Raw genomic sequence first — 101,008 nt, 5'->3', positions numbered from 1 at the left:
ATTCAGTTCCCCAATCATTTCGACCCAACGCAATCCCGTACCCAACACACGATATTCGTTCATTCTCTCGTTGTTCAGCGTACGTCCTAAAGAGTAGATACGTTAATTCCGAAGTGAGCCCGAAGTGTCCTAGTTAGTAGTAATAGCCACTTTTACATTTTCACTGTCACTCACGCTCACATGCTTATGTTCCGATGCACTGTTTCAGATTCAAGAATTTGCCCAACTAAATACGACCCTTCTGCGAACGATGGACAGCGCAGCGGCCTCATACATATGCATTCACAAGCCTTTTGTTACCATCAAGTCCTACCTTCGGAGAACTGCTCAGCCCACCACCACCACCACGAATCCTTCTGCGCGATACGATCTGTTCTGGGTATTGTGTTATCGAAATGCGTACCCCTTTTCTGCTTCAGAATATTGTTCCACCCGGGGGGCACCCGGTACGACCGTGTGTAGGATCACACTTTCAACCCTGGCACCGTCCCACCACCACCAGCACCGTCAATAAGCCGCCCTAAAGGTCGTGGAAAGCGGCTCGGGGCAGGTCATCAAGTTGAAAGCACCGCCGTAAACCGGACCACCGGAGCTCTAGGAAAAGTATCCCTCGACAGTAAATCCCTCTTACATTCTAATGCACTTCCATCCATCAGTGGGCTGCGTTGGCCCGGCGCTCCTTCCCTTTCCCCGAGCGTGTCTGACACTTTCGCATTATCACCGGTCTTTTATTTCTCTCCCGGGGTCCGCCCCGATCTAAATGGCAGCTTTTTATTTCCGGACCCTTCCCGATGTCCCGGTGTCGCGGTGTGTGTGTGTTGTGGGGAGAGTTGGGCGATCCGCCGAAATGCACCGGCTAATGTTGCTGCGGGGAAAAGTGCGCACACGCTGACAACGTTGCAGGCGATGCCATCTCCGCAGCTACGTCCCGTCAGTCACGTCAGGCCGTCCGTAAGCACTCCGGAAAATCACTCCTTTTACGGTGCATTTCCGCGTCTAATGTGCCGCAGCGGTTGCGAGCGGAGCGATCAACTGTGGAGCGTGTGGTGAACGTCTTCTCGTCGCCGATGTTCTAGTGTTCCGTGCTCGGTGCAATTCTCCGTCCATTTACGATGCAAGCGATGAAATAAAATCTACACATCAAAGACCGGATGCGCTGCGGCTGGGTATATCGAAATCACGTTCCACTTGAGGTCCCGTAAGCTGGCCGTCCAACGGGTATATTATGAATATTTGAGAGCATTTAATAATGCAACGCAAAACATAGTATCACGTCAACCAGTGTGGATTGAGCCGACGGCGCTGCCTAGCATTTGCCTTCTGCTCCCAACACACACGGAGCCAGCCGCAAGCTGTGGCCGGAGCCCCAACCCGCCGAGTGTATCTATTTCTGTAACTCCTTAATGACCTACAAAACCGGTCGGTCGGTAGGCTGTCAGACGACGGCGAGAACGACGACGACGACGGTGACGTGTTCCACTTTTCACTGCGCTGATGGCGGTGATATTCATGTTTTCCATTCATTAGAATTGCACCCCGCGGAGTGCGGTGCCTGAAGAGGTTCTGTGCCTCGACGGCGGTGCCCATCAAGGCCTCGGTTGCTTTGAAGGCTCTCAGATGGTGCCGCCTTTCGCCCATGGCATCGCCGTTGATGATGCTGCTGCTGATGATGCTCGGCTTTTCACCGCAAGCGATGCGAATCCAGCGATCTAGCAAGCGAGGAGTAAGCAGAGACACCGCCTGCTAACCCAATCCGGTACCTGAACGTGCCAAAATTAATGCAAAATTCTACGCCGATTCGTTGATTTTAATTTTAATGCCAAATAAATATTTATTACCGCGTCCGCCAAATTCGCTGCGACATTCGCCAAAGCTCTACTCTTCCTTGCCCTTGTGAATGAAAGTTTGGCCAACACCAACTTTTCCCCCCTGAAACCTTCGCTGGGAAGAGTTTGTCTAGTCGCCTTCCGGTGATACCGGTTCAGCCCCAGCCAGCCCAACGGTTAACTTCCGTTTCGCGAGTGACGCCCCACTTCCCGGGTGTCGTCCGAAATTTGCTTGCGCTCCCTGCGGACGATACTTGTTTGTGCCGGTCGGTGTGTGTGTGTTTTTCTTTCTGGCTTCTTTTATTTGTTCTTCCTTGCCGACTTCCGGCCGACGGTGGTCCCTGCAGCAGCAGCAGCACAATACAAATGACGGGAACCGGTCCGGGAGAAAAATGGGATGCACTCGGGAAACTGCACCGCGCCACGGAAGCGCCGAAAGTCCGCGTAGCTCATCCGCCACGGAAAACCGGAAGTGGATCACCGAAGCGTGCCGCACAATCCTAGGGAGGGAGCTGTGGCCGGGGAGGGGCGGTGGAATTGTTTGACTTTTGATGTAAGACCCCATAAAAGCCCGTCCCTGGCGCGGAGCCGGGCCCCATTGGTGGTGACTTCGAGTGTTCGCTCGCTCGTCGGTCGTTTCGTCCGTGTTTCGGTTGCAGTCGCTGTCCGGCCATTGTAGTGGCTCGGGCCCGAAAGAAAGGGCCAAGTTTGCTGCACTTCGGCACCATAAATTACTGTGTACGCTGACTGTGTACGAACCGGGGGCCACCATAAACAATGGGAAATATAAATGATCCCATTTGAACCATTCACCGTGAAATCTGGTTTCGTGCAAGCAAATATTTACCGAAATTGACTCGAATTGCGCTTTAAGACTTCTTTAACGCTCCCGTCTGTTAGTGAACTTCAAATCAGGATTTATTAACTAAAATCTGGTGATAAGAGTGACATTTGTTGTAACCAGCAGCGCTGTCTTAGGTGTCCGTTAATGAACAGTTGCTTAATTTTTTTATTTTAAATTCAAGTTAATGTGAAAGGTACAGTTTGAGCTAACGTCTGTCGCAAGAGATTCGTTTAGTCAGTGCATACATAAACGAACAAAGGCGGATTTAAACACCGCTTACATCAATAAAACACAAGGATGATGTATTAAATGAGAAGGTTCAAATACTCATCAAATTTGCACGGTTTCATTCTAATGAAGCGCTTTGCTGTATTGATGGCTGCACATCTGTTATGCGTCGCGAAATCTCGGGTCACTCTCCGAGCATCGCCTGAAGAAATAATTTGAACAATGGAGGCGCCTGGTTCTTCGTTCCGACGCTCTGTTGAAGCGTGCCGTCTGGTGAAGATATTATTGTTACATTTCCTCACAGCAACCTATGAATGCGAGGCCGTCAGAAGTGCGACAGTCGACTGCTCTCCTTCTCTCTCTCACACACACTCGAACATCGCTATTTCGTGTCTCGGGGCTGTTGTATTTGTTTTTGAGACATTCGAGACGAAACTAATCTCTTACTGCCGCGCGACGTATCCCTTTGATGCTCGGTTTTCAGTTCTTTCAAAAGGATGCTTACGCACCTGTGTGTGTGTTCGACAGTTTGCATCACATTTTCATCATTTCTCTCAAGCCATAGAAGCAGCAAGGACACGACCCAAAGCCCGGTGTGTGCAGAGACCTTCGTCGACCATCGTTTATGCTTGCCCATAAATGCTGCATAACAAGTGCCTCTTCGCTCCGGATCCTTCAAACGGGTTATATGTTTCGTGGACCATTAAGTTTGAGACCGACGAAAATGTAATCGCATCGCAACGTCTAATCTGGTCTAACATTTTGTGATTTTCCCATTATCATAAACGAATGGGCTGGGCAACTAAAAAGGATCTAATTTCGTGGCACAAATTCCTCGGTCGTTTCGTCTTGTCCGCTGTTCTCGCTGCTCCCACCTGTAATGTAATATTTTTAAAATCTTCAAAGCATCAATCTTCAAAGAAGCTGGCCGCCTGTGGGAAAGAGACTTTCGTTCCACTCCGCAACGCGCAAGGAAAAGCTCTCTCCAGCTTTCTTTATGAATGTGAAAGTGCACGCTGCGCACGCTGGGCAAAATTAATGTTCCACTGTCGCACTGCTACTCAACGCATTACTCAACCCATAATCCTGTTCCAGGAGGTGTATTGGGACACGTTTTGATGCGATTAGAAACCGCTCAATTGGTACGGCTGCTGGGCGAACACACACACACAGATTGGCCTTCCAAATTGCTTCAGCCACCTTTTGTTTAGCTTAGAGGACCTGTGGCAAACCACAACTTGTCGGTATATACTATTGATTTACAGCCCGTTTATGGGGCTGCTCCGGTCAGGCCGGGTTGCGCGATAAGTTCCTCCGCCGATGGTTATCACCATTTTGAGGTGCGAGCTTGCTCGGCCCTTCGGTGTGTTACATCGCTGAATAACAGCAGATTAGGGAGTCCAAAAGGCCCACTGCTGCCTGCTGGGCGAAGTGAACTCTCCGTTGGTCACATACACTTTTCAACCGCCCGCCCAGCTGGGCCATCCCCGGATGATCAAGATAAAACGGTAACAATTTATCGCCAGCAGGAATCGATTTACGTCGGTCGATATTTCATTTACTGCAGGATTCCGGCCGAGCTAACAGCAGTCCGAGGAACAGAGGTGGCGTCTCAGGTGGCGCAGGTATTCCGGTCCGGCAAGAGCAAGAGCTAAGCGGGGATTTTCCTATCGATTGACCGAGGTAATCGGCACCACTCAAGATGGAGCGTATGCTAAGTTGGCCTCACAAAAGTTGCCCCCTTTTTCCGGGGGTTGTAAAGTCCTTCAGCCCGACCCGACAGCTTTCGATCGCAACCGCACTGGCAGATGCCCGAAACGACGTCAATGTTGCGCACCGGATTGGTTCACAATTGAAAATCGTTCCAAAACTCCACTCAACTGTTCGTTCATTCCCATCCATAATGAAGTGCCCGAAAGCCGGCGGCCACCGTTAATGAGATTTATTCCGAGGCGGCCCCTCAGTTTGTTTGTTTGTGTGATTCACTATCGGGCCGCCTTTTTCCACCACAACTTTTTCGCATTCCATCTTCGCGCACATTTTAACCGTGAGCGGTGCGGCATCACGAGTTCGCATCATTAACTGGCCCGGTCGGCCCGGCTATTTTGTGTTCAATATTTAAGTTCAGCCAATTAAGCAGTCCGAAAAATGGGACCCTCCACGCCCGACCGACGAATCGCCACTCGAATCGAAAACCTCAATTACTCGCCGGAAGTTGTTGTCCCGACCGCAAACAAGGCACGACGGCAAAAAAAAAACGGAACGAAATTATTACACACAAATTACGCTATTAATTTGCGAGGGCTTTATGTGGCCAAAGGGGCGGCTCTCGATGGAGGATAATTAAAATAAAAATCAATCTTGCCACAGAACACGCCGCACTCGCAGCGATTGACATGTTCGAGTGAATATTTTATTCCAAAAATGAGGTTCCGCAGTTCGCCTGCGGTGCGAATAATTAACCACCAGGACCGAGCGTTCGGCAATCGATTAATCGGAGTTCGAACGAGCCGGACGAGGTACTTTGCGGTATTGGTATGCAAATGGCATGTCACGCACTTAAGGCGCATTTTTTTCCAATGCAGCAAAGCATAAACCATAAGCCGATTGTAGGCGCATGCATTATGCTAATCCGATTCGGATGCAAATGGGACCGTTTCTAAAACAACACACGCCATTTCCGGTTCGCTCGCAAACTTTTTAAAAAATCGTAAATCGTGCCTTTCGCCTTCTTGACTTTCGCAAATCAATTACACACACTCGTCGTCGTCTGCGTCGCCCGCGTCCCGGCTTGCCCTGCAATTATGAGAGTCGTGCTAATTGCACATTTATTGTCTTAATTGCGCCCGCCAGCGCCGGTGGGTGGGCCCGGCGTCGCAAGATAAATGCGATTTATTGCAATACAATGGGTAAACATTTGTCAACGACGATGACGGCGACGACGGCGACGGTGGAGACGACGGGGTGCCGGGCGTGCCGGGCGTGTCACGGAAGCACGACTACAAATCTTGCCCGTGGCACACACTCCGATTCGCGCCACAGTTGGTGATGATGAATGCCACACTTTTTTGTTCGCCCTGATGAAGCAGTGTAATGAACGGAAGGCTGGGACCTCAAAAACGGAACGGAAAATGGAGGCAAAAATCGTCAACCACCGCGGCCGCGGCGGATGCAATGCGGTTCCGGTGCAAGGCGGGTGTGGGTCCTTTGCAAATTCCACCCAAAAAAAAGCGCCCGAACAGCGGGGCGCCTTGCGCTAGGTCGACGGCACTAAGAAGGATGTCGAGTGCGCTCTCTGTCCCTCGCTGCCTGCGAGATCCTTGCGCTCATGCTCATAAATATTTATTATCTGATTATAATCTGCTTATTTCTCCCGACCACATCAACGTCCGTCCTCGGGGTCGGTAAGTACTCTGCAACTGGCAGCCACCGGAAAGCGCCCCCCCCCCCCGGTAGTGCCCTCCGTTCCGCAGGAGCCACGGGACGCGCAGCGCAAAAATGGCGCGCACCCACGGAGCCTGTTGTTAGTTACCGGCTTGTACAGTCACGGGATTGTTGGCCCACGGGAAGTTGTGTGGGAGCCGCAGGACGAGCGGGCATGTAAAACGTAATGAACCGTAAAGTTGTATCCGCCGCCGGAGCCGCGAGGTTTGCACGAATTCAAACGATGTGCTCGGAATAGCGATAGTGCATCGTTAATGAAGAAGCAGGAAGACGGCATAATAGCTTTCGGTACTGCTTTACGATAAATTAAAAATTAATGAAACTTGCCAGGCGGTTCCACGGCATGACAGTTACTTCCGGATGCAGTTTCAACCATAATTGTGTAGTAAAATGATGAGATTTTTTTAATAGTCGTAAGCTGTAAACAGACAGGACCAGGTCCAAGCAAAGACCACAATTTATTGCATGCATCGGTAATGTTTTGTTCAGTTTTTGTAACCATTGAAAGCAACGGGAATTGAATTGAATTGAATTGTTTCGCAATTGAAACTTTTCAATTTTTGAAACGATTTTCTACTCCAAACAAACTTGCCGCTGCAGGTTCTTATAGTATATAAAGCTTTTAAAAATTCTTTCTCATTTCACAAAAGTTTGCATGTCTGTTGGAGCATGTTTTCCATATTAAAGAACCAAGTTTTAGCAGGAAAAATGTATTAATATCTGCGACTTTAATATTAAACATCATAACATATTTGTGCGTTTCCCAACATATTTATGAATTTTTACTCTATAATTCCGACAGCAAATGATGTGAATTTTATCTAAATAAATAGCAAATAACTACACCAGGGCTCTTTAACACATAGAATAATTATTTAATTTCAGACCAAAATGATAATGACAGCATTTTTATGGAGTCAAATTGTTCCAGCTTAAAAGACGGCATCTTCTCCCACAACAAGATGAATGTAAGATTTACGCTTGTGGGTCCTTTATGGGGCTAACCATCATAAGAACGGCGAAGAAGATTATTACCTACCATGGCCCAGTCCGGACGTAATTTTGCTCACCTTCACAGCGGCGTTCGCCCAAGACAGTGGCGTCAAGGAAACCCCCCAAACAACGCGGAAAACCGGAAATTAATTATCCATCTAAAACGGAGCCCCCTTTAGCCTTGCTGACTTGCTCGAAGGACGGCCCACCGGTATGGCAAGAGCTGGCGTGAGATTAATGGTCTCTGGTCTCCGTGGGTCACCGTGACATGCACGGATCCTTTTGCGGTTGGGGCCGGTTGGTGGCGTAAAAAAATGGCACGTTCGCACCACTACGCCTCCGAACGTCTGCCCCGAGAACAGCGGCGCGCGAGAAGTCGGCCGAAGTCCTTTGCACTGATTAACGCAAATTAGTTTAATCCAACCGAAGCGGCAAGGGACGTCAATTTTCGTCACATAAATTACGACATTTACGCAAACGCGCAGCGCGTCGACTGGCCAGGTGCCAGGTGCGCCGCGGATCGACGGTGCGAACCACGGTCAGGATAATCCAATCAATCATCTTTTCCATCACGTTTGCAAACATTAATGAAGTGCGGTTCGCGCGCCATCCTCCGCGTCCGCGAGCAACAAGATGAAACGCTTCAATTAATAAGACTTTCTACATCGAAAGCGAAACAACATCAATACTGTTGTTTCTCAATGCTGCTGCTTTCGATCGTACTGTTTGGTTTTCGTTCGGTTTATGCTGGGAAAACTCCATTAAGTTTGAGGATTCGTAAATTGAAACTTTAAATTCATTCACCTATTGTTGTCGTGTGGACCATTACGGCTGAAGTTGCCCATATGGCGAGAATAGCCGTTTTTCCCAATTAATGCACGATAATGTCCCCGTGAGCTACGCTGCTACGTGCTGTTTATGTCCTGACGAAAAACTTCCAGTCGGAGGGCATGAATACAAACGGCGAATCCTTGATTCTGGCAAATTGCGAAACTTTCCGCATACAATTATACGGACGAAATCTCGGGCGGTTCGGTTTTTTTGGCGCGCGCATCAGTCGACATTAAGCCATAGCAAAAATCTATTGGGTCTTCCGGAAAAATCGGACTCCTTTAGAAAGCTACAGTTATTGGCGTAGTATTTTCATAAAAATGTCCTTAAGGACTTGACTTGTTACAACCGAAACGACAATAAAATAAAAAATAGTTAAACAAGATAACTTTGTTGATAAGGCATCCTTAATCTGACTATTAAATGGGACATTAAATTGGAATTGTAGGTCTTTTTGGGTTAAAACTAAAATTAAAGTAATTAAATCGAAAATAAGACTTAGAAGTAGAGTCATTGTGACTTCATGCGCGAGAACTTATCGCCATACCCAACGTACGCCAACTCATTTGTGAGCTTTATTTGCCTTTCTAGTTTTTTTCTTCTTTTTTCCGTTTGTTCTGCTTTTCCAAATGAACAAACAAATCCGCTTCCTATGGCCAACGGGCCCGGGGTCTGAAGTGGAGCTCACCTTAAGAAAACCGTATGCCTTCTGCTCCCAAGTCTATTAAAAGGATATGGAATAGGAAACAAAAACATTGTCATCCGCTGCCCCCGGAACCGTCGTGTGGGTCAGATACGGAAAAAGAAACGTCGGTCTCTGGAAATGGGAGCGCGCCCGGAAGGACGAAAAAAGGCTCCCGAGAAACTCCCGCGCGCGCCCAAGGATCACATAATTATTTGCAAGTACCCCCAAATCTTTCGGCACGAGCGCGACAACACACCCGAGAAACGCGCGACGGCGACGACAGATTCAGAGTAAACAAAGTTTTTAATTAAATTTCAAGCAAAACTTTTGCTCCGCGAGGACATCCGCCCACGGGGTCGGCGATCCGAAGGAAAAAAGCGAACGAAACGAGATCATTCCTCGCTCAAAACCAGGCAGAAATACTGGTGTCCTTTTTTTCCCCACTCGCAGCGATTCCGGGTATTTCTTTCGCCGTGGCACTCCTTTGGCACAAATCTCACGACTACCCCCCCGGGGGCTGCCAAAAGCCGTCGCGACCTTCTAATGGCGACGCTCTCACACGGGCTGTGCTATCACACGGTCCCAGGCCGCAATCCGAGGGTAATTAAATTTATGGAAAAATAAAATGTTAATGCTCATTTTCATTCACTTAAACGCTGACCACAAAAACGCCCTGACCGCTGACAGTATCTTCGAAAGTTTTCCGCACTTTTCCCGACCACGACGACGACGACGCGTAGGGTTCGGGACCTGGATTGGTTTGCCTGGGTTCCATTTTTATTGCTCCAAGCTGTGGAAAGTTTTACACAACTGCGAGAATGGTCCCCGGTTTTTACAGGACGGGCGCATTAGTGGCCGAGTCGGAACACGGAACGAGGCGCCGAAGCGTGTTCACCGATGTGACCACCACCAGAAGCCCGACCTCCCCCCTAGCTGCTGCTGCTGCTTGCTCGCTCGTGCTCTGAAGCTTAGCCGGCCCATTTACTGGCCCGCAAAAAGTGTAACTTTTGATGCCATTCAAAAATCCAGTTGGTTGGCGGCTTCGGCAGATACCGGGGAATGGGCGCAAAGGAGCCGGCTGCAGCCGGTGCCAGCCAGGTTTGGGCGGTGCCACTCGGGCTAAGCTCCTGGCCGTTTGTTGCAAGAAGTTCCACTGGGAAGTGAGAGCTAATGAAACTGCAGTTTTCACGACTTTGTAGTTAAAACTCAGTTTTGTAGATTCTGAGCTTTCGTCCGTTTTTGAGGCGTTTTCGTGGCGGGTGGCGGGTAATTGTCTTCACGTTATCACGAAAATAACTATCAACTAAATCGCTAATCACGCTAAATCGCATGCGTTCTAATAACCTCAGACCGTTCAATGTTCGCATCTTGGAGTGTTCCAAACAGGCAAATAGGTAACAGAAGTTCATAGGTTTTAAATCATATAAACTTTGTCTCAACAAGTCTTGGTTACGGTGTTGGCTGCTTGGCCAGTAGCTAAACCTTGTTTAAAGCGAAGTTTGCCTAGGACATTCCAACAAATTTCAAAAAAGAAAAGGCAACTATCGCGGGTTTGTGACAGACTCCATTGACCGTAGCGTTCTAGCCAGCTTCGTGCCGTGTATGATGTCAACCTATGATTCTTTCGGAGCAGTAGGGACTTTCCGAGAATACTTTCTGGAGTGACATCGACTTAGCGGCCGATTTAACAAGAAAAAAAAACACCAAATCTTTGCATTTTAAGTTGGCAAAACCAACCTCCATTTGGATTGTCAAGTTCTTTAGCCAAATGGCAGCATTTTACACACCAAAATGAGTTTACCTTCAAGTAAACCCAATTTTATTTTTTGTTACTGTTACGAATCATGCAACATTGTTGTTGATGAACTGTTTCAAACTCTACTTCTTCAACATTAAACCATAAGAAGCCAGAAAGAACAGAACAATCGGGGGCGCCACCAGAGACCAGCAGCCACTTCGGGAAGGCAATTTTGCAAAAATGCCCACTCCATCTACAGAAACCCGGTGTCCGGTTCCGCAAAGTGGCCGCTCGAGACGGGGGACGACAACGAAGCCATTTAGCGCCGCCGGACGGGAGCAGAAAATTAAGCCATCACCTAGAGTTTTCCGGTGATCCCGGGGCTTTTCTTTCGCCCTGTTTTCGTTTTTCGCTGTAACCTTGTGTGGCCGGCGACGGGTTCCTTTTTCTCCGCTTTCTGCTTAGCTCATCTCCGGACCATTTCTCATTCGAGTCACCTTTTCGCCGGTGGTCGCCACGCACGCCGATGGTTCTCGCCGCCACGCGCCAGCCGGCTGACCTGAAAATGGCCACTCCACCGGTCGCCGAGAGGATGATGATGATTATTATTATTGCGATAATCGGCGCCCGGAAGAGGGAAACTTTGTCGCAACCAACCGGTGACAGCCTTCGGTTGGTGGCCATGCATTTTGTCTGCATCCTGAACCGTGTGAAGACGCTGGAAGACGGTGGTGATTTGAATAAATACTGCATTACCGGAGTGTGACCGCAACGTCCCCCCCTCAGGGCGCCCTTTCGGTGTCGTTTCTCATTCGTGCCTTGGCGCTGCAAGGCGAAACCCCGAGGTGGAAAATCCCCTGAACCGATGAGTCAATTACCGTCGTGTCGGAGCGTTTGCCATTACCGGATCCGGCCGGTGGCCGGATTATCGTTCCCCCCCCCGGGGGGGGTTTTACATTCGTTTGTCGTCGTCCTAGCGCTTCGCTTCCGGTGCAGCAAACGTTGAGAAAATGGCGAAAATTGATAACGGTAAACAACGTCCCTCGATTCCGGGAACGTTCCGAAGATGCCGGGGTGTGACAGGAGCACTTTATTTTCGCCACCGCTGACGACGGAATGCGCGTTATGGCCACGGGTTGCCCAGCGCCCGAATGCAGATAGATGACCAACGGTCCGCAACCATGTCCGGCCGGGAGGTGGCCCATAAATTTTGCCCTTTTGCAGTCCTTACGAAAACACGGAAACACTGTCCGGCTTCCAGGTCACGTTCTGGATCCTGGGACACCGGGTGAGGGAAAGGACACGCCACACCGGACAGTTACTTATACCACACGCCGTCGAGGGCGGAAGTAAGTCAGCGCAAAGGGACGCCGCACTGCCACGATCTGGTTGGTGGGTTTTTCGAGGCACACATATCATCGGGACCGCCGAACCATAATCGGGTGTGATTTTCTTGCCCTTACTTCCTGACTTTCTGCTTCGAATCGCACTGGAACCGATCCTCTATTCTGTGGGAGGTCTTTCCGCTACAAGAACTCCATCGAAGTCCAATGCAAGAAACCACCGTTCGAAGGAGTGACTCCAGCTCCGAACTAAACAAGTCTTTACTATTCCTTCGGTTTATTTCTCTAGGTCCTTTAAAGGCTAGACTTGTGTACATTGTTTTCTTAGGCCAACATATGTTTGGGATTCTTATAGCATTGGGCATCCTTATGTTGTTTTGCCAATATGATTCGCTATCATCGACTATGATGGTGTAATTATTTTCGTAATTCCGACTTACACCTCCTCGCTGCTAATGAAATGCTAATTGGTGTTTCCATTATTTAAATGGGATTTAAAATGTGCCAAAATCCAAGTTCCCGTTAACCAACATTTTGGGGCGGATCTATTACCATCCTGGCCCCGGTTTCCTTGGTGATAGCGTTTAGCACGAACCGTACCTTAATTAAACGACTGCCGACCGGCCTCCCGCCAGCGGTTCTAAGCATCGTCCCTCGATGAACCGCCGACAACGCAAGGTGTGAGACCGAGGAGGAGGAAAAAAACCGGAACGAACGCCCTACATAAATATCTCACTGGCAAAAACAAGGCACCCTGAAAGGCCGCCGAAATTAGGCCGCAATGGAGACACATATTTCACTTCCTCGTTTTTATGTTCCGCCAGCGTGCTGGCAACCCCCGCGGATTGGCGGTCTCCCCGGCGGAGGGTTTGACTTTTGGCTAATTAATTAATCTGTTGGTGGGGCACATTCTCTGTGGCCACCAGCCGGTGGTGGCCCCGTTTGAAGTGCGCGTTTTTGTCACGGGATAGAATGGCAGGATTGGGGGCTCGCAATTTTGCATACGCGAGCGCAACAAAGCGAACTGTGGGTTGTGTTTTGCACGGGAAGTTCAATAAATAATTTTCTGTGGGAGTATGTGTGTGTCGATTCGATTCGATTAGAATGCGAAACAATAAATCACGTGTTGTGAAAGTAGCAAAAACAATCAAATAAATGCTGACCCCGAACCTGTTGCTGGCCTTACTCACGGACATGGATCGCTTATCGATGGGCTCGCAATCTGTTGGAACCCGAACCGTATCGAACCGCTTGTACTGCGTGGGAACACTTGTACAACGAGACCACCCGGGGGAGCCGGGAAAGTAGTAATCTGTGGCCGGCGCTGGCGAAACAAATGTCTTCACCCCATAAATCATGTACCATATACTGGCCCTCGCCGCCGACAGTCGGTAACGGTTTCGAGGGTGCCGGCCGGCAACAAAGAATGTCTCGTAAACAGGAGCGCGCTCTAAAAGCCCGGAGCGCCCGGAATTTCCCGCCCACGAACCGGAGCCAGCGGAGGGTTAGAAGTAGGTCCGAAAAAGCCTTCGGTGCCTTTGGTTCAGCAGTAAGCATAGCGGCATTCCCGCGCGTAATCATAAATTATCATGCAACAACACCTTTTCTCGACAAATGGAATTTGTTGCAAATTAATGGGTTGGCCCATTTGGCCTGCCGTGCCGCGGCCCGCAGTTCTATTGTTTGTCGATCGCTGCCCTTCCGTTCTCGGAACGGATCTGGCGTCGCTGGCCGGGAAGGAAATCCTCGGGCGCTTGGTGCTGAGGTTTGTGTCATCTAAACCGCACACCAGTAAATAAGTGTCAATTCGTTCTCATCAGCCCATTGTAGTTCCTCCGACCGTTCCGTAAACACCGCACACAGAACCGGAAATCCTTTCGCCGGCAACGCTCCCGATTGTCCCGGATTGCGATTGTTCGGACAGCATAAACACAGCCCCGCTGAAACGCGTCGGTGCCGTTCCACACCGGACCGCACCTCTCCGGACCGGAAGGCGGGTGCGTTGTGGTGAAATTTATCTCAAACACCGGACCAGGACACTTCGTCGCGGCGGCCATCACTGCTGGTGACGGCCGCATGGCCCTGACAAACGACATGCTCATAAATCAACTTTGGGTCCCTCAGTGGCACATACCATCAACATGTTTGTCATGAACTTTGGCTTTCCGAACCCGCCCCACCCCGGCACAGCCGTGGTGTCCCGTGCCACGCCGAGGGCCGAGAGATGCATTTCCGCTCTCCCTCGGTGACCATATGTAGAAGCTATATGGGACGGAATGGCCCATAAATTGGTTTTTCCGTGCACTCGCTGCTAACCGGTACCGGGAGCTGAACACCCGGAACCGGACAGCTGCAGTCATGCGATAACGCAAATAAGCCAGCCACGGTCGGGACGGTTGAATGACCCGAAACCGTAAAACCGAACACGGAGCACCGAAGCCACCGAAAATGGTGAGAAGGATTTGTGGCGTACGGAGCCGCACTGTGATCGATGGACAGCTTTATGAGCCGCAGGTGGATTCACCGGCGACACTGCCAACAGTCACCACGATGCCAAGGATGCCTCCCGGGTTTGGGGCGCAGGTCAGTAATTAACAAATGGCCCTCAGGAAGCTTCCCTCCACTTTTGGCCGGGTCTGTCTGTTATGTTTGAAATATTATTCCAAAAATTTATGATCTACAAATATTACTCCAAGTAAACGGACGCACTATGGACGACGAAGCTCGTTGCTGCTCAGTATCGATGTACGACATCATGCATTATGTTTTCATAAACTTTATCATCACTTCTAACGTTTTTCTGGCCCGTTCAGTGCAAATCTTCAAAAAGTCCTTTCAAAGTCCGTTGACACATGAATTAACCCATTCAAAATTCAAGCGTCAACGAATACCGCTCCCTTCGGAAACGTTTCTTATGCGAGGCGCTGCACTGTCGTAGTGTTCAGCACCGACTGTTGTAGGGTTCTAGGTTAGGGTATTTTCAAAACGACCGCGTGCGTGTGACCGTTTTGAAGGGAGTGTGATTGGTGAACATTTGGATTCCGAGCGAAACATACTGATCGGCAACTATTAAATGGAACACAATAAAAATACAAATATTACACGCGATAAATGGGTTTGCTTACTCTGCTTTAAATCGGTTTAATTATTTGTACACTTGTAAATACATTGGTTAAACGCAGAACCTTTCCACAGTGGCTCAAACAAGTGGCTCAGAGGTAAATACACAGCTAAACAGTTCGTTTGTTCACATGCCGGGCACGTTCAGCTCTCGGGAACGGGCCACCGGCGGCTAATCCTTTTTACAGTGGTAACAGGAGCAGTTCGTGGCCGACTTGAAGGTTAGGTTTCGAAGCCCGTTCACGCACCTCAGCGTCACCCGGACGTCCTCCGTTTCCATGATGTTGCAGCACTGGCCAACACTGGTGACCGGCTGCGGCGGTTTGTGTCCAACGATCGCGAACGGAGCCGAGGGTACGGCAAACGACTCACAGAAGCCTCGGCACGCGTTGGTGGTGATCGAAAACTCAATACAGTCCGGTATGCTTATCTTTCGCGTGTGGCCTGCATTCGGGACGAAACAAACGTACGCATTGGGGCCCGTCGAAACGATAAACCGAATCCGGCCCGCCCTGGGCCGGAGGCTACTCACCAACTTTATGGCAACCCGGTTTCTGCCAGGTCTCCCGACCCTTTACCACCATAGCGGAACAACACACCGCCACTATCATCAGTCGAGTCCATGACATCTTTTCACTCTGCTCCGACTCGAATCGGCTGTGCGAACGGTGCGGTGAACGTTACTTAGCCCCTGTGACTTCGTTCCGCTTCGAATTTCAACCACGTTTGGGAATTGTCTTTAAAACCTTCTATTTATCATCATCACCACAACGCCTCAACGGTTGGTTGAGAGAAGGACGCTCGTTGTGAACTGAACTTTCTTGGTACTGACTCTTGTTGAGGTCCTAGCGCAACGTTTTATACGCGGCTCGATTGTACTCCCAAACTCACAGGACATGCGCACGATCCTCGTTGCGTGGGACGTAAATCGGAAAATGAAGGTTCCTTGGTTCTTCAGCGACATCCGGCGTCGTCACTATAAACCTAACGGCGTAGGGGCCCTCTTAAGTGGCCCTCAGTAGAGGAGGGCATCTGCTTAGATACTAAACAATTCGTTACGAAAAATATGCAATAAACAAGTATCCGTTATCCGATCCGATCCGATGTATATACGTTTGAAATGAAGAATACAGGCCAATTTCAAAGGTTAATACAATAGAGACTTCTTTGGCTGAAAAATGTAATTCATTTCCGAAGACTTTTCAACGAGACCGATTTATTATTTATCGACCGTAACGCTGATTTCATTTCGGCCAGCCGAATGCTGAACCAATTGGGAACAACGAAATGGCGACGGATACTAGGCGAATCCCCGGGAGGCACCAAGGCAGCACAAATTAAACGATATCAGCGAGTGACGACAAAGTCTGGGTTTTGTGTTTTCGTAAACGAACCCTTAGCTTAGCCAGAGAATTTGTAGAGGAATCCTTCAGGGTATAAAGCTGAGGACTGGGGTGTGTGCGCGTGGGGTTTCTCAAATCAATGGCGTCTTTCCAACGGCCCCATTTGTTGCTCTCGTGTAATGGTCCGGCAAGAGGCCCACAGCAAAAAAAACTGCATCCATTCCGGACGGACAAAACATTTCAATAATTCTCAAATACTCCTCTTTCACATGACTGCAAATCCGATTAGGTCATTTGCATTTTTCTTCCACTTGACGCCGGACAGGAGCCTGCCGATTAGAAATCAGCTGGCTCAAGTGCGGCCACCGCTGACTGCGGGTGTGTTTCTGTAATCCCCATCTTCGGTCCGGCTTCGAATGCTCGAACGAAGGAGGCAACCGATTCGAATGGCCAGCGGGCATTCGCCCACACGAGTGGTCACTTCTCGCAACGAGTCCGGATTTCATGCGTCCGGACCGTTGCGCATGTCCGAGACAGCCCAGGCCAAACTCGGCCACTAGGATTCGGGTGTATAAAACGGCAGGATTTCGTCCGCTGATGCATCATCCACCCGACAGAGCGACGATCGGAGTGATGCCGCGTAGGGTTTTCGTTTCGTTCGCCAACCAAACAAGTCTGTAACAAGTGTCGGGGACAACGATCTCCAGTGTGGTCCGTTTTGGTTTCTGGTATACTTTTTACGCCAGAGCCAAGCCGGGAACGATGAGTAGTACGGCGAATGGTCGGCTGCTGGTATCGGTCTTCTGCGTGATCCTGTCGCTCGGAGGATCGACCGCCGAAACCCGTAGGGAGATGACCGATCGTTCGAATCAAGTGTATCTCGGTTGCCACAAGCGCCTGTTCACGTACCGCGTATCGCAAACGGATAGTAAGGGCCGCGAGTGTTGGGATCATGTTTCGGTATTGTCCTGCTGGGGTCGGTGTGATTCGAACGAAATCTCCGACTGGCGCTTCCCGTACAAACGGTCACACCATCCCGTTTGCGTGCACGGGGGACGCACGAAAGCGGTGGCCATGCTGAGGCACTGTCACCCGGACGCGGACCCTGAGGCGCGGCAGTACGAATACATGGAACCGAAGTCGTGCAACTGTCAGGTAAGCGGTGCGGGGTGGTAAGACCGAGCGGTTGATCCTGCAGTACCCTACGTTTGCAGACCTGCTCGAGCACGGATACCAGCTGCGAGGGACCGAAGCAGCTGAACACGGAAGCGGTGACTAAAATCTTTCAAATCGAAGACGAGGACACGGAGCCGGAGTACACATAATGGGGAGGATCAACCCTTGCCGGACCTGTCGACCCTACGGTAGCCATTCAACGTGATGAAAGTTGTTCCGGAATGTCCTGGAGAGTGTTAACGTGTGCGCTAAGAACGCAAGTGGTCGGTCGATAACAAGTACAATAGGATTGAAAACAAACTAGAGAAGGAATAAAGGTTATATTTATTTTTTGTGCCAATACCAGACTATTTCACCAAACAATACAGTAGAGTACTGGTCTCAGTTGTTTCGGGTGTGACTTGCAAAGTGCTATTACTGATCATGTAAGCAAACCCAAACAGACCGGCCATATCGAGACTTTCGTTTATCGGATTAGATTTATTCATATACACTCAATGCTAAACGCTTACCTATTCGTCGTCACGTAAATCAAACCGTACATATTGTAATTACAAATCATAAACAAATAATCGTTCAGCCTGTTGTATGAAGTGATGGAAAGGAAAGCTGGCTTGGGCCTCGTCGACACGGCATTAAAATGTTCACACAGATCGATGATTGGCGGGTGGCTTCTTCTACGATTTCTTTTCCGGCTTGCCGTTTACAAACCGATGCGTTCGTGTCCACTACAGACCTGCGGTTCATCGAAGGACATCGTTCGGCAGCGTCAGAGAACTTGAAAAATCGTGCAGATCTGCGTGGCAAAAAAGGTTTTCTGAATCTAAACGGAGGGGTGTTGGCCCTCTGTCGTCGGTGAGCAATGGATGACGGTTGCATCGCAACAAACACGCGCTAGAGAGAACACGGTTAGTTGCTGGCCCCAAAGGGGGGGGGCGCCCGCTGGGAGTTTGAACTTGTGAATCTCTTACGAGAGCTTAATCTGCATAATCTTAGCCGATACGTTACTGTGTTTTTGTCTATAAATTATAAACCCTGCTCTCCTCTCTGGCCACTGCTCTCGTTCTGGCTTGCTCGGTGGTCTTGCACACGCTCCCTGTTACTGTTGATGCATGCTTTTGTTGTATGTGACGCGATCAAGCGGTCGCAAAATCTTTTGGTCCATCCGTTCGGTAGGGGGGGTTTGAAATTCCGCCATCCGAACTCTGGGTGGCTACGAGTTGAATAAGGGTAGGTGTTTTGTTGACAAAAGGGGATTACATTCTACCAGACCGTGCCCCATCCGGCCACTCTTCGTGCATTCCCGGGTACATTCTCTCTGGCCACCCGGCCAAGGTAGCTGAGGTTGAGGATCATCTTCTTCGGGGAACGGCACACAGCAGTGAGTGTGGCCGGCTGGCTGAGGCTGCACTTTTAATCGTGGTCACCGTTGCGGTGACGAGACCGCGATCGCGACATGGAGCGCGACTGGGAGCGCGATACCGAGCGCTTCGGCGTGCGCGAGCGGCTTCTCGATGGGCTTCTGGTCACCGCGCGGCGTGGCGATTTGCTAGCGCCACGGCTGAGCGAGCGATGGTTCTGGGCGCCCGCACGCTTTGGTGTCGTCTTGGTGCGCGACCCACGTTCGCGGGAACGGCTGCGGGAACGGCTGTAGCTGCGCGAGCGCGTCTTTAGCTCACGCGAGCGAGAGCGCGGGCTACGGCTGCGAGATCTGGGAGCCAAGTGGTGACGGCGAGGATGACGACGACGACGAAACGTGGGTTGTGATGAAGTAAAGGTAAAGTGCACCATGGAACGAAACAAAATAGAATTAGCAAAGGATCGCGGTGTCGAACGAAACCAAAACAAAGTAAACAAAATCTAGGTAAACGATGGCACTCGAAGGAGCGTATTATTCACAGTCAAGTTAATCATTCATCAAAAACGTTCATCTCTTTGGGACGGACCACGCCACGGAATGTGACAAAGAATTGGTAGAAGAAAAAATCGCACTCCACGTCACACAACCACAGGCCCGAGACTTTCTCGCCAGGCCAAGCCGCCATACATCATCATGACCTTCATCATCATCCGGTAGCCTCTCAACCGCCGAGCGGTTCGGGCCTGCAACAAAGGCCACCATACAGTCAGCTGAAAAGGAAGTGTTGTTCCGTTAACAATGCTCACGATCAGTGATCCCAAACGCGTCGCGCGTACCCTCTATCGGGCTTCCGAACGAATAGAAAACACGCGAACGCAGCAGTAAAGCGCAGTGGGTCTTTGGTTAAAGTGTGTGTCAAACGAAAAACAGGTACATTTGCACGAAAAGTTCGTGATCCTTTTGCTTTCTCCGGGCCGGCAACTGGGCCGCTGCCGCAACAATGGAAACGAATAAGATGGTGAAAATGCTAAATAGTTTGTACTAACCAAAACACTCACAGATCAAGTCGGCCGTGATTCTCTTGCAGAACTAAGGATGCTCTAGAAGCGCTAGAAGTTGCCTACTGAAGGTGGTGTGGTGGTAGGTGAAGAAGCGAATTCTCGCCCCGAAGCGCACCGTGATGCGCGCGCTTCGAGAGCCCGACCACCACCACGATGACGGGCGCGCGACGACGTTGGCGACGGCGACGTGCGCAGAAGAAGGGGACGAGGGCACGTCGAGGGCTTTCTCTAGGCGCACCACAGAAGCACACGCCGTCAGTGGCGCTCGTTGCACGATGAACAACAACAACAACGGCGCTGAAGACTAACGTTTGGCCGTGCGTGCGTGCGTGAATGTATTTTCTGTGTGTTTGTCTGTGTGAAGGAGACCCGTGGCCATCGCCACGTTTACGAAGACACAAATGACGGAGGAAGGCACGAACGTTGCCGCGTCTCGCTGAGGACACTCGCTCTGTAGGGGGGACGCGCGCTTCTTCGGTACCTGCGGGTACCGGTGTCGGCAGCAAAACCGGCGTCGGATCAGGTCAACTTCTTGCTCTCTTCTCTTTCCTCCCGTTTCCGCTCAAACCGTGATGCCCGTGCACCGTGAGACCCATAACAAGATGGATTCACAGCAGCAGCCAGCGGTCGACAAGAAAAATCGAACGTTTCAAAGGCAGCAGCCACCGTCGGGTCGCAGCACACTCGATCCGATGCCTACTTAGCCTCGGGCTCTAGCAACCACCGCCACCGCCGATACCAATGCTCGTCGATGCTGAACGGCCTTCGGTGTCTGCGTTGTAGCACCGTCGTACGTACCGGCGGCGCTATCGACACTACTGTTGAAAGGTGAAGCGGTAATATAGAAGGGTGTCGGATTCGTTTGAGCCAAAAATCGATAATCGGTTCGAAAACGCCGTCGCGCAATGGATGGGGACAGGCTCGCAGGACGGCAGGCCGGAGGAACGCAGCAACTGCCGCTGAAACCCCGCCGGATGTACCTGATCGTGTAGCGTACGAATGATGGAGAATGATAGATGGATGGATGCTACAAGTCTTACCTTTTGCGGCCACGGCGGCGCGAGCAGTCGCGGGCGAAATGGCCCCGTCCGCCACACTCGTAGCACCGGTCATCCGATTGGAACCGGCCGCCACCACCGCCGCCTCCTTTACCTCCACCGCGGGGCGGTCCGCCACGGCCGCCACCACCACCGCCGCGTCCTCCGCGACCCGTCGACAGCTCGACCCGCGCTCGGCGTCCGGAAATCGTCCGCCCATCCAGTCCGCGCACCGCGTCCTCGGCATCGCGCGCATCCTCGAACTCAACGAACGCGAACCCGGGCGGATTGCGGGCGACCCATACGTTCCGCAGCGGCCCGTAGTATCCGAACGCCTCCTCGATATCCTGCTTGCTGGCGTTGTTACCTAACTCACCGACGTAAACCTTGGCGTCGTGCGGGTAGCGAGACATCTTGGACTGTGTGTGTGTGTTCCGGCGACGAGCAGTTCAAAAGTATAGTAGAGAAATTCACGTAAACGGCTGTGTTTACTAAACAACTAAGTTAATATCACGAAATCCGCGAAGGCACCGCCGACCAGAAAGGCTACTCACCATACTTTGCTGAGCCAAGCGAAAAAATGTAACACAACACACGCGTCCTGGACGCCAAGGTACGCTTGCTGCTGTACGGTGGTTACATAAAGTGATCGAAAACATCGATCAATTACCGTTCTTTCGTGTTTCTTGCGTTTTTTTGCGTCGTCCAGCCACCGGTCCGGTGGCGGTTGTTTATTTGTTTGTCGAGTGCCCTTCGTGCGGTCCGGCGGTCACTTTTGGCGGCGGCGGCCGGAATGTGTATCCCGCGGTGAGCAAAAGTGTCATTTGGAAAGTGTGCCTGTCTGTGTATGTGTGTGTCCGGCCCGGCGAATTCGGGATCCATCGAATTCCTGGTCTCGCCGCTGCGTGCTTTTAAACTGCTTAACGATCCATTGTGTGCGGCATTTTAAAAATTTCAAAAAGTAACATCCAAGCAACACGCGATAAGCGATCGGTGCACTGTTGTCGATCGTCGATCTCTAAGAGGTGTTGATGTTAAAATATCTTTGTTTCCGTTTTAACCTACCTTAGCTCTGTGTGGCCAGAATCTTATTTCAGCCGTGCCGTGAATACAATCCGTACCAAAGAATCCGCTTCCGTCTACGCGATCATGCGTTCCGTGCTTATCGGGCCGTTATCATGTGCGCTGCACGATGTGAGATAATTGGTTTTGCGTTGACCCACCCTCAAGCAATGAACGGACACGGCGGAAGTGCTAAAAATTGAGCCGAAAGCGGGTCCGGTCCACAGCTTCCCGTCGCGGTCGGCGCTAAGTGCGCGGTGTCGGCTAAGTAGATTGTGGAGCCCCCTCTATCAAGTAGAGCAGAAGACAAACAAGTGAACGGGGCTTCGTTTAAGCCTCGCCTAAACCCGGCGCGAATAACCAAACAGCAGCGGGAAGCGCATCTACATCAGTAAATAGGCAAACAAAAATGTCCTACAACGCAGATGAGTGTTCCGATAGTGGCCCCGATGCACACCGGGGGGCGTCCGACGGTGGTGGCGGTGGTGGCGGCGACGGCACGCCGGAGATAAATTGTGCGACGCCAACATCGCCGGGCGTGACCCGGCAAGACGCGATCGTCGGGGGCGGCTCCATCGAGGGAGAGATGGATGGCGCCGGATTCGAGGGCGAACCCGACGAGGGTGGTCAGCTGGTGGCGGCCGGGTACGAGCCATGCGATCCGCTAATTATCTTGAATCTATTCCAATCCCTGTCCGCCACCACCAACTCGCTGGAGTTGCAAATGAAAATCAATCTTCATGTAAGTTCCCGTTCCCGTTCACCATCCAATTGCCCTCTTCTGGGGGCCCGTAGGACAGGGCCCTAGGACACTGGTCACTTGCAGCGGACAAACCGGTAGACAGCGAATGAATGAGCTCGATTGTCGGTCGCCGATTGAATTACTCTACCGCCACGCAAACTTCATTAACTTCAGATCAGATTCTCCGCCACGGACCGGCGAGAGAGTCGATTGTCTGGGCTCGATATGATTTTCCAGCCTTCGGCTGGCTATTCGGTTACCGGCACGAAACCCTGATGTAACCGTAATTCGATTCGATTGGCGCGTCCTCCACGCGCGACGGAACGTTTCGTGGTTTGTTATTGCACGCAAACCACAGCAAGTTGTATAAACACCGGACCGCGAGCCGTGTCCTTGCGAATAGGATGAGTTTAAAAGCCATTTGCGGGCGGTCTGTCCGGCGTGGTGACTCTCTTAAGCCGTGGCACATGAAAACGATTGGCCCAAAATGCCAGACCATCACACCAAAGTTCGTTTTAATAAATTCCTAACGAAACCATTAACCTGGAGCACAAATTAATGACAGTCGAGCGCCGGCGAAGCTGCCGGTTGATGGCACCCAGCGGAATTCGCTTGGGTCCTCCGTTTTTCTCCTGGATTCGTGCTGTAAAATTACACAACATCCCAAGGACACGAAAGCGATCTACCGAACCGGGTGGTAATGGGGCGCGTAATCGAACCGCTCGCAAGTGGGGGACCCTCGAGCTCCGAGCTCCGGTGCTGATATAATGTCCACTACCCAAATGGCTAATCTATTGCCGAATGGCCACATCGCTTACGCCTTACACGGAGAGCCGTTTGATTTCGCTGAATTAAAACACACTGTGCCCTTTAAATATCCGCCAACTTGGTGCAGTCAATCTAATGACACTAATGTCTTCGCCGTCCTCTCTCTCTCTCTCCTTCTCTGTGCACAGCTACGGGCCCTCACGAGATCGGCGTACGTATTTCTCGTGCCAATACTGCATTCCAGCGAGGAAGGCCTCATTCAAGTCATTAACGATAACGTGCTCGAGAAGGAGATTCGCTTTTCGGTAAGTATCGGTCGCTTATCGTGGGGGCGACGGTGGTTCCTGCTTCCCGCTAAATGGCGAACAAATCGCGAGCTACCCACCCGAGTCGGGGCCAGACGACGCGCGAGAACTCTTCCGTCGCGGCCGCGATACACAGCGCACAAGACGACGCCGCCGCCGCCGCCGGTGCGATCCGTCTCGGTGTCGCTGAGATTGACGTCGCAATTTACGTCACACCCGCGACAGCTTAGTAGCGTCGTAAGACCCGCTCTCCGCCCGCGCCAAGCCTTGACCGCCCGCGATCGTTATCGCTCTTCCCGGTCCCTTGTGCGCCCCGGTGCGCGTACGCGGCCCTCCGTTTAAGTCGCTTGCAAGGCCCGTAGTACGGCGACTGACTGGATGTTACTGTCATCGGAGAGACGAGCCGAGTGTTTCGTTTTAGGTTGGCCATTTTTTTGCTGAGTAGATGATTTGGGTCGAGCGAGCGAAGCAAGATTGATCGGTGACGCTTCGTACTTGCGCCACGCTGTCGGAAGCGGCGGCATATCCGGCGAGCAAGCACGTTTTGAGAAAAGCCATCTGCCGATGAACATCAACCGGACCGGGCGCCTTTCTAATTATGATACCGCTCGTCCGCTGTTAATTTAATATGCCGCATTTGGGTGCGCAACTTTACCGACCGACCCCGACGTCGTTCCAGTAGATTAAACGCCCATTTTGGTTGTTTAAGAGATCAATAATGTTATCACGATAACAGCCACCGGGTAAATATTTATTGATTCCATTATCTGAATTGTTGGCGTAGGAAGCAAAAAAAAACAATCGACTTGGTTATTGATTGCCGGGCGTGCGTTTAACGTTTACTCGATTGGTGCCGGGTAATTGTTGGGCGACGTTGGACGCCCAAACAAACGCACTTCTTCCTTCCAAGCCGACAGGGTGGCCGACCCTTTTTTGGCATTAAGGCGGACACACCGTATTAGTGTAATAATGCTGGCAAGGGTGGAGCAATTTGTCGAGCCCCCCGGATCGGTACTGGTCGGCCAACGCCTTACTGCAATTACTTTTTCAATCAATTCCCATTTGCTCGAATGGATTTTCCTCATTCGCCACGACGCCTCGGAACGGCCGCGCCCGAATGTGTATGGCCAGCATGTGCGAGGCGTTTAGCGTAATGTACGGCCATTTGTTTGGGGGGCGGCGGTTGTATGCTCTCGGTTTCCGGCTCCGTCCATTACGGTCCGGTCCGGTAAGGTAAGAGTTTGCTCCAGTCCCGTGCTCGATCTTTGCGCAACAGGACCTCCCGACGCGGACGAGCGCGAGCGCCGCTACTAAATAGCGTCGGCATAAATACGTTAAGCTTAGCATCCATTAATCAGCAGGCAAGCCATAAGGCCCGTGTGTTTCTCCATCACATTTGCCCGCTACGACCATCGGATTGAGTGAAACGTATTCAAATCGACTCCGCCAACGGCGACATAGTTTTATTATCCTTCATCATCACGGGCCGGGGAAGATTTCCCACCGGTGCCCTAACCTGACCCGGCACGCCTGACTTAATTACTGAATTCGTTGGCTTTTATTCGTGCCATTACACATTCCAAGACACCCGGGCCGGGCCCTGTTTGCGGAAGTTTTTCAATGCTCACGACTGCAACGACACACCATGGGGTGGAACACACTAATGCTTCGCTTTGCACCGGGGAATCGTTCCTCTAATCACTCCCGCGTGATGGGCGAACGTCGTTCCCGAGAAAACCAATCAAAACCAAGAAGCAACCAACGACTGCGGTGGCAGCGGCAGTAAGCATCTAATCTCGTAATCCTTCTCCGTAGCGCACGCCGGGCCAACACCGGGGCTTGTTTCCAATTCCATAAATTACGTGCCGCGACCGAGCTGGGAGCTGGAATTCCACTGGGATGCGCCAATTTGAAGAATCCCGGTCCGACCTGGGAACTGGCTGGAAACTTTTGAACCTCGTCTCGTCTCGCATGTGCGCCGAAATGTGTGGCCAGTAACTATCAGCAACAGCAGCACCGGAGTTCGTCCGGGACCATCTCAAGGCCACGTGGTCTATCTGTGAAAGGCGGGAAAACAAAGCGGGGAAAGCATCGTAGCCTTGGTCCTTTGCTCATCGTTCGTCGAAGAGAAGGCCGGGAAGCAGCAGCAGAAGAAGCATAAAGGACGTGCCTCTGGGCTTTGGCAAATGCTGAGTTGCCATCCGGTGACGTTGGGCATGTTTCAGTCAGGAAATTCGGTCGAATCGAATGCTTAGCCTTAATGTTGGGAGCGATGCGCTAAGCTCTGTGACATCGAACGGGGACCACTATTTTCTATTACTTCTATCGGCACGATGGAATCGATTGATTGATCTTTGGCCCGGTGAAGCAAAAACCCAAATAAAACGCTCCCCTAATCCGTCCCCGTAGTATCCGGCCCCGGATGATGGGCCCATAAATTTCGCACCCAAACACGTCACGCGCCCCCCCCCCGGGCACTTCCGGCGGGTGGTGCGCCAATGTTAGTCATTTCATCTTCGCTCTCCCCCACCGAAGGTCTTTCTTGGCGAGAAAAACCCATAAACAACCCTGTGGCTGGCCCGGGGGCGCGGAAAAACACGGAGGCCAAGCAAAATTTCATGATAAAGCGGTAAACATTTTCCACGCTGCCCCGTAGCCTTTCTTTTGCCACTGCCGGCTGCCAGCCTGTCTGCCTGTCTGTGTGTGTTTTAATATCCCGATAACCCAAAGTGTCTGGTTTTTTGCCTCCTGGTTCCTTCTTTTCAAGGCAACGCTCCTTGTTTTGCTTCCGAACCAACCGGCCGCACCACCGGGGTTGGGGAAGTGTCCCCGATACATGCCCTTCAGTACGTAACCCTTCGAAGGCAAGACGGCGACGCATCCGTGCGGCTCTGCACGTTCTCTGTTGATGACGGAGCGCGACCTTCCCGATCGCGGTTGATATCGCTGGATGAATAGCATTCCTTCCGCCGCCAATTGACGTCACTCGAGGGGGGACTCGAAGGGATTGAAACACACGGTGCACGCTCGGCTGTCCACGTCATCCCCGTTCCCGGGGCGGGGGTTCCGGGGTTAAGGAATGACGCCTTTTTTTGTGTTGTCCCCCCCTCAGGAAGCGCGACTTTTTGAGGCCTACCACCCGATGGCCTCCGCGTGTCCAGGTGTTTTTTGGAGAGCCTCGGGACTCTCTTATCAAAATGAACAATCATCATCCGCCACTAAGCGGTCAACGGCGATGGTTCGGCCACCGGTCGAAGATAATTTGAACGGTGAAGGTTGGTTTCGGGTTTTTTTTTCGTCTTCTTCGACCGCCTCGGGGTTGCACTTGCCCCTTACGCTTCCGTCATTAGACTGTGGAGGTTTTGTTTTTATTGTTTCTTGTCGTTACTTCAAATTACCTGCCTTGAGGACCGGATTGAGCCACTTTTTTGCGGGCCCACCGTTTGGCCACCCCGTTGTTATCTTCTTACCGAATGATTCAGGGGTATCTTAGGGTGCTCTCTGTTTTTATCTCATTTGGGATGGTTGTTCGAAGCCAAAATCTTTACAACCACTCTGGGTTGATTCACTCTTTCCGACAACAAAGGGGGATGCGAGAATTGTTAGATCGTGGTTAACGAGAAGACCGGAGCCATAAGTTTATAAATTGCGTACCTACGGTGATACAGATGTAATTGGGTGAGTCTTTGGATTCGCTGGGGCGATGCTGTTATCTCACGTTTGAAGCAAACATCATAAGATCATCACTGGCGGACTGGTAATTGGTGACTCATTTGAGACCGCAACACCACCGATGACGGGGGTTTTGCTTGTGCCACAAAGGCCCCTGGAATCCTTCAACTACTAAGAAGCCTAGAGCAACCGTTACCCAACTCCGGTGCTGTGCCGCCGTCGGTGGGGATTTTAATTCGTAAGGCCGCTTGTTTAGATCACAATTAAGATACGGCCGCGGAAGCACATCAATTACTCAGCCAAGGCATCCAAAGCGGGAGCTTAAAAGGAACAGGACATTTTAACTGTGCCGCCGTTACGTCACGTCCTGTTCGTTTTTGTTACGACCACTCCGATCGAAAGGATCCTCTCAGCCCCGGTGATGGTGGGCTTGTCCCTGGTCAACAGTGGCACAGAAGGCGGCCCATCTCCTGGGTGTGATAGAAAAATGTATATTCTTTGAGTGATGGATAGCATCATCATCTGCTGATTGAGTGCAATCAGCCCGTTGGTTGTCGCACCAGGACTCAATTGGCGAACGATGTTTGTTCTTCGTCCCGTGGCCGGACAATGGCACGCTGAGCTGACTGTAGGCTCGGGTTTGAACTATCGATTGGGCAGTGGTGGGCTCGAGCAGTGGAGTGGAGCCTTGATTTGCCAGCAGGCAAAAATGTAACATTTCTACGTAACTTGCTTGAGCGCCGTTTTCGGTCTCCTTTTGCATACTGCACCGTATGTTGTGATTTAAAAAATTGCCCCCATCGCCGACGCTCTAATGCCATTATAATCGCTCCGGCCAGTTGAGCATAACGCGCGCACGTCACTGGACCGAGATAAACGCTAGATTTGACGTGATTCGGGCCATCAAATTCAGGCAAAAACCGGGGAACCGGTGTGTAATACGATAATATTTCCAAAAGCTGTCAGTTTTGGTTTTTCTAGCCCGCCCTCCCGCCGTTCGAGATTGCGTCAGCGTCCGCGCCGACCCCAATGCCACCCGTGCCATGCCGCCCTTGCGGCCCATTTGCCACGGGATGTGAATGAAAAGATTTTTTCTGGCGAATGGCGCCCATACGGAAGTATGAACGAAGCAATAAAAATGAACCTCTTGGTGAGGTCCACCATCCAGCCACCGGCCGAATGGCCCCGTAAGCTACTGTTGTTGTTGTTGTTGTTGTTGGGCGTCTTGACTGAAGGGTGTGCTGCTGTCAAAAATGTTGCCGAGGGGAGGGTTGCATACGGACAACATATCGGGCTTCGCTTGGGTAGATCATATTTTTACACATATTTTTGTGCGCCGTTTTTGCTCGTTATTCTCGATCGATAACATTATTGCTGGCCGGTCAAAAAAAGGCGGCAAAACGCGTTGCCATGTACCGACTGGCATTAATATGAGGTCCCAATCACCTAGTTCAGTAAATATATTCTCATTGCATGAGGGCAACATATGCTTTCGAGTTTTATCCTCAACAACATACTGGTGTGTTTAAAAAGTTCGTAGCCTCGATAACACAGGGCGTTGCTAGGAGTCCAATTTGTTGTTATGTTGATACACTCTTCATATGAACGTATGTGAAGTTTCATTTCAATCGGTTACCTAATTCTTTTTTTGCAAGGCATTTAGTATCGACATGTCACAGTATTTTTTACAACGGAAAAAATCAAATCAAGTATTGTGCAGTGATTTTATTTTTATTTTTAGAAGATTTAGAAGCAAAGGAAAATTATGAACGAATGTTGAAAATGTAGAAGGACTCTTCACCTTTAATTAGGGGGTTAAAAGGGTGGTTCCTGAGCTTAAACGTGGTCATAGTAGACTTCAAGACGATCCATGTCAAAAACTTAAAAAACGGACACAACACCTGAAATCGTAGAAAAAATACAGGATATCGTATTGGAAAATCGTCGAATCACTGAAAGAGATTTAGTATAAAACCTAGCCATCTCATTGAGCAGTATAACCCTACTTCCACACTTGCAGCAAGTTGGGACAGCTTTTTGCTGTCACACTAGCAATTTCTAGACGTCCGTGCGTCCACACTTGCAGCACTTGCGAATATTTTGACTGAAGTTTTGGGTTTCTGAAAGCTTTTTGCAAAGTGAGTGCCGCATTCGCTAAAAATGAAACAATGCACCCGTTCACAGTGGCAAAAATCCATGAATTAAAGTTCGAATTGTTGGAGTATCCACCCTATTCACCAAATTTGGCCCTTCCATCTGTTTTCAAAGCCAAAACAAATCATGCCTGTAAAGCATTTGTCATCAAATGATGACGTCATAACAGCTGCGGAAGCCAATTTTGAAGCTCTTCCAGTTTTTCACTTCAGGAATGGAATTTATAAATTGGAGTCTCCTTGGAATAAGTGTATTGATGTTCAGGAAAGCCATACTGAATAATAATAAGTGTATTTCAAACAGTTAAAAATGATTTTACTTGTCGAGGCTACGAACTAATTGAACAGCCTAGTATATTGTTGAACCTAAAATAAATCCTCCTCTTACTACGCTGACCGTTGGGGCCTTCTCTGTCGTCCGTTCAATTGATTTCCCGCAGTACCGATCAATTGATTCAACCGAGGCCGAACCGAATAATTGCCGGTAGGGTAATGAAATAAGTGCCTCATGCTAACTCCATTCCGGTGCGCTTGTTGATGTAGTGCCACCACCCTCATTGAGCATATTGATTGTTTCGTTGTTTCGGAACTTCGAAACTGAGTTTAAACTCGCTCTACTAGCATACGCTTAATGAAGTAGAATTTCCAATAACCCTAACAAACCCGAAGACTGTTCTTCAAACCAGTGTATTCAGTGTTCAGATCAGTGTATTAAAGCGAAAGTTTGGTAAATCAATTACGTGGTGGCCAACCAAAGCACGGTGACAGAGTAGCACCAACCGAACGACCGACCGACCGGTGGTGGTTTCCCACCGCCGCTGGGCGGGTTTCGTGGGCGTGTTTTTCCCGAGAACCCGCGCAAACCGCTGGAAAATGGCTATTGCATCGTATGCTTTGGCTATGGGGGCCCCGTTGCAACTGGTGGGTTGCTGCCGGGTGGGTATATTTCATGCCCTCTGTCCGTTTGTCCGCGCTGCGCCCCGTTGCAATCACCATTCGCATTGTAAGGGTGGCCCCGGTGTTGTGCAATTGGAGGGCCCACTGTGGGTTACAATGTCGGTGGCGGACGATGTTTGTGTGGCCGTAATGTGATTACGACACGGGCACGGGCCCGGGGCCTGTGTCCGCTGTTTTACTTTCATTCATCGATCGGATGCAGTGCATTGCGTGATAAAGTGACCGGTTGAGTGATGGGCTGATCATATGTTTACAGGCCGCCCCATGATGAGGCCCCCTTTTAATGGCGGTGGTTTGGATCGCGCACTAACGTGGTGCATCGTTACAAATCGAAGCCGGAAGCGGTGCGCTCGAAAATGCCCCTCTACCGCGGAGATGCCATTATTCGAGTTTGGCGAAACTTTCCACTTAGTTTCCGCGCTGGATTCTGAGCTGTACCTGATCGTGGGCTACCCGTCCTAGAAAGTTCTCTACGAAACCCGTACATCCTGGCCGCGGAGGATTATTCATTCGAAGGACTTCCACTTCAACGTTCGCTTTCGATGCCCGGTGCCGTGGTGTGGACTTTTAGACAATTTATCATGCCACTGCCAGTGGGTAGAAAAATGTTGCCCCACTCACGGGCCCCGCTTTCCCATGAGTGCTACGTCAAACGCATTTCCACACTTTTCCGCATGCCGCAAACAAATGGTTTCCGAACTGAACGCGAATGTTGGTCCGTTGCCAGAGTTGCCCGGCACAGCAACACTAGTTCCCGTTCGCTCAGAACTTGCTGCTGCCGGGTGTGCTGATAAATAGCGTGCAACGGTGTTTGACTTTAGTGGCCCTTGATTCCACCGAACCGCCGGATGTTGTTTGAGTTTAATTTTTGCACTGTAAATGCTTCGAAACCCTTTTTCCCAATGAATTCAATTCAATCATAAGCCCTTTCGTGGGCTTAGTCATCGTCTGCCTCAACTCGGCCAAGAACCGTGAAACCCCAAGCATCATTTTCATGACTTGTAAGGCATCCAGCAGAATGGTTGAGCTCGACTAGCCTAGTACCTTCCTGCAATCGACATAAATCAAGCTGGTGCCGGGTCAGGAAGCATGTCACAGCGCGAACTTCCACCCCATCCGGCTCACTATTGAGATATTGCGACCGCGGTACTCTATCGGTTGCTTTGGCTACGTGGCAAAAATTGTAAGCCGCTGTCCTACGTGTGACCTAACGCACCAGGCCTCAAGTGGCTTGCCTTTAAAAACGTAGAGCGATCGGGACCAGCCACACCGGACCGAGAAGTAACAACGACGCGTCCAACCTACCAAACTGGTGACGAGTCCTTTCGAGTCTTCGTTTCGTCGGCGAATTAGGCGTGTTCTCTGGCATCTCGATACTACACGGCGCTGCCTTAGGTAGTTCCATCCCCGGCAAGCTCTGCTGACGCCGGTCTCGTATGTGTCGAGTCCCAAATCCGATGTGGCCAGACTAGGACCATTTCGGACGTGGACGTGAACTGCATTCGTTAAGCTCGGCCCAGCTGGAGGATGTCGCCACCGCACAAGCAATCTGCCAAAAATACATGCTACACGAGCCAAGCTCCGCTTGCCATCGGTGGATTCCCCAGGATTGACGACCGTAAACTAGACGATCGAACGACGTGATAGGAACGAAATTTGGGGGGCCCTCCCGTGTGCGTTATGCGTGGGACATTTATGGGAAACAGAAGGTGCCAGTCCTAGCGCTGTTCCGAAGAAAAATAAAACCGGTATTATACCCTCATTATCCCGTCCCAGTCTTTTCGGGATGCGACCACTCGTCAGGGCCTCATCTCTCTCTCACTACGTGTTTTACTTCCCTCGATCTCGATGTCGGCCAGCCAGCTGTTTATCGTCAAGTGACGAAGGTCGTCGGGACAACGGGCCGATGAGATGATGGAGTGCTGACCGTAGACAACAAGCACAACAGCCCTAATCCGGCATTTGCGTAAGTTTTCAATTTATGCGAGGATTACCATACATTAGCAAACGGAGCAAAATTGACCGGACGGAGCGAGTCCTTCCATTATCTCGCTTTTATGCTCTAAGCCATTGCCGGGCAGGTGGGATTAGCGTACCACCGACGCGGCAGTGTCGTCAAATGTGTCGCTGTGTGACACGGCGGATGACGCCAAAGCTATGGTGACTTCATTTTTTATTCTGCGGAAGCGATTTTCCATTGAAGCAAAATTTTCCCTAAAAGCTGTGGCACCGAAACCGAAATATTCATAATAACGGTTGCCACATAAAGGTGAGTTCAATCTTTTCTCCATTAAAATTAGGTACGGTTTACTGGTTAGGATATTCACCAAAAAAAGAGGCCAATTTTAGAACGCAAGCCGAGCATTTTATTATTGCAACTTGCATAAATTGAACTATCTGACAGACCGTACCACCCAAAACATGGGTCATAACAGAGTCGCTTTAAAATAAATCATCTCCAACGGAACCGAGTCGAATCTCGAATGTCAGAACACGTACAGGAACATGACAAAAACCGGTCGGTACAAGTATTGCCCAATTGCGAGTCACTCCGTCACCGGACCGTGCACGGTTAAACTGTTCCACTTCGAAAGATGATGATCCATGTCATACCGAGCGCCACTTGGAGCGGCTCCGGGTTATGGCATATTTCATTTGACTGGCTCATCGAGGCTGACCGGCGAGGACGTGGCGGAACCGAGAGCACTTCTCCACCGGCACTGGGAGAGATCAACATCAATCAAAACCGGTCTCCTCGGGCGTCCTGCCACGGTGCGTTGGTGCGTGCCGGGAGTAAATCACGCGGAAAACTGAAACACCACCGGCACCGGCACCGATGCGAGTTCCGGTCAAGTGGTTCCGGTTTTCGGCGGGGCAAAGGAGTAAAGCGCCAGGAAGGCAGGATCTCAAACAGGGGCCTCTCGTACACGCACACGTATCAGATTCGTTGTCCGCTGTGGCCCCGAAACAATGCGCCCGGTTCCGGATATGTGATTGGCACCGTTGATTACGGTCGTTGCTATTCAAGGCCTTCTCGGGGGCGCCCCGGCGTCAGGATGTGCGGTAGCTATGGCGGAAGCGCCACCGACCGACGACAGCATAATTATTATTCGTTTTCATGTGGCCGGGCCGGGCCAGTGAATGTGGAATGAATATGCAATTTTATGCGTTTATTTATCTATTCTCCTCTCTCTCTTTCTCGCTCTTTTTCAATTTACAGATAAATTCATCACATTTCCGCAGCGGCTCCCATCACAACGGCTACCCGTTCGTGATCGACGATCTGAATAAGGACTTCTCCGAGGTGATCGAAATGGTAAGAGCATTCAACGGTGGTGGAGCTCTCTCTCTCTCTCTCACCTGAACCGGGCGTGACCGTTTTTATCCAGCGTCATTCGGTTTATGCACCGAAAATAAATTTATTTACCACGATTTAAAGAAATACGATGGCGCGAAAAATCCGACCGACCAATGTCAGGGACACGCCGACTCTCTCTCTCTCTTTCTCTCGTGTGAGTAGGTTTCAAGGTCCCGGTGCCGGAGCTCGGTTTGGCAAAGTGCCAGATTACGCGACGACGATGAGCAAATACATCTCCTTAAGAGGAGACACCGAAAGGAGCGGCAAACCGCAAGAAAGCGGATGGAGGACGAGGCGGACTCCGCTGGCGACGGGACTGTAAATTGTAACAATTTCGTCGGAAACGCTGTCCCGGGTGGTGCCGTCTTGCCAGACATTGCCCGAATGGAGACGCTTGGTGGGTCGTGCGACCGAAGTGTGGATTATCCCTTGGCCCGGGAGTGAGTGTGTGCGTCGCCAATTGGGCCGTTTCGCTCGTGAAAATATGGCCGTCGCATGTCGCAGTAAAAATCGCGCAGAAATAGGCACTTTGCCGACACTCAAACGTTGCGTTGCCAGAGCGCCGCCGAAGGTGCCATAAAAAAAGGCCGAGCGTACGATGATGATGTTCCGAATCCGGCGGGCGGAGGGAGCATAAACAGGGGCCTCGCCTGGGGAACCCATTACCGGTTGCACCGGCGTTGCGATGCAGCCGTAAATTGCGGAGATTGATTTGGGTGCGCCCCGTGTTGTGTGTTTACTGCCTCCGACCGAGCGATGGCGGCTATTTTTGGTCCATTAACCCATTCGCGCAGGACGGCGTGATAAGTTAGTGCGACCGGCGACGTGTCCCGAGTGTCACTTGCAGTATCGATGGGGCTCAACAACCGAAAATCAAAACTCAAAACCAGACAACCGGGATTCCGTGCCCACCTTTTATTGGATCGCCCGGCACACGAGCGACAAGATTATTACACCGCATCCGGTGTGGGCCAATATCCGGCAGCGGCTCAAGCCTGCGTCACTTGACAACACAGGACACTTCCGCTGTCCACATCTAGTTGGTGTAATGGGATCTGCTGCGGAGGACGTTCGTGTGGAAACCAATCATCGACCACTGGATCGAAGACACACCCGAGCCGACGTGTGGTTCAAGCGTCCTTCGTTGAGTAAATTGTGTGAAACATAATATTTATTACCCGTTGGCCCGGCTTGTCGTCCTGTCAGCCTGTGTGAAGTGCGCTCAGAAGTCGAGCCTTTCGGTGCTGCGAGTCGCAAGCAATCCCGAGCTCCGATCCGTGTCTACACCGCGCGTGTGTGTGTGTGTGGTGATGGACACGTGCCGAAGCAGGCCAGCCCAATCCTTTATCTGTGGCCCAGACTGGACCACGGGGCGGCGACCCGACGCGAGGAACCTCCGGAGAAATTTAATCGCAAATTGGATCCCACATTAACGCAACCGCCATGAAATGAGATTCCGGTCGGCGGCCGGGTACAGGGATTATTTCTTCTGGCGCTTTGTGCGTCGTTTTTCCACGTCACCAGCTAGCCAGCCAGGCGAGCAGCAGTAGGAGCAGGAGCAGGAGCCGGAGCAGGATGTCTGGAGCCACGGGCCCGCCGGGAAATTATGGGCTTATGCGACGGGGATAGTATTTAGGCGGGATAAATTTAATAAGCTTCCCGATTCCAACCTGGCCACGGCGTGTGCCGTGCCGGCCGAATGCCCACCACGGTGGCCATTGTCTCTGTCTAAAGGAGATTATTGATTTTACGCATTTTTTTACTCCCCTGTCCGGCTTGGATTTAAGGTTTCGAAGAAAGGAAAACCCCTCGAGGGATGGCCTCGCAAAACTTTTTTCGCCAATGCCCAGCGGACTCCGGGCCGGTCCGGGTGTTGGAAAAATTACTTTCGAGTGTCGAACGCACCCTCAGGCGGTCCACCAAACCCGCTGTCCGCAGATGGTGAGATTTTTTGCCGGATTTTTTTCCTTCTGCGACCGGTCACTTTCAATCTCTTCCGGCGTCGGCGGCATCACTATGCAATGATTATGTGCCCCGATCTGGCGCCCGGCTTCCGCGAAGGACGTGAATGCTCTGGCGTGTACGCGGCTGGTGAAAATTATTAATAATCGTCAAAGTTAAGGCTGCTGACGGCGGCTGAAATAAAACAAAGTTTCCCGTGTGTCCTCTGCCCGTGTGTGTGTGTCGTTCGAGATTGGATCTCGAATTTCGGGGAACTCGCGCCCGGATTCACTTCGGATGATTTATCACCCGGCGGCCGATTATGCCGGTGGTTTGCCGGTGCTTTAATCCTCGGAGAGTGTTGCTTTGAATAAATTATGTTCCGACGAGCCGGTGAAAAAGTTCGCAAGGGCGCAAGCTGCTGGGAACCGTTTCGTAATAAATCGTCCCGTCACCCGTCCTTAATGGTCCGGAAGCCGTGAATAATCGCATGCAAGGCCACCATTTGGCTCCGGTTTCCGGTTGAAATTAACCGCATGGCGCATTCGGGCGCCATCAAATCGCTTTAGAAAGATTTTCCGCCAGCAGGACCCCCGATGCATCTATTTAGCCGGGTGCAACTGCGCCTGGCTTTTATCCAATTGCAATTTTAATTGCTTAAACAACACTCACCACCACACCACGAATGCCACTGGCCCCCCCGGCTGCTTTCTGTTCCGTTTTGCTGTCGTGTCCCGCACGCGAAGATTTATGGCATCCGGTTGTGCCCGACACGCGACTAAGGGCATCCGTGCGGAAGAGTTCAGGTGTTGCATCGTTCAGCCCGCCCCCCCGGGCGGAAAAGGTAGTACACCGGAAGTGACCGGCTTGGGCAGCAGACGGGGCTGTTGCACCTTCAGCAGCGAACCTTCGCGCGCATAATCGCACTATCATCGCCGTCATCATCATCATCATCAGGCAGTCAGTCAGGCACTGGCCTCTTCTCCATCATATTACCCCAGTGAAGAGGTCCGTGAGTCCTTGCGAACGAGTCATCTTAAGCACAGGCGCGCACCGGGCAAGGACTCTTTTGGTCGTGAAGCAGTCGCGGCTTTGATGCTGCTTTGGTGTAATTTTGTGCCCTCGAAACCGGAGGTTGTTAAGGGGAAAAGTAGGTCAACCGAAACGCGGGTTTTTAACCTCTTGTGTCCGCTAATGTGCCCTGTATTGTGCGAAAGTGCCACGGAAACGGTGACGGCCACGATTTCATCATTCCGGCTCCTGTTGCGTTGCCAACCGAGCGGGCTGGGGACCGCATTGCGGCCCCAAAACATGACGCAATGCTGCGCGATCCCGCGTCGCTGCAGCATTCAAAGCGTCACGTTTGACTCACGCCGTGGTCCCGATAATTTTAAACCCGTTTCAATCGGTTAATTGTTAACCTGTTGCCAACCGATCGTGTTAACCGTTCATTAAATCGAGCCACATATTCTAGTTGGTCTGATGCAACACAGAGCCTAGCGAGGCTCTGCTTCCACCTAGGAGGTGGGTTTCACTGGGTGCCGAATTCGCTGGCCACCGTCCTTCTGGGTCGGTGGGTTTCCAACCTCCCTTATCTTATCTTATCCCGCGCGCGCGCGGGCGATTTTGCGCTCAAAACTTTTGCGCGCTTCTTTAAAAGATAGCGACTTCTTCGGTTACGACGACACCGACGCGCCACAGTCGATAATCAATCGCTTTTGGGATCGCGATTATTTTCTGTCCCAAGTGCCCAAAATGAACCACTTCAAAACTATGTGTTTTGGATGAAATCGAAATCTTCTGCTGTGTCGCCGAAAAGGCTGCTCGGAAAAATCGATAACAATGATAGCACCGTAAGCGCGAGAAGAACCCACTTGAGGGCATTATGCTGTCCAAAGTGAAGCAGCATAATGAATACCGGGGCCAAGTAGTAATGGGAGGGCCTGATTCGATTAAGTGCCGTATTTCCCTTTTACGTTCACTTCGCTTGCTGCGCGCCACCAGACACTAGAACATCGTGTAACGATGCGTTACGCTTCGTTACCCAGCCCAGCCCGGTCAGCTAGAAATGGGCAGAAATTAATTTTAAATTAAATATCCACTGCCCCAGCGGGCCAGCGACCATTAGCTGTGCCGTTTCGCGTCCGAACTTTATCATTAAAAGTGAGCCAAATTGTATCGTCTTGGGATGGCGCAGCGCAGCGTCTCGCAAAGAGCTAATTAATTTTGCTGTTTTTATTTCGCCTTTGGCTTGGATAAGCAAATTTTATGTGACTATTGCGCCGTGGCAGATCGTCGCAAGATATGACATCGGGGGCCAAGCTGAGCGGCTCAATAAACCCGCCAGCATAATTTATTGTCTCGCAAAGGCATTATCTTCTTCCGCGCTTCTTCGACGCGCGTTCCCTTGCATGAGGCCTCTTGAGTCACTGCGAGCCACGCGTTGTTGCCGGCAGGTGACGTTTCGTGCTGGAAATTAACACCCCACGAAAGGGGGTCGTGTGTGTCGTCGTACCCTTCACAGCGTGGTCAGTTAGGTCTTGTGAGAGTTTGACGTCATTGAGCGGATTTTCGGTGGGGGGACAATCGCGTCACTTGGGCTTGGGTCACGCTTACTCGCTGCTACACCGTTGTTTTCTCTTCGACCACAGGTCGTCGGCACCAAGCACAACACGCTGATCTACGACATCCTCGGGCCGAAGGTCAGCAAGCTGCAGTCGCAGACCTCGACGGCATCCGCATCGTCGACGTCATCGTTGAACGACCTGAACTTTGCCGGCTGCCAGCAGATGGCGCAACAGCAGAACGGAGCAACAGGAACCGCACAACAGCAGCAGCAGATAGCGCTGTTCGTGTGCATTGCCGGTGACAGCACGTCCAGGTCGCGCAATCAGTTCTACATCGACGATACGTTCCGGTACGTGTAAGCAGGAAGTCACACCCTGGAGTTGGCACCGTCTTATGTTTCTTCCACCTCCTTTGTAGGTACGTCCTGGGACACCTGGTAACGGCGTTCGAGCTGTACGAGGAGAAGCGCGTGCGAGACCAGTGCCAAAACCTCCTGCAAGTCGCCCGCAGGTTGCTGGGCAAGATCGGTAAGTGAGGTGCTAACGATCGCACCCCGCGCAGTACGCGGTCGTCGGTGCTGGCTATCGTTTGATCTCTTCGGTCAAGTATTCGGCCCAAGAGCCTCAAGAACGTAAGGAAATAATCGATTAAGAAAACAAGGCCAGCGTACTCCAACCATTCGCCGCCTTCCCAGTGATTATCGAATGCTGGAGAGGTCCGTTCTCTTCCCCGGTCTTACTTTCGTTTTCCGTGATAACATCGAGACACACATTATCTTGAAATTGTCTGGCCAATGGCAAAGTCCTAGCACCAGCGCCGGAGCCACTCTCTCTCTGTTTTATCTTGTGCTCCTTCATCTCGATGTTAGATAATTGATTCGGTATCATTGCCCATCGGGCCATCGTCGTCGGCGAGTGGTCCCACGCTGATTCTGAAACACATGTAGTTCTTAGTCGATAGCGATATGTACTCGGATGTTCCGGCAAGGCCAGACACGTGCCAGAGCGCGAGTGCGTCCCTTTAGATTCGTATCGTTCGTTAGCGGCTCTTGAGTGCAACATTGTCCGAAAAGCTAAAGTAAGGCCTGGCAATCGGTAATAATCCTGCGGGGTAATCCGTATTATAAACGGTTGGCGCGTTTTTCGATGCGGATGCCATAAATCTGAAACTCAATTCAAACTATAAAACAACACATGAAATAGCCCTTTCGTTGTGGGTACTCTTTGACGCAGGGTTGTGAATTTTTCAAGCTTGAACTCGGGCAACCTATATCCGGCTTATTTCTTCTCTTTTTAAACATAAGGAGAAGGACAATTTCTCCTTTTTGCGCGATATCGTGTATCTTGTGTTTCTTCCAAACATCCTGAGCGCTGCGTTTTGCTCGGTTTTTAAGTTATCCTTTCGCTTAGCACAGGAGCGGAGCTTCGGATCAATAGTTAAACGTTCGACGAAGCGTTTGAGGTATGTAGTTTAGGGTCGACTGAGGGACTCTGTACTCTTTCGCAATGTCTCAGACAGGCATAAAGGGATTTCGTACACTTATTAGGATATTTAGTTTTTTGTCACGCTACACAAGCTTTGAGGTTTCCTTATCGGTGATTTTTTATGAAATTATTTCACCAAACCTAAGAACTTAAAGAGAAATTACTAGGTTTTACTGTGTCCGTTCTTTAATGTTTAAATCTCTCATCTCAAACTAAAAATAATCTCATCTTAGCCTTTAGGACACCCAATCCATCGCCTCAATCGTGACTCAACCGTGCTCGTTTGTCCAGTTCTCGTCGCGACTTTTATTTTTAGTCCTTGTTGATTCTTTAGATAATCTGTTCCACTTGTGACCGGTGGATTCTGAGTGACGCATTGCGGTCGTTAGAAAACTTCACCAGTCATTCATCGTTCTAATCAGGCTTTAAATTGCTTGACCACGATTCTAACGGGATAACATTCAAAAGGATGTCCGCTAGCCGCTACTTACTCATCGGCTCGGTATCGAAATAGACTTGTCGCCAGTCGCTGGTCTATAACCGTCGGACGTAATTACGTCTCAACAGAAAACGCGTTTTAGGTCAACAATTATCACCAACTTGTGACAACTTTCGTAATCCTCCGTTCAGCCACAAATAAGCCAAACCAGAAAACAGGAACCTTCGCTCATTAATGCAAAGCAAACTGTCCCCAAACTGTCGTCGGCGTCAATTTGCTGACACCTCAACCTGGTTCAGGGGCAAAAGTTTTGCCCCAGCCGAGAAACCCGATCGGACGGATCGGAAATTGAATTCCCAGCTGAAAACGTCACCACTAATGAGGTTCCGTCGAAGCCGGGCACTTCCTCCGAAGCAATTACGGGGCACGACGACGACGCTCTTTCCGCGTGAAATATGCTCGTCGCAGGATCGTGTTTACGTGAGACGAGACCGGCCGTCCGTCCGCTCCGTGGCCGACTGCTTCGGGAACGTGCCTAATGTGCGCGGTGGGCAATCGTGTGCCGTCATTTAGTGTACTCGTTAGGGGACTCGCCCGCGGATCTCTGTGCACGGTTCTCCGGATCGAGCCTCCGGGAACTGAAACTCCTCGAGGGGCCCGGTGGGGGATGTTTGGCACTTCGTTCTCCACAATTACTTCCGCCTCAGATGGCCGACCGACTTTGACAAGGGCCAGCAGCAGAATCACGTTCGTTATCAGCCTAATACCATTTATTGCGTCACGAGTGGACGGGGGGGGGCGCAGGCGGATAACCACGCGGACAATGGCTCAAAACATGCTCTTCCCTACCAGCGCTCCCCTTCGCCTCCGGTTGGCGGTCGGTGGTTATCTAATCAAACCCTAACCCCCCCTGAAGTCTGGCGGCCGCACCCGCAATTAAAGGGGGAACTAATGGCGGGGAGACACAATGCTCCACCGGCGCATTGATATGCGTGTTGTTCCCGTTCCTCTATTGTGATTGTGCGTGTTTGTGTATGTGTTTTTGGCCCCGATGCCGGGAAACGATTCATTTGCATACGCGAACTAATTCAATTCGATTTAATTAACAATCGGAACCGCCGCCTATCGGAGCCACGTGGCGGCGCCCCCCTTGTATCTCCGGCTAAGGGTTTGGCCTGCCCTACTTCTGGAAAGTGTCAGACCGCGGCTCTAACGGCGTCGTATGTTCCCAAGTTATCACGGAACGCCGGAAGGGTTGGTTCGGAAGCTCTCGGCCAGTGCTGGCTTGAAGTTTGCAATGGCAATTTAAAAGTAATTCCAACAAACTATTAACTGGTTCCTACGCATACATGAATGTAACCACCACAAAGACATACGCAAACGGTGCTCAAATACTAACACTACTAACCACTACGACCAGCGAACCAAATCACTTCAAACTCCGCCACGCTGTGGCCCGGAACGGGAACATTATTTTGATGGATCATAAAATTAAGCGCCTGAATGGGCCCCGGTGGGGGGGCGGTTGATGCAGAACCAGCCCCCATCCTTCCTCCTACTCCTCAACAAACAACAATGGAGCTCCGTATCGTCGTGCCACCTGTCACGGGCGCACGCGGCAGTAGTGCGCGCCGAATGAGTTATGGTCGAGGTCATTGTTGGAACCCTCCGGTAATGACTCCTGCCAAACCGCGCCCGTCGCTTTATCAGGTAGCACACGGGGAGCTGTTAAATGGGTTCTTGGTTGACAACCGGAGTAGATTTTCGCGGCTGTCGCCCTCACAAGACTGTCCCGCGGTCCCCAACTCGAAATTGATAACTCATTAATGTCGGAAGTTGGCGATTCGTGCGTAAGTCGGTGGCGTGTTTCGGACAGTAACCCGAATTCGAGCGCACATTTTGCAGTGACAAATGTTCAATAGAAACATTGTTTTTAGAGTCCTTTAGTGCGACTCGTTTTCGGCATGGTTTTGACCGGGTTAACTTAACTTAATAAATGTTATAGTACGGGCATTGGTAGCTCACTGAAATACTATATTATTCGCTCATAAAAGGTAAATAAGTAGCTAGTAATTGTAAACTCCTAGTTGAGTTATTATAACTTTCATTTATTGACTAACTATTAAGTTTTATTTGTTGATGTCACGTTGATGTATGGCAAAAGTGAAAAAGTGTTGTACGTATTCTTTGTCCCAAGAAAAAGCGCCAGACGTATCGCGGGTGCTTTTCGTGCCTTCAAGTACTCCTTTCCGCTCAATGGATGGCCAATTTAAAAGTAAAATTCGTATTCCGACAGCCGAAAGACAGCATCAGACAGATGGGTCCTGCCGCCGTTCGACCGAATTGGGGGATATTCGTGTGGCTGCCCCTTCATAAGGTCTCTTTCGTTCTCGAATATCGGCATACGAGCGAACGAGTCGCAAGGTTCATATCAGCTTCCGGCTTTTTACGGGCTGCTACCACACATGGTGCCCTGTTTCATGCATTTAAATGATGCTGCACGCTCCCGAACCTCACGGCACGGGCGCTACGGTTTCCATCGCAAGGCGTACGCAGAGAACGACCCCATCTGGCGGGTGCAATGAATGTTGAGTAATGAGATTGCATAAACGAAGACTGAAAATCGAATCGTCTATTCTCTGCGCCCTCAACAATGTTTCCACCCAAAGTTGCGGCGGGATTGTTAAATCAGCTTAGCAGAAGCTTAGCTTTAAAGTATTGTGAGTTGTTGTTGTTGTTGCTGAGGACCAATAAACTTTGAAGGGAACTTCAACGTAGCCTCATTCGATACGTTCCGATTGATTAGAAAATGAGTGAGCCCCAAAACGACGAACGACTCGAAAAATAAATGTTGCTACCATAACCGCTAAAGATTCTCCATTAGCGAGTTTTGAGTCGCGTCGAACTGCTCGAAAAGCCAATACCGAACCGTACGGGCGGATGTACGCAAACAAGACGCAGTTTTCCGGATGACGCCATCGAAAAGCGGTCCTGGCGCTGGCTTTCCGGGTATATCGATGGCAAGGTTCCGGTGGCATTCGGCACAACATAAATGGGAAAACTTTTCAACCCATTGAACCGATGCGCTAGTTGATGTTATCTTTGCTGACAATACAAACATTCCCTAGAATATCCTATTCGTAGCGGCGCTCCGAGTTGGAACTATCCGCCTCCGGAGCGTTTTCCAGTCGAACCAATGCGCCTGTGGTATGGAAAACTTTCATTCGCTAGATCGAAAACGCCCGCAGCCCATCGCCCATCGTATAACGGAATCGGACAGACGCAAAGCAGCCAGCGACCGAATGCGGATTGGGCCGGTGGTGGTGGCGTGCGAATGGTTTTGATCTTGCTCCTTTCTGTTCCGTGATTCCCGTTTTTCTCCTTCGCCTGTGTGCGTTTTCCGAGTCAGCAAACACGCGCCCGGAAGCGCCCGGTATGGGAAGCGCCCATAGGAAAGAAATTAATTTTCCCGCGATCCTCTTAGCGGGGCGCGTGGCTTGTTGTGGAAGTTTATTTCACCTTTCGTTCTGGCCTTCGCCACCGGAAAACACACGGTCCCCGCGGTGCAAGTGTCGCAACCGAGTCGTGAGCGGTCGGTTGTTGAAGGCTGTTAAAGCAAATGAAGGATTTTTTGCACTTCATTCGTCGCAAATGGCAATAGGCCATGGAAGGAGAGAGAAAGAGTCCATTTGCCAGTCAGCATCCGAAGCGCCACTGTTAGAGGGGTCATAGAGGGTTGCGCGCGGTTTGGCACTATAAATCAACTTCCGGGTAACGAATGCAACGCAACTCGACAGGAGAAAGTTTTGGGACTTGTTGACCTCGACTTGCCATGACCCATGATGTTTTGAAATGCAACTATTTTGGATAGTTGCCTGGGGTTCGGTCCGGATCCTGAGCTGTGGTCGGGTTTAGACCGAGAATCTGTTACGGTGCACCATCAGAAATCCGACTGCGGCTGACTTTTGCGGATTGCGGATTAGCATTTTCGCCAGGGGAAAGCGAACATCCTGCTTTCACTTCCAGTGCTTCTCGAACGTAACTTTTTACGGCGTAAAAGGCCACAAGGGAAATCGAACGAATCATTTTGTTAGCGAATAAATGTGGTCCCTGAATAATGCAAACCGTTTAATGTCGATAGCGGAATAAATAACTGTTAGATCATTCGCCAGTGCCGGGCCGGGCCCAAGCTGTTCCCAAAATGTGCTGCCGAGCGCGGGGCGTGCCGCGAAAGGATGTCGTCTAATTGCAGAGACATGGCCACGCAGAGCTCATAAAGTCGATTGAGTCAGCAAATTCCAACCCGCCATCGTGGCGTGTGTGTGGCGTCTTACACAGCAGAGCGACCCCACCATGCCATGACCATTACGACGCCGCCGCGGCCACTGTACTGTGCGTCGACGGCAAAATCCTTCAGCACTCGAGCTCCGAGCTTTCGATCGGATTCGGAGCACAGCATGTGCCGGCTTTTTTGTGGATTCATTTAATGACCCGTTTCACTCGGACCCCTCAGAGTGGTGCGTCCTGTTGGGGTTTTAATTTTCTTCCTTTTCCCCCTCACTTCAGCCGGCTGCGGATCGGATTGCTCTGCTGCCCGGTGGCGCTGTCGATAGTTTTTGAGGCGCCGAATTCGCTCGAACGTGAGGCTCGACGCGGCGTCGGACACAAAATCCGGTTACCCGGACCGGCGGCCAAAAACAACGTTCACTCATGTGGCGCAGGCCAACTATTCAAAGCAGCGCCCGGCGGCTCGTCCGGCAGCGATAAATTGTGATTTATGTTTACGATCATTCGTGGCAATAATAATAAATTGTGCTTCATTTTCATTCCCGTTTGTGGGGGACGAAGGGCGATGTCATCCGCCGGCCATCAACCGACGGGCCGACAAATTGTTTCAAACGCCACCACCCCATGGGGTGCACATTACTGGGAGCACTGATTTTTGTGCGAAGGGCTTCTCCGAACGGGCATGAGATGCTCCGAATTGTTAACTGCGCTCAGCTCGCAACCAGCAGAGAGCATGGCACAGAGTTTATGGTACAGTCGCCGTCGAGAGGGCCTGATTTATGCGCTATGCACTGTCCGTTGCACCGATGACAATGCAGTGCGCCGAGGCATCGACCGTTAAACAGATTGTTTGCACAGATTTTTTTATCTGCTTTTTTTGGGTTGTTTTCTCGAAAAAATGTGCGAGGTAACACGGTGTCAGTTGGAAGATTGACACCCCGCGGGAAAAAAAACCCACCAAACCTACTTCTCCGAGGGACCAGGGCCGCCGTGGTTTATGTCTTGAGACGCGTAAGCAAATAAACGTTACCGATCCCAATTGGCACCTTCGAAGGTGGCCACGCAGCCGAAATCGGGCCGATTGTGAGTTGAGCAAATGTTTTATTAGCTGCCGATCCGGGGGTTCGGCGGTTTTACGGTGTTTGAGGGGTGGTTTTGTGTAGCTCGGCCCTTGCGGTGCGGGGCCTCTTTCGTCAATAGCCGAGAGATGCCAGGAAGGCAATAGAGTAAATGAAGCGGAAGACGCATAGGAAACGAAATGGGGCATTAAAAGGTCTCGGAATGATAATCGTTCTTGTTTACTACACAGTTTTGTGTCCGAATATGAGTTTAGTTTAAGTTAACACACAGAAGCTTACGAAGAACACGAGTGAGGAACGAAACACATGTGCGAAGAGACGTTGCTAGCAAAGTTAGTCTCATTTCTGTATCTTTTATAATCCTGATTTATTTATTTACATTACGACACTGATTAAAGAACATATTAAAGTCTACAAAAATGACGAAAAATTGTTATACGTACGACATAGAGCTAGATAACGGGTCATTATATACGGTGAACGACGACCGCGCATCAATTCTGATTTCCAGCTCAGGTCGTCGTCTTAAACATCGGGAAATACAGTGAGTTGCAAGAAGAAAAACCGTCAGCCTTCAGCCTTTCCGCATAGCTTTTACTTTTTTTACATTTTCAATAGTCTCGTCTTTTTTGCATTTGAATAACATTTAATTAGAGAGCATCAACTCACTGAAGACAACTAACTACAACTAACGATTCCCTTAAAAACTGTTCCCAAAGATGTAACCCTTACCAGCCTTCGTGTACTAAGTGTTTACTAGTACAAGCTTATTTTAAAAGGTAATTTTTTTACTAAAATATGATTCCATCTAATAAATCCAGTTTTTATCGCAACTGAATGTTTGAATGTAAAAAACATTTCCGTAATTAAAGTTAAACTTCTGACGAACTTGCGTCCCCTCCGAAACCGACCACGGTCCGCAGTAAACAATCCTGCCGCCCCGAGATCCCGGTTTGAGATCATTAAACAACTTTGTGCCACTTACCACACTCCCGGGCAGTTCTGTCCCGGGCAGTGATGTTTTTCGCTGTCCGGAATGGGCGCTCCGGGAGAAAAAGGTCAGTCAACAGTGTGGCCTAACGACTTGGGGCCCGGCTGCTGTTACTGCTGGATGGGTATCTTGAATGCACTATTGTTTTAAAATGCATCCGCCGGGACACACCGGGCTGTCGTTGCTGTCGTTACGCCATCGCGGTGCAACATTATGCTTGCCGGTTGCAGCCCCGTTACAGTGCCTAAGCAGCATCAAACACATGCCGCGGCCCGTGCTCATAATCAGGATAATAACTATGGCAACCCGAACGGGGTGGACACGCTGCACTGAAGGGACACACACAATGGAGCGCGGATCCGAACTTTTGTACTCCGTTTTATGATCTGCTATCTTTCCGCCCGGGTGGGAAGACTGCCCTTAAGCTCGGTCTCCGCATCCCTGAAGGGGCGCGTCATACACCCACTTTACCGGGGGTGTGCCTTCCTCTTATATTACAGTACGATGTTTATATTTCATCATCGGCGGTGGGCGCCTCTCTGGCAGGCAGGCAGTCGGCAGTCGGTACAATGTCGCATAACACGCTGCAACAATGGAGCGTTTTCAGTGGCGGCCAGAGCTGGCCGAGGATCAACATAAATCTCACCGAGCCGGAGCCAGAGCACCGATTCGGGAGGTACATTGTAGGAAGTGTAGGCAACATAAAAGCAGCTGCATCGGTTCTATAAAGAATAGAGCTCCCACCTGAGCTCCGAGCTGCCCGGGAACTAGTGGGAAAAAGGGATCTTAAACGATCGGCTGACCGACCACCATAAGCCAGGTGCCGCCACGTTGCGGTGGCCATCTCGTGTCTTGGACCATCGCTTTTATGTGAGCCGTAACTTGGTCCACTGGTCCTGGTTCACCTCTGCCTCGGTCCCGGCTGGTCAGAAGACGATGGAAAAATTCCAATTAAGATGCGACCTGAGCGATTGTTGCAATAGTTTTCCCCTCGTTTTTTCGCGTTTATCTCTTACAAGAAGTAGGAGTTTTTGTACACCGGCACCGGTGGCCAACGTTGCGGTTGCATGGCGTAGGCTACGGAGTAAATCAGATTTTCGTAATAACGCTCCCGCAATCATGCTTTCGACCGGACGACCAGGAGAAGATTGGATTGCAAATTGAAATTCGGTCCATTATTGGTTTAAAAATGTCACTTGAAGCTAAGCTTTATTCGAAAGCATGATGGGTATTTAATATTATATTATTATTGTCGCATATTTTTCCCTAAGTAGTGCAAAGTTCTCGCCACGTGGACTTTCGGGGTATTAATCAAACACTTTCCTTCGGTGCCCGAACGGTGAGGCCATTTACTAATTTCTTCCGTATGTTCTCATTTTCTCACCCTCACCAGGCGATCTGGGCCAGCTCCTGCGGGGCGTCATGACCGAGGCGAAGGAACTGGCGGCCGCTGAGCGGTGCTCTCTATTTCTGCTCGACAAGCACACCGGCGAACTGGTATCGAAAGTCTTCGATGGTAATGAGGTAGGTGTTTTGCCATCCTGTGGGCTGCTGAATGGTGCCAGGCTGCATGCCTCGGAAATGTTGATGCACGTGATGTGGAAAGCGCTTGTGCCTTGCCGTCAATTAATGGCCTCTTTGTGTAGTAAAACGAAACATGTGAATGTGCGGTATAAATATGGCTTCTGATTGAGAATGTTTTGCAGTCTGCAGCCTCTCTGCATTGATTGAACCATATTACCAACAAGATGAAGCATTGCTTAAAATTGTTTCTTCACGTGCTTTAAAAGCAGAATATTACATTCCCAAAACTGCTTTAATGTCTTGCATCTACGAAGCAGATATAAGGGTAGAGTTTTCAGCCAAACAGCGAAATTGTGCGCCGCATTCAACTTCCTCCACTCATTTCATTTCCGTTTGTCTAAGGCTTTAACGTTGCCGTGCCGTGTGCTGCCGTCAGCATCCGACGGTTGAACGAACTCGGGAGGCTCAGTAGAAAATAGGGCGAAATAGGCACCCAGGATTCGAGGTTTTGCCGAGGCTGCAGAATTTTATGCCTCGCCGGTCGGTGTACGATGAACGATGGGGTACGAAATAAATCCCTATATATTGCACCGACCGACCGACCGACGGACCGGTTCGCTGGCATTCAGGTGAAACTTTGACAATCAAGGCATTTCGCTCGTTCGCTCGCTCGTCTCTCGAATGTTTTTGGCCACCGCAGTAGTAAGGACCGGGAACCAGTTTGATCGATACACGGCAAATTGGCCCAAGCAGTGCGTCACACATCAAGGGCGCGCCCCCCGACCGTGTTCGGTACTAAAAGCTTCTCTTCTTTCCCGCATTCCGGGACAGGCTTCGAAGGAGATACGGATCGAAAGCGGCAAAGGGATCGCTGGGTACGTCGCACAAACCGGCAAGCTGCTGAACATCCGCAACGCGTACCAACATCCACTGTTCTACAAGGGAGTGGACGAGTCGACGGGCTTCAAAACGAGGTAAGTCTTTGCCCCGTTTGTGATCCGTTTCCGGCAGCAAGTCGCGGTGACGCAATTCGGAATGATCGATAGTGGCTTAAGCATCCATCCACGCGCCCAATTAATCGGTCTTCAACGCGAGTTTTGTGTATTTGGAAGCTAAAATATGGGATCGATGGGATCATCAATTTTTCATCAAACTTTCTCACAATTAATCACTTTGAATTAATTTCTATTGCTTCGTTCGAGTCCACTACGCGGGCGGATGAAATGGTGCGTTACATTTGGGCTCCCGCAATCTAACCCACCCTCGCCCCTGGGGCTCGAGTTATCAATCATCGGTGCCGAAAAGTTTTGCAATTAGCACCCACATGTCGTTGCTGTTGTTGACGGCGGCACTGTTCGGTGGAATGGTCGGGTTCGCAACGATGCGGCTCGACAAAGTTGTTGATGTGAGTTCTCGCGATTCACGGTTCAGGGTTTTAATACTTTGCTCCATTGGTTTTTTTTTTTTCAGGAACATTCTCTGCTTTCCGATCTGCGACGAGGAGGGCGTCATCGGTGTGGCGCAGCTCTGCAACAAGGCAAGTACCGAAACGATTTATAATTCATCTTATGCTTTAACATGGCACTCGAAAGCCTGCCATTCGTGAAGTCAATCACCAGGCGTCTCCATCGGCCGAAGTAAAAAGGCGAGCGAAAAGTGAAATTCAATCCGAATATCTCGTTTAAACCGTTGGCCAAAGGTCGCGGTATCAGTCAGCAATCGGAAGCAATCAATAGGCAAATCGCACTGCTTAAGCTAGGATGACGAAATTGCTGACAAGCTCACTTAAACAGCTGAGAGAGTGCTGAGACGGCCAACAGGAGCTGTCTGCCCAAGGATCTACCGACGATTGGATGATGATTGATTGAATTAATCTCATTCCATCAGCAACCGGTGCCCAGTGCCTTGCTAGGCCACCTTCTCTCTCGGGCCGGCTCTCGGGCGGGATTAAGGGTCGTGTGCTGCGACCTTCGGTTCTGCACTCTTTTCGGAATCCGAATCACTTCGAAAGTGTCATCGAACTCGCGCTAATGTTTTCGGTAGAATCGAACGGTTTGTGTAAAAGGTATGCAACCTCTCCGTTAGAATCTCCGTCAAAAGAAATCAGCATAGAGTATATCAATCGATTAAAACGTAAGACTTGCCTGGTGATGGGCGACCCAAACTAGGGACGACAGGACTGCGCGTATCGGTCATCGCGATAATTGAAACGGTTAGCATTTAGTCAGTCGACCTAATTCAATTTGAGAAGGGTTAGGAGGCTCTGCGGATGGAAATTTGTCAGAGTTCTGCCACGGTCTGCGAATGCGGCGGCTCGCATACGGGGAACCTTCATGTTTGGTCGAAAGGTTTACGATGTTTGCGCTTCTTCTTTTCGCTGACCGTCAATTTCAGTTTGGGGTTTTGTTTGGTCGCGGCACGCACAGCGATGAACGATCCGTGCTGCGGCGTGCCTGCCCTAAAATCAAGTTGGGAAATGAGATTTTTATGGTCGTATGATGTCGCACTGCCAAGCCAACTACCGAAGCGGAATCACTGGCACCGCACGAAAGCTCATAAAGCACTGCCTAAGCCGAAGTTGCGTCCGACAACCATTGGCACGTTCGGTTTGAGTAGCTGCGGAAAGAACATTCACTAAATGGCACACTGGCTGCAAAGGCGCAAATTCTAGTGAACATTTGTGAAGACAAGTCCTAGGTCCTTGTCGCTAGGGGCCCCGATATCCCCCGAAAGCCAACCCATGGGAGCGCAAAAGTTTATCGATAATGTCGCTCTATATTTTTGTGGTGTACTAAGCTTGGTGCGGCCCGATTGGATTGGCCATTTGTTATTATTTTGAAGATGTTCGGCAAAACGACTACCCCCGGTAGTCGGTGAACGTGGAACAGGTTGCTGTCGATATTCGGGAACCGGCAAAGTCTACCGAGGCAAGACGCAAAACTTTGCCAATTTATTCAAATATTACTCGAAGCATGACGAAAAGCCGTCTTTTGGCCAACACAACAGCTACGTGTCTAAAGCTGAATGATTCGCTGAGACACTACTATTCTTAAAATAAATAACTTTCTCCATCCGCTCCTGGTGGCGAGTCCTCCGAGCCGTAAAAGGGACGCCAAACCTTCTTCGGGTGGCCTCCGATGGTGTTGTGTTGAGTGAAAACACAGTACTTTAAAGTTTTCCCTGCCACGAATGAAAGTTTCACCGGTGGTGAGGTTCTTCCTCGAGCTGCGCCGCGCTAGTGGAATGCATCGAGCTCCTTGTGGCCAACACAAAGCTCGGCTCAGTGTCGAATAAGGTGGTTTCTTTGAGAACAAAAAGTGTGTTTTGTTCGACAACTTTCCGTTTACCCGGATGGGTTACCCTTGTGCAGTTGAAGAAACAATTTGTGAAACTCTTAGTGTATTCTTAGTGACACTTGTAAAAAGTCTTTAGCGTCAAGTTTACGAGCCTGCAGCAATTTTCTTGACCGTATTGATCGTGTGCAGCGTAGTTCCCTCATGCAAAAAAACTTTAGAGCTCTTTTAAAATGCAAAAAAAGTCCACAAAGTTGGCCGGGACGCCTCGTCATGGTTTCAGTTCATTGTATGAGAAATTAACATATTATCTAGGCAATAGATGCCTTTAGTTTTGATATCTCTGTCGTAAATATCGTTTTGTTTCGAAAAATCAATAAAATCGGGTTTAAACCTTTTTTAGCATATTTAAAAACGATTAGGAGCAATTGTTCTAAATTTCAAAATATAGCGAATACGAGTTGATTAGTATTTCGGCTGGTTAGCAGTTCGGCATTATCATAGTGAGCGATGACTGCTCGTAACTTCCCCGCTATCGACAGATCGATCAAGTGCTCTTGGCTGTGTCATATGTCAATATGTGCCATGAAAACTGAATTCATCAAGTTAGCATTCGATCCTTTTAATAGTGCAAAATAATTTAAAACTCGAAGCGGACCCAAAACATCAGAAATTTACCGCAGGAAGTTCCACTTTGTTCTTGTGGCATTTATAGATCAATCGCTATCCCATTGCAAGGACATCTAGGACCGAGTGTTCATTAAAATAGGTCAAAACAAATAGAACTCGTCGATATGGAAAGGCGGGGTACATATTGTGGTCCCTGCGTCCTTCAAGTGCACCATCATTACAACCATAATCACTCTCCTCCGGCCACCTCCAGCTGCATCCTACATCGCCCGGATGCCATACATGTGGTGGAATTATTAAACCACAAATGAATGTCCGATGCTCTGCCTCGAGGGCCCGACCCCTGTACTTTGGCACTTTAATTACCTTTCTGTGATGGGTCTACTAAAACTGGAGATCCTATTTATGGTGATAACGACATTATTACCCCTCCCATATGGTAGATAATATATTTCGGTCAATCCTCATCGGGAACCACACCCGGCACCGAGTCCCGTATTTCGAATGCCGATTTGGTTTGAGTCTGCCAATTATTAACTCTCATCCTCGGAGTCGGAGCCCGGAGCCTAGTTCCATTATCTCCATTGTGTTCAGTTCGGTCGATTGTCAAACAGCACTCTCCAGCCCGATTCAGAGATTGGCCCAGATGACACATGTTCCCGTGTTGCGAATGTTCATTGTGCCCTCTAAGAGGATATTGTCGACCCTTTTAAAATGTAAACCCATCGCAAAGAAGGCGCAAACCCCTTCGTCATCCGTCGACCATCATTTCCCGTCCCCCGTCCCGAGTATGGATTTCAATACCGAGTTTTTCGCATTTCCGTGGGGCACACAGCTGCAGCAGCAGGCGGTGCACGATGATGACGAGTTCGACGACGACCGAATCTGTACCGTGTACAGCGGAAGCACCGATAAAAACGCAACAGCGACCAGGAACAAAAACGGAAAGTGCACGAAAGCAATCACAGTTGCAGATTGGTAGAATGTATTCTCTCGGCGTCGTTGTCGTGCAAGCCCGGCATGGCCCGGTCCGGGCAATCCCGAGAGTGCCTGCACTGCGTTACAACAGCGTCCGCCGGGCGCGTGCATTCCACCGCATCTTTCGATCCCTGTCCGGAACCCATCACGTTCGCTGCACCGTGTCCTTGGCTGCGGGCCACTTTCCAAGAATGTTTCGCTTGCCATGCACCACAATGTAGGCACCGCTTTCTATGGAAGTTCCGCTTTTATGTTTACCGACTGATTTTTAGTCCCAGTCCACCCCATCGTTGGCTTTTCCCGGATGACATGAAGCATATCGGGAAGGAACGACCCGGAAGAGCACCCTCTCCGGGCGTAATGGTGCAGGAAAGTGCCTCGTCGCTAATCGAACTGCTTTCCAGCGGTAGACTGCGTGACTGTATGACATCGGTACCTCGGTTGTGCTTCCAATCATACGCCAATCCGTATCCCCACGCGGCATTAAGTGTATCTTATCGAACGGTCGATTATCTACCCGATTAGGGATTAGCCCAAGAGTGGTTGCCTAACCGGTAGCTAATCGCACTGAATTGATGTTCTCGATTGACTTGTTCAGCTTGTTTGGCGGTCAATTTTCTACAACTTTTTTCGCTCACTTCTAAGAGTGCAAACTTACTTCCATTGGTTCTTCTTCTCTCGTTCCCACCCGCAGCTTAATGGGTTCCATTTCGACAAATGCGACGAGGAAGTGGCCACCGCATTCTCCGTCTACTGTGGCATCAGCATTATGCACGCCCTGGTGCATAAGCAGGTCCAGAAGGCGGAAGCACGCTACAAACTTTCCCAGGAACTGTTGCTGTACCATATGAAGGTAAGGAGTTACATTGAAAAGAATTAAAAAGGTGGATCGTCTGGAAGTGCTTCCTAGAAAAAAAAGAAAAATATGGTTTAATCGGTGAGCTGTCACAAGAACTGTAACGGTGCCTCATTCGCAGGTCCCCGATACGGAAGTGAACCACGCGCTGGAAGCGGTGAAGGAACCGACCCGAACGCAGGACGAGCTTTACCAGACGTTCCCGCGTTTTGACTTCTGTCCGCGCGACGTCCGCGATCACTCCCTGTCGGTGCAGCTCTCGATGCGCATGTTTTACGATCTGAACTTTGTCGCCAGCTTCAAGATCCACGAGTACAAGTTGGCCCGCTTCGTGCTGCTGGTGCAGAAGGGCTACCGGGACACGCCGTACCACAACTGGTGGCATGCCTTCTCCGTGGCGCACTTTGCCTACTCGCTGATGAAGAACCTGCGGCTTTTCGAGCGAGGCATCATTACGTAAGTCGAACGGACCGCCGGAAGAGGGCGAAAAAGAGGGTGCTGACGAGTTCCTCTGTGTTGTAGCAAAATGCAAGGCTTCTCCTTTCTGATCGCCGCCTTCTGTCACGATCTGGACCACCGGGGCATCAGCAACTCGTACCAGACGCAAACGAGCAGCCCGCTGGCCCGGCTCTACAGCAGCGAGGGTAGCGTCAACGAGCGTCACCACCTGTCGCAGGCCATCTGCATCCTGAACGACTCGAGCAGCAAGATACTGGACGGCCTGTCGACGGGCGAGTTCAAGGAGTGTATCGATTATGTGCGCGAGCTCATACTGGCCACCGATCTGGCGAACCACTTCCGCATCTTGCCCCGGCTGAAGAAGCTCCGGTCGGAGAACCTGGCCGAGGGCGCCAACCAGCGGTTGCTGCTGTCGCTAATGATCACCTGCTGCGATCTGAACGATCAGGTCAAGTCGTGGAAAACGGTCCAGCACGTAGCGGTAAGGTACCCCGTCGTTATTGGTCGATCCCATAAATCTGTTACTGACGATCGCGGTTTCTCGGTTGCAGCACCTGGTGTACGCGGAGTTCTTCGCCGAAGGTGATCTGGAGAAGCAGATGGGGCTGCGGCCGAACGAGATGATGGACCGCAAGAAGGCGTGCATTCCGATGCTGCAGATCGAATTCCTTACCACCGTCATACGGCCAACGTTCGAGATTCTGGTGCAGATATTCCCCGAAACGGACGCGTTTCTGGCCACGATCGACAGCAACCGGGCGCAGTGGGAGTGCGTCCGGAACAAGGCAGCCCAGCAGGGTAATGGCAGCGAGCATCGGATCGGGCGGAACGGGTCCAGCGAGGAGCCGCAGCAGCCGCCCGGCAATCCTTGTGAGGCGTGTGACCCGTCGGCCGAGTGTTGTGATTTTACCTGTTACAAGAAACTGAACGGCTAAACGCGCTTGGAGAGGATGCCAGTGCGTTGTGGGTGCGGGTCGCGATCGACCCGTACGCGGTCTGGCCACCGGACGGGTGCGTGTCGCGACGGTCCCGCGGCAAAATTGTTATAATTTATTGACACACTACCACGTTAGACTATCGTTATTTGTTTTTGTACTTTCATTTCTTACCGTTTTATGGCGGTCCCTGCCGATCAAGTGTTTCCCGTGTCGGAACGGAGCGTGTCCGTAACGCTCAAATATCAAACTGTCACAAATGGTACTAACTCTAGCCTATGATACTGATAAGTTAATTGTTAAATCAAGCACCACACACAAACACACATCCACACACACAGACACACGTTGTTTATGATTGTTTGCTGGCAAACAGATCGCATTTGTTTTCTACTGTGTATAGAGAGAAGCCATCCGTTGGTGGTTTATTTGACCGGCCGCCCGCAAGGCCAGGAACGTGTCTGTACCTAATACCAAAGGTCTGGTGGTGCATCGCATGGGTGCTCTGATGGTGGGAACGCACACACATCCGTCACAGGCATCAAGGAGCGGCACAAGTGACGTATTCCAATCTGGATCCGAACGCGGAAGAAGAGGCTTATAATGCTTTCGCTCGAAGCCCACACTAATTGTGCTCCGTCGGCTCCCGATTTGTAGTAGTTGTAAGATGGAAGATTTTTAGTTGAAAAAGAACTTAGAATGAGCAAAATAAACGACGAACAAAAATGCTGCGACATCGTGTTCATTGTATTTTGGATCACTCTGTGTGAAGAAAAGTGTTCTGTCCGAAGCGGACGCCGGTGTTTGGGTTGATTGAATCACACGCTCTGTTTAACTCACTCATTAGAACACATTTATTGAAGAGAAATAAATAGACAACAAACAAATTCTAGGTGTCTTCAAGCGAACATATTTGCTGGGATTAAGATATTTCCTTTCAACGTTCGGAACGTTGCCTCCCGTCGGAACGGGAGAGATACATACGTTTAGCTGTTCTCTACGAATTCGTTGAAACGAAATTTCAATTAAACATACGGGAACTGTTACCTAGCTTTGCAATTCTTACAGCAACTTATGGGTCAGTAAATATAGTAAAATAGTAATTGTCAATCGATGCATGCCTCGGAAAGCTTCTGGTTTCATTTGTTCACGTTTCTATCGTTCTCGTTATACGATGATCGCGCACTGCCATGTGCACGGCGGAATGGTTCGACGAGATTTCATTCTCCGTTACGTTTCCGATCGCTTGTGCCAAGAAGTGAAGATGCGCTTATTACTGTGCGAGTGGCGTAAATGTTGTCGGAAGGTTCGGAACCCCGCCGCCCCACTTTCGACGACCACCGCCCCTTGTTGAATTAATCCGACCTTGGGGTAAGATTGTTTACTTCCGGTTGCAGCAGCTCCTCAACGATAGCCTCGACCATCTCGCGCAACGTCGATCTCGATCCGGCCCAATCGCTGCAAGCAGACAGAGACAGAAAATTAGAGACCGTTAGTTAAGCGGTTCTTCGTGGCACCCTGTGCAACTGCTCGACTACTCGAACGTGAACACGAAGTCGAGCAGAACTTTGAACCGCCAGAGCTTTGGCGACAATCGAAAGCTCCCGTCGCGAATCCTGCCCGGAAACTCACCGTTGTCCCGGCTGGGCGCACATTTCGGCGTAATACTTGATTTTCGGCTCGGTGCCACTCGTCCTCAGTGTGATGACGGCACCGTTTTCGAACGAGAACGTTATCATCTGGGAGCTGCTGCTCGTCGGCAGTATGGCCCTTCCGTCCGGCTGCGAGGAGTCGTACCCGGTCGTAAGATCCCGTACGTTCGCTATCTTGAACCGTCCACCGGCGATGGCCCGGGGGTACCGTTGGTCCGCCGGACCGTTGGCCGGGTCCAGGTTGCGGATGCGCTTGAAGACACGCTCAATGACGGGCGGCTCGTAGCAGAAGTGATACGAAGTGCTCGTGCAGTGGAACCCGTAGATATCGTACAGCTCGTTCAGCTTGTCGGCCAGCGACTGGTTGGAGGTGGCGCGCAAGTAGCAGGCCATCGTCGCGAGGTGGCACGCCGCACTGACACCGTCCTTGTCGAGCACAGTTGGCGAGCACATAAAACCGATCGCTTCCTCGAACGCAAACAGCACCGTTTTGCCCTGGGCCAGCAGTTCCACCGATTTATTGCCTAGCGAACGACGACGGAGAGATAGAAAAACAATTACCACGGGGGAAGGTGCTTTCGCTGGGATATGAAAATGTACATTTCGTAATTGTTAATCTCCCTAATGAACATTTTAATGAAATGAAATCGCACGGCGGACGTTTGCGGAGGAGTTTATGAGACTAAAACAAGCATTCGTGTGTAACAACGCCAGCCGGAAATGATTATTCTCAAGTCTCTATAAAAATGTTTTCCTTCAACAAACTCGCTCGCTTCGCTATAGAATTCTCCCCTGTGAACAGAAGGTCAAATTCAGGCAGATGCATGGTAAGGTAAACAAGGTGCCGAGCTCAGTTCTGGCCTGCATTAGCATTCCGTCGTCGTTGCGCATCACATTTCCAGTTCAAGCAGTGCTGGTTAAAGATTGTTTTTCTTATTCTACTTCGCTTTGACGTACCAGAAACCAAGCTTATCATGCTACCAACCTACTTATCATATTAAACTAACGGAACTGGAGAACTTCGTTACACACGAAATTATTTGTTAGAAATATAGAATCGTATTCGATTATTCCGTTCTAACCGTTTCAATAACTACAAACGACTTATCACGTAACGACTTCAAGAAGTCAGGACGCCACAATCAACAAGGACTTGGACACGGGTCTCCAAAGCACCCCGAATTGCCTCAGAAACAAGTGACCATCGCACATTTTGAATCGATATTCTATTGGTCGCTAATGAACCAACGCAACGCACAGAAACCCTAATCCGGAATCTACTTACCCATCCACTTGAACCCGGTCAGTGTTTCGATAAACTGGAGCCCTTCGATGGCGGCGATGGAACGGCACATTTTGCTGCTCACCGTGCTGGCAATCAGATAGCAATCAGACAGACTCTGGTCCGGATACTGTTCCCGGTAGCACCGAATGGACCACCAGCCCAGCAGCGCCCCCAGTTCGTTGCCACTGAAAACTCGCCATTCGCCCCTAGGCCAACAGAAAAGCAACAGCAATCGTGAGTTCGCTCGCTCGGTCACTCTCGCCCCTCCAAAGGACAGCTTTTGATCTTACTTGGCGTCCTTCTCGGCACAGGCCAACCGATCGGCGTCCGGATCGTTGGCCAGTATCACGCCGCATCCGGTTTCGTTCGCCAGTCGCATCGACAGCACCAGGCTCGATTTGCCCTCCTCCGGGTTGGGGAACTTGACCGTGCGAAACTCGGGATCCGGATCGCGCTGCTCGGGCACCGCGACGACCGCGGCAAGGTTGGCACACTCGAACGCGCGCTGCACGAACGGATAGCCGACACCGTGCATGGCGGAGTAGACGAAACGCAGCGCACTGCCCGTGTTGTAGTCGCTGATGAACGCCTTCGGAACGTTCGCTTGCAGCTTGCGGAAGTAAAGCTCCGTCATTTTGTCGTACGGATCGTGCAGTTGGTCCGAAACCAGCAGATCAAGATTCCACGAGGACGCCAGTGGTCTGCGAGAGAAGAGGATGAAAGTAATCAACTGCTTTTCCTTGGCTCATGTAATGTCATTCGCTAACCGAAGAAAATTGTTCTTCCGGTGAGGGCACCCTAGCAACGGATCATAGCAACGGATGCAGACACTGATGTTAGCATAATCTTTTGCAAATCCACATCATCCTTTTTGCCACCGCCGACGGCAATCCATCTACTTACTCTCGGTGTCTGGCGTGACGCGACACTTTTGCGACTTTCCCGTCTTTAACCATCTCACCATCTTGTGAGCTTCCTTGGGTTCAAACTTCTCCGTTTCCGGTGGGGCTGGCATAAATTGTTATTACTGCCGCGACTCTGCTCAACTCTTCCAGGCCACCGACCGCCACCGCTAGTGCACCGACCGTGCGAAACTAATTTCCAAAGTGCCGGAATATCCCGTTTCTTACTATTAATTCCTACAGCTGCGCTGCTCGGTGAGCGTAAAAACCACAACGGAAGAAACCCTAACCTCTGCGGGAGGCTTGCCCTCGCTGGCGCTGCGTCGTTGGTGGGGAAGAAACTGCCATGTTGATTCCGCTTCGCGCGCCACGAGCCAGCTGTTTCACCGGAGGATCAATATAAGGAGCACCGAAGACCGTCGCCAATGGCTTCACCATAAAACCCCCTCTGGGTCGGTTCTACCACCGTTCTTTTTCCGCCTCCAAGTAAGGTCGACTTTCAAGACCGAAGCACAGTCTAGTGATCGTAGAAAACCTTAACCAAAGCGCCTGTCCTGCCCTCTGGCCGCGGCAAGTTAACGGGGTCTCGTGGCGAAATTGCCGCTTTCCCCAGACGGGTAGTAATTTTCGATGGGTTTTTGGTTTCACTTAGGATCGGTTTTGCATTTCACTTAAAGCGTTAATTCAAAACGATGCAGTGATTCGAAATTCTGAACCCTCTTCACCATTATCAACACTTTCAAACATTTCAATTGTTAAAAGTTTGTTGAGTGAATTTACAAAGTTTCTCTGGACAACCGTTTGGTGAATTTGTTCAACGACTTCTTCGATCGTTTCGAAAACATTTGATGTTTGAAGACAGAAGTTTTTAAACACGGCTACCTTGACGGCTCGAGATTGTAAAACGGAAACAGGTAGAGAACGACGCCAACAGGTCGCTTTTAAAAGTTTGATTTGCTGAACTCCGACATTTACTGAAACTATTAAAACTTTTCCGGCTTCTCCGGAAAATTAACAATTCAGTACACCGTTCACCGTTTGCAATATTCACCTTGCTGTATGACCCGTCGTCGGTAACAGCCTTACAGGACTATTTTCGGTACTTACTCCAAGCACTCCAGAATCGACGCTTGGATGTTTCTGTCGTGCGGTGGGATGATCTGGGCACTGTTGGTCCAGTAAACTTTGTAGCCATTGTCCTCCTTCGGGTTGTGGGAAGCCGTCACCATGATGCCGGCCAAACACTTCAGCTCCAGCACGGCAAACGGTACGAACGGTGTGGCGACCGTGCGGCCGTACAGCCAAACGGGAATGTTTTCGTTCAGAAATACGCACGCACTGAGCTCGGCGAACCTGGCGATGAAACGACGAAAGAAAGCAGTCCCGTCCGGCCCGCATTGGGTGCATAATTGGAGGAAACTCGAATTAGTTTTACGTTTATCGTTCCGTTGCCTGCGGTGTTAGTGTAGAGCAGTTTTCATTTGATAATGAGCGCTTCTGTCTACATTAACTCAGAAAAGGCAACAAACAAATGCATGCAAAAGCTACGCTCGCTGTTGAGTCACGACCCACGCTGGTGCACCCGGAGCGTGCCAATGTTCACCGCAGCATAAATCGAGTGAAGAGTTCGAGTTCGAGCTCGGAGACCACCAGTTTGCTCACCGTTTGCTGTTGTACCGCCCGTCGTAACCGAGCACGATGCCCCGGGAGCGGTCTTCGGCCGACGGGTAGCACTGTAGCAGATACTTGGCCAGCCCCTGGGCCGACTGGATGACCACCAGGTCGTTCATGGCGTTGAAGCCACCGTGCATGACACCGCGCAGTCCCGCCGTGCCGAAGGTAAGCCGCTGCAGGAGCCGTCCTCGAAGCGTCTCCCATTCGCCACGCTCCGCCAGGTCACGTATTTCATCGCAGGTTTTTTCGTTCTGCAAGGAAAAAAAGAACAGCCGAGGAACAGTCAGTAGCGAACCGGGCGAAAGCGTGAGTGTTCGTGAGCGGAACCAACCTTATCCCAGCGCAACCACTCGGCTATCCGTTGGTTCAGCTCAGCGGAACCGGAATCGAACTCCATTGCCATTGGTTTCGACTAATGCGACGATCGACGGAGAATTCACTTTCGCCAGCGAGCAGGACTACGACCCCGTTCCGTATGCCGTGCCGTGAAATCCGTGGTTTCACACTGTCGCCCCACCACACGTTTCGACGGTTCGATCCTATCCGAAGTGCTGCCGCCGCCAATCTCTGCTCTGGTGATGCTGGAAGTATACGGGGCAAAATTATGGCAACAGATTAGAGATTACAGACAGTATTACGTGCTCCCTTAGAAAAAGTCGTTCCCCTCCTTCGCGTGCGCAACACACTTCGTGACTAATACAACCTTATTTACGTCTTCACTACGTACTCGGCGCACCCGCCACTCGGGGGGCTTCGAGAGCTCTTATCAATAAAACACGCAAATCGGACCGCACCATATGCCGGCCGGCACCAGTTGGCGAATCGTGGCCACTTTGGCCCAACCTCTATTTATGGTGCCGCCCGCGGACCTTTTCGATTCCGTGCCGACAGCAACGTGGCGCGGGGCCATACGCGGATTATGCCATCGGATCGGTGATAGCCCGGACTCGGCGCGACCATCCACCGCGTACTACTCGCGTTCCGGGTGTGATAATTGGCTTATCAAGCGACGCACTTCAAAAGCATTCCTCATACGAACGGCCAGCTCGAAGGAAGGTTGTTTGGCATACCACGCATCCGTTGATTCGGATTTGATACGCTTCACTTTCCAGCGCCTTTCAGCGGCGGATTCAATCTAATGCGCACCCGGAGGTGATTGAGGGCGCATTAAAATGCTGAAATTTGGCTGAAATGAACCCTAAACTTCTTAAAGGTCGTTTGCGTTTGCATGCTTCGGCAACTGAAACGTCCCATAAAAATGTCGGTCGCTCGGAAGGCATGATAAGGAATTCAATTTCCGGAAATAAGTCAATGTTTTACCCATTCGTTCCACGCTAAGCCTTTTGCATTTTGCAACCGGGGAATGCAACCGAACCAGAACACGATCCGAAAACCGATTGTTTCGTGCAACGGCGGAAAACCGGAAAGCATGAAATGGTGCACAATTTGAAATTTAAATTGCATTTTTCCGCTCACTCCGTGCCGGTGCATCGCAGTTCAAACGTGAGAAAGGGCGCACGCTGCACATTCTTGCACATTTGGCGGGCTTTCGGTAAGAAGCTCAAAAACCCACCTCTCAAACTTTCCACCATCGCACATCAGCGGGAAACATCTTCGTTCGGTGCGATGTTCGGAGTTGCGAACGGTTAACACGGTTCGTGGTGCCACGTTCTCGATCCTGTTCATCCCGTGTCACGGGTGCACCGTGAAACGGAAACGACGTAATGCGGAGCGAACATCTCAACTCACCTCACCACCGTCGTGTCCGTGTTTTCATCGCGAAATTGACCATCTGCGCAAAAGGAAGTTGTTACGGAGTGCTTAAGGTGATGATCAAACGAACGTCGCGAAAACTTTCTTCCAATTTGTCTTCCGAACAAGATTCCCCATCTTAACGGTGCGGGAACTACACCGGAACGGAACAGGAAACAGTAATTAGAAAGAATTTTAAATGACGACGCCCACCAAAGGACGTGTTTTCAGCCACACCACAACCATGAGTGGGGTCGTTCCGAACTTTCGAGCTCGGAGGCACGCCACACCAACGTGGTTTCAAATATCCATTACTTCTCGCGTCGTGCCACGTGGCACGTCCGGCGACCGGACATCAATCAACCGCACCGAAATTCATTAATTTATTTTCAATTACTGCCTTTCCGGTCCCAATTATTGTCCTGCCTGACTGTTTTGCCCGAGGCCAGCCAGTCAGCCAGCCAGCTGGAGGGACGAAAAGGTTCTCAACGCCGCGAACCTTAAAATGCCGACAAGTAACGAGGACAAGGGAGGCCAATTAATCAGCCAGACGAAGCCGAAGACGCTGTGGCTCATTTATCATAACGCCGTCTTCTGTTCGGGCCGCAGGGAGGCCGCCGTTTCAGGATTTAAAGTGAGTGACAAAAGGAAAGATGAGCTTTCGAAGCTGATTAACGTTGGATGGCTTCTTCGTGTTCGTTGAAGTCAAATCGAGAGTTAAGATGTGAAATGTGGCTTTAAGAAAGTGAAAGCGCAAAGTTTAACGGAACACAAAACAGACCCCAAATCCGATCCCATCATAAATGTGGGTTTATGAGAGCGACGCTCGAATCAAGGGTTCGCCGGAGGTCTGCCGCCTGGTGATCCACAGCCATTCTGAAGTTCTTTAATATCCTCTTAAAACCCACGTGATCAAAGGCACCGAAGAACTAGACCAAGGGACGCTACTCGACACCCACCACCGAACGATGAGTCGGAGAGAAGAGCCGTAGTATCGGAGGGGCGTCAAAGGTCCTTTGGATTTTTATAGGGGCGTGATTTAGTGACAATAGGCTCCCGTCGGGGGCGCAGTGTACGCTCGAAAACCCTTGAAAGCTGTTGAAGTCCCGACCTTTCAGAAGTCGATCTAAAAGAGAAAGAAACCAATCCATTTTCGTTGAGCCTATCTCTTACGGCACTATAGAAAAGATTATCTGAATCTTGAGAGTGTTAAGGCAGCTGACACTTAATTGTTGTGAACTTCTTAATTCACATGAAATTTGTCGCTACATGTCGCTGAAACAACTCTATTACTAAAATGTATGTCTTCAATTTCTGTCGGCCAATATTTGCCAAACAAAGAGCCAGTAGCGAGCGGCATTTAAATTTGAGACATCCCTTATCTATTCGATCTCCAAACATGCGCCTAACGCCACCGAACGAAGACATAACGGGAGCGAAACACTTACTGCTGTAACGAGCCTGATCTTTTATTCATGCGACAGCAGGCGTCCTGCCGGCAACGGCCGCGCGCAGGACTACTGTGGGTCGATGTAGCTAGATATACATTTAGCACTTAATACAAAAAATGGGATGCTGGCAGTGCTACGGGGCTGCGGAACCGGACCGACTGACCCACCCTCGGTTGGGAAGGACATCAAAATGAGCGGGAATAAGAAGGATTTCTATGACTGCAAGGTCACCTCCTTTAGATATCCGAATGTTGGACCCCAAAATCGTGCAGTAGGTTGTTATTCGGAAAATAAAATCGGAACCGTTTCGAAAAACTTGGCTTGGTTACAAATTAATTAATGGACCACTCTTCAGCGGACACTCAATCGCACGACCTAAGCTAACAGAAACGATACACCGGCAACGGATGACATACTTTCGATTCGACCCACTCGGTCCCATCTCCGGTGCCTTCGCGGAGCTGGATCCGATATTCTCACTCTGTCCCGAAAGTCAAAAATATAAAATCCAACATTTTGTCGCAGCATCGCCCGCCAGCGGAAGCAAAAAACCGGGTCAGCACCATTTAAGGCCAAAAGGTCAATATTTAGCTGTTCTTCCGTCGTTCCTTTTGAGGCCTGGCAATAGTGGCTTTCGGGGAGGACGCGGGAGGTATTGAACGTAAACGATAGCCAAAATGAAATTGACGTAGCGAGATGGATTAAATGATCGGAATCGATACTTGTTATCGGTCCGCCACCACCACCAGCAGCATCCATGGTTCCGTCTGTGACAAGGCATCCACCAGCGGAAAACGAGATTTTTGTTCATTTCTAAGAACCAACATGGTGGAATGGATCATTGGACCGGAACTGGATTATGTTGCAGAAAGACTAAAGTAAGAAGAAAATAATTATTAATGGACTCCTGTTGATTTTTTTGAAAGGTATATAAAGACAAGGTTTTGTTGCTCTTACGTTTTTTCTAAACAACTACTTCTTGGACGTCTATTTCGATCGCTCGAGCGATTCCTCCAAATTGTGTCAATCAACTACAGTTTCAATAATATCCTAGCGTAAGCCGCTCCCGGAGAAAAGACGGCGATCCAAACGGGAACGAACGGGATATTTATAGAAAAACGAACATTCGTGGGCAGCTTTCTTCCGTGCGAAAGAAAAGCTTCTTACAAAAGCCCTCGTCTCAGTAGGCGACGGGCCTTTTTATAGGTCAAGCAGTTCCGCTAAAATTAATGATTCATTTGCGTGACACTCGCCTCGTCTTCCTGCGTTTTTTATCCTCCGTTTATTTGCGTACACTTTTCGGTTGTAATTTCGACAAACAGCGCTCGACCGCCCGAGTCAAATTTACCATAAATCAAACGAATTACTCGCCTCGGCTACGGTTGCCGGCAACGTTCGACTTTAATCCGTACGACGTGACGTGGAATTATTTTGGCACCAGCCGCACCATGGGTCGGCCAAAGAATTCCTGTGGCGCGTAACTCTTGCCTCTTGGGCTTGGACAAATAAGGCAGGCAAATTGCTTCCACTAGCAGGACAGTCCAACTTGCGCACTATCATTCGAGGAGCGAGTTTTGTTTACACAACACAGTTCACATTGAAAACGCAACCAACGAACAGCACTTTGGCCACCGGAACCACCGGGAGCAGGACTCTCACACCGGCGTTGGCATCCTCGATGCCCATTTTTGTGTGGTAGTGGTGCAGCCGAGCGTCAGCTGGTGACCAAACGACACCAGCAACGCGTTTGACAGCTGGCAAACAACGTCGAGTGTCGTCGGCGTGCTCTCTGCCAAGTCGAGGGCAAATTGGCTGCCAATTTCGCGTGAAATCCTTTCCGATGGATCCTTACCCTTTCCGGCTATGCTCGGCACAGTGGGCTCGATTGTCGTTGGTTCGAAACAATAAGCACCGGGTGGTGATGGAGAACACGGTGTCCACTAAACATACCACCGCGAAACTGATGGACTGGTCACGCGGTACCGAAAACGGGTCGCTTGCAACAACGACGACAACAGTGCGCCGACAACATCTGCTCGACTGAAGGTTATTGATTTTCATGGCCGTGCTCTCACGGCTCACGGCGCTTCTCACGCGTGTTTCCCCCCCGGGGGAAAAGTATTACAATCGCCGGCCGCTGATCCATCGGTGATTATTGAAATTGACTAACGGATGACTAAAATGAGCATCAAACGACGTCAATTGGGATGTCAGGCATTGGCAGCACTTGCTTTTTCTCTTCAAATATCAAAGATTGTTCAATTTGCGTCCTGTAAAATAAAATAATAGAACAAAAGTGATCCCTATTTGCTTGATTCTGCGATAGAAATAAAACAAACCTCATTTTATCAGTTTATTTCAGACTCAGATCACTACTTAATTCGAAATTCGAAAATTATAATAAATGTATTATTAAAGGTTTTCAAAAGCCACACAAAAATGAGGTTCCAATGGTTCCACTTTTATGGTAATCCTCACTCCTAATGTCAAAAGTTAGCCTACTACATTGTGTAACGTATTTCGACATAAAAACTGTACGCACAAGACTACTAAGATCAGAACCCAAAACTCGAAAACGGACGAAAAAGTCATTTTTTGAATGTCAATCTGCGCAATGTCTGTCAATACTTGATATCTAGTATTGCCAACATAATTTTGGTCGAATTCCAACCAAACAAGTAATCTTGATCTGCTTTTTGCGGAGTAGTTCCGCCATCAAGGAAAAGCTCCACCTTGCGCGCCGGGGAGATCGCTTTCCGCCAGCTATACCTTCTAGCCGGCCGCAGTGAAAGTGCAGTGCAGTGCCGACATCCCGACGGCTCTCTCCGGTTACTCCCGGAGCATGCGCACCCGGACACCATCGTTGCCGTCGGCCGCTGTTGTTTATGAATGGCAAACACGCTCGCACACACGATAGGCCATCCTCTGCCGGGTTGACAGCTAGCCGCAAGCTGGTCACCCTGGCAGCCGAAGCCGAACTCGACGACGACGACGACGGCCGTATCAGTCGTCGGGCATCGACGGTGCTTTGCGTTTAGTATAAATTTTGGCCTTAACCGTGCTCGGTGCTGCAGCAAACGCGGAGTAAACCTTCGACCATCGGTGCGCTCGGGTCGACATCATCATCCGCAGCACACGACAGCCGTTGCCGTCGTCGGCCGTTCATTTTTTTCCCGTCGTCCGCGTCGTCGTCGCAACGTGTGTGTTTGTGTGTGTGCGTGAGTGTTGGTGTGGCTGCAGCCGCCAAGATAATGCTGCATTTTGACGCGTGATTTGCCGTCTTGGCGCCCGGTTCCGTCTTGGTGGTTGTACCGTGAAGCAGTGAATCGAATTAAAGTTGAAGCAAATTACTCGTCTAGATAGGCGTCTAGCGCCCCCTGGAATGTGCCGCGCCTAAGTCAATTTACTTCAACGAGCCACGAGTTCGCGTCAGATACTGCAACGATTCAAGCCTTTTTAACGGGAGTGCAGCTCGTGTGAAAATTGCCTAAATTCATACACGCAAAGCGGTGAATGTGCTGCTTCGCATCGAGCGAGGCCCATTCGTGGCTCACCGACTGACCAGTGTCCTGTGAACGCGAATATCACGCAGACGTCCGTTTTCCGGGCGGCGTCCGTTTACCGCAGTGACAATGGTGCAACGGCCCAATGAGCACCAAACTTAGAAAAGCACGGAGCAAAGTGGGTTCTGGCTCACGCTAAGCACGCATCCGTCGTCGCGCGTACCACGTGTGCACTCTGCTGGCAGGCTGCGTATGTATGCGTTTATTTTGGTGCAGACACAGGACACAGGCGGCTCGTGTATGTGTGAATGAGTACGAGGAGGAAGAAAGAGCAAGAGAGCGCGAGTGAGTGCGAGGAAGCAAAACAAAAGCCCGCAGAGCGTTGCCGTCAGCCATCGGCGGTGTAAGGACCCAGGGTACGCGACCAGGCCACGGAACAGAGTAAGTATTGGTGTTACAGCTCACCCTCTAGAACGAGGCCAGCTGGAGATGGAGCGAAAGAGAACGAGCGAGGCAGGGAGCGAGAGCGACAAATGGCATAGGTTCCGTTCTGCCCCTCCATTAAATGTTCTCACGTGGTCCACCTCCGGGACCGAGTCGGGACCACCTCCGTCCTACAACACTGTTGCGCTTAGCGGGCAAAAGTTCCTCCTTCATCGGCGCAAGGCTACACTTTTTACACCAAGGGTAGCCAAAAATTGGGGAGCGTTTTTATTCGCATTTTACTCTCCATAAATTGTGCTTGTGGTTTGGCCCACCGCAAGCTAATATTATGAGCCGGGAGTCGGGTTAGCCTGCCGGCGATCCTTGCATGGCTCTGCAAGCATCAAATAGCAAGTTATTCGCGCCGCATGGGACGGGTCCGCGACCGTGCACATCATGTGTTATCTGTTCCATCGGTCCGGGACGTCCGGGTTCCGTTGGCCCCTCGGCCCGGGAACATCAATCAGGGCACGATGATGTGTAGTGATGACGTATCAGGTTGCACTTTAAAGGCTTCCCGCCGCCGGCGGACCATGCTGCTCGGCACATGCCCGTAACTGGGCCAGCGACGCTTCGTTTAATCTCCTTAATAAGGATAACGAAGCGACGCGTATGTTGTTCCAGTGCGCGAGGTTCACATCGAGTGGCGAAACAACAAAGTACCAGGCGCCTCCATGTATCCGGCACGAGACGTACCAGGCGCCTCCACCGGGAGCGGTGCGATATGAGTTATCCGACCGGGGGCCCCGCCTCTTGATGGGACCATTAAGGGATAATATTTATTCACATGCCCCCGGACATCGTTACGTTTTGGGACTGGCGAACCTTCCCTATCAAACCGTTGTGATAATCATTGTGCGGGGAATCAAAAATAAAACAACCTTCCTCATTTGTGGGCTACAAAAAAAATCGATTCCATAAAATCCCGGTCGCTAGAACTGAAACCCTACCGAGCATCAGTGGTGATCCTACCACGGGAATGATCCGCACAATAAATTGCACAGAAACCAATAAAGATTTACAATAGGCCAGTTTGGGCGCCCACAATGGATTATCGGATTACTAGAGTGGCCCATCCTCAATTCCTGGAGACTAAACTTTGTCGCCCCCTTGTCCCCCGTACCTTGTCGAGTAAGGTGAATGGTAACAGGACACCGACCAAAAAAGTCCGACCCGTTGTTCGCCAGCGCTTTCCGCTGAAACGTTAATTAAATGCTTTTGAAGTAGCATTACGCAGAAAATAAGGCTCCGGTGAAAGGTAAATGTTGCCACGCGTTGTCAGAAACGGAACGGTAAATCATTCGACTGGCGATATCTCGAAACGGGTGTAATGTCGTTTTCCCAGGGTGCACAGCTAATTGGAAAAGTCGGTCACAGTCTTGCTGTATTATTTATTGCATGCGAGTCTCCGAAAGATAAATAAATCTCACTCGTAGCCTGACACAGCGAGCCTTGTCACGGCGACTCAAGACTGGGCAGGCAAGCAAACAGAAGTGAAACAAAAATGTCAAAGTACGTGGCGTAACGACGGCGTACAAGATTTGCCGTAGCCGCCCGAAGTTGGTCGTATGATTTATGGTCGTATTGTTCTGAGAGATGAACAACTTGAAGTTGGGCATAACATTAATGCTGCTGAGAAGACTACAAATAAACACCGGATTTGGCAAATTGTCGTCATTACGGTTCAACTGCATCATCTGAAATACTAATTAGCAGTACACGCCAACAGTCCCCCGGGGATGAAAGATAAACATTTGAAACACAACTGGAAGAGAAGAGATAATATTTATCTAATGATTGGACAGCACAGCGTCGTGCCATCGAATTCCGCCAGAGAAGCGAGTCTGATTCATCGTATTTCGTTACATCTTGCTATCGATCGATTTATTGACCGCGCTCAGTCAGCATTCGGGCGCTAAAATCAAATAGCACCGTTGGCACAGAAATCGTAGCCTTGATTGTGAGCGATAATCAAAGAAAATGGCAAGGTACGGTACACACAGTTCCACATTTATTGTTTCACACGCTTTAAAACAAACCTAACGAGCACAAAATATAGAGAAAATGTCCATCAAACGGAGTAACTCCTGCGCTCCCCCGATGATGCCGGAAATGTGTATCGATTTTCTTCTTATCGCCAACACCAAGCGGGATTGATAATCGGAACTTTCTACACGCAAATCTGCGACACACATATGGTCGCCAACGATGTCCACGGCGCACCGTTCGCTGGTGCTATCGTTAGCGGCCGACGGCAGGTTAGTTATCACACGGCCCTTGCCACGGACACTCGATACAAAACCGGCTAGTTTCACGGTAGGGACGTGCTGGCAGGAAACCCATAGCCGGCCGGTGGAAGGTAGTGTAACTGGAGCATGAATCATTTATCATGTGCGAAAAATGGGCCAAGAAACTCGTGCCACTAGAGTGCGCTGAAAGGTGTCCTTCCTTTAAGCAAACCCTTCAAGGTCCTCTGCATGCTTTCCGGATGTGTGGCGCAGGCTTAGAAAGGGCAACGCTTCCACCCACCGTTCGCAGCCCGGTTCATCAGCAAAGTTCATCAGGTGCTTCGTTCTGCTTCGTGAGCACATTTAGCTCGCTCGCCCCCAACCGGAGGTAGGCAAATTCAGTTTACACTTTGTCAGCTTGTTTCTCGCGCTTGTCAAGCCCTTCCGTCAAACCGGTGCCGGTGGACTATGGGAAACGATAAATTGCTTGCCATTCTGGCCACAACGAACAGGAAGTATAGAGGACGTTCGAAAGTGCAAAACCTATTACTCGAGCCAAACCAGACCAGACGAGCTCGTAGAGGAACCCGTAAGGAAGTTAAACAAATCCGATCCGAGCCCGTAATGCGATTGACAAGGGGACATCTGGCGTAGAACAGAGGCACACCACTACTCGGCGACTCGGTGGATTTAAAGTGAAACTTAAGAAGAAAACACAGCTGCCATAGTCCTCCCTGGATTTGTTGGGATGGCCCCGGGAAAACTGAATTTGCTGTCGCCTCCCGAAATGGGCGGAAAAGAACGAAAACATCGTAAACAGCCTCAACACGAGGGTCCACGCCGTAAGTGTAATTCAGTGTTCTCGCCGACGGTTCGCAACATGGCAACGGGCGTAAAAAAGTTCCGCGCAAGAAGCTCGTCCGCGCTCGGACCCACCGGCTCCTTGCGGAATGAATGACGCCCGGAGCTTCCCAAAACAAACGTTTCCCGGGGCAAACATTCAATTCAATTGCGAGTGGTTCGGGTGAGTGTTGCGAAATTGTTTCCGTCCAAACGACATCCAACACTCCTAGGTCTAGGAGCTGCCGCCCTCGTCCTGTGCGTGTGACTTGGCCGACTGGCGACTGTTTAGTGGAAATTTATTAGTCCATAGTTGACCTCAAATTGTGTGATGCATCGTAGCGCGGTAGCGCGCAGAACAGAGATCGGCGGACTGTAATTAAAATAATGCCAACTCCAGTGCTTCTTAAGCCAGATGGCCGCACACAGTCGTTTGTGGTTGATCGTAAAATAATGGGTAACAAACTTTAATATAATTGAATAAAATAACAAATAACAATACACTTGGCGGAGTCCATCATTATACTATTGAAGCCATTAAATAACGAGAACCAATTGTCTTCAATTATCGTGGTTTGGTGCATTATGAATTCTTGACAGTCGGCACAAACTGTCAACCAAAAATACTATTTGAGTGTCAAAGATCCGTTTTCTAGAGAGCCAATTCTTGGTTCTTGCCTCACGAGAAAGTTGTTGCATCACATTTTCGTGATCATTTCGTCAAAAACTCGACCCATTTCGCCTGACTTAGCGCCGTGTGACTTTTTGCTCAACTCAAGAGACCGCTCCGAAAGATTTTTCGAGTTATAAGCGACACAAACAGATACACAAAACAAATGCGCCACTTCCACCTAACTCTTATGGACAGCTTGATGGCCCCTCGTGCAACCTGTGCCCATTTTTTCGCCTAACTAAAAGCAACTCTCTGAATTCTATTAGCACACTCCAAATTGATGCTATCGGTTGATTGGATTGCTATCAACGGTCGAAGCACAACCTTTGCCCAGACTACGATGCTGGCAGTCCTGATTACAACCAATTGAACCCCATTCGCATCAGGCATCGAAGGCGAGCGAAAAAAAAAGGTCAACATAATCGGGCTCATTATCGATGTCGACACATCGTCAGCATTGTGGTGCCTCCTGCGCGTATCGAACACCATCCGGAGTTGATCTTTGGATTTACTCCCCGAACTCCGAACTCCGGTACAAGATACAACGACAAGAAGCACCCATTCGATGTTATGGGATCTGGGCGCACTGATACCCAGGACCCCTCAACAAGCCAGATGGTGCGCGCACGGCTTTTGACATATGAAGACACTCCGGACAGCACCATCGAAGGAGCCACTGGAGTTTTCTGTTTGCCATCTTTGACCGGCTTTTTTCCTCTTCAATGCGCCCAGGAGCACCTTCGCTACCGCCGAGGTCGAGCTTTTGTTACGGGGCCGTGACACACACACACACATACTACGCAAAGAGAGCCCGGTCCTTAGAGATCATGTCCTTTGGGTAGGTTTGTAAAAACTCCAGTACGGCGGCCGATCACACACAGCGGAGTGGAACCTTCAGGAAACCGGCTCCAGGTTGGTGATGGAGGTCCGGTAGCCACCTGCGACAGGAGGATGTGTCCACAGCCGCCGACAGGTGAGCTGCTCGGGGACCAGAAAAGGCCAGACTTCGGGCGGGTCTCCCGTTACCGTTCTGAAGGCAAAGGTCGGGCCTGTCACCGCCAGAGATGGAACCGCTCTGCCCGAAAGCTTTGGAGGACTTCTGAACTGTGTGTGTGTCAACCGTCAGAATATTAAAGTTGGCACACGTTGAGCCTGTGAAAATATGATTAGGCGATCCCCGCTTTAAGGGTGCAGGACCGCCGTACTGTGATTGATGGTGAACAGACCCGCGTCGGTTCCGTCGTTGAGGGAACGGATCGCACCCGTCCCCTGAAGGCAGGTCTCGGTTGTTGAAATTTGCATTCCACCCTCAACGGGTCCGCCGGTCCACTGTTGCGGGAAGAAGGAAAAAAACGCAACCTAACCGTTATCACGCCTCTCGCCGTAGGGCGGCCACCAGCGCACGGCCGGCAGTACTAAAGTGAACTTTACACAAACCGTGCACCGCGTCAGGTACCACCGGCTCACCGTAACATCATGTTACGCTAAACGGCGTGCTACCGTGCGCCGCACCAGCCTTACCAGGCTCCCGGTAGGTGCCCTGGCCCGGGATTTCATTACCGCGTGAGATGGCAGTAAAAAGGATTTACCATCGCACGTACGTACGTACGCGTAAATGGCACGACCTTCACGGTGGCCTGCAGGATAAAACGGGGGGGCCACCGAAGAAATGGCTATTCCCTTGGGTGGATCTGAGCACGACATGAAAACGCTCATACGTTGCCGCGGTCATCAAAGTTCCCACCGCCAGGGCCACCAGTTGCCAGGCTGGAGGATGTTTTAATAAATTGCCAGCCAGGATATTCTCGGTGCTCATCGCGGATGGCGTGAGCGTGTAGTAGGCCATAATAACTGGGCACTAGATGTTCCTCTTCCGAAGAGTAATTAAAGGTCGCGCTATTCGCGGAAATTAAAAACACTCGTCCGCCCGAAAGCCGGGACACTATCCGGTCGGCGTATCTTGATGCCGTTCCCATTGACGACGGAACGAAACGGCCGCGTTGGTGATGTCGAGGTGCTTTTCACGGCAATGAAGGTAATTACATTTCATCGACCGGTCCACCGGGGGCACGGCATCCAATTTTCCGGAACGGCGACTATTCGCAGATAATCAAGCGCGTCCTGGTTACTCTGGCCCACGCTAAACCTTGGCATTCGGAAGAGGGTTGTAAAAATAAGACAGTGGGCGAAAGCGTGGGTCGCTTGTTCAGGAATCGCAGGTCAAGGGTGAGGAGGTCCGATAGCGCCAAAAATAGCACATCACCGACACCCACTCCCGAGAGAGATGCGTCAATCATCGGCGCCCCGAAGGCGTATCAAAACGGGCTGTATCTGTCGGTCGGTGCGTGTTGGCGTTTCGCACTTGCACCACGCGTCGAATTAATATCTTAACTCGACTAACCAATGCCAATGGTCCTTGCCGGTCTTTGCGTTCGCAGGAAGCCCACCACACCCACGGCAGCGAATGGCACGAATAGCGGACGACAGTGACTTCGAAGCGCTGAAACGACTGGTCGACAACCACGACGGCTGGACGCTCGAGCTGTCCAAGTCCGACACGCAGGTCTACACGCGCCCCGTCGCCGGCTGCAACTTCAACATGGTGAAGATCCACACCGAGTTCAGCGACGTCACGGCCGACGTCGTGTTCGACGTGCTGCACGACCCGGACTACCGGAAGGTGTGGGACTCGCACATGCTGGCCAGCGAGGAGATCGGCATCCTGAACGTCAACAATGACGTCGGCTACTACGCAAGTAAGTATGGTGCGCCAGTTAAACTGCCCGATTGATGGCCAACAGGCCGCCCGCCCATCGATGGCCAATAAACGAAAACGCTTCTCGTGCGCCATCTTTTTCACGCCCCATCCGAGGTTTACGGCAAATCAAAAGGTCATCCCCCCGACCCCGGGGGTGGCTGTGGAACCGCAAATTGTGGCGCCGAATTCTGGCGGCGCGCCACATCCGGCCCCAAATGTGATTACCACCGGCGCGGCGCGACGTTGTAAAGCACACCTTACGTTGCCTTTCGCTGCTTAACAGGCACCGCACGAACGCACGCACGCACTTGCGTACTTTATTTATTCATACTCCCATTTTAGGCCATTTTTGGCCGCAGCATCGTGCGGTGCGTACGCGCGCATCTCGAGGTTAGGGCAGCATCTCTTTTCACTCTCGGTAGTGTATTAATTTTTCAAAACGATCCCCGGCCCCAAACGCACCCGTATGCTTCACGGAGTCAGACGGTGTACGCGGAGCGGCCGTGTTAGTCTCAGATTTACGGACAATTACCTCGGGGGCCCGAGGCCCGACTTCCGGCGTCCATTATAACGCGCCAAGGAGGTGTTCACATTTTGGCACTAATGTGCAAAAGGTTATGCTAATAGTGGCCTGTGGCTATTAGCCACCGGATGCTCCCACGGGCTGGGTGCAACAGGGTGCTTACAGGGAGGATCAAGATCGTTGACAGGATCTTTGAAGAACGAAGCACGAATTATTGTTTGTGTTGGGGCGGTTCAATAAGTTTTGCGGTTCGATAAGAACTACACAGCTTTATGGTTTGAAATACACTTTATTATTCGGAATAGTCTCCCTGAATACACTTCTTCCAATGAGATTCCAAGTTATGAATTTCCTCCCTGAAGTGAGAACGTTTACACAAATGAATTTAGGTCTGGAAATAGGAATTAGTCTAGAAACCAGATGGAAGTCGCTAGGGTCCAAATCTGGCCAATACACTGGATGCTCCAACAATTGATTTTTTCCATTGTCAAAATGTTCTTGTGTCACGGTGCATTGTCCTGATGATAAAGGACGATTTTCCAATACGATATCCTGTATTTTGTACGATTTCAGGTGTTGTTGGCGTTTATGGACGTCCTTGTATCGTGTTTCAGGCGTACGACCACGTTTAAATTCAGCAACCCCTCTTTTTTACTGTACTAATTGAAGGCGAAGAGTCCTTATATACTTTCAACATGCGTTCATAGTTTTCCTATGCTTCCAAACCTTCCAAAAATAAAAATTCAATCATAGCATAATACTTGATTTTTTCCATTGTAAAAAATACACTAACTGGCTTGTAAACAAAAAATGAATGAATAAGATTGAAATGAAACTTCACATACGTTCATATGAAGAGTGTACCAACATAATAATACAAATTTAGCCTAATAACAGTGCCCTCGGTTATTAAAAAGCAAAACTTATTGATCAACCCAGTATTAATAAAAATTTGACTATTAAAAGAAAAAAAAAGTAAACCACCTTCTGTGGAATTCCATTCAAACACTTTAAGTTCAAACGTTTTACTGTCCGGCAGTGATGGGCGGGCATTATGGGGCAAAGTAATCCGCTTGAATCACAATTAACAACTTTCCAACAAAGTGATTCCCGAGAAGACAGTATCCGTATGCGAGAAGCGGAACCCCAGGCGCACCTGTAACCGAAGCACGATCGACCGCTTGTCCGCGACCCAGACTTCTCGGAAGGCAAGCTCAAGCGCCTTTTTCGGTTCGGAAGCTGAAGAATTCAACATAACCTGGTGCGGACCGCGGGAAAGGTATCGTGGTATAAAGCGGGTTCTAACGGGGGGTTTGGGTTTTGGTGAAACTTTTCCGAAACAGGTGCCCCAAACTACAGACTGGCGATGTGCCCAGATTGGGGAGAATTTTTTCCCAAAACCGTTTAGAGTCGAATGTAACAACGACAAAGACATTCTCTTGGCATGAAAACCGTATGCAAACGGTGGCATATTCGTTGGCATCGTGGTGCGTGTGCGTTGTTATCCCATGCGTTACGGTACATCCATAATTTCAATAACAAATAACCGCGGCCAAGTTCTCCAACTCCATCCATCTTACGCATCGGAAAAGTTGAACCGCTCCCATTAGCATATTTACCGTACTTGGCAAAACATCTTCGTCCGGATTCGGCGTACAATGGGCCGCTATGCTGGCCCACCGCGAACGCTTCTTTTATTCATGCTCCACAGATGATGATCACCGCTAGTCAGGATCGTCCATATCGCGGGCCAGGGCCAGGTTGTGCCAGGCTATTGTAAATGGGCCATCGCGGGCGCGGCTTCGATGGGTTTCGGCTGGGATGTAAATTTGTTTAAATTATCCCGGTCCGTTCTGTTTCGGTTTTCGCGAACCTAACGAACACACCATGCCTATCAAGTGTCCCCCCGACACCACGCACGGACGGCGCACGGCGTTAATCAAACCGCCTATCAGCGCAATGGTAGCCATTTGCACAACCGAACCGAACCCGGCCGCGGTCCCGAGAATTGGTAAGTCTTTGGATTTTGAAAGCGGACCGAGTCCCAGAAGGGCTCAAAGTAATGCCGAAAACCGGAGCGCATCTAATGAGGACAAACACTGTCGTGCGGTGCTTTTCGTGCCATTTGTCTCGGCATAACAAGCAGCAGTCCCCTGACCGGAGCCGGTTTGGGAACCGTTCCCTAACGACCCGGTTGGTTTGGCGAGCGGTAGACAAACACATCGTTGAGATCCTTCGCACAAGAATCGCACAGCGATTTTCCCAAGAATTAATGGTGTGCAAAATGTGGCTCTTTGACCAGCACTGGGCACGCAACATACGCAGCATACAATCCGAGGTTTTTGGGAGCACTGTGTAACTTACTATCTAGTATCTAACTCACAACAAATCACTCACACGACAGAACTATGATAAAACTAGATAAGCACAAAGCGGTTGGAAGATTGAAACGCAGTTCTGGAGTGAGTCCGTGCCATGTCCAACTGGATAACAGCTAACGAAAGAATGTCTACGAAGCTGCTTCCGATTGCACCGAATGGAGTACCTTTAACAGGTGTGGACCTGTTGAAAAGCGACTAATAAAATTACAACTCAATAATCAATCCCATGGACGTTGCTGCCACATTGTTAACACCCGCGTTCGGATTGGCCATTCGAACCGTGTGTACCATGGTGAAAAACGTCCATCAGCTGGCGATCCACAAATGTCGAATATGGACCACAACATGGCGGCCAACGAAAGACTCGTTTTACTAATTGAAACCCTCGGTCGTGACAGCCCAGAGGGTGGCGGGTTTGCCGAAGGCCACAAGGCGGCTCACACCCTCCGGAGGGAACCCAACGGAGCGAACTAGCGAAGCGGGTTGTGTTCTGCGAACGACCAACGAGCAGCGAGCGTAACACGACACGGTACCCGGGACGGTGGATAAGCGACTTTTATGGCACCCCCTTTATTTATCCCACCCAGCAACAAAGCAACGGAAACAAAATTCCGCAACAAATTGCACGAAGGAGCAACATAAAAAAGCGCTGGTGGAGCTCCACTTTTTGTTCCATTTTTCCAATAAAAATAAATTCAAATCGACCTGTTGCACGGTACGGGGCATCGCACCGCGCACCACTGGATAGATTGGTCCATCCTAGTAGCCTGCGGCGAGGAGCTAGCTAGATCGAGTAACCATCCATTTTGAATAAATTATTCCATCGACCACGGCCGGCAGCAATGTGGTCCCCAGTGCAAAGAACACGGCCGTACCTGTCATATTTGAGACGTTTCGCTGGAAGGCGGCCATTTTGTGAGACAGAACGTGAACGCGAATTTTGGTGGACGCGGCCCAAACGAAGCCCAATCCCAAGTGTAATGGTGTTGATAGGTTTTGAGAATTGTTTGAAATTCGCCCATAAGCCATTTATTTTTATTTTTCAGGAAATGATGCTTCCCAGACCATGGGCTTGGGCCAGTCATTTCCGCTTGACAAACAGGTGGACGTCGGTGCCATCATACACTCGATTATCGGTCCACAGGCATGTCGCGTCAGGTGCGGTTTTGGATGAGGTTTATGACGCGCGCCTCTTTATTGCACCTCAAAATGGGCTTTTCTTGTTTGTGGCTCATGCGGCGTTTGAGTGGACCGACCAACGTTAAATGCTGGCTGCGATCAATTGATGGCCAATACGCGCTTTATCAACCGCTACCAATTGTGGGCCGCTAATTGACTTTTTTTGCTGTCGTCACATTTGCGTAACGTAGGGCAAACTCGCTGAACGGCCAAAAACCACACTCACCCAGAGGCTATTGAATTGTGCACGGGCACGGAGGATTTAAAGTTAATTCCTTTCCATCAAATGGCGACCTGCTGCCGAGCGGTCGGCACTAGAGCGACAGCAAACGGTTTCGAAGGAAGTTTCTTCCGGAGTCCAGCGATAAATTCCAGCAGCATTCTGGGCTTGCTGGGTTTTCCGTTTTCCATCGGCTTATTTTCCCACACACACACAAGCACCCATCGCCCTAAGGCAGTAGGCTGTGAGTAAACCGATTAATGGGACGGAATGTTTTCGGGGCCCCGTTCAAATCAAATAACTTCAGCTCCAATCCCTCTCGGATACGCTCTCTCGGTGCCCGAAAACCGGACGGAACAGGGACACCGGTGTGAACCGCAAATTGAGTTTGCTACCCACTCGCGGACCGGTCGCTGCCCAAGGGCAGGACAGGGATTCGAGCGATATTACGCCCGAAACTCCAGCAGCCATGGGTTGGCTACCCAGCTGGGGCGAGTGGCTTCAGTGTTTCTTTACCGACCCGGTCCCGGTGTGTAAGAATTCGTAACACGGCAAGTTTTCAGTGTCCTTCCGTTGGCAAGGGGACAGAAAACCGTCCCCGTGGCCGATCCCTATATGTCTTTGGCAATCCGAGAGCTGCTAATTGGTCCAGTCCAGTCGGGTATGCCTTCCGGTTGGAGTTGGAGGCGTTCTTTCTTGAATGAAAATAACAGGAAGCCGCACAGAATTATTGACCAATTTCAACAAACTAACTGGCGATCTGCCATCACAATTTGACAGATGAAACACGTCTCCACCACAGACTTCTGCCCGGTGGAGGTTCGGACTCACCGAACGCACACAAACCGAGACACGATGCACCCTGGGAGGGTGATGTAAAACGACTCAATTTCCGCTCAATTACTGCCGGAAGCAGGCACGAGAATCGATTCGTTTGCCTCGGGAAAGGAACGTTAATGCTATTTCTGCAACATCACCCGGACGAATCCGAATCCGACATCCGGAGGAAATTAATTTTGCTTCAATGTTTCTCCGAATCGGGATTACGTATCGTAAATGAGCCGCTCAGGTTCGGCTTTGGCATTCGCTGGTACATTAAAAACATTAGCCGGATGGAAGAGAACCACGAAAAGAAAGTTCTGTAATAAAAGATTGGCCACCCCCGGGGAAAATAATGTATATTCGTGCGGTCGGTGAAGACAGATCGGTTGCTTACTGCATGAGAGTGGCCATAAAGTATCGCCCAGGAGCTCTGCAGAAATGTCATTTATCAGTCTCGTCAAAAAAGATGACGAACGACCGCGAACGAGATTAAAAGTCCATGATTTAATAAAACGGCGACTGCAAGAGGATGCGCAAACGAAACGTTGACAACGACAAAACAAGTTTCGTTGAGTGGAGTCGAGTTCTGCCTGCGACCGGCAGAAACTTCCCGTCGGTGCCAAAGTTCGGTGCAGGAAGAAAGTGTATTTTAAACAAGATATCTGCGGTATCCTTTTTGGCACCTTTTTTATCGCGATGCCCCACACTTGCCGCCTGTCCAAAAGGATATTAGATCCGATCCGTTTCGGCGCCCAGAATAATCGTTCCTTCGGCGAAGGAATTATCGTTTCGTTTTCGTGTTCGTTCGTGCTTCCATCGCCTTCAGTGGACCGTTTGCTTATTTATTGAGCCGCATAAATGGTTAAGAAGATAATTTGGGATGAACAATGCTTCGATGATTCTGAGCATTAACAAGCCCTTTCATAAACTACAATCTGGCCAGCGCCCGGCTCTGCTTGATGCCCATCAAGCATAATCAATAATCGGCGTGGTTCTTATTCGCTCGTCCGTTAGCGGAAATCTTTTTGAAAAGAGAAAAACAACAATTCCCTCGGCAGCAGGAAGATTTATTGAGCTTGTTGATTAACTAGCACCTACTTCTAATCCTTACGAATTCATCATACCGCTCATCGTGGTCCTGCCGCTGCCAGAGCCCAACCGGCAGCCAACCGGCTTGGGTGGAGCCAAGCCAAGACCTCACCTCGACTGGGCGGCGGATTCCCTGCGGGATGCTCCGACGTCGTCATCCTCGTGCCGGTCGCTCAAGTGGTACGGCCGTGTGCGCACCATAATTTCGTCATAAAAGCGAAAAACTTTTACGATAAAACTTTTACTTTTATCATTTACATCGGGGAACACATCTCGGCCGCTGTAATGCGGCAGCAATTGAAATGAAAGTATGCCCTCCCAAAGCAAACGGCCCGGCCCACAGCCCAGGATCTCCAGCGGGATTTTCGTTACCTTTGACCAATGCACTACGTCGTCGTATGAAACATCGTTTGCTTAATGGCAGAGCTTTTTATTCGAGCTCCATTTTCTAGCCACACACCGCCGCAAATGGAGTAAAGTATTTGAAAGTATTTGCCTCGAGGCTCAAATACCAACCTGGGCTCGTGGCTCTGCCGCAGAGGGAAGCATTTTACAAGTTTATTAAAGCACCACCACGTTAATACAGAGCGTTGCTTGTTCAACGGCATCAACGGGCCTTAATGGTGCGTTCTGCACAGCAAACACTTGCCAAAGGGGCCGACAGTAAAACCACAAAGGCAAACACAGCCGATCACTGTGCACGCTTCGCTCGTTGGCCAGGTTCAAACTTTTGTATTTGTTTCCCGTTGATTGATTTAATCGAATGTTTGATGGCAAAAATCAATATGCTGTTCATCAGTTAAAGCACCCGCAAGTCCCAAGGTACAAAGAACAACATCCAAATCATACGGTTTATTGTTGCAAACGTGTTCAATCGAACGGAGAACAAACAGGATAACGATTCAGACCTAAAACGCCTACATTTTGAACACATGAGGCTGAAGCGGGGCAAAGTGTGGCTTTTTAAACTGTTCTAAACTAATTTTGCCGTCAGCTCGCGTTTGAGTCATTTAATTAGCCTAAACTCCGCAACTTCAGCATCGGAAGGAAAACGCCCTTCGGACGTGCCTCGTTCGAGTTTCCTTCGCGAAGCAATTTCCACGAAAGGCACTGAGAGAGGGCAATGAGAGAGGCACCGCGGCGTATGCATATGCAATTTATGTCCGGTTCAGCGTTGGTTACATCTTTTGCAATGCGCCGCACACAATGCACCACAAAAAATACGCTCCAATTTTATGAATATTGAACAATGGCGTTGAAAAGCTTCGCTGCTGCCGCTGGCTGTTGGTTGTTGGTCGGTTTCCACGCGGTTCGAATTCGGAAAATGTGTTTTTCATGGAAATTGTTGAAGGCTTCGCGTATTTTTCCATTCTTTTGGGTACCATTTTTCTAGTAACAGCAATCCAATCATCTCGCGAATGCATCGCGCACGTGTCCCAACGTTTTCCATCAATATTAGATTTTTCGTTTATTTAATAAATCCCGCCCGTTTTCTTTGTCGATTGCAGTGTCATGCCCTCCGCCGCTCAAGCCGCGCGACTTTGTGCTGCAGCGGTCCTGGCTCGATACCGGCCCGCAGGGTGAACAGATGCTCCTTTCCCGCTCGGTTCCGCACAAGGACTATCCGCCCAAGAAGGGATACGTACGGTAAGCGAGAGGAGGATGGAATCAATCACTTTACAGTGTTGCTTAAAACGGTTTGTTCTATTCCCTGTTGGCTTCGGTTCCACAATCTAGCGCAATGTCGTACATCACGGGCTTTGTGTTGCGCACGAAGGAGAACTCTAAGACTGGCAGCACCCTGAAGTACGTGGCGCACTGCGACCCGCAGGGAACGCTGCCACCGTGGCTCGTGAATAAGGTGACCCACACGCTGGGGCCCCGCATGGTGAAGGACCTCAAGAAGGCGGCCCTCGGGTACACGGGCTGGAAGCAGAGCCAGCCGCACCTCCGGAAACCGTGGCGCTACCCGGAGGAAATCCGCTGCCCCCGGATATCCATCGATGACGTGAGTGACCTTAACGTAGCCAGGACTCTCCGCTGGCCAGCAGTAATCAAAGTGAATAAATTCCATTGCAGTGCCTCGAAAAGGTTCCGGAACCGTCGGCGATTGCATTGGCGTCCGGTCACTCGACCCCTTCGCACCAGCCGCAGCCGCAGCAGCAAATCCCCAATCAACAACAGTCCCAGCCACAGACGCCAACGCAACGGAAGCTGCCCCAGCAACTGAAGGCCCAGACCAACGGCCGGGTGCTGCCGATACTGCACAAAAAAGCGCAATCAACGCCCGCGTCACCGGTGGTCGAGGATGCAAAGTTCCTGAAGCGCGACGAGCTGCTGAAGCTCCGGCTGGCCGAACAGCTGGGCAAGGAGGAGAAGAAAAAACCGAAGCCCGACGGCAGCATGGAGCCCGTCAAAAGCAGCAAGGAGCTGGAGAAGGAGGCCAAGGCGGCGGCCAAGGAAAGCAAAAAGGCTACCAAAGCGGCCGCCAAGGAAGCGGAGGCGCTGGCCAAGAAGGACCGCAAAGAGAAGGGGCTCACCAAGCGGCGATCGTTGTTGAATCTGAAGTTTTAAGGACGACTGACTCGACGACGACGACGACGAGTGCTTCCGCTGCGAAACGCACACACGCTACCACCGTGGGTTAGTTTCTCACGGCGAGATGGCGCCACTGTGCGGGCCAGCGAAACAATGGAAACGGCGCACCGTCACACGAAACAATACAATAAACGGCAAAAAAGGATACGAAACATTTCAATTTTAAACTACCACGATGCCAGCGGGTTTTTACCACGGAACGAACGAAACGGAACGTCCGATGTGCGCGCCAATCCGTAGATAGTCGAACAATGTTAGTGTTAATAGTTTGTGTAGTTATCGAGGTGTTGGCAGCAACAAAAAACCAAGGAGCCCAAGAGCTTACTTCCGCGCGTGGCTCTAGTAAGTTCGGGCTGAGAACTGACGACACGCCGCACTTCCCGCGGAAGACTGTTTAGGTGGATCCATCTAGACCTTAGACTTTACAGACAAGTTCTTAGAACTTCTGTACTGTAAGCTGAAACATCAGGACGTTCGCACCTTGCACCTTGTATCGTTCGTTTCGTCTTCAGCCCTGTGCCGTTCGAGCAGCCTACTACTCCTCTAGCCACTCTTGTAAATGTGCTCCCAACAACGTCCCTCTGTACATGTTGTTTCGAAAAGTAGACGAAAACAAGCGAAGCCATCGGAAACAAAGTGATAACAAATTTAGAAGCCTCCGAACGAATCGGGCGGTTCCGGGACTGACAGCCCCGTACCGAAGGCGTTATTGTAAACTATCCCGTCTCTCTCTCTCGTTCTCTCTTTGTCATTGTTGCTCTACCGCGATCATCGAGTGAGAAACCGGACAGCCGGAACCCAACAGGAGCGTCCGTCTGTTCTGGGTGGGCGAAGACAATGTGGTGGGGACAAAACGAAAACCAAACGAAGATTTTTCTCCTACAAAACCCAATACGCAGTACGTACCGAAACGAAGAGAAAGTAGTATTTAGCATGTAAGGACGATAAGTAGGAAACCTTCGCCACCCGTTTTTCCCCAGGGCCTTTGCTCCACTTTTTTCTCAACTAATACACACAACCGTTTTCTCGGATAACAATTTCAGTGCGAACTCAACGAAAAGCTATAGAAACCCTGATCCGATGAGCACGAAGACGAAGAAGAGCAAACGCATCGCTGGATGCGAGGCGGGTGTCAATAGTTAGGAGCTAACAAAAATCGGGCGAATCAGCATCAGAGTCCTACCTAGAATTAACTTTCGAGTTGTGAACCGAACGAACGAATCCTGTGGGCTTTGGGGCGCGAGAGAGTTGGCCGTTTTTATGCTGCGCGAAACCCGGTGAAAAGCCCGGCGAGTGCATGTCTTATGAAAAATCGTAAATTGTCAATCACAGGCCTGTTCAATTATGCACAAAGCAGGCGGCGGATGTTGTTGCTGTTTGTCGTTACGTGTGTGTGTGTCCAGCATAAGGACAATAGTTTGGCAGCCGCCTCTCTTGCTCTCGCGCTCGCTCGATCGTTCTCTCTCGCTCTCTTTCTCTCTCACTTGCCGTGGGTTGGGTTGATTTCAATATCAGTGTAAATGTGTGTATGTGTATGTACGTGTTGTGACATGTTTCAATATTTGTGCTCCATTTTGCGTGCAAATTAACAAAACACACGCACGTTAGGGCCCCGCGTCTGTGAATTAGCACAATGTGTTGTTGAGCATTGCGAAGGGCAATTAATCGGGGCGGGCTAGTTGGAGGTGGGCAGCAGGTAGTCTGGTGGTGGTGGCGGTGGCTGAGCCTGAAGTCATGTTAAGTGCTGTGAACCTTTCTTGCAGGGAACCCACTATCGAAACGAAACCAACACAAATCACTGTACTGTATAGTTAGTTGCGTTGGAGTTGTAGGTTGTTGAAATAAAACAAACCCCTAAAAGTATAATCTCACAGATTTCGGTGTTTTGCTAGATTTTTTGACAGAGAAAAATGATAAGCATTCGGCAAGGTAACAGAGCAGTAGGATGCTCGATGATGCAACGTATTGATTGGTCGAAAGACACTCAAAGTAGGTGATGGCGATGCCCGGCGAATAAATCAAGCCCACTCCGGCAGCCTCTTATTTCACTCGAGTGACAAGCGGATTAGCATCGGACGTACGATAAGAGTGGACAACGTTCTGCCCGCTCCATTATTCCGGCGGGCTTATCAACCGAAATGTATCAATAGCCGTCTGAAGTGCCTACCCTAGTGCGCCCTTTCCATTGCCATGCGGAGGTGGAAATTTATGGCCACAGACACCACCACAAGGCTCGCTTATCGCCAAGCTTAACACGAGGTGTAAAATTGATCGAAATGTTTTAAATTACGCGTTCGAACAATTTCACAAAAACTTTCGTGTTCGATGTTATTTTTGGAAGAAAACGGGAGAAAACTACACAAACCGCACGAAATAATGATCACCCCAAAAACGGATTTCGAGGCATCGGGAAACGAAAGTGCAACGAAACGAAATAAATCCGACTTTATGCTCTAGCATAATATTGTTGCAGCACTTAAATATTCCTACCACCATGCGGACTGGAGCCGACGACGTCCACTAGTCCATATGGTGTCCATCCGTGGCCTTCCGCAGGCAAGCGGAAGCCCAGGCTGGGCCGACCCGGAAAGGGGGCCAGCAATAAAAGCGGCAACCCCACAAGTTTACCCAACCACCACTCCCGGCGGCGGGAACGGATGTGTCCGCGCGGTCCGCCCGGGAGCATCGTCAAAATGGTGTCATCGTCGCCCATCGTTGCCATGCCGAGCCGGGAACCATTTTCGCGGCTCCGTTTTCGCCTGCGCACGGCGCGGCCCGAGTGGCGCGAAAACTGTGCTGGCAAAACAGTGAAGAAGCCAAAACTATTCACCAGCAGCGTACCAGGCACGCAAACACACACGCAAACAGATTGACGCGCGGATGTGGCCGCGTTCCCGCAAGGAACGCGACACGCGAACGCCACAGTGTACCGCGGGCAAGCAACAGGTCCGGATCATCCGGGTGCGATCTGATCCCGCGAGATCCCGCGAGCCCACCCGACTCCGAGACACGGCGGAGACAAACACGGCGTGCGCGCAAGATATGGATTAATGGTGGCTCATATTTCAGTGGTTTATCATCGGACGGGTGACAAAGTCCGGGCACTCGGTCCGGAGGCCCACTCGCTCCGACTCGGATCAGATGACGCGCCGTGGCAGCCGTGAGACGTGGTGCTGACATTGAAGGTGGTGGTGGTGGTGTTAATGAGCTTCGCTGACAACCGCAGCGCCGTGGATTGACCAAACTCATTTTCGTCTGACTAAAGAGTGACAGTGTTCGGGGGGCAAACTGTTTGGTGATTTAAACGAAGGTACACTCGACCCGACGATGGCACTAAATGGGGCCGCCATGTCGGTCGGTTGATCGGCACGGCCTAGCGATCCACAGTGCACCGTGAGCCTCGGACCTCGGACGGCAGAACGAGCGAATGTCCTGGGCGGTTGAAAGTTTCGGGCAAGTGACCGGTGGCGATCGTACGCTGTCCAGCGAAGTGGAAGCGGTGATGGGTGACGCGTTCGACGAGCAGGACAACCCGTTCGTGGTGCCCCCGACGGTGGTGGAGCGCCGGCAGCATGGTCGCTGCTGGAAGCGGGTGCTCCACCTCGGGGACACGCTCATGTCGCTGTGCGTCATCAGCCCGCTGGTGGTGGCCCACTGGCGCGGTACCTGGGGCTACATGGACCTGCACGAGCGCCACTTCCCGGGCTGGCTGTGCTTCCTGCTCGGGGCCACGCTGCACACCATGTTCGCGCTACTTCGCGAACCACTACTCGCCGGGCTGGCCCTCGCCCGGAATGCCCCGAAAAGCCGAACGCGAACCGTCCGGCGGTGGCTGGTGGAGCGCGTCTACACGTACGTCTTCAGCATGAGCTGCGTAATGCACTGGCGCGGTGGCTGGGAAGTGATGGGCTCGTACTTCGGTGAGTTACGTGCGCGGCGATAGACATTGTGCTACAATCAAGCATCGGACATCAGGGATGTGGGCGCAGCTAACAGCTAAAGTACACGTAGACCTTTCAGCCCACTGGCAAAACAGATCTGCTGGCAAGCAAACAAGGCTCGGGCCTCGAGAACTCTCGGAACGAATGGTGATCTCTTGGGAAATAGTTATTAACACAAAGCAAATACTTATTCCTTACAATACAATGCTTATCCGCTGAACGTAGCTAAAGAACTTGAAGATTGCTTCGAAAACAGAGACAATCATCGATCAGGGAAAAAACATAGATCACAATTTGTAATTATTGCAAAACGAAATTAACAAAAATTAATTTGCATATTTATAGATCCCCAGCCTGAAGCCACTTAGAACGGGACTTTTATTCTTATCACATAATGTGGAGCCCCGCAATGGCAATGTTTTTAACGGTTATTAGCAACCAATTTGCGTGACCGGTTTGCGCCTCCCTATGCAAATGACCCACATAGCAGTGTAGTGCCCGTCTAGCGGTCTTTTTTTGTTCGCACCTTATTTACTCTCACCACCACAGATCGCGAAGCGAAAACCACCCTGTGACACTCTCGATACTGACCAGTGCACCCCCCAGCAATTAGCCCGTCCCGCAACAACAACAACAACCGCCCACCGCCGGCCCGGCATCCGATGGCGGGCTCTAAATTGCAACCATTAGCAAGTATTACTAGGGGTGTGCGTTGAGAAGTGAAATATTTTAGCACACCAAAAATGTTTCTAAAATTTTTATGCAAATTTCTATTTTATTCAAAGTATGTGCCATCGTTAGCTATACATTTCTCCTATCTCTCTGCTTAATCATGGATTCCCAGACGAAAGAATGCTTCGACTTTTTAAGTAAACTAATTAGTCATCCAATTTCGACTTCCTCGTAGAAAAACGAAGGGCTGCTCAGCCAATACGTGTCACATCGATGACAATGAATGATATTCGGAAAGAACCAAGTCTGGTGAATACCGCGGGGAGGGATAGCAGCTCCCATCCAAGTGATTTGATAGTATCCTGAAACAGTTTTGTTTTTTGGAGCGCCTGGTGCTTGATTCCACGGGCCACCAGGCGCCCCCATTGAGACCCACAAGAATTGCATTTTGGTCGTTTTTCGATCAATGCATGGTTCAAATTGATCATTTGTTGTCAGTAGCGATCGGAATTAACGTTTCCATCAGGTTTTAGGAGCTTGTGAAACACCACACCTTTCTGTCCCATCAGAAAGTCCGTTTTTTGGAGTCCTTAGACGCTTTTTTTTGTTAAGTCAAAATCGCCATTTTGAAATTTTTTAAACCACTCAAAGCACAGCGATCTTCCAAAACCAAGTCCCGACAAGCATTTGGTGCGATTCCGAAGCAGTTTTCTTCAAGAGGAGCAGAAAAATTATAATGTCCGCGAAATGTCATTTTCAGGCACAAAAGTTGGCATGGTCTAACCCTTTCAACGGTCGTTTGATAACTGATTAATTTTTTTTGCGACCTGGACTGATTTACCTGATGTCAAAATGAGGTAATGATGAATGAACCGCAAAACTGGGAAGTCCCAATCGGCAGGTACAGCCATCATTCTAAAATTTCACTTCTCAACGCACACACCTAGTAGCGTAAAACAGGCTCAATGGCGGTGAACGTGTACCTGTACGTACCCCGTCCTGCCCCGCCATAGCGATGACGTGTGCGCATCGATCGATCATTACCGGTCCAATTAAATCATGAGATGAAATGTGTCTAGCATTCTTTCGCGCCTGCTATCCATTCACCCTTTTTCGACTTCTTCGTCCGGCAATAACGGCGCTTCAGGTCTGTGAATTCAGGTTCTTAATCAAGTTTTCCCGTTGCTTTCAGCTACCCGGCTGTGGCCGGCCCTGACCGTGTCCGCCATCTGTCTCGTGGGCCTGGTCGCGATGAAATCGGTCCGCAATCTGCTAGCGCCACCATTCATCATTCTCACCGACCGCAAGGAGGCCATGTTTAGCTTTCCGACGCGCTTCAGGATGAAGGTAAATATTTGCAGCTCATTAAATCGATTAACGGGCAGAGCGCGCCCCGCGGTAAAATACTTGGCCGTTGTCGGTCCTTCCTAGTAGCCGGTGGTAGCGTGGTAGCGGGGCCACGGAGTCTGGATGTCTGTGACCTGCCCAAAATGGCCATCCGAAATGTTTGACCTCCTCCAAGCACCGGCAGCGTCTTTGGGGGAGACGACACGGCAACGGCATCCTTTATGGAGCACGTTCTCCTGTGCTCCGATTCTGCCCAAATATTGACTCCCGGAGCATAAAGTGTTCCCAAAGTGGCCTGGCGAAACGATTTCTAAATACCATTGGCGGCACTGTATCCACCAACATTTCGATTTTTAATAAACACGCCCAACCATTCGGCCAACGATCGGGACGGGACCATCGCAAATCGCGAATTTTTGAACCAATCGCTAGGCGTTTCGTTTGCACAATGAAAAAAGGCACCAAAAGGCTGTCGTAAAACGCGCGCGACCCTTCGATAATTACTACGCTCGATCGTAAACATCGTCGTAATGGGGTGCAGTTTTAAACCCGCTCCGAGATGCCTGTCGGAATGCCTGTCTAATGTGCCAGGCGGCCAGTACGCAGACATCAATCATTCGCCCGGAAGCCTGTAGTTAGGCGCTCCAGAGAGTGTCACTCACGGCTCCAAAAAGGACAAAATGTAATGCAGCACCAGCAACAGATAAATATAAACTTTTCAACGGCCCGGTTTATGGAGCCCTACGCCCTACTGTGGCGCGGATGTGCCATAACTTCCCCGCGTTGAACGGTTAATTGAAGTTTATAATTTATCGTCCGTAACTCGAAATGCGCAATGACGTACCCCGGAGGGCCAAGGAGAACCCACCGCGTTCAGCCTTGACTGTGGCCGGACGACCCGGCCCTTATCGGATGTTCTACTTATACTCAAGGTACTACAGGGGAGGAAGCATGCTCGCGATGTTCGCGATAGTAGATCGGTCACGGTCGATCGCATCCCGACACCCGGCGTAAAACGATCCCCTTTCAGGGCTTTATTTTGGCCACTGGCACTCTGGAGAAAGCGGGTCTAATCTTTCGTCATCCACGGCCAGCGAGAGTCCCATCATCTATTTTGCTTATCGCAAATGCAGGCAGCCGCAACCTAATGGAAACTCCCCCCGACACCGGCGAACAAACGAGAACCCGATTGGGACGATAGCAGGTCGGTGGCTGCGTTTTGATGTTACCCTTTTTTCGTTTTCTTATTTTTGGTCGCTTTAATTCAAAGCTTGGCCTCGTAATATGTTGACGTTCCGCCAACTGGCATCGATTCGAGAGCTTCGCCCGCTATGGAAATGGTGCTGGTAAACGCGAATCGTACAAGATAACCGAGCGGGAAACAATAGAGCAGCTGCCTGTGTTGCTCCTGCTGTACGTCCACAGCGCTCCTTTAGCCCCCGCAGCCCGGCAACAACCAACACGAGACGCTGCCGCTTATCGCGCGGATCGAGTGTTTTGTTTTTGGTCCTCCAAGCACGGAACAAAGTGCCGCCCCCGAGGGGAAGGCGGACAAGAAAGTCTGCTTTTCTCCGGAACAACCGCCGCCGGTATGTCTGCCTTCGGGGTCTCGGGGAACGGTTCCCAAAAGCCGGCCGACGACGAATAGTTCGACACGCTATCCTGTGAATAATGCGTCGTGATGACGTACTCCGGTGCCCAGCGTGAGGTGACCATGTCATGGCATGCCATTGGCATCTTCTGGTGCACCCACCGACGATAGCGAAGACGCCACGTTGATAAGCCCTTCTTAACAATCTTATCGATACCGGACCGGAGCGCCCAGCGCGCGTGCGGGAGGATCTCTGTGTGTGGAGATGCATCTTGCGGCCTACCTGGACCTGTCAACAGAGTCCACCATAATGACAGACAGCTTCTTGGCGGCGACCCATCGGCGGCGGCACGGGTACTAAGGTACACACGGTACACAAAGACGGGCGATGAAACTATAAAACCATTTGACACACTTTCGACCGTCAGTCCTCCAATCGGTGTCGACCGGACCGGAGAGCAGCGCGCACGGTTTCGAGTAGTCTGTTTCGAACGGAGCAAGCGAGCAAGTGGCTTACAGTGGCCGAGTGGCACGCCGAGTACGAAGACACCGCGCGGTACGAGAAAACGTAGGCCACCCAGTTTCCGAGTGTGAACGGATGTGATCATCCGGTCGGACCGCTAGGAGTCCGTCTGACGAAGTGTTTCCGGCGAAGCAAACGAATGTGCCGCAGCGACACGAAGCGACCCAGGATACGCCCAACCAGTGCCAGAGTTCGAGAACGGTTAGAAGCTGCGGTTAGGAACGGTGGTGTGCTGGTGATCCGACGGAACGGTACCGACTGCAGACCCCCAGAAACGACGCAACCCCGAGATCCGTGCCCCATTCAACCGTTCGCCTAAAGGATCAACCGGGGATCTACGTGACTCTGCCGTGGACTGCATTATGCGCGGAAGCTTCCTGCGGCTTGACCAGATAGCTGGCAAAGGAACCAGAACAGGTTTCGACCACACCCAGCCGAGCAACGTGCCGGAGCTGCTCAACAACCTGTATGCGGCGCTCGTGATCAGCCCGCTGGTGATCGGATACTGGCGCGGAACCTGGAACCTCTACGATACGCTCCTCTTTCCGGACGATGAGCTGTGGCGCATGGCCGCCCTGCTGACGTTCGGGCTCGGAGGCAACGTGCTGTTCCTGCTGCTACAGGACCGGCTGTCCCGCTCGATGGACATCGACGAGCGCCCGGTTGCGTTCTACTGCTGGTCTCGGCTGTACACCTGCCTGTTCGGGGCGATGAGTGTTGCCACCTGGCGCGGCAGTTGGATTGTGATCGATCACTACGCACCACCGACGCTGATGTTCTTCGGAAGCGCCTCGGTTCTGGTGATCCTGATCCTGACCTCGGTGCACAGTTTCTGCAACATTACCGGGGCACCGTTCGTGAATGACTCGCCGCGAGATTACTTTACCATTCCGACGTACTTTAAAACGAAGGTAAGCGCCACCGGGGAATGGGACCCAGCCCGGCCGACCGAGTGCCAGGGGAATTTTCGCTTATCAACTGCACGCTGTCCTCCACTTTTCGAACACGAGAACGATTGCCAGGGAATCGATCGGCTCCTCGGTTGGATAGACAGACCGACCGCATGACATACTTATCAGCTTTGCGCGATCTCCACTCCACGGACGGAGATCATGGTCGCATCGAGAGCCGCACTTGTGGGACATGCATGCGTTCTGTCTATTGTATGTGGCCCGTTGCATGGTGACCTGAAAAATCGATTCCATCATCCATCTCAGTCACTTTCAATCTCTCCAAAGCGAGTTGTCCACTATGTTTACGGTAGCATTCCGCTTCGTTGGTCGTTTCCGTTGACGGTCTCCCGGAAGAAATGGAAAATTCCTACCGACGATTGACCTCATCCGCGCGATTGACTCACGCACGTCGTTATCGACGGACGGATCATCGTGTTCCCGTCTAGAAGCAAGACGTTGAACCGACCTACGCCACAACGGTCACGGTGCGTGCGACAACACGGTCCCGGAGCACAGTACGCACGCAACTCCGATGTACACTCTTTTTCCCCCGTGCTGTCTCTGATAACGTGCCCAACGGCGCATCTGTTCATAATCTGCTCGGTCTCGGCCTAGAGCAGTGGTCGTAATCCGAGCGATCGTGATCGTTAGAAGCGCCTGGAAAGCGTCACCGTCACCAACTTCCAGTGTCGCATCGACCGCGCGCCACGGTCAAGCAAATCAAAGCATCCGTTCCGACTCCCGGGTACCGTTCTTGTCGCGCGTTCTCCGAAAGCGCCCATGCAATCCTTCTCCGGTTCTAGAAACCTCCCGTCCATTCCTTCACTTGCTGGTCAGGAAAGGGCGCTGGGCTTATCAACCCCTTCAGTGAGAGCTCTGCATACGTTAGCTGCTAGCTGTTGTGACCGTTCCAATATCCCCGTTTGACAATCAATCCAGTCCACGGTCGCAAGTGACACTCGACAAATACTCGAATCCTTCTATCATATCCATTGTTGGGAAGTGACTAAAGTCCTGTTAGCGGCACGCGCTAGGTAGAACGGTTGGGGCCGCCGGCCGTTTGCAAACGGAGTACCTTACGGTTGCGCAAGGGCAACAACAAACTGGACATTTTGTTGTGTGACGGTGTGCAAAGTCGAGTCACTCAGCATTCCGCGGTGCGATGTATCCGTGGGGTTATATCGGCCCAATTCACGACCACCATCAGCCGGAGGTGCACCGATCGGGAAGACCCCGAGGACGAGATGATGGAGTGCAAAAACCACCACTATTTTGCGTGGACGCAAATCCGTCGCAACCTTTACCGCTACCGAGAGCTACCGAGAGCTACCGAGTCGGGGTGGCGGCACGTCACTGAGTAACCTGGACCCTCGCTGGACTACAGTTGGCAGTTGTATCTAGTGTCTCTGTGGGTATGTGTGACGGTGTGCGCTCCGGTGTCGCAGTATCCGATCGGTGATCGCCCTTCCACTCACGCACTGATTACGCGTACGGCTCTCTCTCGGGGCTGTCTCGGGGCTAATGTGCGCCAAGCGGGGGGATTCAGCGAGCTACGCCCTGTGAGCGGACGATCGCTCCGAGTAATGCTGCTACTCCGGTCCGGTCCGGTCCGACTGATCGTCCGCATAACCGCATAACGGCCGCTGACGTTCGGTGGCGCGCGTCCGTGGCCCACAGCAGCAGGAGGCCCCTGGTACCGAACTCGTTCGCGCACGGCCGGACAGTCAACCTCGAGCAGCCGCAATGGACGCGGCGGGGACCATTCGCTGATTAGAACAATTTGGATGATAACAGTTCATTCTCGATCTGGCGGCTGATTCGGGTGATTCGGACTAATCTGATTACCCGTACACCCGTCGTCGTGGTCCCGTCGCTGGCGGTGCTGTTCCTGGTGCTAGTGCTCTGACTCTGTACCGTTCCGCTGCAGGAAGCACTGCGGAAGGATTGCCATTCGGAAGGATTCTCAAAGTACCAAAGTTTCTCCGGCATCGGTGTTGCTAAAACGAAAGAAAAGGCCGGGACGGCGGGCCGAACCGCGGTGACACCCTCCGCCGAAACCAGTTAATGTGGACGCAGGTGCCGGTGCCAAAGTTTGGCGGCCAAAAGTGGCCGCCCGTGTCTCAATTGGATTATCCATCATATTAAAACTGCCGGCGCATTAGATCTCGCACGCCGCCCGAGAGTCCATTGCGAGTGATTTATTCCGATGTTGTGGTTGGTGCGTGTGGTGCTGCGAAAACTAGGCGTGCGGTTCCGGTACGTGGCGGCGTGTCGCGCTGGAGTCATCCGTTTTCGTCGCACTTTACGCACGGTAAGGAGAGCAAAAGTGTGCCGTAATCCAGCCAACCATCCAGTGTGTCGTAGGGCGCGCAGCCAGCTGAGAGAAGAAAGGTTTATCGCGCACAGGAAGGGTTCGCGCACCGACGCGGAACGCCAAAGTGACCAGATACTCGATACCGTCGTGTGTAGCCGAACTGCAGCGGCGGTGCAGTGTGTGTGGTGTGTGTGTTCCGAGCGAAGAGGGCCAGAGATTCCATTGCACCGCTAATGTCACCACTCACAACAACGCGCCTCTCGTAGGAACGGTAGTTTATGTCTGGTCACAGGGGTTGTGTCATAAAGCTCGACTATCGACGTCACTATCGACACACAGGGTAACAGAGGCGGCCATACGGTCGGGCGCTACTTGAAAGTGTTGTGAACCGCCCCTGCTGTCCCGATTGCGCACCGTACGGCGGCGTTCCTTTCTTCTCGTAATATCGAGCTACCGGGTGGTGTGCTGCTTATCTGAGCCGCACACCGCACAGTAGGCCACAGCTTTCTGATTGGCAACAGTGTGTGTTGTCACCAAGAACCGAGCCCAGATGTCGGTCAGATAGTGGACCTAAGACGACACAACGGTAGGCAAGCGGTGTGTGTCGTGCAGATTCTTGATATTTTTACCACCTTGGCGATCGTATATTACGTTCGTACTATCTCTTCGGAACCAGAAACAGCCACTAAGGTCCAACCACCGGCTACTGAGCAGCCAAAAGAGTTGTCAAACAAAGGGCTGCTCAGAGCCTACTTAAAATGCCGCCCGCTCGGAGACCACAAGCAGGATCTCGATCTCGTGTGTGTGCGAGCTGGCCAGGAGCCCGTTCCTCGCCGCGAACCGGTCATTCCGGAGATGTAGGGCCAATTAGCCGACCCGTTGAGCAACGATATCTCGCTCACAGCGAAGCACCATTGTTTACCAGTTGCTTAGCGCCAGCGCCGCGTCAAGTAAACACTTGTGACCGGAGTCCGGTCGTTCCGTACCTGTCACGGCACCGGCCACGGCTCCTTATCAGTGACATTCTGGTCCGCTCATTTTGCTTTGTTTTACTGCTATTTTTGGGGAAGTAGCACACTACGTCACGCATCACCCACCAACTGGCTGATGATTTATAACAGGAGCGGCGGTAATGGCCGGTCCGGACCAACAGCTGGTACCGATCGGTTCCGGAACATACCTTGACGCCATGTTTTCGCCTCACGCGGCGCCATCAGAAGCAAACAAGTAGAAATCGTTCATCAAACAGGGGGGGGCGCTTCTTATTACAGTGAGCCAGCGACGCCGTCAGCGAAACACAATCGGTGCATACAATCTACCGCTCCGACGTCTACTGGTTTGCGAAAAACTTGTCCCCAGTGTGCCGGAGGGCTCAGACGGAAATAATTACACATTTCCCACACACTTGTCGCTCCTCCAGAACACCATCGTAACGCGGCGCGGCGATATGAGTTGACGATCGCCGCGCGCCAATCCGCCCATTAAAAGACGAACTCTCGGCATTGCTCGCGGTGGTCCACGGAGCCCGGATCGCTCACATGCGGAAGAGACAGGTTCGTGACGCGTGGCTTCGCAAAAGTGAATGGTGGTGCGTCGGGACAGAGGCGACACGAGCCCCGTGAGACCGCGTGCGCATGCGTGGCCGTGTGTGGACTGGCCCACCCTAGAGAAAAGCTCAAGCCCAGTGCGTGTGCGTGTGAATTGAGAAAGTCCAGCACCCGGCGGCGGCGGCGACAGCAACATCATGCGAGGCAGTATCGCCGGGATCGAGGATGGTTTCGTCGGCCGAAAGCTGGCCGGTGGTGCGGCAGCCAGTCCGGCCGAGAGTGCTCCCGGCGGGGGCACGGCTAGCTACCACGAGCATCTCCTGCAACTGATCGACTACCTGTACGCTTCGCTGATTGTGGCCCCGCTCGTGGTAGGCTACTGGCGCGGTACGTGGAACCTGATGGGCGACTACATCTACCCCTCGGACCTGACCACGAGCCTGATCGTGTCGCTCGCCATCGGTGTCGCGGGGCACATCCTGTTTAACCTCTGCCAGGCCACGCTCCGACAGCACCTGAACGCCGACAAGCACCGAATAGCGTTCTACGTCGGGTCGCGGCTCTACACCGCCGTCTACGGGTTGGTGTGTGTGAATGCGTGGCGTGGAGGCTGGCAGCTGATCGACCTGTACACCACGCACAACGTCCTGTATGTGGCGCTGATCACGCTTGGGTGTCTGTTTCTGTTGGCGTGCCTGAAAGGATCGCGCAACGTCATGGGCCCACCGTTCGTGATCGTGAACGACGCGCAACAGGAGTACTTTGATGTGCCGACCTACTTCAAGCTAACGGTGAGACTGCGCACTGAGCTGACATGGTCCCGATAGCCCGGAACCGCATCCCCGATGGACCCTACTTCTTCGCATGACCGCACCGTTTCTCTATCTGCACTGCGTCTTCGCAATCTTCTCATCTTCTCATCGGCACGACGACTCACAGACGGATGTGATTCATATGCATAACATCTTCCACTGCCTACTAAGATCGACCCTTCTCATAGAACCCTTCATTGCACGCCGCCAACATAGCACGCACGGCACGGAACGAAAGTACTGACGAGTACTCGGAGGTGTTGCAAACTAGGAAGTGTCAACAAAGTAGCCCAGCCGCTCACTCCCGCGGTCATATGACGGCAGCCGGCGAGCTTCCTGGTACGGGTAATTCCATCACCTGCTAGTAGTGTCTCTGAACATTACAGCTCGTTAAGCTTGTAAGCCGCGCGCGCATGTGCTTCGTGTCGGTTTCCGCAAACGAGGAAGTTTCTCTAATTGCCGTCTAGAAGATCGGAGGGCACACTGCTAATCTTCCGTCACCGACAGACACGTGCCTTTCACCGGCGGGCTATAAATAGAACTGTACTTTGTGACATACCGAGGCATGTCAACGGATATTAGTAAGTCGTACTCGTATTGTTCTCTTACTTGTCTCTGTCAAATGGCGCCACTTACTCGCATCGAAATCCCCGACAATCCCAACCACACACACAGGGTGTGTCCACAAAAACAAACCGGGAGCTTATCAAACACGTTTGCTTTTAAGCTTGCCACGCTCCAGTCCAGACTCTACCGGTATGATAACAGGCCGTGGCGGAATTGGGAGAATCGGCCACCGCGACGTTAGGCAGCTGGCCCCTTCATGAACCAACATTGGAGTATCAAGCTCCACCGGGTGGCACACATTGCATGAGTGGCATGATCTTATTAACAAAGACTTACCAAAACGAAGCGAATTGTTTGAGGAAGCTGAAACAAAATAGAAAAAAGGATTTAATCTAACCATTAACAATTTGAACTGCTTCACTGGAGCTATTAAAACATATTAAACAGACTAGCGAGTTGTTTTCGTAGCGGTAACGCTTTCATTGCCCTTCATGTGTTCCCTTTCTCGGTAGGGCTCCAAGGATCCCGGCCTGTACGTGCTCGACTGCATGTTCTCCGTGCTGGTAATCGGATCCCTGGTGGTGTTCGTCTGGCGCGGTCTCTGGGTCCTGCTGGACCTGAAACTATTCCCGGAGGATCACGGCGCATCGGCGTGGGCATCGGTGGTAAGTTAGGCTGGCCAACAATGGCCAATTCCTTGATTTAGTTAGCACAATCACGAACAACAGCCCCGGGTCACCGCGCGATAGCCCGTAATGTGAGTTGAGGGTCGCACTACCGAAAGGTTTCCATCCGAATATCCCAGAAAAAAGTGCGCAGCTCGCTAATGAAGTGACAAAAGGGAAGCCAATAAAAGCTAGGCGCGGGCGCTATAATTCAATCAGGCACCTTTCGCGCGGGGCCAAAGATCTCTGCCGAGAGAGAACGCGTATAACCCGATGCCTCCGTTTTGCAGATCATCGGATACGGTGTGACCGGGGTGACCTTCTCGCTGCAACCGCTGATGCGGTGGACCTGCGATCGGCTGACCGGCTTCTGGCGCGTCGTGGTCGCGGATCTGTTCCTGTTCTTCAGCTTTATCGGCACGATCAACGTGTGGCGGGGTGTTTGGCAAGCCCTCGACACCTACTTCCTGCCTGGTAGGTAGCCCAGCCTCCCAGCCTCCCAGGATGGCTCTATGAACTAACTTGAGTCTGTTCCGTCTTTTCTCTTCCGTCACGCTCGATCTCTCGATCGCTTCACAGATCAACGGTTATTGAGCAACTGGATCACGCACGCCGTCTCGCTGGTTCTGCTGATTCTGCTGAACTGCTCCAACTCGGTGCTGGTGCGGGGTGTTTACATCGACGCCGAGGAACCCGCCGGCCAGTGCGTCGTGTTTCCGGTCTACTACATTCGGTTGTTCTTTCAAAAGGAGCGCAACAAGAAGCAGCGCCGTCTGCTCGATACGCTCGAACGGGCCGACCTCAACAGCACCGGCGGAGTGTTGCAGGAAAAGAAACCGCACCAACCATCGCCACCGCCGCCGCCGGTTGGCCAGCATCAGCAGCAACCGAATCCCCATCACCATCACCCGCACCATGCGGCCGATCAGAACCATCAGGTGATCCGCAACCTGGAAACCGTGCCGCTAACGATCATCGACGATCCGAAGAGCAACGGCAGCGATCACAGCAGTCACCCGCCGAGCAAATAGCCACCCTGGCCTGGCTGCCCTGAATGCACTGAGACCAATAGCTGGCCTATTGCCGCAGAACGCACGACATTCCCAGTAGCGTAGTTTTGTTCTTAAAGAAGCGAGCCGGGACCACGGAAGCGCCCCACCAACGCGGCCCTCTTCGAAGCCCTCGAGGCAGGCGAATAAGAAGTCAACCCGCTGCGAAACCCATCAGTATACCAGCATGAAGCTAGAGCGTAGTCGTGCCAACTGACCGTTAGGTGTATTAATTATCGGTGTAATTTCGTAGCGTTTTAAGAAGCATACCCTCTACGTCGAAACCCTACTGTAGTATATATAGATATATACATATATGTATTTACGCGCGAGACGCGAGATCTTGTAGACAATAAGTGAATCAACTAGACCACGTGGAAACGAACCCCGCTAAAAGCAGCTAATCCAGAGCCTCAAACTCTTATTTATAACTGTTTCTGTTTGTAAATACAATGGACAACGAAAGCGTCACCGGATTTTTGGTTTTAATTTTCTCAATCATGTAGGCCTCATAGACCGACTACGTAAGGCTATGTGTGTGTCCGAATCCCAATGACTCATGGCGATCACATGATTCGGCAAATAAATTGGTCAACCGCCAAGAAGTCGTAAAGATGTGATTCGAATTTAATTAATGGGCCGAATTCATAATCATGGTCCACGAACAAATGGTCTGCTGATAAAGAAATGCAAACATTTCGGAGTCAGCCGCGGTTAGCGCTGGTCACGGGTTGACGTCGCGGTCCCAAACGTCACACCAGTGATTAGGCAAATCATCATGCACTGCGTCAGATATGTAGATCGTATCCTTCGCTTTACTGTCCCGCTTATGAAAGACTTGACTCAGTATTCTTGACCTTGCTACGCGCGCAGCGCATCGTGTGAGCATCGTAGCGATGCACGTTTAATGTTTCCGTCTTTCCATCGCCGTCGCCGTCAGGCCGGCCACCGTAAGCCGAACACGCCAACGCCCGATGTCAATGTCGCACAATTAGGACCGATTTGTACCGCCGACCACGCCGGTCATGGGCAAAATGGAGGCCCCATTAGGGTTTGGTAAAGTTTCGGACGTGGCCGACTGCCGACCGGTGGCCGGATCACTTATTGGCAACATGCTGACAGGCCACTCATTGATAAATTGACGGCCGCGTACGTAGGCCACACACCGGGACGGAGAGTGTAGAAAACCAGGATTAGCAGCATCCGGGACCGGCTCTCCGTGGGCCTCCGTGGTACATTTCAAACGAGCATTCCTGTAATTTAAACTGACCATGAGCAGGCCCAAGCCCCCGCCCGCCCGCCGTTCCCCACCCGTGCCATGCCAAGCACTCCTGCTGCGGCCGCGCTGCGGCCTGTATCGGCACGAAACCGGAATTGGGAAATAAAAATTCTCCATAACCAGTAGGAGAGGCCAACCGGTAGGCGGTCCTACAGCGTTCCCTAGCCCTAGGACCAAGCGAAATGAAAAAGGAAAAAAAACAGCGGCCACGGAATTAACTCATTC

At 50.9% G+C, this 101,008-nt stretch overlaps 7 protein-coding genes across 9 annotated transcripts; 4 read left to right on the top strand and 3 right to left on the bottom strand.

The window, feature by feature from the left end:
- Positions 1-15,142: 15,142 nt before the first annotated feature.
- On the bottom strand, positions 15,143-15,767 carry LOC128272613 (thyrostimulin alpha-2 subunit). Its single transcript, XM_053010448.1, has 2 exons — positions 15,585-15,767; positions 15,143-15,496 (listed from the first exon to the last, which is right to left on the bottom strand). The coding sequence occupies exons 1-2, from the start codon at positions 15,679-15,681 to the stop codon at positions 15,225-15,227; spliced, it is 369 nt and encodes a 122-aa protein (XP_052866408.1). The 5' UTR covers positions 15,682-15,767; the 3' UTR covers positions 15,143-15,224.
- Positions 15,768-17,157: 1,390 nt separating this feature from the next.
- LOC128271058 (thyrostimulin beta-5 subunit) lies at positions 17,158-17,736 on the top strand. Its single transcript, XM_053008490.1, has 2 exons — positions 17,158-17,550; positions 17,610-17,736. Exons 1-2 carry the CDS (start codon positions 17,158-17,160, stop codon positions 17,718-17,720), a joined length of 504 nt encoding a protein of 167 aa, XP_052864450.1. The 3' UTR covers positions 17,721-17,736.
- A 147-nt stretch (positions 17,737-17,883) lies between these two features.
- LOC128275501 (serine/arginine-rich splicing factor 7) lies at positions 17,884-21,647 on the bottom strand. Of its 2 annotated transcripts, none has more exons than XM_053014023.1 (3): positions 21,584-21,647; positions 21,033-21,448; positions 17,884-19,282 (listed from the first exon to the last, which is right to left on the bottom strand). In XM_053014023.1, exons 1-3 carry the CDS (start codon positions 21,584-21,586, stop codon positions 18,985-18,987), a joined length of 717 nt encoding a protein of 238 aa, XP_052869983.1. In that variant the 5' UTR covers positions 21,587-21,647; the 3' UTR covers positions 17,884-18,984. The 2 variants fall into 2 exon arrangements, with proteins under 2 accessions (XP_052869983.1, XP_052869984.1); XM_053014024.1 differs by having other exon boundaries at positions 17,884-19,273.
- Positions 21,648-22,500: 853 nt separating this feature from the next.
- LOC128271056 (cGMP-dependent 3',5'-cyclic phosphodiesterase-like) lies at positions 22,501-56,209 on the top strand. Its single transcript, XM_053008489.1, has 12 exons — positions 22,501-22,833; positions 23,790-23,906; positions 33,909-34,004; positions 38,639-38,904; positions 38,973-39,082; positions 48,229-48,359; positions 49,191-49,333; positions 49,830-49,896; positions 53,955-54,113; positions 54,238-54,572; positions 54,639-55,056; positions 55,127-56,209. Exons 1-12 carry the CDS (start codon positions 22,501-22,503, stop codon positions 55,508-55,510), a joined length of 2,559 nt encoding a protein of 852 aa, XP_052864449.1. The 3' UTR covers positions 55,511-56,209.
- A 149-nt stretch (positions 56,210-56,358) lies between these two features.
- On the bottom strand, positions 56,359-66,210 carry LOC128271055 (phosphopentomutase). The gene is made up of 8 exons (XM_053008488.1): positions 66,079-66,210; positions 61,355-61,604; positions 61,012-61,274; positions 60,457-60,702; positions 58,738-59,148; positions 58,448-58,653; positions 57,143-57,686; positions 56,359-56,968 (listed from the first exon to the last, which is right to left on the bottom strand). Exons 2-8 carry the CDS (start codon positions 61,424-61,426, stop codon positions 56,866-56,868), a joined length of 1,845 nt encoding a protein of 614 aa, XP_052864448.1. The 5' UTR covers positions 61,427-61,604; positions 66,079-66,210; the 3' UTR covers positions 56,359-56,865.
- A 1,827-nt stretch (positions 66,211-68,037) lies between these two features.
- On the top strand, positions 68,038-83,499 carry LOC128274023 (START domain-containing protein 10-like). Its single transcript, XM_053012106.1, has 5 exons — positions 68,038-68,170; positions 74,392-74,709; positions 82,434-82,572; positions 82,663-82,933; positions 83,005-83,499. Exons 2-5 carry the CDS (start codon positions 74,418-74,420, stop codon positions 83,497-83,499), a joined length of 1,197 nt encoding a protein of 398 aa, XP_052868066.1. The 5' UTR covers positions 68,038-68,170; positions 74,392-74,417.
- An 8,046-nt stretch (positions 83,500-91,545) lies between these two features.
- Positions 91,546-99,969, top strand: LOC128271487 (uncharacterized). 2 transcript variants are annotated; one of them, XM_053009044.1, is made up of 5 exons: positions 94,770-94,861; positions 96,285-97,202; positions 98,303-98,455; positions 98,746-98,929; positions 99,035-99,969. In XM_053009044.1, the coding sequence occupies exons 2-5, from the start codon at positions 96,609-96,611 to the stop codon at positions 99,484-99,486; spliced, it is 1,383 nt and encodes a 460-aa protein (XP_052865004.1). In that variant the 5' UTR covers positions 94,770-94,861; positions 96,285-96,608; the 3' UTR covers positions 99,487-99,969. The 2 variants fall into 2 exon arrangements, with proteins under 2 accessions (XP_052865006.1, XP_052865004.1); XM_053009046.1 differs by lacking the exons at positions 94,770-94,861; positions 96,285-97,202 and adding an exon at positions 91,546-92,508.
- The last annotated feature ends 1,039 nt before the right edge of the window (positions 99,970-101,008 follow it).

The sequence above is a fragment of the Anopheles cruzii genome, chromosome 3 (assembly GCF_943734635.1).
Source record: "Anopheles cruzii chromosome 3, idAnoCruzAS_RS32_06, whole genome shotgun sequence".
Taxonomy (NCBI): domain Eukaryota; kingdom Metazoa; phylum Arthropoda; class Insecta; order Diptera; family Culicidae; genus Anopheles; species Anopheles cruzii.
This window is presented reverse-complemented; position numbering and strand designations above follow the sequence as displayed.

Excerpts from the sequence above, each read along its gene's own strand:
- LOC128271055 (XM_053008488.1), bottom strand. The coding sequence starts at position 61,426 with ATGGCAATGGAGTTCGATTCCGGTTCCGCTGAGCTGAACCAACGGATA. Across the intron at positions 58,654-58,737 it reads TGTGCCGAGAAGGACGCCAA|GGGCGAATGGCGAGTTTTCA; the intron begins GTAAGATCAAAA and ends CTGTTGGCCTAG. Across the intron at positions 56,969-57,142 it reads TGCGCCCAGCCGGGACAACG|CGATTGGGCCGGATCGAGAT; the intron begins GTGAGTTTCCGG and ends GTCTGCTTGCAG.
- LOC128275501 (XM_053014023.1), bottom strand. Across the intron at positions 19,283-21,032 it reads CGCCGCCGTGGCCGCAAAAG|ATCTCGCAGCCGTAGCCCGC; the intron begins GTAAGACTTGTA and ends CTTGGCTCCCAG.
- LOC128271056 (XM_053008489.1), top strand. The coding sequence starts at position 22,501 with ATGTCCTACAACGCAGATGAGTGTTCCGATAGTGGCCCCGATGCACAC. Across the intron at positions 34,005-38,638 it reads TCTCCGAGGTGATCGAAATG|GTCGTCGGCACCAAGCACAA; the intron begins GTAAGAGCATTC and ends CTTCGACCACAG. Across the intron at positions 54,573-54,638 it reads TTCGAGCGAGGCATCATTAC|CAAAATGCAAGGCTTCTCCT; the intron begins GTAAGTCGAACG and ends TCTGTGTTGTAG.
- LOC128271487 (XM_053009044.1), top strand. The coding sequence starts at position 96,609 with ATGCGAGGCAGTATCGCCGGGATCGAGGATGGTTTCGTCGGCCGAAAG. Across the intron at positions 98,456-98,745 it reads CATCGGCGTGGGCATCGGTG|ATCATCGGATACGGTGTGAC; the intron begins GTAAGTTAGGCT and ends TCCGTTTTGCAG. Across the intron at positions 98,930-99,034 it reads CGACACCTACTTCCTGCCTG|ATCAACGGTTATTGAGCAAC; the intron begins GTAGGTAGCCCA and ends ATCGCTTCACAG.
- LOC128271058 (XM_053008490.1), top strand. The coding sequence starts at position 17,158 with ATGAGTAGTACGGCGAATGGTCGGCTGCTGGTATCGGTCTTCTGCGTG. Across the intron at positions 17,551-17,609 it reads CGAAGTCGTGCAACTGTCAG|ACCTGCTCGAGCACGGATAC; the intron begins GTAAGCGGTGCG and ends CTACGTTTGCAG.
- LOC128272613 (XM_053010448.1), bottom strand. The coding sequence starts at position 15,681 with ATGTCATGGACTCGACTGATGATAGTGGCGGTGTGTTGTTCCGCTATG. Across the intron at positions 15,497-15,584 it reads ACCGGGTTGCCATAAAGTTG|GCCACACGCGAAAGATAAGC; the intron begins GTGAGTAGCCTC and ends TCCCGAATGCAG.
- LOC128274023 (XM_053012106.1), top strand. The coding sequence starts at position 74,418 with ATGGCACGAATAGCGGACGACAGTGACTTCGAAGCGCTGAAACGACTG. Across the intron at positions 74,710-82,433 it reads TGACGTCGGCTACTACGCAA|TGTCATGCCCTCCGCCGCTC; the intron begins GTAAGTATGGTG and ends TGTCGATTGCAG. Across the intron at positions 82,934-83,004 it reads CCCGGATATCCATCGATGAC|TGCCTCGAAAAGGTTCCGGA; the intron begins GTGAGTGACCTT and ends ATTCCATTGCAG.